Source organism: Opisthocomus hoazin, chromosome 1 (genome assembly GCF_030867145.1).
Source record: "Opisthocomus hoazin isolate bOpiHoa1 chromosome 1, bOpiHoa1.hap1, whole genome shotgun sequence".
In the NCBI taxonomy this organism is placed as follows: domain Eukaryota; kingdom Metazoa; phylum Chordata; class Aves; order Opisthocomiformes; family Opisthocomidae; genus Opisthocomus; species Opisthocomus hoazin.
The window spans coordinates 30,859,220-31,003,398 of NC_134414.1; the positions used below are offsets into that span (position 1 = coordinate 30,859,220).

At 41.2% G+C, this 144,179-nt stretch overlaps 3 protein-coding genes across 15 annotated transcripts; 1 reads left to right on the forward strand and 2 right to left on the reverse strand.

The window, feature by feature from the left end:
* Positions 1-16,753: 16,753 nt before the first annotated feature.
* Positions 16,754-48,229, reverse strand: ALG5 (ALG5 dolichyl-phosphate beta-glucosyltransferase). Of its 5 annotated transcripts, none has more exons than XR_012763983.1 (11): positions 48,103-48,229; positions 46,725-46,896; positions 45,386-45,432; positions 44,630-44,698; positions 43,492-43,584; positions 41,815-41,928; positions 40,456-40,515; positions 37,590-37,741; positions 28,190-28,275; positions 23,644-26,280; positions 16,755-22,891 (listed from the first exon to the last, which is right to left on the reverse strand). XR_012763983.1 is itself a non-coding variant. In XM_075420698.1 (10 exons), the coding sequence occupies exons 1-10, from the start codon at positions 48,166-48,168 to the stop codon at positions 26,168-26,170; spliced, it is 972 nt and encodes a 323-aa protein (XP_075276813.1). In that variant the 5' UTR covers positions 48,169-48,229; the 3' UTR covers positions 16,755-26,167. The 5 variants fall into 5 exon arrangements, 3 of the variants coding, with proteins under 3 accessions (XP_075276837.1, XP_075276813.1, XP_075276828.1); XR_012763984.1 differs by having other exon boundaries at positions 16,755-20,362; positions 20,531-26,280; XM_075420698.1 differs by having other exon boundaries at positions 16,755-26,280.
* A 98-nt stretch (positions 48,230-48,327) lies between these two features.
* Positions 48,328-60,283, forward strand: EXOSC8 (exosome component 8). Its single transcript, XM_075420734.1, has 11 exons — positions 48,328-48,435; positions 50,094-50,130; positions 51,188-51,251; positions 53,016-53,089; positions 53,650-53,695; positions 54,882-54,987; positions 55,075-55,120; positions 55,370-55,466; positions 56,729-56,849; positions 59,488-59,594; positions 60,069-60,283. Exons 1-11 carry the CDS (start codon positions 48,419-48,421, stop codon positions 60,182-60,184), a joined length of 831 nt encoding a protein of 276 aa, XP_075276849.1. The 5' UTR covers positions 48,328-48,418; the 3' UTR covers positions 60,185-60,283.
* On the reverse strand, positions 60,210-96,505 carry SUPT20H (SPT20 homolog, SAGA complex component). Of its 9 annotated transcripts, none has more exons than XM_075420624.1 (24): positions 96,433-96,505; positions 94,839-94,936; positions 94,204-94,239; positions 93,004-93,062; positions 92,854-92,920; positions 85,245-85,374; positions 84,496-84,599; positions 83,867-83,983; positions 83,685-83,738; positions 82,643-82,782; positions 81,251-81,407; positions 81,109-81,165; positions 80,018-80,089; positions 78,920-79,077; positions 76,641-76,673; positions 74,384-74,501; positions 72,230-72,338; positions 71,843-72,001; positions 69,718-70,030; positions 68,492-68,646; positions 66,068-66,123; positions 62,289-62,394; positions 61,623-61,750; positions 60,210-60,764 (listed from the first exon to the last, which is right to left on the reverse strand). In XM_075420624.1, the coding sequence occupies exons 2-24, from the start codon at positions 94,839-94,841 to the stop codon at positions 60,627-60,629; spliced, it is 2,469 nt and encodes an 822-aa protein (XP_075276739.1). In that variant the 5' UTR covers positions 94,842-94,936; positions 96,433-96,505; the 3' UTR covers positions 60,210-60,626. The 9 variants fall into 9 exon arrangements, with proteins under 9 accessions (XP_075276739.1, XP_075276766.1, XP_075276749.1 ...); XM_075420651.1 differs by lacking the exon at positions 96,433-96,505 and adding an exon at positions 96,187-96,361 and having other exon boundaries at positions 72,230-72,335; positions 85,245-85,371; XM_075420634.1 differs by lacking the exon at positions 96,433-96,505 and adding an exon at positions 96,187-96,361 and having other exon boundaries at positions 85,245-85,371.
* Positions 96,506-144,179: the final 47,674 nt, after the last annotated feature.

The window sequence follows — 144,179 nt, forward strand, 5'->3', positions numbered from 1 at the left end:
GCTGCTGTGGGTGCCCCCCCACGGGACGGAGCCCCAGCCCGGTGCCTCCGCAGCCGCCTCTCCTCCGCCGTGGCCCCTCACGCAGGCCTCCGAGCGCCCCAGGATGGCCACGGCGGCCAAGCGGGGCGCGGGGCGGCTTCACCCCCGTCCTGCAGCAGCTCGGGTGATGGCAACCCGGCGTGCGGGCACGGGGGGGGGGACCGGGAAGCTGCCTCTCCGGGGCGGCTGGACAGGAGCAGAGGGGCTTGGGGGCCCAGCTGCCCTTTCCTGGGCAGAGGCCACCACCTCTCCCCAGGCGTGCCCTTGGCTGCCCCACGCGGGGTGTCCGACAGAAATCCCCTTGGGCCGGCGTCCGCAGCAGTGTCCGGGGCCATGGCGGCCAGCTGCTGGGTCAGCGCCTGGAGTTCGCTGTCCTGAAAATCTTCCTGGCGGTTCTGCAAGCCGGGCTTGTAGGACCTCCTCTTCGCTTTTCACTGCGATGCAAGAAACCCCGCCATCTGTAAACAGGATTAGCAATACCCGGGTGGGATTTTTGAACGGTCCCATCGGTTCGTGGGACTGGTCAGAGAACAGCAAACCGCAGCGGTTACTGGTGAGCAGATGTATTTTCTGCTCCAGCTATTGCCTATTAAACCCTCATACTACCTACAAGTAACCATTTCTGGCTACGCAGCGCATTGTATCAGCTGTAGGAAGGAGAGGCGGAAAGAGAAATACCGGGAAAGTCAAGTGGCCTCAAGGACACTGGAAAAAGAAGTTACTCTTGAAAGCGGGGTCCAGGCAGCGCTAGGAATCGGTACAGGCTGAACCTGACCCTGGTCACACTGAGGGGTTCCAGTTAAATTGCACCGAGCCTTCTGAGGTCAATCAATAAATATGATGAAAGATACCAGCCTGCTGACATTTTCGCCAAAATTTTTTACATTGTAAAAGATGACAGAAAAGCTAATGTTGTTTGAGTAGACATCAGAAAGCCACAATGGAATTACGGCTCCACAGCACAAATCTATCGAGGCATGTGTGTGTGAGGGTTGTGGGGGTACAGGGAGACGTAATGTAACACCTCGAATACCTCCGCATCCCGCTTTGGCCCAAAACATCTTAAAATACCAGCAGCTTTCCCACTGCTGTCTTGCTTCTCCTACAGGAGACTTCTTGACAGAGGAGTGGCAGAAGAGATGCTGTTATTTATAAATTACTGTGAACATTTATAAAGTGCTGGTCGCACATCCCAGCTCAGCATGGCTTTAGATTTTATATCCATAATGCTGTTTATTTTTAACTTACGCACTTAATACATCACACTGCGAATGCTGTATGCGCGGACGGTTAGGGTGGCTCGGCTGAGGCGTGGCCTCGATCACGAATCTGAGGGCTCTCGTGCCCAAGTCCTTCTGGGTCTCAGTGCGTCTCATCCAGGTGTTGAAACCTCCGGTTCCTCGTGCCTCTGCTCGCAGTTGCTGCTGACAGCAAAGAGGTGGCAGGACAAGCTGGGTCTGTCCTTTCGCCTCTCCAGTGCACCACTGGCTGTGCTAGCTCCAGCCCGTCCTCGTTGGCCGTGTGAGCTAAAATGCCCGTTCTGCTGCTGGAGCGATCCCAACCAGTGGGGGATAGCAGCAGAGCCACGGCCTAGATTCATCGTCCGGCTCCTAGATCTTACTTGGATAGATAGCTTCATGTTAAATAGGCATGAACTATTTGTGTGGTGCCAATTTTAACTGCACCATTTTGAACAAACCTAGCTAAAAGAGGTCACACAGGTGTATATGTATTACCAGAGTTTGATACACTACAGATTATACAGCAGGGAACACTGCTTTTGCATACAGTTGTATTTCAGACCTTGTGGCGCGTGCGCGTAGCTGTTTCGTTACAACGGCCGTACACACCCTGGCGTTAGCTGTGATCTTCTCAACCTATTGAACTGCGTATCTTCTCAGGAGCAGCGTGCATTGATCCCACCTCTCCTTTCCCCTCCCTCCACACACGCTTCCAGACCCATCGCTGCATCCAAATCCCCGTCCACGTGGCTTTCGAAGCCTGTGTCCTCGCTGCGAGGCTCCGCGCTCCCCTCCTGCTGCTGACATGACTCATCACCTGTCGCTCCTCCGCACTGCCTGGGCTCTGCTAATTCCGTTTCTCATTTGACATTATCCCTCTCGAGCGCCTCATTTCCCATCCTGCCCCTTGCAAACGCCCTCCCTTAGCCTGCTCACAGTGTAGCTTTCCTTCTCAAATCCCATCCCGTAAAACACGGGCCAACCTTTACTCATAAACTAAAACCTGATCTGAGAGTATTCTCCTTTTTTTGGTCTGTATTTTGTCTTTTTACGCCGGATAGGTCTGTAAAGAAAATCATCAGTAAAAGGATATATAGAAAATAGTAAAGAGTGGATGTAGCTGTAGAAGGGAAGGAAGGGTTCTAATTTCTTGTAGCGCTGAAACTGTGTAAAACAGATACAATAACATGTATTTTCCACTTGGAGGGAACTGCAAGTTCCTAAGAGCTGTAAATACATCGACTGTACGTACTGCTCCAGGGCTCCAGCGAAGTACTGGCACTGTCCACCGCCGAACGAGAAATGGCTGTTCACGGCAGCCGTGTCGTGTGCTGCGTGATGGAGGTACTGCAAATGGCTGCCAGTGTGCTGGCGTGGGCACGAGAAGACTCATAGCCACAGTATCATGGATTTACTGGGTGAATTATATTTTCCTCATGGGCTTTCTCTAGGCAGAGACACAGCAGGCACTTGCCTCTGGCAGCAGATTGTTGGGAACAGCAACATAGCTGTGGTTCTGCCGCCCGCTTTGCCGGTGCAAGAGCCCTGGAAAGCGAGGGCTTTTCCCGCATCGCAGCGTGGAGCCAGGCATGCAGGGCAGCATTGCCGAGAAGGAGAAGCTGAGACTGTTCAAGCAGCAGCAATCACCATCTCATTCCCTCAGCGGGTGTGTGAACAACAAGCCCAAACCCTCCTGGGACGCCCAGCTCCACACCATTTGCTCCCCTTCTCAGAGTAGAACTGGGCCAGCCCCAAGCCCTCACCCTCAGGTTTGGCTAAGTTTGGTGTTGCTTGTGCTGTGTAGAAGCTTGGTGCTTGCTCACTTTACCCTGCAACTTATTCACAGGCACTTTGGGTATCTCAGCATCCTAAGGTCTGAAGAGTTCGGACACATCTGTATCAGGTGCAACAATAAAGGCCAGCGGCATCCTGGCTTGTATCAGGAATGGTGTGGCCAGCAGGAGCAGGGAGGTGATCATGCCCCTGTACTCGGCACTGGTGAGGCCGCACCTGGAGTGCTGTGTTCAGTTTTGAGCCCCTCACTACAAAAAGGACATTGAGGTGCTGGAGCATGTCCAGAGAAGAGCAACGAGGCTGGTGAGGGGTCTAGAGAACAAGTCTTATGAGGAGCAACTGAGGGACCTGGGGCTGTTAAGTCTGGAAAAGAGGAGGCTCAGGGGGGACCTTATTGCTCTCTACAGCTACCTGAAAGGAGGTTGTAGTGAGGCAGGTGTTGGTCTCTTCTCCCAGGTAACTAGCGATAGCATGAGAGGAAATGGCCTCAAGTTGTGTGAGGGGAGGTTCAGATTAGATATTAGGAGAAATTTCTTTACTGAAAGAGTGGTCAGGCATTGCAACAGGCTGCCCAGAGAGGTGGTTGCATCCTCATCCCTAGAGGTGTTTAAAAAACGTGTAGATGTGGCACTTCAGGAGATGGTTTAGCAGGCATGGTGGTGTTGGGTTGATGGTTGGACTTGATGATCTTAGAGGTCTTTTCCAACCTTAATGATTCTATCATATGATTCTATGATACGATTCTATGAATAAACACGTGAACCATCAGGGACTCTTCTGTCATACATCTTTTCCAGCACAAGCAGGATAAAACATTTGCTCTGTACAAACATGTTTCATGCTACTCACATCAGTTTTCTGCATGTTTGTGTCTTTAAGATGCTAGTTCTCAGAAGAAAAACATGTGGAAAAAGCAGCGGCAATCTGGTGCAACATGTTGGTGAATGCGGCATCGCAGAGACCGTTCTGGGCTGCTGGGTTCTCTGTTCCCTCACAGCAAAGGCACTGGAATTGCTCATCTCACCGCTCTTTGCTTCAGACTCTGAAAGTGAAGCTATAAACTCAGAGAGGCAGAAGAAGGAGGTAGGAGGCAGGTTTAGAGCTGCATGCCAGAAGGGAGAGAAGGAAAAAAGGGCATCAGCAGCAGAGTGGACATGTAACAAGGGGCACCTGAGAAGACTGTAAAGCAGTAGTTCAGAAATACTGGGAGACACGGAGGAGCAGGCTGAGTCACTTCAGGTACTGCCACCAGAATGTGAATTCTGTCCCTTTTGGGTCAGATGACCAGTAAGATCTAAAATTTATCATTTCGCTTCATGGCACTTTTCATCCAGAGTTGAAAGAGGTGTCAAGAAGTGAATGAGCACATTGTGATATGGACAAATGAACTTAAAACATTCTTGGCAACTTTCAATTACCAACCAAAAATGACTCAGGAACACTTTTGAACTGCCCACATTGCTACAGTTTTTAGAATTGGAGAGGATGATTTTCTACCCAGCACTGTAACTGAGCTAGACATTTTTGTTACTCTGAGTGTGTAAGTACCTGCTGAAGCAGCTGCACAAGAATGAAGTTGTACTATTTGTGATTAAAGATTTTGGGGGCAAATTCTGCTCTGAGCTATGAGAACACAAATTTTAAGTAATTCCAGCAAGATTTTTCATTGTCTTGCTATACCAAAATAGTCCATAGACTCCCTTGGTTTTCTCCTTTTGTTTGATCCACATACAAAACTTGACTTTAATCCACCAAAGTTTTTAATGCATTGAGATCCAGCCACCTGTCTTATTATTCATGTTGAATTTGTTCTCTGCTGCAGAGAAGAAGACTCTGAGATGCTCAGAACTGCATGACCGTTGGGATGTCTTTTTATTCGAAGAGATGTGGATTGTCCCCAGACTAGCTGACATTAGTTTGAAGTACAAGATCTTCCCATTGTCAAAGTCTATTGCTTTCTCCTCAGAACTATGAGACCATGTGGAGGAAGAAGACAGAGAGAGACAACTCACTTTTGCACTTGCTGTTCTTTTTGCATAACAATGTTGATGATTTAGTAAACCTGAGAAGGTAAGCTCTAGAAGTATTCTGTTTCATAGAATCATAGAATCATAGAATGGTAAGGGTTGGAAGGGACATTAAAGATCATCTGGTTCCAACCCCCCCTGCCATGAGCAGGGACACCTTCCACTAGACCAGGTTGCTCAGAGCTCATCCAACCTGGCCTGGAACACTGCCAGGGAGGGGGCATCCACAGCTTCTGTGGGCAACCTGTGCCAGTGTTTTACCACCCTCATGGTGAAGAATTTCTTCCCAATATCTAATCTAAATCTGCCCTCTTTTAGTTTAGAGCCATTCCCCCTTGTCCTATCACTACACACCCTTGTGAAAAGTCCCTCATCGGCTTTCTTGTAGGCCCCTTCAGGTACTGGAAGGCTGCTGTAAGGTCACCCCGGAGCCTTCTCTTCTCCAGGCTGAACAGCCCCAACTTTCTCAGCCTGTCCTCATAGAAGAGGTGCTCCAGCCCTTGGATCATCTTTGTGGCCCTCCTCTGGACCCACTCCAACACATCCATGTCCTTCTTATGCTGGGGGCTCCAGAGCTGGACGCAGTATTCCAGGTGGGGTCTCACGAGAGTGGAGTAAAGGGGCAGAATCACTGCCCTCGACCTGCTGGCCACGCTTCTCTTGATGCTTCTCTTGATTTCCATTATTTTCAGCCAGCACTGGCTGAAATGTGTAATAAGAAATCCCTTGCTTGCTGCTTGCATGACCTGGCTAAAATATTTACATGCCTCAGTCTCAGCTGGCATCAGTTCAAGAACTGCTATAATCCCCTGCCTTCACGTCACCTCCTGAACTTCACACCTAATGTTGGGAAGAATCATATGAATTTTCAGCTGTTTCATCCGAGTCGACTCTTTATCCTACTAGCCTGAACAGTTTTCTTGTTGTTGAAGATTTGCTTGGATGAAAAGAAACAGTATGGAAAAAAGGCAGTATGTAAAGATTCAAAAACAGTAAGAATGAACCACTGTCCTCTGACTTCACACATACTAAGAGGTCCCAGGTTTTCCCTGAACTTTGGCATCAAAGCCAATAGCTATGGCTGAGCTAGAGCAAATCTTCTGGAAAAACATAGATTTTGAAATCTTTCGTGATGGAAAGTCCATTACAAGCCTTGCTAAGTTGTTCCGTGGTTAGGCTAATCCTTGCTGTAAAGAAAAATAGCTTTCTTTGCTCTCAATTTTTCTAGCTTCAGCTTTTCGCAATTTAATCTTGTATCTTTACATATGAGGCTAAAACCTCGTTACTACTGCATGTCTGTTCACTTACAGCCTGTACTTATGCTACCTTTTCCTTCATACACTTGAGAATGGCCCTTAAGTATCAGGTGATTGATTAAATCATGTTAAGCGTTGCTGGGCTCTACTTTGCACCCTTTCCAAATTCTCAACATCTTTTTGAATTGTGGACATCAAGACCCCAGGTCTACCAGACATCAAGGGACATACACAGAGCTCAGCCAACTTTGTTAGCCTTGTTTATTATGTCTGTATTTCAACCTATAGAGATCACGTTAGCATTGTAATAGTTTTGGCTCTTGCTGAGATGATGCCCAAGATCTATTTAGATTCCAGATTAGTCTCCCCATCTTCTCATACCTCTGCCTGCAAATGTTCTTCACTCTGGCACGTCACCTTATCTTTGAACGTGCAGAAACGTGCACGGTTTTCTTGCACCAGGCTTACAAGCAAGTACTGGGATAACTTCCCTATGGGTGGGGGGGAATTTCTCCCCTGAAGAGCAGATTAGGCAAAAATCTGTCAGAACAGCTGGTCCTTCCTTGGAAATGGGGAGGGATGGAGTGACCTTGAGGTCCTCACATGCCCTATTGGCAATTTAACTACATCATCCTCTTGATTTCTTTCTCTCCCCCTTTTTACCACTGCCATCATTTGTGTCACTGCCAAAATTCTCAGTAACAACTTCATAGTTTCTTCTGCGTCACTGTTAAAAACATAGTTAAATACTGCGAGGTCAAGAAACGATCTCTCTTGGGCCCTCATTAAAAACCCATCAGGTTGATAAAATTTTCCCCATTTATGGTGACATTTTCAGACCTAGGAACCAGTCAGTTTTTAATCAATTTAGAATAATACAAATTCAATACAACTTACATTAATTTCCTAATTAAAATGTCAGGTAGCATGAAGCTGAATACCTCTGGAAAGTCTGTAATATCAGACTCATTTCCTTTGCCAGCTATACTCTTAATTCAGTTTTAATTTCACCAGATATTTTTGTTGACTGGATGTACTTACATTGTCCTGCCTTAATTCTTTAGCGACTATGACCTGTGTAAATTGTTCTACTGGTTTACCTGAAATTGTCTTTAGCTCTGAAAGATCTGTAATTACACTGCGTATTCTATATATCTCTTTACAAATGCTGGCATAATATTAACTGTCTTCCACTTTAAAGTTCCCAACCTTCCAAAATCTGTTGAAACAATGTGCGAGGGTCAGAGCGCTCTCTTGATGCTCACATTTAAAATTCTTGAGAGCAAGGTGTCAGGATGTGATGAATAAAAAAATATCCTAAGTTAGGATTTGCTTTTAAACATCATCTTCAGTTACTGTTTAATTAGAAAATTTGTTATTATCTTTCAGAATAAGTAATGTATCTTTTCACTTTTTTATTCATATACTTTCTGAAGTATCTGCCTTTGCTTTATTATTCACAGTTCTCTCATTTCCTTTTGGTACGGATACAAATCATTTTTTGAATTACTTGAATTTCTGGGATGGTTAACTCCTTTCTTACTGTTAATTCTGCTAGCTGTGGATTTCTCCTCCTTTTGTTTCCTTTTTTTTTTTTCTAATATATCTATTTCTTTTTTGTCTCCTGTGTGTTATAGAATATATTTGTATCCATACCCCTTCTGAGTCTGCCTGTTCTCTGTTAACCAGAATAGCCTCCATTCTCAGTTGGATTGTGGCTTTTAAAGCATCTCCTAGAATGTTTTAAGCAGTTCCTAATTATTATTCCCTTTTCCAGTTATTTTCTTGCTTTTCAGCTGATTTAGCTTTTAACTGTTTTCACCTTTGTGAGACTGGGTTGCTTTCGGTTTCTTTTAAATTACCAAGAACATGTATGGCTGTCTGAACTATCTTTTGGTCACAGCTCACAAAACGCAATCAGCTCACGATACCTTGCACTTAGGCAATCTCTTTTATTTAGCGATAGATTTCTCTACCAGTCAAGACTGAGTCTAGCGTATATTCCTTTCATGTTAGATGCTGAATTGTGGGGGCTAGGGAAGCCATCCTTAGTGAGCAGAAAATTTCAGAGGAATTATTGACCTGACAGGACATCCTTCCTGACCCTTCCTGAAAGCACATTTAAAAGCATGTCTGTAGAGAGGTTTTTCACTTGGCCATGTTTTCAAAGTAGAAGAGGTATGAAGAAGATCAGCATGTTTTGGAAATATTAAAAGTGGGGTCATCCTAACATAGAATCATAGAATGAATCATAGAATGCTTTGACTTGGAAGAGACCTTTAGAGGTCATCTAGCCCACCGCCTGCAATCTTCTAGTCTTCAACCAGACCAGGTTGCTCAGAGCCCTGTCCAACCAGGCCTTGAATGTTTCCAGGGCTGGGGCCTTCACTACCTCTCTGGGCAACCTGTGCCAGTGTTTCACCACACTCATTGTAAAAAATTTCTGCCTTGTATCTAGTCTAACATGCTAATTTCATTTCTTGTGGGCCTTTCTCCATTTGAAGATCAGCTTAAACAGTTCATTCTACAGAAGCTTGGTGCAAAATAGAAACAAAACACTTGTCTTTATAATATTAAGGGGTGAGAATATGTAATCATAACCTTAGTCACCTGTGAACTTCTTAACTGTTCTCGCCACGTTTTATCTTCATAAACCAGCCGTAGTGCAGCAGTGATCGCTAAAAAGCCCTTGCGTGCTGTGTTTATTTAGAAGGTACAGTTATTTGGATCCTCAGACGCTTAATGTGGTTTCTTCACGTTCTTGCTGTATAAAGGGGAAAGTAATGCTCACAACAACAGGCCAAGCTAACATTTGGGGGTTTTTTTCTCCTTTTTTCATGGACTTACTACCTCATTAACAAATGTCTCAAAACAGAGGCTGTAAAGATGTGTTTGACTTTCTGAGAAAGCCCATCTTGGAATGTCATTTGAAACTCTTCATTAAACGATGTCTTCGGCCTTCCCTCTCCAGATGAAAACATGAAAACATGTTCACAATTAATGTTGATGGCAAACATCTTCTTAATAATGTTTTATTTTAAAACACTCCCATAGTTTAAACAAAGACAGTATCTATGCCTTCCGGGGGTGTGGGGGGGAAGACATCCTTATTAACTAGACTATTTAAAACTCAAGATATAATGAGAGGGAAAAAAACCTCAGTGATATTTGACAGACAAGAACATTGTACTGATAAGCACAGCTTATTTGTTCAGTGTTGGCATTAAAGCAGGATGCAGTCAGTAGAAGGGAAAATGCCATTTGTATTAGAAAACTCACTGTATTTTAATTAAAAACTTGATTTATATGGATCTGATTTATCTGTATTTTCACTATCTGGCAGAAGTAAAAAGAGCCCCATAAACATACAGTTGCTGCAAGCAATAGGGGTCAAGCAATGTATCATTTTGCCATGTGTTTGCTTTAAAACAAGTCAGGGACGAACTGAATATTTTGCCTAGGGGTTCCAAGAAGAAAACTGTTGTGCTCCAATCCACTCCTTGCAAGTACGTTAAGTTGTCTTGGAGATCGTGAAGTTATTACTACTCCGTAGGACCAGTAGCAATGGTCTGTTTGTAAGTCTGTGCCTTTCCAAGGGAGATGCATTTGGTAATTTACGCCCTGATTTAAAGTTGATTGCAGTTCATGGGAACTACCACCATTTTCAATAAGTTATAGATCAAGCAGTTATTGAGTAAGGATTGCAAGACTAAGCATGTGATAAATTCACTCCCCTGGGAATCACCTGGCACCAAATACCAGGCTTCGCATTTAATCAAGTTATCAGAGAAGCTGAGTCACATGAAAATCTGTCTTACTGGGTATCATTTCAGTGACTATTTGTTAGACAACCAAAATGTACAAATCTTAAATAATATTTTTATACCTACAAACATTTTTTAACCCACTCGGTGCCTAAGATGAAATACTTTGAGATAGCACATTAGTCTTACAGCTTCTAGTCTTACCATTAAAAAAAAAAGAAATAAGGGGAGAAGAAGCTGTTTTCCTATGGAAGAACATAGATCAACATTTAAAGATAGTCCACTAAAATATGTCTCTAGGTATATCACTTCGGACAAAAAAGTATTTACCCCTTAAGTCATAAAGCAGCTACTTATTTTCTAGAATCTTGTCACATTTGCATTACAGGGATGTACAGGGGTGCATATACCGTTGCCTTTTTATGATGTCTCTTCATCTTTTTCCACTTTCCAGTCCGTATTCCAGAAAATCTTCCTCATTCCTTCCACAGGGACATCTGCCCAACTGAGTGTAAAATGAACCTTTTTTTGGTTGTTTTGTGGCTTCTGAAGTTTTACTTCCCTCCATCAAAAGACTTAAAGGCACCATACTGTACAAACTAACACATTTAGATTCAGTGAAACCCTATGTTACTGCACACTAATGTAATAATGAAAAATGTAATTAAAGTCACTACTATAATAACATCTTATCGGAATGCACAATGAAGATAAACTTGCTTATTCCAGAGACAGAGGGCTTATTGCATAGGAAGCAGTTTCTTCTGATAGATTCTTTGATCTACAACCGGTATCTTTGTTAACTGGAGGGATGGGGAAGGGCTTGCTGTATATTGTCACATTTTCCTCCAGCTGCCAAGGGAAGAATAATTAAAAATAAGGGGGGCTTCAGGATCAAAGAAATGGAAAAAGTTACACTGCCTAGCGACCAGGCTGAGCGAAAAAGCTTTTAAAAAGATCTTCATTAGTAAATATTTAGAAGGCACAGATGCTGAATAAACACCTCATTTAGCTACAGACTTCAGCAGAACAATTACTGCATGAAAAAAATCAAAAGACTCAAAAGAAAAATACAACTAGGTTGGTGGCAAGTATGTAAACTGTGTATAGAAATACCACAACTATGCACAAGGTATCAGGTTTTCTTCATAAAGGGCAAGAAATTACTCTGACTCATCTCTCCATATTTTGTACACAAATGAGACTGGATGGCAACTGAAAGCCTCAGAGACGTTTCAGAAGTCAGTCCCTGGGAACCGGGTGAGATAGATAGTTTCAGCGTGCTGGTCCTTGGCACTGTGTATTGCAAACTGGGACGCTGAGCTAGCTCCGGTCTCTTCCAAAGGAGGCACTAACAGGCTCAGGGAAATAAAGAAGAAAAGGAGCGATTTCTTTTTGCCGCTTAAGGCCTGCCAAAGCTAGAGCACAGCATTAATAGTTTATTCCAAATACTTAAACACTCAGTGCATGGGTCCACGTTTGCAGAGTCCAAGTGGAAATGACTCAGCATGCAAAAAAAGAAAAAGAGCAGGCTGCCCTCTTGTAATTCCCATAATTAAAATATTCTGCCTAAATGCATTACATCTCCCCACACACATCAAATGCTTGTGTTTCCTCAAACTCTCCATTTACATTCAGGGAAGCCAGAGTTCTTAAGCTCTTACGAGACAGAAAATACGATGTGGCCTGGGCATCTCTGGCTAACAAATCTCGACACTGTGTAAAATACCAGGTCCCAGGCAAAGATGCTTCATATTTAATATATACTGCAGCAGTGCCACAACTCAGTTACCCTCTGCTGTACTGGGGGCTGCATGTCTAACCCAGTTTGTATGTTAGGCTGTATTGACATGCGCCTGCAACAGCGCATCTAAGTCCTTTAATGATCTACACCACCGGCAGCCCAGCTGTGTAGGAAAACTAGGGTGCAGGTGTCAAGGAATTGGCACCAGAATTTATGTTCTAGCTGGCAGATTTTAAAGGCTTCCTGGGGGTGAATGATTTTTGGATTACTTGGTTTTTGAAGGGTGCTTGGGGAAGTCCTGGGAAGTGGAGGGCTGCCTAGAAGGGTGGCACTTCTGATGTGAACGGGGCAAGGGCCTGCTGTGCCACTGTTGGTATTTGGATAGGGCTACCCTCTTCTCCTGGGGTGTTAAATAAAACTGGTGAAGACTTTCTTCGCCAGCACGTTTGAGGTATTTGCTGTCTTGCCTAGCAGCTTCCACGTGGTGGAGAATGCAGGTTGAGAGGTTACAGTTTAGGGAAATAAGGACTCCAGAGATCCTGATGTGGGTTTTGGTCCAGTAATGAGAGTGACAGTCATTGCAGAGGTCCACTGAAAGCAATGAGAAGCCAGCAGTAATTCCTGTCTGGGCTGCTTGCGCTACAGCTAACAGGTTGTGGGTGGGTGCAGCCTTGTGGGGCTTTGCTGGGAAGAGAGATGGATAGGAAAGATGAGGGGCAGGCCCATAGTGCTTGTTGTACCCTCTTGCATCAGGTCCAGGAGGCCAACTGATGTGGGCAAGGAGAATGATCAAAAGCCTTAGAAGAAAAGTTGGATGCTACTTTCCCCTTTACAGCCCAGTTAGCTGGGCCTAGACTAGGATGGCACCAGGTCAAGGATGCTAAGAACATGAAAAGAGGGAGGGTAGCGGCCAGGGTGTGGTAGTGATACTCCCCATCTCTAGATGGCAGGTCAGGTCTTTGCCTTGGCTTAGAGGGCTGTGTTCTGGCTGACTACGTGATAGACAGTGTCAGGAGTCTTCCGGTGGGGGAAGCCACTCCATGAGCTGGAGCCTGTCACCTGGCTTATATTCTTGGCTGAAGCAACTTCTCCCTTCAGGTTTCTTTAATGTTACTTGATACTTCCAGTGGGTTGGTGCTATTTACTGGGGTATTGTACTTCGTATCTTTGGAAGACGAGACTTACAACTGATTCCTACAAACAACTACCACACAGTGGCTCTTCAGGGCATGAAGAAATGAGACCATGGACCGAGCATATTTTGGAACAATTTCCTTGCTCAGCTTGTTTTCTTTTCCCACGATACTCCCAAACTAGTTTTCTCTAGCATAAGTAGCTGATCATTCTGTTGCTTTTAGTCATATGCTACAAAACAATGGTTTCCCAATTAATTATGCCTTAATGAAGGGTTTGGGAATGGATCTCATTTCCATAACATGGCTGTATGATCTCCTCCTGGTAAAGTTTTGATGGCAGTTGTAACAGTTGTCTCTGCCTGCCTTAGTCCCTCAGTTGAAAGTTGTTGAGCGTAAGAGTAGGTTCTTGGACGCAGTAGGGTGATTCTCACAGTGTAAGGTGGGTGGCTGGGCTCTTTGTAATAGCCAGGACTGGGTGCTCCCACAGTGGGGTCAGTGCAGTGTGTGTGCAGCTCCATGGTGGTCTTCAGGTGATGAAGGCAGGGCTGCTATCAGTAGGGACCATCCCACCTTCCCTGGCTGTGTCTTCGTGTCTCTTCCCTTGCACAGGCATTTGTAGTTGGGTCTCCATGTGAGGAGTTTGATGGGTAAAAGGTCCAGCTGAAAATGAAGCATGCTTCAGACACGTTATCATTGAGCTGGACAACATGCTCATGTAGGTGTGGTTGTGCAGCAGCGACAAGAAGGAAGAAATGAGGACAACAGACAAGAAAATGAAGACCACACCTTACAGCAGCAGGGGAACCCGATGTAGGCTTAGTGACGTGTCTAGCTCTCGGTGGTATGGGGGCTCCATGTGCCTCTGCATGACAATTTTTGGTTTTGTTTTTATGTGTGTCGAAGTAAAGCCACTTGGAGTCAGCTGCTAGAAAACACGATACATTTGAGATGCGTGCTTCAAGAGGCACTTGACTCAGGGCTCCGCAAAGGACTTACACCTCTTTGTAGGAGAGTGAGCACAAGGCCATCTTCTGAGGAAGGTAGGAAGTAGGGACTATGTTACCACAGCAAGATAATGGTTGCAGCAAAATGGAGCAGAGTGGTTCTGGGTCCTCCTTAGCTTAAAGGAATTTAATTTGTGGTACCTGCTTTATGAAGTAGCTGCTGAGCTATGGAAAGGTCTAGCACAGGGTCACTGAACTCTTGAAATTGGGCTGCTGTTCAGCAAAGAGTGCAGGACTCCTGAGGACACAGACTTAAGTGGAGAAGTGCACAGCCTCCTTTTCTACAGAGGAACGTGCCTGAGAATGGGAAGTCTTGGTTCTTGTCCACGTGCTGGGAACTGCTTCACAACACTTGCCTGACAAACCATTGAATAAAATGCCTCCGCAGCACTGGAAACAAGACTGAGAACTCTTTTCCCAAGGGGATATTTAAACTTTTCATTGGACATATTTTGTCAGCAATGATTTTATTACTCAGTGGCCATTAATCATGTGCCTTACTGTAGCATTCATATTTCAAGTCATTAGCCTTTTATTTTCTGGCAAAAACATAGCAGAACTGTAACAGTGACTGTTCCCTGCTGTTGAGCAAGCCATGGCATCATAAAACTTGAGAAGCCTTGCACTAACGTAATCAATCTACTAAATGACATCTATATTTGAAATACTGTGTGCATACAGAATGCCTCACAACAGAAAACAAAATACTGGTAGCACTACCACGTTGTGGCTCTGTTCCGGCATTTGGTGAGTTTCTTGTGTGAAACTTCTGTGCTGCAAACCCTTCCTCTGCGTGAAGGTCTGTTCCCTCTGACCTAGCGGCGTTTATCAAACACGAATGGTGTGTTGCCACATAACATTTTGATGTCAGGTTTGCATCTTCATTTTTTTTTTAATTACATTATCTGTTTGATATGAAAGATAATGTTTGCCACTGGCTTTACATCCAGTGAATGTTTCCTATAAGCATTTTTGCTGCGTAAAGCAAAGCCTTGGGAAATGTGAGCCAATTTATTTTGAAGTTCTTTAGTGTCTTACTGTCTACAAAGGCAACAGCCATCTTAGGTGCATTGCTCACTTTGATCTGTCCTCTTCTTCAAGAATAAAGAATTAATCTGTACAGGACACAGTCCTATCTAGAAGGACTGCATGGGATTCAACTGTGACTATAAATGCAGATTAAATTAGGGGCAAAATGTTGACAAGTCTGCAGCAGAAACATGCAAAAAATGACCCTTTTGCAGAGCCAGGAATGTAAGTTTCCTGAGAAACTTTTAGGGTGCTTGTAAATTATTATCTAGGCACAGCTGAGAATAGCAGACTACATGCTTGCTGACTTTCCCTAACTCTTAGGTACCTGACTGAGCACAGTAGTAGCTTTATGAATGACCACTCTGCAAGTGTTTTCCCCAAACATCTTGCTTGATGGAAAAAGAAAAGCTCTTGCACATTGCTCAAACTTGTGCAACTATAATATGTATTAGCTTTGCACGTAGTAGCAAAGCTGGTATTCTCCCCAAAGTAACCACTGTGGATAACAAAACTTCTTTAAAGCAGGGAAAGTAACTGCTTGGTGTTGGCTGCACACCTACAGAGCTGCATGCGTAATGCTTACATTAACAGAGAACATCTTCGGCGGAAAGGAGTTAAAACCCCAGGATTTTTAGTGCAGCCTGCAGGCAGGGTAATTGGGGTCTTAGAAAATCAACAAAATCACTTCATACCTCCCCGTCAATGTTTTGTTATTCACAGCGAGGAGCTTTTATTCTAACATATTAAAATCTTTTGCCCTACCAATGGAAAATTCAGTAGGGGTTTTTTGGGGGTAAATAAATTATCATGCCCATCTTCCAGATTAGGGCTAGACTGATGTACTGTATAATCTTGAGTAAATAAGAAGTAGCCAAAAATAGCAAGAATGCTTCATTATTTTACAACCCAGAGAAATCAGTACATGTAAAATTAGATTCCCTGAAACATGCAGGTCTGTTCAAGCCACTTCTGAAAATCCTTCGTGATGGGGGAGGGTGCACACAGCAAGATCAACATTCCCTTGCTACTTTTTCCAAAACTGTTTCAGTATGGGAGGCAGAGCATCCATAGTTTCAGGGAACGGAGTGGGCCTTGCACTAGGTTTTCCTTTCTTCAGTCTTCTCAGTGTAAGATGCAACCACATTCTCCCTCCTTTGAATGACTTTTTGGGTGTAATTGATTTCTAGGGTACCTGAGCAGTGACCCTGTATTTGGAATTCTACCATGATCCTCTTCTGTTGTCTGGATAAGGTAACATCCAGGACGTGAAGTCAGCTCTTCCGTGGTTAGCATGAGGCTTAGGAAGGCACTAGCAAGTGTGTGAAAGACAAACATCACACACATAGACAAAATGGTGAGTAACATCTCCACTCTGCAGTATTTTGGTAGGATCTGACAAATTACAGCATTCCTTATTCCTTGTTTACCACTTAAAGATGAATGGCTCTAGTAAGTTGTCTAGCTGTATTTATTCATTTAGGTAAACAGTCTTTCCCAATGATAAGTGAAAAGGTTCAGATTTTTTGTGCCATGGGATGACTTGCACTATATGGCACTATATGCAGATATGGATGATGGTGTAAGAATTTCAGAGGTATCATGGAAGTTGAGGCAAGGTATGAAAACATGAATAGTGCGCACAGAAGTTGCTTAAATCTAATATATTCTTGTGCAGTCAATCATTTTTTTTTCCTAGCTTTCTAGCAAATACTTAAATGGAATTGCTTACTGTCTCCTTTATGAGAATAATTGGTCCTTTTTGCAGTACTCCTACAGAAAACTGGTTATTTTTCTTCTGTTCCTGTTCTTCTGAAGCATTTTATGGGGAAAATAAACTGTCAAGAATAGTAAAATTAGACATAACATCAGAAAACTTTTTTTGTGATGCCAGAATTTTATTAAAGTATTAAAAACCAGTAAAGGTTGTTCTAACCTCATCTGTGCTTAAGCTCTTATTATCGCGAAACCTTCTACCAGGCAGAACCTAGCCAGACTTGTAAAACTACCAGAGGAAGAGCTGACACAGTTGATTACTATTTCCAAAAGTTATGACTTGGCTGAGAGACTGGAAGATGGCCATGGATACGGTTCTGGTTTTTTTTTTTGCTTTTGGCAACAAGATACAAAAGTTATCAGCAGTTCTGTTGTTGAGACCTTAAATGGCATCAGACCTAGTCAGCCAAAAAGAGTTAGAAATTCCTTGTGGTTTTGACCTAGTTCCTAGGTTGACAGCAGATGATTGAGAGTATGCAGCGGGGTAGTTTATGACAGCCTGTGCAACTGGCATTGTAACGTGGCTACAGGATGAAGCCTGTCCTTGATATAATTAACTAAACCTTTCTTTACTCTGCAAAGATAGGAAGATAAAGATTTGTCCCACATGCGGAAGGCTGCTTTCCAGAGACCACGCAAAGTGAATTTGCCAAAACTGTTTGCAGAACTCAAGGGTTCTTCATCATCCTGTGGTTCAAACAGCTCTTCTGATCTCCAGTCCAAAAGCTGACACTCAGTATTTCCCTTTGCTTTGTAACGGGATCTTTATACAGCTTCAGAATTACCCCAGATGAAACATTAGAACATGGCAAAAACCAGATGGGAATTCCAGTGTTAATGTCACCTCATTCTTTAAGAACATTTTATAGAACATGCCAGTGACAAAGGCTTGGATTCAGTCTAGATATTCAAGTTCACTCTGCTAAAACAACAAATTGCTGAAAGGTCAAAGGAGGAATATCATCTTGACAGCAGAACACAAAGACCCAAGGAAGGTAGAGCCTGACTGATGAAAAGCCGTGGGCGTGAAAGGGAGTTATGGTCATGTAGGTAAGAAGGATCACCTGTGGCTAAGCCATTTTGGGAGGATGTTTGTCTGGTCTGCAGCTGCTCCTGGAATACTAACTGTACATGGTGAGTATAAGTTGTTTATTAATTTGCTGCTTGCATGGGAGTGCCGGGAAGCATGGTAGAGTAAATGTAGACAAAGCGTAACCACCCGCAGCCTGTTAGAGAGCTTGTGACTGAACACTGCTCACCGACGGCAGACTGTGTCCTTAGAAAAGGTATGGGAATCAGGAGGCCTTAATGCAACACCTGGGAGCTGCAAGAAGTCCGAAGAGGGGTATTCCCTGTTAGGGTGGCTTTCCTCAAAAGAGGCCGGAAGCTCTCTTGAGTTCCCTGGGCCTGGTGAACTGCTCTATCTAAACATCTAAACTGATGTTTACTTTGCTGTTGCTGACCTACACCCTGTGCTGCTGCAGCTTGGTTGCTGCCCTTTGCCTAAAGTAAGTCAGATTATTTCTAGTAACTGCAGTCATGCATTTGCAGAGCATTGAAGAACTAGTGCTGACCAGGCTGCTGGTCTGAAATGGGCCAGATTAACTTCTTTCTTTTAAAACGGGTGTCCTACATTTGTCAGGTATGGAGTGCTATTATCAGTGGATTCCACATCCAGCAAGAGTTCATCTCCTTCTGCAGAAAGGAAGACACAGAGAACATTGCTTTAGCAAAAAAAGGAAAGGTCTACCCTTTGCGCTAATGTGCACATATTAAGGCTCTGTGTGTGCATGTGTGTAGTGTAAGAATCTGGCCGACAGATGGACAGCTTACAGACTGCTTCACTGTTACCTGCAAAACTGTACCTGCACTTGGAAGACTGCGCTCAGCAAGCAGGCCTGGAAAAGTTTATTGTTTGTTGTTTTCTTTTTTTACACCACGGAAACATCTAATTATGCAGTTAAAGCAGTTGAATGGATTGATGAACAGTATAAAGAAAAATGGATTAAAAAATATCCAGGAAAATGGAGCCTAGTTAGATCTTTCTTTTCTGATGGATCTATTAAATGAAATCATATTCTAGCACACCCCTCCCAGCCATGATCTCACAACTATTACTTAAGCTTGGTCATATAAAAATACCATCTCTTTTTCCAGTAAGAAACAAAGGTTTGTCTGTAGCGTGTCCCTTGAGCCTAGATGACCCCTTGGGCTAATGTGCTCGACTCTCCCTTGTATGCTGTTGGCTAATGCAATAGGCAGGACATAGTAGCACCCAGTTCTTAACCTCTGAATCCCTGTCCCAAAGAGGTAGATAACTTACGGCTCAGCTGGCAGGGTGCAGCCTTCAGCAATGCTGGAACACTACTTTAATTCATGCCCCTTGAGCTGTAACAGACATGCCACTGCATCCCTAACAAACACACACGAATCATAAATAAGGTTAGATGTTATTGTAAGTAATAAACACTGAGATACAGAAACTTCATTGCAGCCTTCTGTCTTTGCCTGTCTCTTCATTTCGACTATTTTTAGTTTGCAGTCAGCATTATGACTGTGAACGCAAGGAACACTTGGACAACAGGTACATAAATAATTATGGATAGGTCTCCAGAGCCTTAAACATTAGCAGAGGATTCAAGTTAAATACTGGCTGGGACTATTCAATGGCTTGAAGATGTTGCTCTGCTTATACATATTAATACAATTTCATTTCCCATGGTGAAAAACTAACCTGGACTCCTCTGCATTGGTAGTGGAAGGGTCTGCACAGAAGCTTTGAGAGTTGTAAATTGATGTAATGCTAAACACAATTCTGCAGAACGAACTGGAGCTGTCTTCTATGTTTGTCTGCTTATACTTCACAGTAGTGATCTCTGAGTACTTTATATAAATTAAAGCTGATTAAAGGTGTGTTATTACTCATTTAAGAGTCACCCTGCTTTGTGATAATGCTGCAGTGTCACTGAAACCAGGTACGGACACTGAGTTAATGGCTAGAATTGTCACAGAAAATGTACTACCTAAAAAGAGGTAATTTTTACTGTTTTTTTCCAATCCATATTTAAAACATCATTTTAAAAAATGGCTTGTAAGGATAAAAGCTAAGTATGTATCAGGGGATTTTGCACTGCTGTTGCTTTGGGTTGTGATAAAGAATGGTAACAGTGAAGAAAACTTGTGTAAACTACTGAACCTTTTTCAGTAACTTGTTTTTTTGCATCTGTTTTTCGTAGAGAACTCTTCGATATTAAGTAGCCTACTGAAAAAGTCTCTTAGGAAGTGTTAGTAAAGTGGTGCAGAAAAGTAAGTTTTTTAGGCAGAGATATAAAAATATTTATTTTTAAATTGAAATCTGTGTCTATGAAAGCACTAACTATGCAGGCATTGATGTTAGTAAAAATGTTGCAGAAATACCATGTAGATTTTCTCTATTTGTTTTTATTCCCTTTTCCAAGTCTGTGAGATTACTTTGTTTTGATGTGTCTTTGGAGTGCTGGGTCTTGCAAGACAGTGAGTAATCTAGAAGACTTGCATCTCCATGGGTCACCCCTGCAAACACAAGAGTAGGAGGAAATTGTAAAGGTTAAGATTCCACTGAAATACAAACGAGGAGACCTTTTGTATCTCTGCAAGTCTATGAAGAGAAGAGTGAGGACAAGTTAGGCAGAGCACTGGTTTGAATGAGAGGCTTTGTGATCAAGGAAGTTGTCTACATACGCTTACAGGAACTTGGTTTTCTACATGGTTTCTGCAATTAAGGAGGACCGCATGAATCAATCAGCTTTTCTCCTAGTAGGAATGACTGGGAAATGTTCCACCTGAGCCTCCCATTTCATGTCGTGGCACTCCATAAAAGCAAGTAGGGGCTTCGGAATACACCAGGAGACAGAGCCAGGACTTTCTTGCTGGAGCTCTGTAATTAAATGTCTCATTTTGAGAAGGCAACAAAACCTCAGGTCTTGTCTAGACCTAAAAAAAGAAAGAATTAAAATTCACATTTCCTCCATTAGAAAAGTGTCCTAGCCTCCAGGTGACAAGGCATTCTTTAAGCTTGTCCTGAGTTCACAGCCATCAAAAGGGGAAGTCTGCCTTTTGCTGCTGCACCCTGTGCCTGCTGGACCACTCAGTGGGTCATCTGAAATCACTGAAATGGTGGAAAACTCTCAGAAGAAAAGAAAGGCAAAAACCCCAAACAAGTGGAAGATGGCATCCTGCCATTCTAGTGAGCTGAGCTGGCCTGAGGGAGACTCTAAGCAGCCTTGAAACAGGTGTAGAGGGAGCAGGAATGCTCCTCTTTATGGCTTTGTGCAATTAAACCAGCACAGCTGCTCCTGAAATAGTACCTAGGAGAACCTTCCACTAATTCTGGGATTGCTGTGCAACAGTTGAGATACGTTGGGCCTGAAGGAACACAGAGGAGAGCAGTGCTCTCAAGAAATCTATCACCTAATATCCTCAGTAAGTATAGTAAATATATAGTAAACAGACAGTAAATATCCCAAAAAGAAGGGCTGGAACCCAGGTCTTCCTCACCCTGAGGTAGGTGTCATGATAAATGAGGTGGAGTTATGTTTCACTGTTGGGCTTTACGCACCTCAGTGCACAGCAGAACAGCTTAAATAGGAAAGCAGTTTGAGAACACCCCACGGCACGCGTGGGTTTGATCCCCCCCCAGTGTGGGAACCTACTCGTGGTCTCCCATTTCTTAGATACAGATTTAAACTGGTAGACTAGAAAGCAGGCTCCTGCTCTGCTGAGGTCTGTTTTTGGAAAGGCTTCCACTCCTTTCTACCCTAAGAAAAGGGTTCTGGGCCATGCAGTGAGCAGAGAGAGATCTCCCCGCATACTGAACAGGCTGATGTGAGACAACTCTGACTAAAGGCAGCAGGTTGGCCTGCGATGTGTAGTATTTCATGCAGGTAAACGGAGCCTCACTCAAGATTCTGGATTCCAATAACCTTAAACGTAGGCACCCGGGAACCTGATGCTTAACTTCTGAAGTCACATATTGGGTCTGGTCCAAAATCTCTGTCACCTCATGTGATCTTCATGGAAAAATCAAGATACATGATTCCAAACTTCCCATTGGTTCAGACAGCTACACAGAAAAATAATGGTAATAAATCAAAAAAACTTGGAAATAAACTAAACTGAGTAACTAGCAAGTATCTACAAATTTATGGATTTGACAAGAACAGCTAACTCTTCCTTTCAAGGTAAAAGCTTGGGGAAGATCAGGATGTGAATGACTGTTAGAATACATATAGCACACAGAGACAGGACATCTAATCTCTGACAGCTACAGATTTCTATTAGATGTGTCCTTAACTTTTAAAGGATCTCATTTCTGGCAATTCTAAATGAGTTATGTTTCCCATCACTCTGCCTCTGGCATTTCTATAAAACTCTTACGTTAGTGTAAAATGTTTTGGTATCAGAGACTGCTGCTTCTCTAATTAATAGTGTAATTTGGGGTCTCTGCCATGTGGTCATGTCTTATTTAAATAATTCATAGCCACTATGTAGCTGCTTTTCAAAATATCTGTTTATGCTTCACATTTGCTTAACAGCTTTCAGTGCTTACTTGTCATTGTGCTCTGCATTCAGTAAACATTTGGATTAAGTTTATGTTGACCTGCATATTGATATAGGGTTCAAGACACAAGTGGACTTCAGACCTCTGACCCAAAACTGAAATTTGTCAGTGTTCAAAATCCTCACTCTACTGTGGCTGACCTGTAGACATGTAAAAGCCACAGACTTTAAAATCTTTTGAAGTTTCTCAGGTGTACTAAAACTTCACTAGGGACCAGCTCTTACGCACTTTAGTTTTGACAGTGAAAAGCTACTTTTTGCTAATCTTTTATTTACTCCTTGTTAGGATCCACAAAGCAGGTGCACCTTTGCTTCAAGAGTGTGATGTTTACATGTACCTGCCCAACACACATTTAGAGGAATGCTGATAACCAACTGCCAGCAGAAACCTAAACCCAAGTGTGAGTCTAACCTTCTGTTAGCGCATGTGCCTGGTGGAGTCCTGGTCTCCTGTGGCAGCCCACGTGTCTTGTATTTCATAATCTGCAAATCAAGGAGTTGGCATGCTACCCAGAAGATTTCTGATCACTACATCAGTGATAGAAGACAAAAGCCAACCATCCTTCTCAGCTAAAGCAAGCCTCCTTTGCTGCCTCTGCTTCAGAGAAAGCTTGAAGCAGCTGGCTCAACAAGTGCAGGTAACCATTCAAGACCTGAGATCATTCCACACCAAGAAAAACAGTTCTCAGAAAAGCAATCTACTTCAACTCCAGAACACTATGGCAGACTTGGAACTCAATTTTTTTAACTCTGATCTGCTGAAAGACAAGAGATAGTGCCATATCTGCAACACTGAACTGTCCAGATATCCCTCTGAAGTGATTTGCAGAAGGGTTTTGGAATTCTTTCACCACTTCTTAAGATGTGGGCTTGGATGTGGGCTTAAACAACAGAGGAACCGAATGTGTACCTCTAACATCCTCTTTGAATGTGCTGACCATCTGGGCAAGAGGGAAGAGAACCTGTCTTATTTTAGCTTTATCTGATAAAGGAGAATATACTGCCTCTCTTTAATCCCTTGTCTCATTTATGCTCTATCCAAACTTCCATTTTCTAAACAGAAGGCCAATCATTCAAGTTGCCTTTGCCATACAACTCACTGTTTCCTGACTCTCTAAAAATAAGTCTTGTAGGAAAAGCAGTCCTTACATAAACAAGTATGTCCTCTCATAGCACATACACACAGTGTGGGAATGAGTCAGAAAGGCTACTTTTGTTTCCTATGTTCTTCGTACCTGGCTTTCTAACTCTGAAAAGTGAGCTTTCACTGGAACCTGGTTTGTATCACCTCCCACATCTTTGTGAAAGATTCCATTGCTCCTTCATGCGGTTCAGGATGGGAGCCTGTAGATCTACTGCAGATTTCAGTGACCAGGGCTGGAAGAATAACTGATACTAGTAGCCAGTTACTCTCTTTATGGACTGGCACAGAAAGAAGATTAGATATGATTTGCCAAAGGATTTTGTAGGGGTTGAATAACTACTAAGAAACACTGCAAAAAGGGTCCTGGATTCCAGCCCAGACTGTGAGTATCACTACATCCTCAGTCCCAACTTGTTTTAGACAGTTTCTGTCCTAATCCTATTCTTGTGGAGGACTTGGCTTAGGGAGCCCCTACTTCTTCCCCTTCCCCCATTAGCAACATTTCCTTTTACAATGCAATGTGTCAGGCTACACCTATACACGTAAACTACACTGTGCCAGGTGTCCCACAGCTGCCTATCCCTGCTCTCAAAGTATTTTTGGGCACAGTGTGGAAGTGACTGCAGGTCAAGGACTATCTCCAACAGATGGTTCAGATGTAGCAAGCCTGCTTCAAAAGGCATCTGAGAAGGCAGATGTAGGCATGTGGATGTGACCAGTGCCATGCCTATCAGCCTCAGAGCCAGAGAGCAGACCCTGGACTATCAAGACATGTAGTGACCTTTATCCATGGCTCACATCCACCAGAAGCATAACAGAATTCCATGCCAACAAGTTCTCGCATCCAACCCCACAAAGCTCAAAGATGGTAAATCTAGCCTTACCTCTGCATCTCTGAGGTGGAAGATATCAAATATTTTGTTGGAATGACATATGCACAGTTGCTAAAGGAGACAGCTGAATAAGGAGAGTTACTGGAGAGCTTATCTGCAAAGTTTTGAAAAACTTTTGTAGAAAACACACAAATTAATTAAAAAAATCATAAATTTGGCATCCCCCTTTGAAACTTTGGCATCCAAATCAAAAGCAGAATTTTTTTAAAGAAGATATCACCAGATGTTTACTTACCATACAGAAAATAATGCATGACCTAAGCCTCATCACTTGAAAACGGTGAACTATTTTCATTAAAATTTCAAATAAGCTCAATTGTAAGGTAAGACATGAAGAAAATTCTAGGAATCTGCTTTTGAAAACTGGTTGGCAATTTTAATTAATTATAGGCAGAGATATCATTGTCCAGGTTTGATCAGGGCAATTCACTTTACGTGTGAAGGTGGTATTTTATTCTAGCAATGGCTACGAGGAGTCATGTGATTGATTCTGCAGAAGTACTAGAGATGTATGTGGATGAGGCAAGAGAATAAAGCCTGTGAAACCAAACTGAGGATACTTTTTGAGAATTTATTCCAACACTTCAATTTATAGAAAACTGAGGTAACCCTAACAGGAGCAAAACTCAACTCAATTTTGCAGAAGGAATAAAAAAAATTATCAGTGAAATCATATGTAAAAGTACAACCATATACCGTTCATTCTTTAAATCTGTTCAAATTTGTACAAATTTCCAAAAGAAAGATTGGCTTATTTTGTTGGCAATCCACAACCATTCTGAAAGCACTATTGAAATCTGTGTACTTCAACAGAGCATGACATTATTAAGCAAGACCCAAGACCACTCCCTCCCTCTCTGATCTCGTTTGAAGCGTGACGTCAATTTGGCATTGCTAATAATGCACAGGCCCCCAATGTACATTTGGTCTCATTTTTGTATGCTCTGAATTAGCTTTCCATACCTTTTTCACTACAGATTTGTAGACGCCAAGGACGCTAGCCATGAGCATGCAGTATTAATTAGTACATACAAACGAAACACATTCATGAAAGACAACATTTTAAAATGAAATGTGCTTTCTCTTGGACCTTCTACAGTCTGGAGATGATTGGCAGTTTGATCTCAGACAAACTATTTTAGCTTCAGACAAAAACATTTGGAATGTCAAGACACTACTGAAAGTTCTTAGAACAGCCTTACGAACATTACTGTTATACCTCAGTAAAACCCGTTAAGGTTTCCCATAACATTGAATCTAAACATGCATCAGTGTGGACCATGGTTGATCATTCCGAGCTGCAATATGGCCATATATTTCCAGATACTACAGAAACAAATGGTTGTGGTCATTCACAACACATTATTGCACAATGTGGAACGGAGTGCCTCTTTTTAATATGCATAAGGAAATTCCAAATGTATGATGAGACAAAAGCAGATATAATTATTTGAGTGAATTTATAACACATGTTAAACCCACTATTTAATAGTATAAACACCTGATTACCAGGTAAGAAAATCTTTTTGGAAATGCTTTCTCTTTTCTAAACATCGTACCAATTCCCTGCTGAGAATCGTATAAAACACATACATGCTGAAAAAATGAAACATACAACAAGAACAATGAAGAATTACCTCAGCTTTCATCACCACTTCACTTGATTGAAACTGTTCTCATGTTCCATTAAGTATAATAATATATTTGGAAAATGTAAATAACCTAATTACATTTTCTTGTTTCAAGCTGCCAGGCACCAGTCATATATCGCAGTCGTATAAAAAGAAGATCCCTGCCCATCTGCAGCCAGCTCCAAAAGGGAACTAACTTAGAACCTGTGATTAATGAAGAAGCAAATCAGAAGGACGTTGTTAGAAAAAATGAGCATTGGCAAGAAGCACATTTAAGTAGTCATGAACCTCTGCATTCTCAGCACATTCAGTCCCACAACCTAGACCTTAACATTAATAAAAATTTATATTGCGAAAGTTATTGCTTTATAGTAATTACATTATACCATAGGTGGGAGATGTTCGTTTGCAAGCAGCACAGTAATTGCATGTATGTCACAAGATGTATAGTCTTCTCTGCGACAGGCTTTGTTCAGGTAAATAGGAACCTGAACACCAGTAATTAAGCAAATGATTTCTTAGCGACTTTGGAGGACTAGAACATTGTCTTAAAACAATACGAACACGCCAATCTTCAGGCAAGGTAAGGAACCCACACTATGCAACCAAGCCCTCTTCCATCTCTGCTAAAGTTTGTTAGGTGCAATATACATGTGGAACTGAATTGAAAGAAAACATTGAGAGCAGCCCTGCCAAGAAGGACTTGGGGGTGCTGGTGGATGAAAACCTGGACATGACCCAGCAGTGTGCGCTCGCAGCCCAGGCGGCCAACCATATCCCGGGCTGCATCAAAAGCAGCGTGGCCAGCAGGTCAAGAGAGGTGATTCTGCCCCTCTGCTCTGCTCTGGTGAGACCCCACCTGGAGTCCTGCATCCAGCTCTGGAGCCCTCAGCACAAGAAGGACATGGAGCTGTTGGAGCGGGTCCAGAGGGGGCCCACAAAAGTGATCAGAGGGCTGGAGTACCTCTCCTGTGAGGAAGGGCTGAGAGAGTCGGGGCTGTTCAGCCTGCAAAAGAGAGGCTTCAGGGAGACCTTAATGCAGCCTTTCAGTACCCGAAGGGGGCCTACAAGGAAGCTGGAGAGGGGCTATTCACAAAGGCATTCAGGGATAGGACAAGGGGTATTGGTTTTAAACTAAAAGAGAGTAGATTTAGATTAGATATAAGGAATAAATGTTTTACAGTGAGGATGGTGAACCACTGGAACAGGTTTCCCACACAGGTGGTAGATGCCCCAACGCATGGAAACCTTTTAAGGTCAGGCTGGACAGGGGTCTGAGGAACATGCTCTAGTTGAAGATGTCCCTGCTCACTGCCGAGGGGTTGGACTAGATGAATTTTAAAGGTGCCTTCCAACCAAACTATTCTATGATTCTTTGATTTCTTTTCTAGTAAAGTTGGCTTAGGGTGTTCCGTACTCGCACCCTTCATCACCATTGCAGTTCATTATATTTTCTGTTGTTCAGGGGTTCTGTTGAGGAGAAGAGATTCAGACTAAAAAAAAGAAAAAAAAAAACATGAAAGGGAAAAAAAAGAAGGAACTGCATTTGATTGGAGGGAGGAAGTGAGCAGAGCAAGAAATACCTCTTAAGGTGGCTTTGCTATGAAGAAATACGTACGGAGCTGTACTTTCCAGTAGCCCAGTAACACTGACCTCCCTACAGGTCTGAAAGAACATCACATCTTAAGAAGAGAGGGTGCTCTAGAGGAGGTCTTAATAGGTGGGCTGAGAATTCTGGAAGGCACAACATGGTGAAATGGAGTTGAATCAATAAACAATGATGGACAGACTTCCTGCACAGTGTTTTACAACTGCAATATTTTTATTAACACTTGACAGCAATGGGATGTGCCAAAGTAGTGGTCTGTCTTGGCAGTATAACTGCCTACTTGTATCTCCAGTGGGAGTGCGGAGTTTCTCTCCCTTGCTACCCCTTCACCTCCTCTTCCTGTACCATGCCATGGCAGAAAGCTGCCAAGGACATGAAATTCAAAATTGTACGGAAAGAAGGCTGTGTGTTATCAAAATTGGGTAAAACACGGGAAGACTCCTGGATATTTTGTTCTGGATTGACACATAAGAAATCTTGCAGGAATATAAACAATTTCCCTACCTTCAATTTCAGTCCAGTTGACAGCAACTTCTGCTATTGGTATTCTCAAGCACTGAGCTATATAAAGAAGTTCCACATCAAACGCCCTGAAGAAGAACAGGAAACAGCAAATACAGTCACACTTATTTGCAGAAGAACGATGGTGGCACTGTTCATTAAATCCATAGCCTGATTTAAGGAGGTTGGTGTTCAGTCATGAAGTTGATACCAATGCTCTACAGGTCAGATACACATGAAAGGGAAACTAATTTCCCTGAATGAACAGCTCACAACATAGCAAATATACAGACAACAATACTTCCCTGTGTCCTGGTTTTGAAGGTACAGGTCATGCTGTGTTCAGACCACTGCTCACTTTTCATTCTGCCACAATCACGATTTAAACATTTTTAAAGACCAAGCAGTCAAAGGTGTAGTGTCAATCTATATCTCTAGTAGTTTCACCAAAGGGGACAACTACCTGCTGTGGCTTTATGCTCATCTGATGTTTTCTCCTTGTACTTTCTAAGTCAAGAAAAAAGGCAGCAGCACAGAAGTGAGCAATGATTTATGTTACTGTGCATAACAGAACCTGAACAACAGTTATACTTTACCTGGTGACCACTTAACGTACAACACAAAAACCCTCTTGAGAGACCTTCCTTTTTTTGCTGGCGCAATTGTTTGCAGGTTGTGCAGTAAAATGAATCGGGGAAGTCATCCTATTCTAGATCAGCTACCCCTCCCTGCCCAGTTTGTCCAAAATACACTTCAATTCTTTCAGTTCTCTGCACAAAGAATTGTTTGTGTGTTTCATTCTTGCAACTGCATGGTCAAGTGGGCCTTCTGGATCTGAGACACCAAGGCTTTGGATATTAGAAAAGTGTTTTGGCAATTACAGCTTGTAATGCTCATGTAGAAATCAGCATATGAATCTACCAGTAGCTGCTATTGACAAGGGTGAATGCAAATCACAATTACAAAGATTCTGGTAATTTTGGTTAAATTTCTTAGATTTATTAATTGCTGGGTCTTCACCCCCCCCCACCTTTGTAGTCTTCAAATGCCAGTACGGGTGTTCTTGTGCCTTAAATGAGTTCTAATAATTGGAATTTAAGCTAAACAGCTCCCTGCACACCCCCCCCCCCCCCAATAAAAAGCTTTTTAAAAATACTAGTCTGTATTGGAAAAGTCTGTCAACAACCATCCACATCTGATTTCTACTAGTTTCAATACATACTCAAACACGGAGTTTTTTCCCAGGGGACTAAACCTTGAAGGTAAAGGAATTGGAAACGTTTTAGCCAAGCTGTTGGTAAGGTTTCCAGTTTGAAGTCAATGGAACAGATGTTCCAAACCAGCTTACAGAGGTCTTGAAAATGCAGCTGAGAGACAGTTAAATACAATTCAAACTAGTCCACATTTTCTCTCAAGAACTTTGTAAATTTAGAAACTCCTTAAATTCTCACTGCTAAGTCCAAGACAATTTTCTTATGAAATGACAAAAACACTCTTGCCTCTGGAGCAAATTTATGCAGTAAAAAAATAACATTACTTGTTCATGCTTCAAGGGTTGCTTGAATTCAAGTCAGTGGTAATTCCATTTACCACTACAGAAAGGGTAGAAAGGGACAGACAGGTGATCAAGAGCAGGCAAAAAGACACTTCAGCAGGTTGCTAGCCAAGTTCAGATGTTATTTCCTTCTACTTCAAGTCACCCTCTCCTTTTAAGCAGTGCAGTGTGTTTCTGCAAAACTATGAACAAACGCAACAACAGAAGTCCACTGTGAAATGTGCCAGCTAGGTATGACACATACATGTAGGTTCCCACTGAAGTACAGACCACAGCACGCTGGCTTGCTGGTGAAGTCATTACCAAACACACACCCACCTGAACTCGCACTGTACGTGTGTTACAGGAGAGCTGTTGCTGTCACTCTGGACAGCACCAAAACACGCAAAGGCAGCATAAACAGAGGTTATCTACAGAGACTACAGCTATTTTGTATACAGAATTTAGAACCACTTTGTAAATCTGATTTTGATTAGGACACAGGTCTCTTAATTGTCACATAAAAGGTACAGGAATAAATGTTTTGATTCTTTTTTTTTTACTTCACTGAACTGAATCTGCTCCACGCAGCCTTGCCATTTTGCTGTTTTCTTTAAATGAGGGTTGAATATTGTTTTATTAATTATGCCATGGTCTCTTCTACTGAAGTTGTATTGTTTATTTTTTTGCTGACATTTTACATTTGTAAGCCAAAACCCCCATGTATTCACCTTTGAATGTTTATGAGTCATGTGTATTAAGACTAAATCTAATTTTCTAATACTTACTACTTAACTGACTGAAAATCTTAAGAGAAACAGAATAATTGTCTGATGAATTATACTATATGAGCTGCTCTAAAAATATTACTACACAAAGTATTAGACTAGTGAACTAATAGCTATTTGCAACAATTCCTATGGACAGCCGATTACTGGAATGCCAGCGTATACATCACAGTACAACAACATTAAATAGTTTGGTAAACTACAGCGCTCAAAGTAAAAGATTAAAAGCATGGGAATTAATCAGGTTCAACACTAATATTGTTACATGTGGTTGCCATTTGCGTAATAGTGAGTATATCCTGAAATTAAAAAAAAAAAAAAAAGAATTCAAAGCTGAAAGGAGGATGACTTCCATACTACACTGCTGGGACACCTTTTTTCTTCTCCTGTTCACCACCACTTTTCCGTACACCTCAGACGCATACTAGAATAGTTAATCAGGGAATACAGATCGTAGCATATTCAATACGCTGATAGTATTACACTCATACTGCAGATCACCAGATCCAGTTTGTCCAGAAGAACCATACAGAAGTCTCCATACCGAGGATTTAAACGTGGGGATGTTAGCTGGAGCCTACCCCAGAGGAGATCAAAGCAACCCCAGCAGATGAGTTGGTGAGTGCAATACATGTGTTTTGACATGAAGCCATTCGTGACTAGTTAACATCTGACAGAACCGCTGTTAGGAATAGCAGGGAATTATTCACACCATGTACTTCACCGGATCCTCCTGCTGAGAGTGAAAGTCAAGGCCTCTGCGGAGCTGGGACGCAGCTCAGGATACCTGAGTTTGGCTCTAGCCTGAATGAATTCAGGCTCCAATCTGCGTACCCAAAGTCAGACATCCAAAAATGCACGGTGCGAACAACTTCCCCATCTATTTCTAATAGTGGCTCCATTATATGTTAATTAACACAAATACGAAATACAGAAAGAGAAAAACAACTCCATGTGGTTGTGTTTACGCTAAGGAGTACTTTTGGTTAAGTTACAATTTACGATGATGCTGGCTAAAATTCAGCTGAACACCAGGTTGGTAGGTGTTTAATTGAATTCGGCCTTTTTAAACTGAACCTGTAAAATGCTTCAGCTTAGGAAATATCTACCCTGCAAAATTATTCTGTATTTTAAAATTGCACTAGGACTCTTTCTTTTTTTTGCTGGTCCAATATTAAGTGTTTCATACACCAAAATTAGGCCTTCAGTTATACTGTTTTAACTGGAATTCAGGACTTTTCCAAACCCAAGATATGTCGTTCCAGCAAACTCTTAATGGACAGAGAAAACTTTCAATGCTCAAAGAGGTCTAAGAATGAAATAGGATGTCCAGAGGGTTAGACTGCCTGCACTGCTCTAGCTGTACCGGGGCTTTTGAAAGTCCACATATGTCTGTCAGGAGCAGGATTTTTTTACAAGACAAACCAGACATAGTTATAACAGCAAAATATTTTTGCGTTGATTAGACCTTCATAAACAATTCTACTTGTCATGCACAAAACCAGGAAAAAACGATTCATTCCACTGCTCGTGTTGGTCTACAATGCCAAAAAAGTGGAAAAAAATCTCTGTAGCAATACAAATGCTTATTTCTCTGTAATTTTTATGTAGAGACTCACATTTACAGATTAGTGACGAACTGGAGAAACAAACATTAACTTTTTATATTGAGCTTTTGAGTTTTAAATGTGAAACAGCATGGCTTGTTCAGTGCACAAGGCTATTTTTATAGACAAAAGTAATAGCAACAATTTGATATAATGAGTGATCTGCTGAGTTGTGTAATATCATTACAAACTGCCACTTTACAAAAGTATGTCAATCAAACCAGGACTAGACCTATGTTTTGAATTTCCCCTCCATTTATTAATATTCCAGGTAGGGCAGTAACTACTGCTATGTCTAGTTCTCCTAGGTAAAGAAAGACATTTTCTGGCTGGAAGAAAAATATATGACTTTATTTTTGTAGTCAGAAGAAATCAATGACCAAATTCAGGATAAGAAAGTTCTGCCAATGAGACCGTTTAATTTTCCACTTTTCCTCCTGTGTATTGAAATTTCTCAGGTCAAGACTGTAGATGCAGAACTACAGCTTCTTCTGGAGCCTGAAAGTGAGTAATTCCAACTGTCTCTATTATGTTTTTAAAGTATTCCTTTTAATTTTCTTTTAAGTTTTAATTTAAAAAATGTGCTCCAGCCATTTTGAAACATAGATTAGTGGTGTAATCAGATTCAGAACCTAAAACGCAAAGCATATGCTCCCTGTTCAAAAGGTTACTCTCATTTCAAACTAACGTCAAAACTTTGCTATTTACAAAGTAAATTTCAAGAATGTTTGGTTTGTATTCGTATACACACAGTCAGTTCTCCAAAGGACAGTTAAACAAAAATCTCAATGAGAACACTCACAAAAAAGAGCTAGTTTAGGATGCTAGTGTTATTTCTTGATATCAAATATATAAACAGCTTCCAGTATCTATTAATTTTCAAATGTTTACTTCAAGGTTAGTTTAAGAAAACGTTTTAGGAAATATCTTGGTCTCTCTTTAAAAAGTGTTACATGATCTTTATCATCATAATGATAACGTAGTATTTTTCCCTTTGCTTTTAAGATTTCCTAAATATAAGCATCTATAAATCAAATTCAGCACAGCAAGAAGAAAACTGCCCTGTTTGCTAGTATTTTTAACATTAAAGAGGTGATATTCAATTCAATGTCCACTGGAATAGAAAGAGCATGAAGAAAGCAGAAAAAAGTGAAGGTCTAAAGCAATTAGGTTTTCATTCTTAATGCAGTTGATACTGGTTTATTTTCCTATAATTAATATTGAAACTGTCAAAGATGCACGTGCAATCAGATGGAGAAAGATCTTGATGCTCTCCCCTTCTTTTTCATATGAAAGGTGAATTTGGAAACACAAGGCTCCATTTTACTGGTGGTGCTGGTGAAACACTGAAAACACCATATGCACTTATTTTTGGTGTCTCTGATGGCTATTTAAGTACGGAAACATAGAAGTCTTTCAGCCTGCCCAACCTAGCAGCAGGACACCTATGTTGTTTACACTGACACATCTATTACCAGAGTGCAAGATGTTCAGCTTCCGAGAAAGAGACTGTGCTCCTAATGCTTGCTCTTTGGCTGAGGTACGAAACCAGCCTGCTAAGAGACGCAGAAATAAAACTTGTATTATTTCTTGAGAATGCATTACTCTGCCTTTTGGAGCAGTAGTGACAATATCCAGCACTTCAGGGCAGTCTCCTACTGTCCAGTGCTAACTCAGCACTGGTGCTCTCCTGTATGCAAAGGGACTACTGGACTCCTTCATCCAAACGGAAGAGTTCTCTGGGCTTTCTGTTGACAGAAATAACTTGCGCTGCCTATACAGCCCAGAAACTGAGCTGCCTTTGATACAAAATTGCATCAGTAGTTTTTTTTCTAACTCACTACTTTCAGATTTTACTGAATAGTTTATCCTTTTGATGCAGTTGAGGCACCAGCAACCTAACACATTTTATCCTGCATATTACTATGCTGTAAGTTGAATCTACCCTGCTGAAATTCAGTCATTTATAGTAGAGATAGCTCCCTCTGTACAAATTGTCCCGAGTCCCTTCATAGTCGAGGGCAGAAAAACAGCATTTGATGGCTGCACTTAGTCTGGCATATTTTAGTGGCCTATGTTAGGATGAAATGAATTATATTTTAAAATTGTCCCTTCTATTGGTTTAAGAAGGGAGGCTAGATGACAAGTAGAAGCAATCTAGATAAGATGAAGCAAATCCTGTCCATTGTGTGTGTGTATTCATACTCTAACCAAGCAGTAAGCTTAACAGTTCAGGGCAGGAATTATTAGATAGCCTATTTTATAGTCATTTTATATTAATATCATGAGTAAATGTGCTATGTATTAATGTTTAGCCTAAATACTTATTATGTCCTCACCACTTAACACTGTAGTACCTCAAAAAATCTGAGCCTGACAAAACTTGAGCAGAGAGGACAGGAGAGGCTTCTGCAGAAACCGAATTGTGTTCATTCTCTTCGACAGCTCACCACACACTCTGGTTCAGCAGCCGGGGAGCCCTCGACAGACACCATGACTAGGGTGCTGGCTCTCAGACAGCTTTTATCCTATTAAGTGCTGCTTGCTTGTTGAATATTCCCCGGCACTCTCCTCCATTATTACCAGAATATCTGAGCACTGACCACACTGAACTGAATTCTTCTTTCAATACCTAACAGAGCTGCACTTCACTAATGGGATTTTAAGATTCAAAAAGAACGAAATCATTTCTTCAGATGTCAAATAGCCCCAATGTAGTGATACAGCGGTGGTAATAAACACAGATTTCGGAGCCTTTTGTCCAATCTCAAGATAATGGTTTCTCTGCATAGCCCTGCTGATGGTCTCAGTATGAGTAAGTTGTTCTGTGACCCAGTTAAGGACTCACTGTTGTTCCAAGTCAACAGAGATAAAATACTATTTCTTCCTCTTACATCTTATTCTCATGACATGTACAAAACCTCCATGGCACAATGACTAAACAGCTTTTATTTTCCTTTTTACACACATGCTATGCAATGGAAAGATATCAGGGGCCAGTTTTGTTTAAAACATGAAGCTTCTGTTATTGGCCTATTTCAGATTCTTACATTACCACACACAAAGGAATCCAGTGTATGGCTCCACGGCATGAACGTCTGATGTCCCTGTATCTTTTCCTACTGCAATTATCCCAACTGTCCATACACCACAGACATTTCACTTATGACTGTTTCCTTTAATATACCCACTTTCCCCACATGTTCATACCTCCCCATCTCCCAGTTTTCCTCACAGATCTTATGAATATGGGAAAGGGACAGTACTGTTTTGTGTACTGAAACGTTAGCTTCCAGTTACACTTGCTGAATGGCTGTCTATGAAGCTGATGATAAGCAACTTTTGACTCCATCCTGTAGTTTTTTCTTCAACAATGACAATAATCTGAGTTTCTCTAATAGGGTTTCAACTGCCACAAAACTTGCCAAAGCTTTCCATCTTAAGAACTCTACTCTCTGTCACATTTTCTTGAAATTAGTCAGTAAGTATCAAAATAAAGGCAGGAAAGTACAGGGGCCGCCTAAAGGACAGATGAGGATAAAAGCAGACAATAAACTGCCTGTTTCGGCAGAAAATTAAACGAAATAAAAAACTTCATTGTTGTTTTAGGCAGATTTGTGACTTGGAAGTATCTGAAGAGCTGTTTATTGCAAGAATTTGCGTTATTCTTTTCTTGACTAACAAAACAAACATTCTTCATCACTAACCAGTAAATCTCACACATACAAAAAAACACTGAAAGGATTAGTTTATGGATTACTGTAAATAAAAAAGCAAGAATAGCACGCTAATTTTATAGCAGCACATACAAGCACAATGAATTAACACACCAAGACCTGAAGAGCTGGTGTGTTCCACACCAGCAATATAATTCCTGTAAAATAAGTTAGCAATATCTCTTTTTCATTGCCTCTGTTCCTGGATGATGGGGTACAGATGACAATGTACAGCACAACGAAGTTTATAGAACTTTATAGATCAAGTTTGGTTTTGGAGGTAGCACCAGAAATCACGTTTCTGGTTCAGCTATAGTTTCCTTCAGGTCAATAAGCAAATCACTCAGCTAGGAAAACCATTTTGTGAATGCTGACTGCTCACAATTCCAGATTCAGTTGAACAGAAGCTCCCCATTCTGCATCAGATTTGTGCACCCACACGCTACCTTCGCAACCCCATTCTGGAGGAGCAATATAGCTCAGCCATCACTGCCAAAGCTCAACCTAAAACTAGACGTATTGGAATTGAGTAGGGCTGCAGGATTACACACGTTTTCGTATGAGAACATTGTTCAGTAATTCTGTTCCCTGTCAGCAAGAAGTAGCCTGTGATGGATTTTCTTGGATGAAGACAATAGTTGGAAATATTTGATTACACAGAATTAAGCCTGGGGACAGTCACCATCCAATTCAGCATTAATTGTGGTGTAGTAAATTTACAGGAAGTATGGTATTTGTGTGCAAAAACATGTTTCAGTCCCATACCAGTAGTCATGAGTATCACTCTCATAAGGGAACTGTTCTAGTTAAATTATAATGAAAGAGAGCTCTAAAGTAACTCAAAGGCTATGCATCATTTTCTACTGGCTTACATAAATGAGATCTGTCAGTAGTACTCTCCTGAAATATTCTCGCAAGAAAATAAGCTAAGAGCAGGCATTTCCTTTCACTTTGAGCCGTCAGCGATGACAAACATCAGATAGCGATTTTAGGTATAACGTTTCGGTTAATCAGCACTGGATTGTACGGTTGCAATGCATAAAAATAGACTGATAAAATTTTTAATAGGATTAATAACTCTTAACTTTCTGTATCATAATAAGAGCTTATCTCCATTTCTTATTTTGCTTGTGTGGCTTGTATCTGTAAAAGGAGGGAGGACTCTCAGAAATATGGAGTGGATTACAACACAATCAAAAAATTGTTTGTTTGGGATTTCTTTTAGAGGTGAAGAGACAAGAGAAGAATTCTTGGGATTTTTCTTCTTGTTTGCTCCCCTGATCAATTACCAGTTGCTCTGACAAGGCAAAACCAAAATGTCCTACTTCTCAGTATTACACAACTCTTTCTACACCACACACCAAAGTAAAATGGACTTGCATGGAGTCAAGTAGTCAATTCTTGCCACCCGAAATCTCAGCAATGGAGTCTTAAAATTCTTCTTACAGATTATATTGGATGCTCTTTGAAATTTAAAATTTAGCAAGCCCATCTGTTTCCCTTCTCTCTATCATCACAAGTAGAAAGAATAAAATTAAATTCTCAACTATTTTCTAAAGTATATCTTAGTAATAAAATAGAATTCCTAACAAATACCACATTTTAGCATAACCAGAAATCTAAATTGCCAAGCAAAAACCGAGCAGCTACGATTTATACACAGACGTCACGTTTTATAGTAGCTGCAATACTGAAATCACTTTTTCAAAACCATGTTAAATCAGAAGAAAACAAACAACAAGAAAAGAAAGAATTTACCAGCGTTCTATATGAAGAGTTGAGAAGGTCCGCGAGGCAGCTTCTCTGGTTAAAAGTTTGAATCCGCACTGCGTGTCCCTGATCTCTTTGACACAGAGAAACCACACAAGGAAGTGGAACCCATACATAAGAAGAGTTCGAAAGTAAGAGCGCTGTGGACAAAAGGCAAGAAGATAGATGGTTTCATTTAAGCAATCAGAGAACTGTTTGAACAGAGCAGGATTACAGGACAATAATCCTGTTTCGTGATAGCTTTCAAAGTTTGTAAATTGTTTTTGTTTTGCACTGGAATAAAACCAGAACTTTTCAATTGTTACAGTGAAACAAAATTACAGCTGAAAAGGAAAGACTCGCTTGTCAAGCACATGGTTAGGATGCTGGCCTAGCATATGAGAAGTCCAAGTTCTTTTTTCTGCTTTCCCTAATTCAGAGCAGCTTTTCATTCTGGATAATACCTCATTAAGTGAAGCAGGAACCTGCACCTAGATTTCAAGTAATGAGTGGGACAGTCATAGTACCTTCTGCATGGTTCTCTGGCAATTGCCCCAGGAGAAGCAGAGGGAAGGAGAAGCGGGATGGCATGCTACCTGCTCTGTTCCACTGGACGTTTACAAGCTATTTTCTAGCTCCGTCTAGTCGTTTTCCTAAAAATTGTTTGAACAGGACCAACAAATTCAAAAGTTACCAGGACAAACAATGGAGAATAAGCCAGCAGGACTGCATAAAGACTGCTACTCTTAAGAAGGCACACTAAAAAACTAAACAGGTTCCAGCTGCTACTCTGACACAACAATTAAAAATTTTTATATTATAAAGAAAAAACAAATGGGAGCATCTCTTGTTGTTTCTTTCATTCAAGACTGCATAATCTCCAGAGCTTGCACACACCACGTAAATGTGCTTTACACATTTCAGCACATGTAAATGTGCTTTTTACCATTTCCTTCTAAGATGGGAAGATGCTCAGCTTCTTATGTAATAGCCTTTGGCTTAAGGAAATTCAAATTCACAGCTTGAGCCTCTCAGAAAAGTGCTTTAGCTCTAGGTTAATGGTGCGGATTCTTCAGCTCTTTTGGTCAAAGTGAACCACTGTGTGACCAAGAACACCAGGCTACTGCTCCCAAAATGGAAGGTGTAAGAGGCTGCATGACTGTCAGCCCGTGAAACTGTGCATTGACTTCACAAAGAGGAGTTCCTGGGTTATGTTCGTCACTCCCAGGACTATTTATGCATGCCATACTAGGGATTCATTAAAGTACATTAACAATTCTGGAGGCAGAACGGAATTCTTGATGTCCTAAGATTGAATTTAAGGGTGAAATTCTAGTCTTAATAAATCCCATACGGCTGCTTCTTACAGCTTCATTCCACTGTTTTAGTTGCCACTACGCCCAGAGAGAAATCCCAACTTCTGAACGCTCGTTCTGTAATTTTCTTTTTTATACTTATTGCACTACACAACAGCTTCTTCCTGATGTGGTAAAGGCAGTCTTTCCTTTCCAGTCTAGGGACAGCTGGGTGATGAAATGGGCTCCATATTTCAAACAGAGTAATACTATCTAATCAGCTGGTGATTCCTTTATCAAAAAAGTCAGAAATATGGGGAGAAATGGGAAGGATGGAAACATCCTAAAAACTGTATGTTTGCACTAAAAGATAAAGTCCTGTTCCATTCCTCTCCTTCACGTAGCAAGACTTCCAAAGATGAAAAGGAATAAGAATGCACTGAAGACAGTTTATCAATATTTAGTACCCGACCACACAATGAACCATTTTTTCTGGGCTCAAATTTATCAGCTACATGGTCTCCATGTAGTAGCAACATTTCCAGGATACACTGGCTGCACAGCTAATAACTGCAAATGGTATATTCTGTACCACAAGCATGCAAGTATCATGTCAAAGATTTATCCTAATTTCTGATAACGATGAAGGTTTGGGGTTTGTTTTTTTTTTTCTGTGAGGATGCTAACATACATGCAGCAGAAGTCTTTCCAGTGAACCACTCCAACGCTACCTGATAAACCAGAAGAAAAAACTAAAGATCTAGCAGCGGCTGAACATTACCAGTGTAACTTCTTTTGAACTTTTGTAACTATTTTAGTAGTTGTGTATATATTTTAGAATCATTTCAAGTATTAAACATCAGTATAAACAAAGCTTACTCTTGAGAACGTTCAAAATGATGAGCACATCCAATGATGCTGAAAAAATTAGTCCAGCAATGCTTCTGTTGCAACACAAGTTCCATGCCTGTGCTTTGTCAACTACTGTCTGCCAAGACATCAGAAAACCAGATGCAAGATAAGACTGTGCGCCTATGCATCACTGTTTATTCCACAAGAGCCACACAAAACAGTACTGTCTGTGTCTTCAAAACTCAAAAATCTTACTATGACTAATACCAAAAAAGTACTTTCCCACGAATTCAGATACTCTTCAAACAGTTTGCTGCTAATTATCTCTAACTCATGTTAAACAGGTTTGAAGATCTGCAGATCAAGCTCTTACGCTGGAAGGGAATCAATAAAAATGAACTCATCAGCTGCCTTCCACTCCAGCCCCAGTACTGATTACTGGCTACCAATTCTGTCAGGCATTAGAAGCACTGCTTGTAAGATGTTCTCAACTAGGAAAATTAAATCCATAAATTGGAACACTAACTGACACCAGTTCAAAGCGCCTGAAATGTAGAACACATCCTTTGCATACAATGGAGCACATGCTACACTCATGGCAAGCTTTTCCTATTTTTTAGCTTCCATTCTTTTACAAATATTGATTATTTAATTGTAAAAATCTGCGGAGCAGAATCAAACAATGGAAGTATTTCAGTGTTAGTACACAGCAGGAAACGGAAACAAACCTTTGCTATTGAGTCCTTCTCCAGATGAGCTCTAGAACCACAGGAAATAGCCATCTGGTTCTGCACAGGAATACAAATTAAAGAGCTATTACTTAATCTAACATTTTCTGAATGCGTGGAATCTTGTGCTGAGAACTGTATAACAAAAAACTTCAAAGTAGTATACTTTTCTGCTTCCTGTAGCTGCACTTTTTCTCCTGCTAGATTCTGAGGCTAAAATCACTCTTTTCTACAATTAACAGATCATCTAAAGTTTATTGTTTTGCACATGGTACATACAAATTGCTGCAATTTATTCAGGTCTGGTTTAGCTTACATTGTTCCTCTGAGGTATGCATATAGCAAATGTGTTAAACAGCACAGACAAGCATTCAGCATTCCTAGGCACTTCATGCTATAGTGTACGTTTTACCTAAATATTGCACTGTGGAAGGTATAACAGAATAAAATACTTGTTGCACTGATGTACCTTCAAACAAATAAAATGCCATGGTATCACGTCAAAAATACTATCTCAAATTAAATCAAAAGATGTGCTCAAAAACAGGTTTAAAATTATTCTCATGCTACTCCTTCTCACATGAAATCCCTCACACCTGCTGTACTCGGGAGTGTGGGATTGATGCTGGAACCCCAGGAGCTGCTGCCGCCTCAGTAGCGGAGAGCGTCAGGGAAAGGCCGATGCTCGGCGGCTCCCGCACCTGTGGTCCTGCACTCGCAGACCGGCGCATCCCTCGCAGCGCCTGCTGGAAGGCTGCGCATCGCTTCTGGCGTCCCGGGAAGCGAGCTACAAGTACCTCACTGTTCTGCATTTAAGCAGAAAATAAACCGCAGTTCTTTCAAGTCAAGCACCCAAAAGAGAATGACTACTCAGGGAGGAGCTCTTGTTCCACAGGTTTTTCAATTTGTAGTTACAATAAAAGTTCTTCGAAATACTGTCATTAAACTAACAACTCTGAGAAAAGAGAACCTCTGCAAAATAGGGTGAAATTAAGATGCATCCTTAAAGGTATACGGGATGACATCAGATAAAATGAAAATACAAAGCAGTTAACAAAGAAAAAATTGGTTAACTGAGTAGGCAACACATGGCATTTATAGAGAGCAGAACAACTTCAAAGGAAGAATGGTAAATAGAACATCATGTACTGCATTGAAATAGGCACAGTGAATGCAAAGGAGGTAAGAACTCTGTGGAAGCTACATCCTGACAATCCATTCTTGCAGCTTCTGAGCTTACATCTAGGTCTTCAGACTTACACCTAGATCTGCAATCGGATCTCAAAGAACTCAGGCTGAAAAGAATTACGAAAATCAATCTGTATGCATGTGTATTAAACCACAAGAATTAATACTCACAGGCCATGGCTGAAGATTTTTTAGACCTTCTTCTACTTTTTCAATATCTGCAAATTTTGTGGCTCCATCTGCATCAGCCATTAGAATTTTTTTCCCCCGAGAACTAAAGACACCCTAAAATCAAAACAGTCAATAAAAATCAGCACCTCCAAAATCAGTATTTGTCATAAGCTAGCTGCAAGACACTGCAGAAACCTAATGTAGAGTAACTACAACAGTGGTATCTCAAAGATTCAACACAACAGGCAAGTCTTAATGTTCTGCTACTAAGAACAATTTATCAGTTCATACTGGAATAACACCTAGGGACTTCACATACTGAGTAGTGTCCCACAGTGACAGACAATGCATGAACCCGAAAGGTTAACAATCCCTCTCCAGAGAAGCTTGCAAAGTAAAAGCTTTACCCACCAAAACTGTGAGAGACAACAGGTTGCTACAGACAGCTATGCAGGGGAGCACAAGGAAGCAGTAACAAGCAGCTGCCATAGCACTGGATAGCTTTTCTTTGTCATTTAGGTATGGAAAGGAGGATGCAGTGCTATTTTTTCCTAACACTGTTTCACAAGAATACAAGAGGTAACCTTACATTAATTTTGACAAGTAAGTCTTAAATCAGAGTATCGCTGCAAAACATTCGTGATGCATCAGGTGTCGCAGCTTGTTTTGCCATACTCCTGTACAGAGATATGTGACAATTTTTGAAGGGGTCCAGACAGGAAAACAATTAGCAGTGGGTTTGCCAAACGCACTGTCATAATCAAGCCTACGTGACTTGGAAAAACCTGTCAAGGAAGTAGTAGTATACACACCCACTACACTCTGCAGTGCAAAACTGTATCACACAGAGAATCATTCTCCTTCTCTCAGAATAACTTAAAAATTATACCCCTCCACACTTTCTAAATTCATGTTTTCTCCATTTACTATAGCCATTTGTGTATCATACAAAAATGAAATTGACATATTAAAGATAGAGCTTAAAATACAGATACAGACAGTCACTGATAACCCCTAAATGATACCACTGTTTTACATAAAAGGTGTCATTCATCTTAAGAAAAAAAATGTTCCTTCTAAGTGCGCAACAGCTATTTTATTTTTAGAACACAATGATTTTATGGTACTATCTATGTGCAAATTCCCATGTGAAAGCATAAATTGTGCTGGTTCTACTATTGAGTGCGGGTGACAGCAGTGGGCTTCAGTAAACACAAACTTTGCTGGATGAGAGTGTTTGGTCATGAGACATTTTTAAAACCACAACTATGACCTGGAAAGCAACGTTTATAAATCTATCTGTATTTTCTCTACAAAACCTTCACTTTAATCTGTAAAGGGTTTTTTCTGTTTGGCTGGGTTTTTTTAAATGCAAGCCTATTTCTAAGTGGAACTAACAGGAACATGAAATTCAAGTCTAACTTTTTTTTTTCTTTTGAATTTTCATATAAAAAAATTCTTTGTTACTGATCTTCCTGGCAAGAAAATACTGTTTCCAAGATCTAGAATAAGCTTATTTTGAACAGTTTTTGCCTTAATTTACAGAACCTGTACTCAGTTTTCTGACAATCATTTTATTACTGTATTGAATTCAAAATGTTAATCAGCACAGCTCTATCTTCTGCATATTCATGCACAGGTAGTTCAGACAGAGAATGAGATGAAAGTATCAATTACCATCCTGACTGCTCCTCCTTTCCCTCGATTTTTTACCAAAGAAAGCACTCGCACTTTGTCGCTTCCATATTTCTTGCAGTACTTCATTGCAACCTGATAGACACACAAAGAACCAGCATAAAACAAAAACAGGAATCGAGGTAGATTCTTGCTCACCCTTTTTAAAAAAAATATTAATAGCACAAAGCTATTACCACTTCAGTCGGCACAAATACATTGCCAGTGTTTGCTGGAGTCTGTTTGGGAAAATAAAAAGCAGTTCACAGTCAACACAGGAAGACTGAAGAAGCTAGTCACGTTCAGTAAGAACAGGACATTTCCCTCAAACAATTCTAAATCCCATTCACCCAGTTCTTCCAAGGGGAAGAAAATACATGAATTTTCTCTTCTAATTTTTTCTAAATGTTGTCTCAAGTCCTTTTAAGTCCAGAGGCCCACAGTGTGCTCAGTTAGTAATGATGCTAGAAAGAATGCAAAGTAGTCAAAAAATATATACAAGCAATCCTTAACGGACAAGCTTAAGGGAAGTAAACAAAAAAGCAGCATTCATTTCAGTAGCTAATTCAAACATCTTCCAAGCAGTAGTAACAAAACCCTCAAGTTGGCCAGCCTTCCCTTCCACAGACATACATCAACGTTGAAGCAGAAGAATGCAGGACTATTTTGAAAAGACTACTACTGGCACTGGGATTTTTAAATGAACAATGCCATGAAGGGTACGGGAAAGAGCTATACAACCTATCAGTCGTTCTGTCAATCACAGTATGAATCACCTATTTTAAAAAGCTTTTTAGCTTCCTCAACTGCATACTCACATCGCTATACACATGTAGAATATTTCATAAGCAATTTGTTGCAGTTAAGACTAGAATTCTTGGAACTGCAGCTGCAGGAAAACTGCTGTCACAGCCGCCAATCAAGAATACTAGTATTTGCAAAAGAATCACATGTGTATGCATGTGTTTATGTGACATCCACAATGCATATAGGACAATGACAGAAAGTATTCAGAAACACAAATTTTAGTTGTCAACTACTTCAAGTACCAAAATGCAAAGGCAAAACATTGTTATATTTCACAAATGCAGTACAAAAATCCATACCTCTGATTATTTGATAAGTCACTCCTTTTTCTTACCTTTGTGGTTTGATCTTTACTACCATCATCAACCACTATTACTTCATAAGTGAAGGAAGGATCTCGTTTCTTGAAAATAAAAACAGAAATAATACATTTCATCCAATTTCTTAAGCAGGTAGTAGGTCCTTCAAACATCAGCATTCTTTCCTCCCTAGCAGTTTTTAATGCATTCATGTTTGTCGACAGGCACCAATGTGATGTAGTAAATTTGTTAAGATGGCAATTATAATTAAAGACTTTTGCCATATTTCATGCTTGTTCCATTACACTGGCCTGTCATGGCTCTCCTCAGCTACCATCTAGAACTGAAAAATCAATTTAGGTATAAAAGATGAAAGCTCAGAACAATATCACTGTTAAGAAAACCCAAACAAAATAAAACTCACAAACCTTCACAATGGACTTCTCACTCAAGAGAAAATATCCTAATGAAGAACAGATGCTTAAAAAACTTGTTGGAACAAACCAGGATTTAGTTTCAAAAGTTAAATGCATGGTTAATCCTTAATCTCTGTCTTGCAGAGATATCACACATACAAAGATTTTTCATCATATAGTAGTAACCTGAATTTCTACTGAATTTAAAAATACCTTCCAGTATTCAATCTAAAAATAACTGACAAAAGACAGAAGCTTTACTTCTAAGTGGCTAAGTAATACTGTTTTAATACATATCAAAATAACAAAGTGACTAGATCACTAACATTATACATAGTACAAAGATAATGAATTTTGAATGTGAAATTGAAATACCTGTCTTTTTTCTAGATAATCCAAAGCTTCATCCATCATAAGAGGTACTAGAGAAAAGGTGAAGGTCAGGTTAGTAGATTATAACAGGCAAGGCACGAAAAACACCAAAAAGCACCTGCACAAGCCAGCTGAAAACAATCACAAAGCAAAGCTGAGCAAATTGCCTCATTCATACAACACTAGCTTCAATAAACAAGCTTAGCACCTGCAACTCTAAATCCTGTCCTTTCTGAACATAAAAAGGATAATGAAAAAAATCACACATGTAAGACAGGATAAAACATTTCTTTTAAAGAACAAACTTTCCATTTTGAAATATGTACCCAATATTAAAGGAAAAAAAAATAATCCTTCTCCATGACTGACTGTGGAAAGCCACGCTGACTTTACCTATTCAAGCAAGCTGACAGAGAAGGCGACAAGCGAAATTCCTAACGCTGGTCAGTAACATGCCTTCTCTTACTAAGGCTGCTGCCCAGGATGCTTCAGCCTACAAACAGACACAACTTTTGCAGCTGGTTTATCTGCAGGTTACAAAGGCTTTCAATCTTATGGTTGTCTTTTCAGTGTATGCTCCTTCCTGAGCACATCTCAGGTGATTATTCTATCTCCAAAACAGAGAGACAACAAAATGAAAATCACATTAACTATATTAAGACCTTGCTTACTGAAATTAAATAGGTGTATGAGAACCAGGACTGAGGAATGCATTGGGCTCGAGACAGGGCCAGGCCTGCCTTGTGTCCAGATACACTTTACTTGTCAGCTTCTCTCTTACCAGAATCCCAAGCAGCTCAGTATTTTCACTCACCAAGCACAGGAACGACGATGTGTGCTATCACGCCAATCCCAAGTACAGCTTTAGAGCTTGATTATTTCTATCGCATCTGAAAGCCTTCACTTTTTAGTATCAGGTACAGATACACATGATCAAGACAAAAGTCAAAGAGAAACCAGCAAGATCATACTTCTACTGCTTGTCTGAAGCCGCTGCTGTCGGTTACAGAGTGGGAACCTCCTGAATAAATTTTAAAGGCCTTTTTCTACTTCTTGTCTTACAGCGTTTACAGGAGCAATGAGCAGCCATTCTGCTGCACTTCACTGAAACAAAGAGGATTCTTACAAGTGCCCATGCTATTTTTAGCAGCAGAAATCAAGCTACATAGTGTCTTAATTTTGAAATTTAATGTACTTGGACTGTTTTCTGGAAACTGTGTCCAAAAATCAGACACGTAGTCCTGCCTGCCAGAATCCACTGCTAATATAAACTGACCTCTGCATTATTAGAGTAACAACAGATAAGATTTTCTTCTTTTTCTCAAAGTACGAAAAATCTTACACCGGTCTTCCTCATTGTATGAAGGCACAACAACAGAGAGTTCCTTTGTAGGGGGATCATGTATGCTTGGTACAGATTCTTTCCTGCCTTCAGCATTTACAAAGAATTTCTCTTCTTCATGTCGGTGAAGGGTTGGCATTTTTATAGCGGTTACATGAGCAATCACACAAACCTGTGACGAAAAAGAAATGAGAAAAATTGTTGGGCATTCTAGTCAAGCTTTACCTAGCTGCTGAATGTCCTACAAGCGGCAACCAAGTATTTTTCAGCAACGAGGTGCCGCAGCGCTGCAGCACTCCATGCACCAACCAAATCACGCAGGACCAACACCTTCTCATGCCATCTGACCACCCCACTCCACCCACCCTGACCCACTGTCAGCGGCGTTGGCTTCACAGAATCACAGAATGGTAGGGGTTGGAAGGGACCTCTGTGGGTCATCTAGTCCAACCCTCTGCCGAAGCAGGGTCACCTACAGCAGGCTGCACAGGACCTTGTCCAGGCGGGTCTTGAATATCTCCAGAGAAGGAGACTCCACAACCTCCCTAGGCAGCCTGTTCCAGTGCTCCATCACCCTCAGAGTGAAGAAGTTCTTCCTAACATTCAGCTGGAGCTTCCTATGCTTCAGTTTGTGCCTGCTGCCCCTTGTCCTGTCTTGGCTTGTTGCTGTTTTCAACTGTGAAGCACACAGATGCCTCCAAACTCGTGGTCCGAGCCCCACCGCCCCACGTAACCCCTACCCACAAGCTGGGGCACAGGCACCCCCCACCCCAGAAGCCGGTGCTGGCCCTGATCCAGCGCAGAGCCGCTCCGGCCAAGGCCCAGCCAGCCACACAGCCACCGGTGCCGGCGGAACTCGGGCTCCGGTCGTTTTCACGGACGGCCGAGACAAGTCCGCAGAACTGGGGTTTGGGGAGCGCTTTCCGGCGGGCACGGAACGCCACGGTCCCGGCGCCGAACTCCCCGAGCCTGCGCGGTGCTTCGGCCGCCTCAGGGACGGAGCGGGCTCCCCGCCTTACCGGGGCATTTTCCACAAGTCGCACTAACGGGGTGAAGCCCTCTGCTTTCACCCCGATCGCAAGGCGCTCACGCCTGGAGAAAACACGCTACCCCGCACGCAGCCGCCTACGAGCACGGCCCCGCCGGCCGCCGCAGCACCGGAGCCGGCCGCGACCCGCGGCTGCCCGCCGGCCCGGGCCCGCCCCGCCGCCTCCCAGGGCCCGCTGCAGGCCGCCGAGCCCCCTCGGCCGGCCCGGGGCCGCCCGGCGCCGCTGCCCCCGGCTCCAGGGCGGGGAGCGGGCGGCCCCGCGCCCCGCCGGTCCCCCGGAGGACCCCCGGAGGGGCTCCGGAGGCGCGAGGGCGGCGGCGCGGCTCTCACCAGGACGAGCAGGAGGGTGGCCAGGGCCGCCAGCGCCGCCGCGGCTTCGGGCAGGGGCAGCGCCATAGCCCGGGGGTGGCGCCCTATCGCGGGGCGACAGCGACGCGGAAGCGCAGCGCCTCTCCGCCTAGAGCGGCCGCTCCGCCCGGCGAGGGGCGCTGGGAGGCGCTGGCGCCCCCCGGCGGCGGGGTACCGCCAGCGCCGCCTCCCCTATTGCCGCCGCGGCAAGGCGGCGCCGCCAGGCCTCCGGGAGAGGCTTCCGGCCGGCCGGGTCAGAGGGCGGCAGCGCTTCCGGGACGGCGGCAGCGGCGCCACCATGGCGACGGCTTTCAAGTAAGTGACGGGCCTGGCGGCCGTTGGGCTTCGCTTGCGCGGCGCTGGGGTGTCCCGGCTGCTCCCTGTCCGCTGCGGTGAGCGGGTGGCCGGCCGACCTTCTGCCCGCTCCTGAGGGCCGAGGCTGCGCCTTTTCCACCCCGCTGCCGCCGCGGCCTTGCGCCGTCCCCGGCGGCGTGTGCCTGGAACGCCTGGCATCGGGGGGCTGCCGGCGTGCGGGAGCCCCGGAATGGGCTTGTTCGGGCTTGGCGCGGGGTGAGCGAGGCCCTCCGCTGCCCGGTGGAGTGTGGGGAAGGCGGCGGAAGAAGGCCGCGGGTTGGGTTCGGGCTGGGTGCTGCGGTGAGGGGAGGTGGCGGCGGAGGGCGGGCAGCCGGGGAGGCCGCGGCACCCCCGTCCTCGTAGGCGAGGCCCCGAGCGATGCGTCTGCTCGGCGTGGGCCCGGCGTGGGTGAGGGGTCGGACCCAGCACCCTCCGGAGGCCCCTCTAGCCTGCACTGACCCATGGAGGAGGGCGGCCTGCTCTGTCGAAGGGAAGAGGTACGGGCAGAACTAGCTTAGTGGAGCAATGGTAGGGAATCCCTGCTCCTTTTAGAGTCAGAGAGTGGTCTGGGTTGGAATGCATCTTCAAAGATCGCCTCGTCCAACCCCCTGCCATGGGCAGGGACATCTTCTGCTCCATCAGCCACCTCAAAGCCCCATCTGGCCTGACCTTGAACACTTACAGTGATGGGGCATCCACAGCTTCTCTGGGCACCCTGTTCCACTGTCCCTGCTTCTTCAGATTTACAGCTCAAACGTGTGAAACAAGCACTCTTACATGAATTGGAAGAGAACAGGCCGTGTGTAGGGGTTAAAAAACAACAATATGGGACCAACATATGGGGAACCAGCAGGGGTGAATTCGTGCTTGCCATCACGAGTTGTGATATGTCTGTATGTTAGTTTGCATTTGGAAAACTTGTCTTTTCCAGTTATCATTTTTTTCCCAGAAGTGCTTATTTTAACAAAACTCACTGAGAAGGCTTTGTTCAACTACTGATGACACTTTTATGAGTATTTTTTTGCCTAAATGTTCTGTGCTTAAAATATGAGTACACAAACGCTGTTAGTATGTAATTAACAATCAGCATTAATTATTTCTCAACTGAAGCACTGCATGAAGCATATTTCTTAATTTTACATTTCCTTAAACATTCTAAGAAAAACTGTAACATTTCAAGACTGTAAAACCATTTTAAGCCATTTTATACACCTGGATGTGGTCCTTGAACTAACAAATATGTCAGACATGGTAATAAAATTACCCTTTGTGCATTTCTTCAAAAACATTCTACGCCATTGTCTCAACAAACACTGTTTTTGAATTAAAACTAATAGTGCAGGTTGTTGAGGTGAAAGCTAGTAGTTTGTGTTAGGTGTACGTGCAGGCACGTTCCTTGTAAGGAAGAAGCATTTTGGAAATGAATGTAGGAAAGGATCTTTTTCTTAGATCAGTTTAGAGATTGCTCATCTATCTATAACCATGTTGCTAAGCAGCTTTGCCAGTCATCTTGAGTCTCAGATTATTTCTTTTTGTAGGTTTGTGCTTTCTTGTGTTTTTTTGCTATCTCTTACCTACTTGGGAGCTTGCATGTGAACTTCTCTTTCTATTTGTTTTAGGACGGTGGAACCACTGGAATATTACAGAAGATTTTTGGTGAGTAAAACACGATATGCACATAAAATTGCTTGTAATCCATTTTTTCTTGCTTGCTTCTAGTTTTCTAATTTGTCTGTATGGAAACCTGAAACTAAAGGAAAACCAAAAAACTCTGAGCAGGGGACAAATGGGCATACTCTTCAGAGCGTGTTTTTCCGTCTGTGGCGTTGATGCTGCAGCAGGTTGTGTCTCTCTTCAGCTTGATGGGTAAATGCTTCTGAAGGCCTTGAAAGGATTGCGAGTTAAATACGATGAATATGGTGATGCAGGTTTGTGTCTGGTACGAAATTATGTCAGACCAGGCTTTTAGATCCGATTAATAATAAATAATAGACAATATGGCTGCTAACCATGCTTACCACAACTGTGGAGGAAAACACTGACTTTTTGGTATATTAAATTGGTCTATCCATTACTTAAGGTATATCAACTTAGAAATGGGTCCAGTATTATTGCAGTCTGTTTTGGTTCTCGTAATTGAACCAAAAGTCTTTGCTTTTGAGAAACTTGAAATGGTGATGAATAATAATTCAGATCTAAACACGGTGGTGAACTGGTGCAATTTCTAACCTAAGAAAGATATTGCACAACTTCTGGCTGACAGTATTTGAATGTTGGTTTTTTTTGGGGGGGGGTTGTGGGTGGGGGTTTTTTTTTATCTTTAGTTCACTTTAAGAGCTCCACTAGGTGGGGATAGGGGAGAGGAATTGGCTGCAAAATCTGAACAATGCAGACAGGTAGAAACTCATTTTAAGGTATCAGGGTGTATTCATTTTTGGATAGTATTCTGAATCTAGCCTGTAGTACTTACTCTTGAGACAATCAATCTATTCTTATATTTATTTTCTAAATAAATTATAATAAATTAAAAGAATAGGGGTTTTGCAGAAGAAAAGCTGGCTAGAATATGATTGAGTTTTCCCTAGCATTGTTTAACCACATATTTCTGCTGAAAGGAGAGAATACTGTTTTGTGTGAACTCGTGTAGCATAAATATTGGTGTGTTATGTAATAAAATACGTTTTCTAATTTGAACTTTGTAATTTTTGTTTAGAAAGAGAACTGTCGACCTGATGGGAGGGAGTTAGGTGAATTCCGGGCAACCACCGTCAACATAGGCAAGTGCTTATTTGGAATAATAATAATGGGGGAGGTAGTATTAATCTCATATTATAATAGTTAGTGACCCTAATGACTTGTTATCGGTGTTCTTGGTGCTTTCATTTCGAAACAAGAAAGAGGAAGGATTTTTATTTATAGTTTCAACAAGCATTAATGAGAATGCATGGTACAGGAACACATTTGAGCATTGTTATTCAGTTCTGCCCCTGGGCTGATATGCACAGCGCAGTTTAGGTAGTCGTGGAAGCTTGTCTCTTTCTAAGATTAGCAGTGTATCTTGTAGATGCTGAAGGCACTGTCTAGGCATATACTGACCAGTGCAGAATTGATGCCTTGGCATCTTGAAGGAGGCAGTGACTCCTGGCTTCTGCTTTGTTTGAAGCTTGATGAGCAACTATCTGAAGCAGAGGCAAGCTAATTCTTGGGCAGTGAGCAGCAGCGCCTTACCTGCCTTTATTACACCTCGCATTTAAGTAAAATACAGGTTAGTGTACCAACATGGAATAGTTGTTGATTATTGCTCAAACTTGACACTGCAAGTCTCTGCCATTGTACAGCACTGCCTTCTATTAGGTCTTGCTATAACTCAGCCGGAAGGTGGGCTTATGGTAACCATCTGTGATTTCTGGCTTGAAAAAGTACACCAAGGATCAATATTGGGTCCAGTCCTGTTCAGCGTCTTCGTTAACGATCCGGATGATGGGGCAACGTGTACCCTCACCAAGTTTGGAGATGACACCAAACTGGGAAAAATAGCTTGATAGACAGAGGGTTGTGCTGCCATCCAGAGGGACCTCAATAGGCTGGAGAAATGGGCTGACAGGAACCCCATGAAATTCGAGAAGCACAAAGTCCTGCCCCTGGGGAGGAACAGCCCCAGGCACCAGTATATGCTGGGGGCCACCCAGCTGGAAAGCAGCTTTGCAGAAAAGGGCCAGGGAGTCCTGGTGGACACAAGGTTCAATATGAGCCAGCAATGGGCCCTTGCTGCACAGAAGGCGAATGTTACCCTGGGCTGCATTAGGCGAAGTACTGCCAGCAGGTCGAGGGAGGTAATTCTTCCCTCTACTTGACATTGGCGAGGCCACACCTGGAGTGCTGTGTGTCCAGTTCTGGGCTCCCCTGTACAAGAGAGATGTGGACATACTGGAGAGAGTCCAACAAAGGGCCGTGAAGATGATGAAGGCACTGGAGCATCTCTCCTATGAGGAAAGGCTGAGAGAGCTGGGACTGTTCAGGCTTCTGAAAAGAAGGCTGAGGGGGGATCTTATCAATTTGTATAGATACCTGAATGAAGACAGAGTCAGGCTCTTGTCAGTGGTGCGCAGTGTCAGGACATGAGGCACTGGGGACAAACTGAAACACAGGAGGTTGCCTGTGAGCGTGAGGAAATGTTTTTTTACCGTGAGGGTAACCAGGCACTGGAGCAGGTTTCCCAGAGACATTGTGGAGTCTCCGTCCTTGGAGATATTAAAAAGCCATATGGGTATGGTCCTGGGCAGCCAGCTCTAGGTGGCCCTGCTTGAGCAGGGGGTTTGCACCAGATGACTGACCTCCAGTGGTCCTGTCAAGCCTCAACCATTCTGGGTGATTGACTGTTTAATAGAGAGATTCTGTTCCCACTCTGGATTCATGGAGACTTTACTTAGCCTGTGTTTAGCGTAAAATGATGGAAAGTAAACACTTTGTGAAGGTGGATGTTAATTAAGGCCATTTGAATGGAAAAATAGATTTTATTGAACAGCACTTTCTCTCTTCAGGTTCAATTACAACTGCAGATGGTTCTGCCCTGGTGAAGTTAGGAAATACTACAGTGATTTGTGGAGTTAAAGCGGTATGGTTGGTTTTTATTTTAACTTAGCTGTTAGCTGAACTTGTGGATCTGGTTTCAGAAAAAATCTCCTGCAGTTACAATAATATGCCAGACACAATTACAGTCTTTCACCCGAGTTACTTTCAGACATGAAAGTTAATACATAATTTAATTGTCTAACCCCACCTGTATAGTCTGAGAACATGTATTTTTGTGGTGTGTATTGTGTATGGGGAAAGATACATACAAAAATAAAAGTCTTTGTTATTTCTAGGTAAGAGCTATATAATTGAAGAGTTACTGATTATTGATCAATAAGTGCATTAGTAATTAGTTGTCTGGACTATTAAGTGCCTTGTAGCCTCAACTTTACTGCTGGCCTGCCATGAACTATGAGACAAATCACTTCGCATCCCTGTATTGAGTTTTTCCATAGGAAAAATATAGACAGGGACTAATTAAAATGGCTCTTGTAAATCTCATTGTAATGATAACTGGCAAGAAAATGACCATTTGTATATAGAATAGCTGGAAAATATTTTTGTACAAAAGTCAGCTCTTCATTTTTGTCTTTTCTTCAGGAACTTGCTGCACCTGCAGTAGATTCTGCTAATAAGGGATATATTGGTAAGCTTTTCAGTGTGGGTCTTACTCGCGTCTTGTAATTGCTTCGGCCAAAAGGCTATAATGATGGGACAGATTGAGTGTGTTGTGAAGACTTCTTAAAAGAATGAATTTGGTTGAAATTGTATTACTTAAAATCATTTTCCAAATTGATGGAGCCCTGGAACAGGCTACCCAGGGAGGTTGTGGAGTCTCCTTCTCTGGAGATATTCAAGACCCGTCTGGACAAGGTCCTGTGCAGCCTGCTGTAGGTGACCCTGCTTTGGCAGGGAGGTTGGATTAGATGACCCACAGAGGTCCCTTCCAACCCCTACCGTTCTGTCATTCTGTGGTATAGGAAGAGGTACTTCAGAAATTTCAGAATTCCCCCTGCTGTGCTTGTGAGTTTTCCGTGTAAAGCTACCTGATTCCAAGCCAGGCTGAAAACAAACCTGCAGCAGGGGGAAGTATGTATGTTGAGGGTAAGGGTAGTTCGTCTGTAAAAGATTGTGACATGCAGTTAAATTCTGTCTTGAAGTCCCATTAGGCAACAAATTTAACTCTCAAAGTCTGAGAAATACACAGGGTTTATTTCACTGTTAACTGTAGAAGCCCCAGGAATGCATCCTCACTCCTGTTTGGAGTTTCTTTTGAAATAAAATAATTCCCTGGAACTGACAGCTTAGACGAAATCCCCTTTTTATAAGGCATCTCCAAAATATGTTGTTTCCAGTGACCTTGGTTATGCTTAGGTTTCTTTCACAAATGTTTATGCATGTTTTTGCTTCAAGTATAAAGCATCAGGTTTTAATGGTTGATGAAAAGCAGACAGCATACCAGTAAAGTCAGGCAGTGAGATGAAAATGCTGTTGTTTCTTGATCTACTTAAGAATGCTTAACACTTAAAGAAGAGTTCATGTGGGGTCATGATATTCATAGCAGTATTATGAACAGAAAATGGTAGTTGGGAGTATGTGCTTCTCCATGGAATAGTTTCTGAGTGCAGAGTACTACAAGTTCTTGAATATAAACTCATGCATGACTTTATTTTTGAGGGGAGACGTAGGAAGGCTTCATTAAAAAATTCTTCGTCTTGCCTTTCATTGGAAGTACATAAAATGGTATTAAGAGTGTGTATTGTCTTATTTCTGTTTTTGATATCCCATTGCTTGCTTTCTTTAGTTCATGACTAATGATTTGTGCTACCTAGTTCCAAATGTAGAACTGCCATCGCTCTGTTCAACGAGGTTTCGCTCTGGACCACCTGGGGAAGAGGCTCAAGCAGCAAGCCAGTTCATTGCAGATGTGATTGAGAAGTAAGAATCATCTTAGTGCATTGAAAACACAAACAAGTCTGCAAGACAAGTATCTATTTCCTAGTTTACTCTCTCATTTCATTTTAGTTCACAGATCATAGCCAAAGAAGATCTCTGTATTGCAGACGGCAAGGTAAGTTGTATCTCAGAATGAAGATGGACATACTAACAAGATCACAGTGTTGAGACGTTAAAGAAGGTATTTGGGGTTACAAGTTGTTTTGTTGTTTTTGCTTTTTGGTCTTTGTAGCTTGGTGTGCGAAAGCGTAAAAATCGTACAACAGAAATTAGTATCTTTGTTCATGTGCTCAGCATTTTCTTAGATATCGCACCGTTTGCTTAGCTGCTGTAATATCTCACATGTGCAAACCTTTTTTGATAGCTTGCTTGGGTGTTATACTGCGATATCATATGTCTGGACTATGATGGGAACATTTTGGATGCCAGCACCTTTGCTTTGTTAGCAGCATTAAAAAATGGTAAGTCTCCTCTAGAGCAAGAGACACACTGCGGTTCGTGTTGCTTGGAGGGATACGTTAGTTTTGAATCATGATGAACAGGTAACGAACTGGTTCACAGCTCCTTAAGACTGCTCGTTTCCTGTCATTTGAAAGCTAAATTACTAAAATGCAAATACAAAGTGGAAATGATGGTATGGATGCCATAGATGCAACACCTGGGGAGCAGGGTCTTTCTATATGCGTATTACACACTGGAACAGGTTGCCCAAAGAAGTGGCAGATGCTCCATCCCTGGAAACATTCAAGGCCAGGTTGGATGGGGCTCTGAGCAACCTGGTCTGGTTGAAGATGTCCCTGCTCATTGCAGGGCAGTTGGGCTAGATGACCTCTAAAGGCCCCTTCCGACCCAAAGCATTCTGTGATTCTATGATGCTATTGCTGCTCTCTTATGAGACTAATAGCTATTCCGCCACATGTTCTGCATCGGAGATCTGAATCTTTCAGCAGTGGCCATAAACACCTTCAACGTCTCGATCAGGTCTTGCCTTGTTCATGTTATTTTGTGTAGGCAGCATAAGTTGTTTTGGGGGCTTTGCTTACACAAATACTCTGTTGCAACAGAATATTCCTAGCTTAATGCATTATAGTTTGAAAAAGCTGTTTTTCATGCGTGCAACATATGGATTGATTATTCACAGGTATGTGGCTTATAAATGCACGTAGGAGGCAGTATAAAGGGCAGCTTACAGCAAGGCCTCCTTTTCCAACTGTGAATTGCTTGCCTTTGAATTCCGGTAGCTGCTTTGCTCTTGGTTTCCCTGTCTCCAACTCTCTGTGGGTTGTCAGAGCAAAAGTTAATATGAAGATCAGATCGTGCTGTTTCTACAGATACATAAAATTGATGAAATGAGACTATATTCTTGGTTTTTATATTTCCAGTAGGCTTTTTTGGGGAAAAAATACTTTTTGTTAAATGTGACTCTAAAGTATTGTAATTGTATGGCATTTTGGAAGCAGAAAATGCTTCTGTGTAAGGACGAATGTTACCCTGAGGAGAAAAATTGAATACTTCCTTGAATTGGTAGTTTGAATCTAAATACTTCCCTTGAATTCAAGAATATTTTTGTACAGAACACCAGTAATGTAGCCAAAACTCTATTCTAATTGATTTTCAGTGGCTTGAAAGAACAGTTTAAATATTTCGGTAGTCTTGGACATCTCGAGGCCTGCTAAAACCAGCAATGTTTAATATACCGTTGTAATTTTTTTCATCCCTTCAGTACAATTGCCATCAGTTACTATCAATGAAGAAACTGGTTTATCAGAAGTTAATTTAAAACAGAAGAATCCTTTGATTATCAGAAAGCATCCGGTTGCCACATCATTTGCTATATTTGATGAGTAAGTTGGCAGCTCTTTTGTACTTCTGTGTATGTAAAAGAAGTGAAAGATGGAGGATGCTACCAGTGATGTTTCTGCACTTACTACATGCTTCTGCTAGTGACGAACGTGCAGTCTGGCGCACTGCCGTTTCACTTGATCTGAAATCCACGGCGTCTCTCGTTGAACTGACCTGCAGTTCTGTGATACGAATGAGTGTGCAGAACAAAACGAAGTCTGTCCGACTTCTTCCCGCCACTTAAAGCAGAACTGGTTCCCAACCTAAAAGATATGCTTAAAAGTACAGGAATAGGTATTGTTTTATTGTTTTTGCAGTATCTTTGAGACAAAAGAATGTTACCAATGCAATTAATGTCTTAGAAGCCTATATAAACAACTGATACAAAAGATGGTAGTTTTTGAACGGCTTGTACCAAGGATTTAGTCAACAGGGAAAGAAAGAAGTAATAGTCCAGTTAGAACAACAGAATCTCTGGATAACTGAAAACATAATTACCCAGGATGAAGTATGACCAGCACTCTTAAGTCATTGTTCACAGAGGTAAAGAATCTGATTATGAGAATTCAAAGTAATGGCATCTGATAACTTGACTCCTCACCCACAATTGCTTATTGGCTCTTCATTAGTCCAAGTATGTTAAGTGTGTGTTCTGCTGCTGTTTGTAAGAAATGCAGTTATTTGTGGTGGTATCCATTGGAAAAGTACAAAATGACAAGTAAGATGATGCTCACTGTGCTATGAATCCGATTTAAGATTTAGGTGTATTTAGAGATGTCAGGAGGTTATGGCACGTTAATATGTGTTTGCAGAAATGATTAACAGGCCCTTTCATTCAAACATGAGATGGGTGGGGAGCACAAACCCAAATGTCGATCAAGTGATTACCAAAATGAATCAAAGCAGAAAGTTGTCAGTATGTTAGAGTGCTTCTGTTAATTGCTTTAATACCAGTTGCTGTGGGTCTGAAGTTTGATGTAGACTGAGAGTTTGGATAGCACGATAGGCAGACAGCTGCCATAGGATATGATTTGCACTCAAATCACACATACTCACCGATAGACAAAAACGTTGGCTTTGGAAGAAAGCTCTCAGTGACAGTCTGTTGGGCTTTGTTCACGGAAACTGGCTGTCGCATCAAGTTACTTAAGTCTCCTTTTGTCTCCTAAAACTAAATGGTGTGTGGTGGGTGTGCCTGTGTTGTGTGGTTTGGGCTTTTTTTTCTTAATTCTGGTTTATTAGTTTTTCCACAGCTGTTGACACAGCCCTCTGAATAATACACTTTACATACTCTGGCTTCCAGAGACATTTTTGTTCTGGGTAAAAGCCCTCCTTGAATAAATAAAGCTGCTGGGTAGTGTGGCCAGGGGCGAGGAACGCTGGTGCAGAGCACTGTGCAGCTCCACTGCTGACTCCCGGGGAGTCACCCTGCACGCAGCAGCAAGCCTGATGCAGCCAACTCTGCACATGTGCCAGAGGGCCGATGCTGCATGGTGCTGGCGGGTGAAATTAGTAAAGCAGGATTTTTGAGTAGCGTAGCTACAGACCGATGTTTTCGCTACACTACTGCTATTGAATGGCAATCTGAAACTATTGGTGAAGTTTCAAATTACCCAGAAAACCTTTAATTATGCATTGCGTACGAATTCAGATTGAGAAATTGTTACCCTTCCATCTGCTTTGTGTAATTAGTTCCCATAACCTTGCTACTGACTTCCCTCCCAACCTGTCACAAACATCACTTGGTGTAGGCGTACTCCAGCTGCTAAATTTGAGCTTGATTACATCAGTACTAAATTTTAGTTTAACAGTGTAAACTGAGGCTTCAGGAAGACTTCAGCTGAAGTCTCTCCTGTCATACCTGCCCTTCAACTAGATGTTTGTAATGGTAGTATTTTTTTTAAATTTTTTTTTTTGAAGAAACTTAAGGCTGAACGGTGGCTGTTCAGCTTTTTTCAAGTTCAAGTTTCTCTTGTGCAAAGCTGGCTTATAGTTTAGATCCTTTTTTTTCCATTAGTTTGCTCTATTTTTAACTTATTAAATAGTTCAAAAATAATATATTTAATCTCTTTTAATGATCTGCATCATGTGATGTATGACAACTTATTTTGGCGGCCTTAAGGAACCCAGTAAATCCATTTTTGAACTATTTCCAATCTGAGTGGCATTACAAGTTCTCTGACGAGAAACTGAGAACTACTCTGGTGAATTTACTATTGGGATGAGTTTTGCCCTAAGGTCTCGTAAAGATAAGTGCAGTTTACACCTAAAGACAATGCCATTTTCCTTGCAGTCACTTATTTCATAGTTACACATATTGCAAATGGCAGTTTAATTTCATTCTCCTGCAATACATGGGTGTCACAAATCTACGAAACTTAGGCATAAAGGTGTGTTTTCAACAACTAGTATTTTAACAGACATATGCACTTGAATATGTGGAATCTCCCACTTCATTTTTTTTTTTCTTTTTTTAAATTGGTACATTTTGGTAAGAAAACAGATAAGCCTGAACACTAAATCCACCTACAAGTATTTTGTAAGAAAGACCACAGTAAAAATTAATGTTACATGTACTTTGCAATAATGTTAACGGAGCAGCATATACTAATGTGTCTGCGTATGTTTTTCTTTCACAAGCACATTACTCATTGTTGATCCAACTGCTGAAGAAGAGGACTTAGCAACTGGAACAGTAACTGTTGTCACTGATGAGGAAGGCAAACTATGTTCTGTCCATAAACCAGGTACTTCCATGTTTATTACACAGGAACCTACAGAGAAAATCTTTTCTTGACCTCGATGTTATGTACCCACTTTTCTTTGTAAAATGTGGGTCCTTTATGGTAACAGGCTGTCTGCTTGAGTACTGATTAAATGACTTGCTCTCAATGAAATTCATTTTGAAAAAGGTGGCATGACTGAAGTTGTAGGCCCCCATGATCGCTGTAGCTCCCTTCCAGCTGCAGTCCGAGTTCAAAAAGAAGTCACAGCTTGACCTACCCAGCATAATACAGCAAAGGACAGATAGTGAGCGAGTCTCCTGTCACCTCCCGTTTTCCTTGCCTGAGGCTCGAGTTAGGGAAACTGTGTGCTCCCCAGGTGAAAGCTGCTGGTCTTGAGAATCACTGTATTACTTCATATTCTCATTTGGAAAACACATTGAGAGATACTTAACTGAAGTATAAGTAGAAAATCAAATTGTTCCCTTTAATTTTTAGGTGGAAGTCCTCTTACAGGAGCCAAGCTTCAGGACTGTATCACCAGAGCAATTACAAGACACAAAGAAGTAAAGAAGCTGATAGACAAAGTAATAAAAAGTATAAAGCCCAACTGAACAAAATGAGAGATCGTTTCGAAAATGGATTTGTAAAAATTGTATTTGTTACAGTGTTCACAAACCTTTTATACTAAATAAACAAATACCAATACTACATTTACAAAGTTCATTCTTTCTAAAATGTTTTTCACCCTTATACTATTTACAATGCTGCCGAGTGGTAAAAAATACAAGATAAAATGTTCTGTTAAAAAATTAAGTGACTTAAGGAAACGAGACCCTAGCTGCTTTAGAGATGAAATCTCTAAGTTCTTTAGGGTTGCCTTCCAAAAACAGTTCATTTATTTCAGTGTAACATCAAAAGATCATTTTCCACTACTGATATAAAACACTGATTTGTTTTTAAGCTTTCTCCTTTATAATCTTAAAAAAAAAATCCCCTCTGAATCAATTTTTTATTTAGAGGGGGGGAAAAAAACCCCAAAACAAACCACAAGTCTCAGGATTTTGGAGGGGCCGGTGTGCCTCTTTTCCTTTTACTTTTTGAGTGGTTGCCTGAATGCTGTTGATGACGCAGGTGAGCTGCTTGTGCTGCTGCTGCTGCCATAGCCATTTGATGCTGCAAGAATCGCAACTGCTGCCATGAAGGAGAAGGGGGAGAAAAAAGCTTGTTAACGTTGACTACAAAGCTATGTTTTTGTGTCAGCAAGAATGAGAGGAAGGTGGGGGGGAAAAAAAAGAAAAAAAAAATGAGGAAGCACGAGGCTGACAAAAGGAACACACGGTGTACTGGGGCAGTGAGTACAGTCAAGCAGCACCAGTGGCACAGAAGCCTGCTGAGGGCGCATCTAACATTTCACACAGGTACTTGGGACAGCTTTGTTTCTTTGCCCTTCCCAGTGCAGAAACTGCAGTAACTCAGCAACTTCAGTGAGTGTTTCGGTTACATAGTACACTTCTAATGTAATAACTTCTCAGTGTATGCATTGTATGTATTTTCTATACATATCACAGAGGAGACTGTGTGCTAAAAAAAATAACATGTTTTCATAAAGCATCTGAATGACGGAATGCTAAAGGAATGCTTTGCCAGAGCTGTTGCTTCCATGTACTGACTGTAGCAGTGCTACATTTGAACTTACAGCTGCTTACATTCGTACCATTTTGAAATCCATTGGCACCTGGCAGACCTTATTTAGGTGTGTGCCACAAGCACTCCTTGAATGTTAGCAAATCAGGAAGGTGGATGGCTTAAATGGATAACAATAAATTCAGTGCTCCAAGCTGAGAGAACGACAGATTTCAAGTGTTTCATAATACAGTTTCCCAAAATTCATGTTTTTTTTGTTTGTGAGACCAGAAAGACGTAAGGTTAAAGAAAAAGAAAAGTCAAAGGGGCAAGATTTTTGGTTTTGGAGCTGAGAATTGTATTCTTGATTTTTTTTTTTTTAAATTTTATTTTTTAAACACAGTCAGAGTGAAGTTGCTGGATTACTTGTATCTGTTGCTGCTGCTGCTGCAAGGCTTGTTGTTGTTGCTGTTGTAAGGCAGAAGATAGCTGGAGTCTCTGCTGAGGAAGGCTTTGCCCAGGTCTGTTCACGGCAGAGCCAAGCTGAGACAACACTGAGAAAGGAGAAGGGGAGAGCAGGCAGGTCAAAGAGGTCAGGTCCAGTTTGTCAGGGTCAGGGAAGAAGACATAGGAATAGAGTGTAACAGAAAAGGGGGATCAATAGAATTAGTTTCAGAGTCAAATTGGAAACAGTGCAGAAATAAAGTATACATGATATACACACTCTGTTAGTTAGAACATAGTTAGATTATGAAGTGCTTGTGAGACACACAGAGGTTTCTTGAACTGGATGTTAAGCACACAGTTAAAGAAACATTCCTCAACGAAGTTTGGCATGGAAGTTCCTTGTATTTTCTTTTTGTATCGTGTGACATTTTCATGTGATATTACCAATTTACTGTATGTACTCAATTGCCCAAAAAGCAGAAAAGTGCATGCTTTGACAGTGATGTACAATTGTACAATGTATAATTCATGTGCTGATATAGTAAATTGTTCTAATATAAAACTTCTTTAAGACCAAACTTCATTTCAGTGTGAATTTATCAAGATACACACTGAACTACAAAAGGAGGCTCAGCAAGTACATACCTGTGGCTTGAGGTTGCATAAAATTCCCTACTCCGGCCAGGTTAATTACAGCAGCTTGTTGGGCAGATAATGCCTGATCTTGACTGGATGGACCCTGGTCAGACCCCTAGCAAAAATGAAAAGCTTGATCCTTATTACCAAACTTTGGTATCAATGAGTAAGTAAATAAAGCCAGTGTGAAGGCAAACTTCTGAAGTGCCATTTAAAAACATTTAATTCTACATCTTCCAGTGTGTGTAGACACAGGCTGTAATGTAGCTGCTATTAAAGTAGAACGAACTGATGCTGAATGCCCCAAAGCAGCTCTGTTTTGGCAGAAATGCTACTATGCCTGTTACCCAGCAGAAGTCCCATGTAGTTGTCAGCTTCCCAGCAGAGACTACAGTTTATGGTTGTAATCTTATGACAATTTCCTGTCCCACCCCCAGGCCCGAAGTCTTCAGGTGATAGCTGAAACCATCCATGTGCAAAGGTCCTAAGCAATCAAAATGCAAAAAGTCTGAAACTTACAGTTGCATGTTCATATTGTGACACAGACTCCTTAATTTCATTAAAAAATACACACCTTGCTTTTAAAATTTTGTTTTTAGAACAGAGTAGTTCTCACAGTAATCACTCAAATAGAATTAGTGGAGTCTGATCCAGTGGCTACTGAAGTCAAAGGGTACTGAATTATGACCTTTTCTAGAAATTTATTTCCCTACTTTATGAATATATTTAAGTATTATATATGCAATTTGAGCAAACTGCATGGCTTATTAGTGAGGGGGAAAAAAAACCAAAACACAACTTTTGAGCTCGTGCATTTCCAGGAGTTGCAATGCTTGTTTAGAATAACCATATGAAATAATGCCACTAAGATCTAAGTAAGTTTGACCAAAAGATTGCACATTAAGAAGACATCATCATCTCAATGAAGATGACTAAGACAGACTTATAAAATCATAGAACCAACATTTGCAGAAAAACCCTAAGCATGAGACGAGAACGTACATATTCCGTTGGCAGCACAGAAAATCACTGGTCGTTTTGGGCTTCGTTTTTTTCCACTAAGCGCTCGGATTACAGCACTGTGAACACTTACATTCTTGTCCTTAGTGAAAGCTAAGGCATCTAGTATTCATAACAACTCATTTTAGCTAATGACCCTAGTCTTATTCTATAATGCATAGTAAGAGAGAAGTTCCTTAGGGCAAGTTAGGCAATGCAGAGATCTCTCCCTCCAGAAGAACTTTCTGCCACAAGGAGCACTAGGCTTACATCAGACTTTTTGAAATGCCCTTGAAGGTTAAGGTCCAGAAAATAAAACCCAACAGTATGAGCTTGCATGATTTTCTTTTTAGTAATTCAACTAGTAACTGACATTTGGATTCTGAGAATAAATCTGAAAGTCTCCATTAAACTGTCCCACATTCCAGAACAAGGCCTATGACTCAGGAGACTGTACACCATAAAAACATTTTAAAGAGGCATCTCATTTATGAACAGTCTACAGTAGCACAAGAAAAAATACTGTGGCAAACTGAGTATCCAATAGAGACTATTTGCTATACAGAAGTCTGGCATGTCTGGAAGACAAAAGATAAAGAACACAAAAGCAGAGCAGCTGGTTTTCCCAAATTGCTCCGTTAGTGCTGGTAAGATTTTTAAGCACAGGTAGAACCAACCACTCGAAATCTGTCATTCTGAGAACAGACTGGTCTCTGTGAAGACTTAAGACTTCTTCAGTGATTAAAGCCTTTAACACTAACTACAGGCAGCAGTAGAGCAAGTGTCTTAAGATTACAGCTTTAAAGCCAACTGATGCTTTCTCTGGTGCAAAGAGAAGAATTGTGTCAAGCTACAGCAGTGCGGGATCATCAGCCAGCTCACAGCAGCCGAAGTAAGAAGTTTTAGTTACTCTAGTGATCCTGACTGTGTTTCTTCTCTGTTCATCTGATGTATCTGCTAGATATGATAAACAGGACAACACAAAGCTAATTTTACACCACTCGTACACTGGGCTGGCTCTCTTCATGCTAGAGTAAGACAATGCTTAGCCAGTTGTTTCGTTACAGCTCTTCCACACAGGATATAAATAGAGGAGTACAACCAAGCTCCAGCCACGGCAGCAGAGCCACTGCAGTCTTTGCAGTTTGAGAAGGTTTTAGAGGAAGACTTTCCTCCCCCCTCCACTTCAGATCTGTTGTGTAAAGGCTCATTTACTTGTGGAGGCAGGGGAACAGGAGAAACTGTTTCATCCATGCACCCCAGACTGTGTGAGGGCTGTCCGCACACACCCGCTCTCCCTGTCGCTGAGGTCTACAGGTTGTAGGCTGCTGAGATTGTTGCTGTGGAGAACACTGTGACAGCTGCTGCTGTTGTTGCTGGAGTGGGTTAAAAATAAGTGAACCACCTGGAAGCTGTTGAAGATTAAAAATAAAAGGCATAATTCAATCAAACTCCTGAGTTTCCCACTGTCCTAGGATGAACATGACATAGATAATGATGTACTCCTTGGAGGTTGTTTTTTACTGTTTTTTTGTTTGGTTTTGCGGGTTTTGTTTGTAGATCTTTAAAATGAGTCAGTTTACAATTGCCGTTGTTTACAAAAAAGCCTCACACTCAGAGAACAAACCTGCATTAAATTACAGTGAGATGTTTCCACGGGAAAATACATTTTTATTATTCTAATTAAAATAGTAGAGATAGTACTGATACTGGAAACACGAAGGCTAGTCTTCAAAAGCATTGTATATTGTTTTCATTTTCAGAATATTCCACTGAATTTAATAGATGCTTCTAATCAACAAGCTGCAAGGTCTGATGCAAAAAAATGGTAAAGTGGAACAGTCTTGATTGCTCTCCCTAACCACAGTGTAATTGCACTGATTTCAGCCAAATTACTTTTGGCTTATATGACTGGCAGAGGTAGCCTGAAAGCATGTACTTCGACATGGAACCACAGAAATACAAGTATTTATCTTTTTAGAAGAGCTCTACTCTGGCATAACTACATCCTGTGCCTGCCCTTTTCCATGTTTCTGGAGTGGGCACAGGAGTAGGAGGAGGAAGCAGCCAAGCTACAGCTCATCTTTTACTGGTATTTTTTGAAGCACGGTACAATATATGTGGAATACCAAAGCTGCAATTCTGCACGTGTAACTTGCAGCTGACTTCAGGACCCAGGAACTGCACCCGGTGCCACAAACACTCCCTATTATGCTTTTAAATGAAGCTCTGACACAATAAGCAACTTTTGCTCGTGTTTGTACTTGTAATTATGCTTAGTGGAAGGAAAACATTCACAGACCTTCTAAACTCCCTGTCTTATGCGAGCTTCTATTTCCATTACCAGAAACTCTTTACAGCTATTATTTGTACCTGCCTGCGCGTGTTCAGCTCAGCTTTTAGGCCTTGTATGTGCAACCCAAGTGATTCTGCTGTCTTGTACTTAAAATAATCATAACTTCAGTTTAAAGAATGATTTGCAATACAAGCTTAGGCAAATCCTAAAACCAGAAGATTGTATTTTAAGATTAATCTCTTGAATTCAAATGTCAGCTTTTAGATTGTTACTGAGAACTAGCTGCTTTGTTGTGAGCTAAGAATATGATTTCCACCTGGTATCTTTATGGAAGAAGCTTTTCCTCATGTTCTAAGCAATTAAAATCTGCAGTAACTGGTTTGTCTGACTAACTGGCTTCAAAGATGTGGTGGGGGGAAATGCAGTAAGCAGCACTAAACATATTTCTAAAGAACATTAAGCAATTATTATTGTGTCCAAGTATATCAATTACCTGCAGAAGATTTAAGGGCCGAAGATTTGATGCATTTTTCAAACCAAAGGGGCTGCCTGTTAAAGAAAACATCTTTTTATTAGTAGGAAGTTTTTACTTAATTACATATGTGTATTGCAATTAATACACCTTTCCACTGGGATAATTTCTAAACATTTAGAAGTTGGAAAACTGGAAAGTTTAAATCTCATACTTAATACAATGCTGCATTTTCCATAATATTGATAAGTTCATAGTTATCCAGATTCAAAGAGAGCTGACTAAACAGAAGGAAAACTGTCTCGCTACTGAACACTGTACTGCATAACCTGTAACCTACTAATGCATTCACACAAAGGTGAATGCAGAGAATATCATAACAGCTGTTCTTCAGTGACACTTCTTCTGGCTTTGAAAAGTTTTACTGTTTGTACAGTAAACCCAGAAATGTCCAAGGGCTTAATGAAGTCACAGGCTCTCAGTTTCTCAATCTTTAACATAAAACAATCCCACCCAAAATCTTAGCAACTGCCCACCGCCCCAAGGCCTTCTGGCAAGATGTATCTGACTTGCAGAGCTTTTGGCATTATTCCACATGGCACTCGTCAAAGCTATGCTTAAAAAAAAGATGTGTATGTAGTACGCTATGAGTTGGGTATAGAATAGATACAAACGCTCTAGTAAAACGACGGCTGTCAAACAGAATCCCCCAGAGGTCTGCCATGGACCTAGCTCAGCTCGCTACGCCCATCTCTTATGTGGGGGACAGCACAGCACGGAAAAATCTGTGACACCAAACTGGTAAAGGTTGAGTGTGCTTGAAAGGACAGAATCAGAATTAAAAGTGATCCTAGTGAACTGAAGAAAGGGTCCAAAAATCAGTAACACTGAATCAAAAAATGACAAATGAACAAGTACAAAATTGTGAGTAACCAGCTTTGTGTCTATACAGTAAGAAAGGATGCGAGAAGTTACAGCAAGTCACAAACACATCCAAATCATCCATACCACAAACTACAGAACGCACAAAAGAAAAGACCTCTTCACACAGTTTACATTTATGAAACTCACTGTCACAGGATGCCGTAGATGCCAAAAACATAAATGCGTTCAAAAACCAATTAGATAAATCCACAGACTAGAAATCTAGCACAGGATATTAAGCAGAGAGATCCACGTGGGTAGTCTTCAGCTGAGAAAGTCTCAAAGCTGTAGATTGCCAGAAGAGGTACAGGTGTATACAAAGGCTGTTTCACTTCACACTTCTGCCTCGTCTCTCCTAAGTATCCTCTAATGGCAACTGTCAGAGACAGAATATAAACTGGACAGATTTTTGGCCTAAACCAGTAAAGCCATTCTTATGTTAATGTAATGCTGTTGCGAAAAATACAAATAAAAAAACAGGCAGACCTCATCTGGGGAAATGTTAACAGGAATGTTGTGAAAGAGATGAGATGCATTTATTCTGCTGTGCTCCACAGTGGTAAATCAGCCAAACTCAGGCTTGTGTCCAGTTTTGGTTATCACATTTTAAGAAGGATGTAAGCAAATTGGACAGTCTAGAAGAGAGTGACAGGATTATGAAAAGTTTGAAAAATACAACCTATCAGAAAGAGAAGACAAATGTGGGATGTGACAGCATGTTTGATACTTAGAAGGTAAAGAGAAAGGGTGAACAACTATTTTTCATGTCTGCAAGGAAAAGGAGAAAAAAACCTTTAGTCCGCAATTAAGGAGATAACACTATAATTAGAAGGAAACACTTTGTACGGATAGTGAACTACTCCAAACAGCTACCCAGGGAAGGTATTTAAAACCAGTTTAGATCAGCATTGGTTCAGTATGGTTTAGACAGATTTGACTCTGCCTCAGCGTAAGGGATGGTTATCTTGAAGTCTCTTCTAATACTTCTGATTCCATAATTGTACATTGGGGGGGGTGCAGAGGGGGTTTGTGTCTTTATTATTTTCTTTCAGAAAAAATAAACTAAGAATTTAAATGCCACTTTAATGAATATCAAGGCATACAGATTTATATAGTCATATTTGAAGGCAATAAGGAATTAATTAATTCTCCTGCTAGGATAAAGCAGTACCAGTGACAGAATAAAATGCCCTACACATTTAAAAAGTGATGCCTCTTTCCAAGTTCAGTCATGCCTTTTTTCTGGCAGTCACTATTATCAAGGCTGCATTTGATTGGAGTTTCTGTCAAACTTCCTACTAAACAGACCAAACAATCCAGGTTTAGAGCATGCTTTGCCAGTCTAGAACCCCAAAATCAAACAGTCACAAACATAGCCTATACTCTGAATGCAAAAATACGTATGTTGTTCCCAAGCTCCAGCCATCAAATACACACTCTATTCACACAATGGCCACTCTGGTCCATTGTTTTCACACTGTCCCTATCTGAAGGGTGGCTTTTCAACTCATTCACACTAACCTGCTTGAGAGGCAGACTGCATTGCAGCGGGCAGCGCATTTGGTACCAGACCTCCTGATGGTAAAATGCCACTCAGATTTATACCTGCAGGGGCTATGGCACCAGTGTTGCACCCCAACATAGGGTTTGAACCACTCATCAGTGTCTGTGCTCCACTGTAGAAGAGGAAAGACAACACAAGAAACCCAACTGGTACAAGCAAATCTAAGTAACTAAATTTTTGCCCTCTGTCTGATGACAAGTAAATGAAGTGTTTGCTGTAAATGGGATTATGGATAAAGCATCAAGGCAGCTTAAAAAAATTGTTATGCCTAGGGTATAACAAATAGATAAATCCATATTCTTGGTATATATGATTTTTTCCTTTGGTATAATCTACGGAAAATAAAGCACAAGTGGTTCTTTTATTCTAGAAATACTGAAAGACCAACAGCCTTCAAAATGGTTGTACTCTAATAACAAAAATTTAAGGAACAGGTTTATTTTTTCTTTTTGCACTATAAAAAAACCCCTATCTCTCCAATCAACAGTAATCAAATGCTGAACACTTTGGATGGGTAATTTAAGTGTCTGATACTTGCACTGAAGCACACTGTGTTTTACACTGACCACCTTATACTGATCACAGAATTTCATTTAGTCTAAAAGCCAGTTCACATTATACCACACAATCTATTTTTGACAGCAACATTTATTACTTTTTTTAAACAATAAGTTTTAAGGATCAAAGAATGTTTAACCTTAACCTTTGATTAAATTGTTAGAAACAGATTTCTTGTTTTCCCGTATTTTACACACAACCTTTCATTCATAGGCACTTAATTCAAATATTTCTATTTTTCATTTAGAGTGGTCTGCATATGATATTCTACTTCCTTCTGATTAATAAAAAAAGTCTTCAAACTTTAAGAGCAAAACCTCAGGAATCACTTAAATTGAAGTTAAGCCTTAGGAAATTCACCTGTATGAATCCAAAAAGCTGAAAGCACGATTTTCTTAATAGATCCTTTCAATGTTCTGGTAGTAGGTGCCTTATATTAGAGAAATACAAGTAGTTTCTAGTGGCTCTTCTCTTTGTAATTATAAAGTGAATGATCTTTTTGTACTGAAGATCCTTAAAAATATCTGTCCTAACAGATGCTGGACAGTCCTGTATCACTCCCACCCTCCCCACCCCAACAACCAACCCAGGGCAAATCAAGAAACCATTGTAACAGAGAACTTACCACACAGAGCTCACTACATTGATGAAGTTAAGTCCTGCAGGGTTTGCCATGACCTGGGTGGAGGTTGTTCCTGTAGTAATGGATGTTACCATGGTGGAAAGAGGAATGGTCATTACAGGCAGTGCCTGGCTCAGAGACATTTGCTGCTGAGCAAATGGGGTTAACAAAGTGGGCTGAGGGGTGAAGCCTGAATCTTGGGGAGTAGGGGTGGCAGAAGGGGTAATAGGAGTTGAGCTCTGAGCATCAGGAGGGTGTGGGGTCGATGAAGGGGTGTTGGTTGGAGTAGGAGTAGATGGTTTAGGAGTTCCAGACCCTGCTCATTGAGAAAAATAAAAAGTGCTAGTTTGTTATAAGAGGCCATTCCTTTTTGTATAATAAGGTTAATGGAATCTTATTTAGCACTGACAATTTGTTCCATTTTTCAGACTGTATGTGTTAATTTCTACATGACACGAGTGTTGCAGGACGCACTCATTGTTAATGATGCAGTCTAATCACACGGAAAGCCCATTCTCCATGCGTAATTCCTTATGCCATGCACCGATTTGTATCCTCCCTTAAGTCCTTCCACAACTGATCGTACGTTAAGTCATAACTCCATTCAGAAATACTTCAATCAAACAATTTCTTAGTGACCATTTTAACCTAACTGATGTTTTTGTCCTAAATGTTAAACATACAGTCTCTATGCACTGCCAGCAAAATAGCATCATGTTAAAAACATACCATGGAAAACAACAGATTCAACAAAGAACATATACTATTTCAATAGTCATGGGGTTGATCTAAATTTCACTGTCAAATTTTGATCCAAAAAGTATTTTTTAATATTTAAGAACCTGAGGATAATACTGCATCTTCAAAAGTTACCGTGTAATTCCTTCTGCTTAAATGTAGCATGTGTAGCTATATTTGTTGTAGATGTAGTAAGCACAGTTTATCAATAGAAAAACAAAACAACCCCCCCCCCAAAAACTGGTGGTGGTTTTTAGGTGGGTTTTTTTGTTGTTGGTTTTTTTTTTGGTTGGTGGGGGTTTTGTTTGTTTGTTTGTTGTTTTTTGTTTTTTAGCTTTTATGTCCTGCAGAAAGGAAGGAAATAAATGTGAATGTTCAGCTGTTATGACCAGAGCCTTAAAGCAACAACTGTGTGCAGCAGATTCACACAATTCATAGCGCTAATGTAAAAACAGAGTAAATATGTTAGAAGAAAACTTTTATAAGTTTTCTTTTTTAATTTGTGCAAAACAAGAAGGCAGAAAAGTTACACCTTTTGAGCTATCCATATTTAAAGTTATTTAATGCAAAGTGCATATTAAATACTGTGCAGGATATCGGAATGTGCAGTATACAATTATTCATAAAAAAACCTGAAAAATTGCAACTATGATTTCTCTTTGTACAAATCTGTTCACAAAATGTCTCAAGACCCATACATATTTTTAAAAAATGTGTATGATCTATACCTATGATTACAATGATCCTGTCAGTGCTAATGAAAATACTTAAACTAGGATGTCACTTATTATTGAAATCTATATTTTAACACCTGAGAATATGGTGCCATCATAATCAGCATCACCACCACACTTGCAATCAGCAATGATTTGTAAAACAGTGTAGGAGTGTTTTAAAAAATCATCTTATCGTTTATTGTATCACCACCTTGGGACTGATCAGATTATATACATACATAAAGATACAACTGCACCAGCTCCTATAACATTTAAAAAACCAGATGCTTAAATTATGTAAAGGCAAACTGATCTAGCAGGTTTTTTTTTTTTTTTTTTTTTTTACACTGGAGGAAAAATAAAATCTACACTTTGGAATTTTATCTCATCACATCATCTACCAGCCTTTCATAAATAAGATCATACTAGTTGCATAAAATGTTTTAAAACGTATACACAGAAGGTGCATACATATATACAGAAAAAACGAACACAGTTACAATAAACATAAAATACATACAGTGAACAAGAGACCTTCCTAAAGCTGCACAACTTACACAATTTAGGGTACACTGTACACTTAAGTTTCAGCATTCCACAGGTTAAGAAGTTTATGTCAGGAAGCATTTATGCAAAAGCCTAAGATTTAATGGAGAATTTAGGTCGTGACTCACTTTGTGAAGAGCTCGCAGGAGACATGGCAGCTGGAGAGAGCATGCTAACTTGATTAAGATCCATAGATTGTTTCCGAGAAAGACCAGGAGGCTTAGAAGGAGGAGGAGGAGTTGGGGATTTTAGATGACCACTTGACTGTTGTGGACTAAAAATATTACCTGAAAAAGCATAATTAAAATACTTCATTGTTCTCTGAGTACATGTTAATTCGACTATTTATTAGGATACAATTTTGTGAACAATATAATCAGAAATCAACACAATGATATTTTTCACATAAAAGATACTGATTGTTTTTTAATTAAATGTTTACTAAAGGGATATCATGTCACTTTAAAATATGCAGAACACATAGAAAGGAGATGCCCAAGTCAATAAATAATTACCTGAAGAGCTACTTCCTGAACTTGAAGGTAATTTGATGGGAGGAGGTCGGTGTTTTACACCTTTCCCCAATACTGAAGACTGAACAGAGCCTGATATACTTTCTGGCTGCTAGGAGGAAAGAGAAATTAACACTACCACAGCAATAATCTGAGCTTCCATATATTTGACAGAAAAGACAATTCAGTTAATTTTTATTAGACTTCTCAAAACCATGACAGAATTCCCTTCAAACATTTCAGATTTTTTTTTGATTTTAAAAACATAGCCTGTGACTGATTCTCTTTAGATAAAATGATTACCATCAAGAAGCAGCTTGAAAGTGCTGGCAAAATATAAACAGATAAAAAAAAAGAAAAAAATTAAGGAGTTTCACCTTTCTCCGCAATTCTGAAATCCTTCTCAGTAACTCTGCACAAATGCAAGAGTGACAGATGCATTTTAAATAAAAGGACAATTTGGTCTCACCTGAAAAGTTACACCATTTCATTCATTCACCATCTGTATACATCTGCCATTTCCAATCAATAAGGATTTAGAGAACAGGATCAGATTTCCTGATTCTGGGAGTAGGAATTTAAATACATTTAGGAAAGTCCCACTGACTTCAGTGGGATCAGAACTTCACTAATCTCTTCAGAGGATAGGTGCTGCCTTCCTGTTTGTTCTTACAGCCTACTTACCAGGCTGTTTGAACGTAAATTAACTCCAGCTGATCAAGTCTGTAGTTCTCAGTCACTCACAACAGACCCTAAATCCATAATTCCAATAGCTGACACCATCAAAAGACTCCATAGTGAAACACATTTACAGATATAGTCTATATATTTCTACCTATCAAGCATGTATCCCATAAATGAAAGTAGTGTCTAAACAAAACAAACAGTTCAAAAACTGCTGAAACTAGAAAATGAGGCTCTCCAGTATACTGAATGGAGTATTTCAGTGCTGGAGCTTAAGTTAGATGTGCATGGGCTAACAAATCAGAGCACTCACCACTATGCAGAACGAACCTTTCTGGATAGCTTAGTTTCTACTGATTCTCAGTATTAAGAGGCACTCCCTCTATACATTTCTAATTGCTTGCTTATAAAAAAAGAATCTTTTGAGGAAAATTCTGAGGATTACCTTTCTCTTCTGCTATTAAAAATTACTTTCTTCATTCTGAAAATGACTAATGTCCCATTCAAAAGAGGACTAGATCATTAAGTAGAGAAACCTGTGTAACTTTGGTCCAGCTTTCAGTGGGGGCTTGGACAGCTGGACAAGCTGACTTCCAGAAGTATCCTCCCGCCGTAAGTTATTTTATGATTTTTATATATTATACAAAAAACCCCCCATATTTACACGCACGTTCATGCATATGTATACACATATACAGAAACACTCATCCTGCTTTCTGCAGCCGCTTGCCTCTGCATGCCGTTCTTCTGGCTGCCACCAAGAACTACCTCTTTCAGAGCAATGATGTTGCAGTTTTACAGTAGGTACTTGGCAAAAGATGTAGTAAAGGAAATAGTGCAACGGATACACACTTCATTTACTAGTTGGAGCTTAAATAGAGTTCACTATTACAGTACTGAACCTGACTGAAAAAGCCAGAAGCAGCAAGTAAAACACAAGGCAATGCCAACAGGTATGAGAATTTGGGAATGCTACTGGATGTGTGCATATAAACACAAGCACTTTAAAGGTTTTGGAGTTGTTTGTTTAAAAAAAAGTTTTCAGCTTCAAACTAAACAGAAAAAAATAATTCTGGTAATTTCTAAAGGTAAAAGAAAAGAACTTCAGCTACTACATCTGCTTCTGTGTTTACTGACCTGTAAAATAAAATGCATAGCTGTATTTTACTATACTGCTCTGTGAAAGGTTCATCTGAACAGAGGAAAATGCTACAACAAAACCTTGGAGCTAACTATACTATGGACGGCTTAAAAAAAAACAAAAGACACAGTTAAGAGACACATTTGAACAGCAAAAACAAGTGCTTTCCTCTAACTTTTCCAATATTCTCACTTTGAATGATTATGACAATAAAGCATTTAAATTTATTCAGAAATTTTTAGGTTGTCTTGCTTTTAAACATGGATAGCAAAAATTATTCTGATAATTCAACAATCAAGTGCAAATAGAAGAAATGTATGGCTCAAACTCACTTCCATTTCTTTCCCTGGAGAAAGATGACTAAGATTGACTGATCCACTTGAATTATGAAACATTTTCACAGGACATTTAGCTTCATTTTGCACTAACTCCTGATACTGGTTCACCACTCTGAAACAAACAACGAGGGCACAAAAAGTTAACAGCTTTGAGCTTCTAAAGTAGATATGTGTATGTAAACACATAATTGTATCTGTTATAGACATATGATTTATTTTAAACATATTTTATACAGAAGTATATATTATGTAAGTATATATCTATTAAACAGATCTGCACATATGTAAAACACATCTATATATCTATCTACTTGATGTTCCTGGGCTTTTTTCTTAAGTTTATTCCATTTTGACTTTTCTTTTACTCACTGTCTTTTTTTCTAATGCAAAATACAGTTTGTTTAAGAAACAAGTGTAAGAAACACTCTTTTGGAGGAATACGCAAAACAGTAAACAGAACAGTTCCCAAAAGCAACTGCAGTTCTTTGGGATGTCAGTCCATGGGGATCCCATTCCCTTCACAGGGATCCAGAAATGTTTACAAAGCTCTGTCCTTTGCTTATGCTCCCTGTGGAACAGTCAATTCTCCTTTAACTTGGGGTCTATGTCAGATGAAGATTCTGAAAACGAGGGATGAACCAAGAGGTCCATACTGAACGTACATCCAAGAACCAGTTATCACATCAAAAGTGATCACTCTTCTTTGAGGACCAGGATAGCCAGGTCTTATTCTATGAGACTAACCAGCAGTGATACATACAGGAATTTAAAGTATCAATAGCATCAGGTACACAAGTTTAAAATACTGTTCTACCAAATCAAATATTACATCTCTACTAATTTGAGAGAACTAAGTTCAGGGAATACTGTTTCACAAACATGAGCAGAATATACAAAGCGACCTTGAAGACTTGAAAATCAAGCTGAAGACCTGTTGTCACTTATACTCTGGCAGACTGCACCTCAGTGAAAAACCGCTGGAATATTTCCATTAGCTTACACCTAAATGTGATGAACTACACTATTTTGGTATAGCCCTGCTTAAAGATGCTGCTATGTGACTGACGCAGACGTAAGCAAGGGCCCCAGGATACACAGCAGAGGAAACGGTACAGTGTACTTTTTTCAGCAATTAGACCGCCTTAAAATTAAGATGAAATCAGAGTAATAAAATGTTGTGTACACAAAAAGGTAGTCCTGCCCTCCTTCCTCCCCTACTGCTTCTTCTTGTCCTAGTCCCTGAAACCCAACTGCTTATTCTTGCTTGAAGGATTTGTACAACCCAGTGGCAAACATGTTCAGGAAAACAATCCCAGTTAAAACTAGACCCCTATATTATTGTTTTAGTTTTCAGCCAACCAATCCCCCAACTCAGATTACAGCACAAACAGCAAAAGTCTATCAGCACAAAGGAGGCAGGAGAGAATATAAGCAAAGAGTTTCTTGATCAAAATTATCTATTAAAACAAAGAACATTATTATTATTATTACTGATTTTTTAGCAAATCAAGGACTCATCTCCCTGCTCAGCACATAAGAGCACGGGGTGTAAGAGCTATGGCGTGTACATCACCTGGAGGTCTGCTATGAAGGCAAAAAAACACAGCCAGCTTTGACAGAGATTGCTCTTTAAAGGTTCTGTGCCCATATTCACAAAGAAACACAGGTATCTAATGTGACACACACCAACAAATACGTCAAGAAATACTTTTTTGCTGCCTCAGTTACCCCAGAATTGCTACTCATAATCATTCTACAACTAATATATACTGAAAAACTATTTTATTTGCTTCTTTAAGAAAGCTGAATCAAATCATGCACAACACACAAAAATAAGATGTATATATACAAGTCCTAGACTACACTTAAAGTTCAAATGAATAATTTCCATGATTGCTAATTCACCACATAAAATGTCAAGATGAAATTCCTGCAAAGTGCTCTCAGAATTTTATTATTGCCTGTGCAATCAAGAATAACTGTGCAAATAACTGTAACAACATGCTTGAAATTTAGGTAGTGGGACAAGCTGTATTCACTTATTTGCTTTCTTCCATTCTTCCTTGCTTGTTAAATACAGAAGCCGCACACTACATCCTACTTCTTGTCATGATGATTAATTCCCCTTATTTTCCTCATCTGTTCTGCATCCCTTTCCATAAATACAACATTAGCAGACATAATGGCTAAAATGAACAAAATTAATTATTTGGCATCGAGCCAAATGGTTGTAGGTATTATATTAATTTACCTTTCAGCATCAGTCTTCGAACCAATAAGGAACCTGAAATGTAAAACGCATAATACTTTTTCAGTCATAGATTGGACTAAAAGAACATGCTTTTACAATCACAGAACTCTGAACGAATGTCAGTGCTGCAATTTTTTTCAGACTTGCTGAAAGTACAAGAGATACTGCATCCATTTATGGGCTGGGTACTATTTAGTAGTTGAAATACAAACTTGGCTTCATACGTATATATACAATATATGTACATGGTCTCAGATGGTCTCCTTTAAGATTAAATTGCCTACAAAGCAAAACATAGAATATAGAAGGTTTGTATTTTATACTCTCAAAAAATGGAAGTGAACAACTGCTACAGAGTTGCTACTGTAAAAAGTTCAAGGGAAAAGTTACGTATAAATCAACATACCGGTATGCTCGCACTGAAATATAAACGTAAGTGTCCTGTTGGTATGTCAAAAACAACCCTGCCTGTAATATTTTAACAAACGTTTAATTTCCACTGTTTGATTTCACTTACACAAATTCTGATTCCTCATAATTTTCCAGTACTCCTAAATAAGCATTTACCTGTTGCATAGTACTTACAGCTTGCAAACTTATTACTTCATTTTTTTTTAAACACTACAGACCTTTCCTCTGTTTCTGTAGCTCAAAGAAAAAAAACAAAACGCATTCTTTTATTTTTCAGCAGAACAACAAAAATGTCTTCTGCACCTTTTACTTTGCATAATGTAGTTTTCTAATGAGCAAGTATCCAAATTTTTATGAAGCCCAACTGGTAATGTCCTAAAGATAATGGACTAGAGAAGTGATTTCCAAAAAACTGTAGGCTTCTAACACCTATCCTTTTAATTCCCAGCCTTATTACATAACTATGAAGTAGCACTGCTGTTCCAGGAAGGTCAGTACTATGTATGTGTGCTGGTTTTGACTGGGATAGAGTTAAATTTCTTCATAGTAGATTCTATGCTTTGCATTTGTGTTGAAAACAGCATTGATGATACAGGGGTGTTTTCGTTACTGCTGAGCAGCGCTTACACAGAGTCAAGGCTTTTTCTGCTCCTCACCTGCCCTGTCAGTGAGCGGGCTGGGGGTGCCCAAGGAGCTTGGAGGGGACACAGCCGGAATGGCTGATCCCACCTGACCAAAGGGATATTCCATGACACACAATGTCATGCTCAGCAATAAAAAGCTGGGGATAGAAGGAGGAAGCAGGGGAACACGTTCTGAGTGAAGGCGTTTGTCTTCCCAAGTAACTGCGACGCATAATGGAGCCCTGCTTTCCTGGGGATGGCTGAACACCTGCCTGCTGACGGGAAGTGGTGAAGGAATTCCTTGTTTTGCTTTGCTTGCACACACAGCTTTTGCTTTACCTATTAAACCATCTTTATCTCAACCCACAAGTTTTCTCACTTTCACCCTTTGGGTTCCCTCCCCCATCCCACCAGGGGTGAGGGGAATAAGTGAGCAGCTGTGTGGTGCTTAGTTGCTGGCTGGGGTTAAATCCCAACAGCATGGAAATAAACAGTCAATAGCTCAGTCTAGGGACATAACATCCTGAGTATGAAGAAGATATTAAGGGTTTAATAAAAAACAAGATAGGAATTACATAGTAGACAATAAAAATAAACTTCATTAACAGAACTGAAGTTTGCTCAGACTCACTGCTCCTTGCCTTACTGCTATTCTGCTGCACAGGTTCCTCCATACAAAGGATCTGGTACACACAACAAAAAGAGCCAAGAATAGAGAACCTTTGCAGAACCACAGCCAACAGCAGCAGATTCACAACAATTCAAAGTGACAAACCTTCTTAGCAGCTCATGTTTTTCTTCATCATTTATTTAGCCCAAATTTGTTTGCATAAGGATAAATATAACATAATGAAGTCCTACGTTTTCACAGCATCAGGCAAGTTTTGAGAACAATCAAAATTATGAGTAAAACTGAAAGAGCGCTAACAATGTCTCATGATGTCTCCACAATTTGAGTTGTGGGGTTTTCTGTTTGTGTTTTTTTTTCTTTACAATATATCTTCAACATAAAAGAACACACTGTTTTAACGTAAAGTACATTTAAGATATGATGGCTGCCTGAACAGATTTTGTTTTCGTTTTTTTCTTGTTAAAAAATTTTAGGTTCACTAGCTGAATTTTTCAAACCAAACTCTTAAATCAGATTTCTAGCTGTACAGTATTTTTATGACTGAAAAAGACAAGCAATGTTTGTCTTCCTTCATCTGTCAAATCACAGCACAGTTAAAAGAACACGCAACTTACTGTGATGGAGTTAACAGGCTGTCATTTTCCTCATCACCTTTGAGTGTCTGAATTCTACCATAGTACAAGGGATTGCCAAGAGACTGAAAAATGGTCAGTTTTGTTTTTTGAAGCTGATTACCAACTTCACATTCAAACACATAATCATCTTTTATTTCCTAAAAAGACAGAAGAAAATAACCAAATAAGTCTTAAACAACTGAAAATAGAAACAGCTACTAAACACTGTAAGCAGCACTCCATAAGAAGGGGTGCATTATCTAAAATGAAAGTGATTTGAGAAGAAGTTATCTAAAAGGATGAGAAGAAAAAGTTTATCATCTCTTAAAAACACAAAAAACATTGCAAACCCCAATCAATCATGTTTGATATGGAAAGGCACACTGGGTAAACAGATATAGAAGCTTTTCTATACATTATGACAATGCAAAAAAAGTGTTCCAAATAAAACACTAGAGATGAAGATTAAGTTCTATGTGAAAGTATTACTTTTTGCTAATATGAAACTACAAAGACATCATAATAGATGCTGTTAATAAAGATTAATTCTTTGTAATTTTAGACACAAAATAATTATGAATTGCTTCATGGCTAATTATATTAAATGACTACTTCTTAACAAATCATGTAATTTGTGCCAAAAATCTTCAGCTTCAACGTAAGCATTGCAGAAAGAGCTTTTTGTAAGAGGTATTTAATATTACTTAATCTCTTTCCAAATTCAACATTTTGATTTTAACATAAGCTCTTTTCCATCAATCTTTGAGTGTCTGAGATAAAGAAAGCAGTTTGTTCGGCAGAGTACTGCTCTCTAATTTATCATGCTTTCTTTACAGCAACAGCACGTTACTTGGGAGATTAAAGGTGCTTTTCCTTGTGTTTCTGGAAAACCTGAGGAAATTACAAGACTGATCACATGCATGCTGCACTGTATGAAATTACAAGTACATGTGGTAATCTTTCTGTGTCTATATAACACATGGAAGATTAATTAAATTGGGAGAGGGAAGACTATTCCCATATTACTTGGATTTTGTTGAAATAAGAGGCATTTTAACTACAGACAGAGAAGTTTGGCCAAAGGTCTAAACTACTTACATGTGCTGGCCAGACAGTTGGCTGTGAATCATCAGGCTTGATAGACTTCTCCACTTTGGCGTATTTTTCCACCTTAAAGAAAATGGAGATATCAGAAAAGAAAGAACAGTAGTCATACTGGGCCAGAGTTAAGTCTATCTAGCACAGTTTCTTGTTTTTAATTGTGGCTAACATGACAGACAAGAATACTTTGTACAGCGTCCCCTCTTTGCCACATGCATTCAGAGAAAGTGAACTGGAGAACCTTCAGAACTTTACATTTATTCTGTTACACTATTTGGCATGTTGAACTTCACAAAACTGTGAAGCATGGCTTAAGACTACAGATTGAAAACACTGCCTGCAAGGTGGAATGTTTAAGAAATTTCACAATACCAGTAACTCCTGAAGACCCTGATTAGGTCAGGTACAACACTGCTGAAGTGCAAGTATGTACAAACTTGTTTGTACATACTTGTTTGTACAAACTTACAGCATCATCTCATTGTAATGCGCACTCTTGCCAGTCCTCTTAAGTTCAAAGCTACAATCTTGTCTAGTCTACTGATTCCCTTCTGTATGCTAGTAGTATATGTTTTGGCAGTGCCAGGAACCAAGAATGTGAATGTCCCAAAGAGAAGAACGTATACAGAGCGATCAGAAAAATTTCCAACTAGAATTCTCATACAAAAAACTGAACTGTTGAAAATTTTATGTCCCATAGTATCATGTAAACAAAGAGGAATTTCTACAAAGCTGAGCAGTGACTCATTTTTAAATAATTTCCTTACCTCATTTCTTTTTCTATTTTTTTAATATTATCAGACAACTTCAAATAGACATGTGCTCACTGAACCCACACACGAACAATACTAAAGGTCCGTTTGTACTGTTTATCTCATCCCAACTATCATGTTACAACTGCAATGTATTCCAACGTGCTTTAGCTTGCATTTATACCTTACAGTACAGAAAAATAATTGTAAACATTAAAGTTGCTCCCACTTTTTAAAGGTCATTCTTTGATACTGGATGCTCTTTAGTCACTTCTTCATACAATACAATGTTCAATACAATTGCTAATAATTGTTACTGGTAACAACCAGACTTACATCGACTTCAGAAGGTGCAGTCAAGTAGCACGGGTTCCGTTTCCACATATCTACGCACTGGAAGATGAAATGCAATATTAATGTATTAAATGTTTTAAACAAATAGTTAGAAGTATACCCATCTATGTCTCAGAAGACTTACATTCCCAGCTTTTGAAATTTTGAGGTCATACTGCTGGGCTCCTTTCCTCTCCTTTCTTTTCTGTAAGTAGTCAAGTAGTCTGAGCTGAGGTGGAGTTGAATAGTGAGCTACTTCCTGCTGTCTGTTCAGAGACGACCTTGAGTACCTTTTGAAGCACCTATGGTAAAGTGACAGATAAGCTTGTAAAACCATCAAAACAAAATTCCCCACTGCCTGTGTACAAACAAAAAATACGCAGGCAAATGCTACTTTGAGACTAAAAGACTGATTTTGAAATATTAACTCAAAATTGCTGTTCTAGATTACACTGTACAACTCAAACTCTTGATTCCGTATTTTTTAAAAACACTAGCATTCTGTTCATGTGTTTCAGCACTAACAATAGGGTTATTTTTGAAATGCATAATTGAAGCACATTATCAAAATGAGTAACCAACTGAAAAGTTTCCAAGCTTAAAAATATTTGTATATTATCACAGATTTCAGTTCTGTCAAAAGATCTGTGTACTGCTTAGGTACCTATAGTTATAAACACAATAACTACCCTTGATTCCTTGTTTTTCTGGATATTCATTTAATATGTTTGCCTGTTTTCCTAGTGGAAAGTTTGCTGACCACCAAGTTCTCATTTTAAGAACAGCTTGATCAATTTCACTACTTCTTTTTCAGACACTACCACTGGTTGTACATTGGCATAGTATTTCAATGTAAATCTAGTTTTAAATATTTCATTAATTCCGACAGGCCATTTGTACACTTTCATTCTACAGAGTGAATGCAATTCTTAGCAGAACAAATGAGAACCATTTCAAACTTTTGTGGAAAAAGTGAACAACCACGAACAAAATGAAACAATTTCAACTTTTTGTATGTGGTGCATTCCATGTTACTTTTAAGTTTTCTAAGATTCTAACAGGCCTACACTTCTGTTTAGCCTAAATGTCAAGCACATAAATAACTCCCTTCATTTCCTCATTCAGGGTTAAACTTGTACATAGCTGTTAACAAATCAGAGACCAACATGCCAGATATCTATTTATGTATTTCAAACTACTGAGCTACCATCTGACTCAACTTACATCTGAATTATGCAAAAAAAGGACAAAATCAAAACTGCAATAATGTATTATGTTAAGAAAACAATATATATACACAGTCTTCTGACATAGAAAACTAAGCATATTACAGTATCTACTACTAACTGAAATAAGTACAAAATTGAGCACTTAAAAGATAATTTCTTGACTGTTCCTCATATTCCTATTTTTTAAGTAGATATTGAGTACTGCATATTAGAAGCAAAATTTTCATGTAAAGCATTGCTTATGTTTTTCTTTGAAACACTTCATAATATTTCAAAGAAGTGTCAACGTGTTTCACACTGAAAACTACCGTTTCATGGGACGAGTATTCATCTTCTGCTTGTTGTACAGGAGTCTGTTTGTAGTACAGGTCACTGCTATTGAAGGATCAAGACACAAAGGCTCTGCTGTAGCCAAAATGAGTTGGCTCTCAAGTAGGAGTTTGTCCTCCTGTAATATACACAGCTATTAATAAATGTAAAAATATGAACACTTTTATGCTAATTAAGTTGATACATATCTAGGTGTACGTGCACTTTATCTTAAAACTGAAAAAAAAAGTGTGGATAGTCAACAAAAGAAAATATTCAACAGTTAAGTATCATTAACAATTACTCTGAGTTAGAGCTTTGGGTAGGGTTTCCAACAGCAAAATAAATCCTTCTGGAAAAGTAGCAGGCATGTTCTGGTTGTTTGTTTGTGTTTTCTTTGTTTTAAACACAGTACTCCTGGCAATGAAATCCATTTTCTGTCAGTGATTTATATTGATGGACTAGCAACCAGTGCCACAAAGCTGATCTAACTGGGACTTTACATTACAGTTTGAAATGGATTTGAGCATGATTGTGGCTCTGAAATGCAAACGAGTGCACTGAATACACCATGCTATTTAGCATTTAGCTAACTATAACTATACATCTGTAGTTACTTAGGATTCTCTTTACTGTAACACTAGCAATAGCAAGATGATACTAGAAGAGCAATGGTGTCATTAGACTTCAACTGCTGTTCTGGGGCTGTATGCTGAAGATGAATGAAGTAAGGTAAACTAGTTAGAATAACTCCCATACTGTCATTCCGCATTACCGAAATTATGGTCTGATTCTACAAAACTTATAGCAAATCCTACTGTTTTCAATGGCATCTTGTGGCAAGATGCTATTAACACATTAATTTGGTAGGTCTCTGGAGCATATGCCATGCAGCACTGTGCACCTTACTGACAGTCTGAATTAATAAAAAACATAATCAGTTTTGTTTATCAGATTCTATTAAACAAATAAATAACTTCAATAAATTTTATTTTATTGTGTATTTACCCCTGTAGAGTTTTAAAATGACTGCTAACCCACCTGTGTCCATTTGTGGTTGTCACTTGTTATAGAATGCACATCACAAATTAAAGTCTGAGGAGGAAAACATAATGGTAATTAGTTTTCAACTAAATAAGACTTCTTAACATACCTTCAGTAATAGTTCATATCAAGTCTAGGAACTACCGTAACAGTGAGGAATGATGTAAAATACCGCTCACCTGCATTGTAGGACGCAAAAGAATGTGCTTGCTTTGGTACGTTGGAGATTTCATGTTACCAGACTGCCTATAGTCACGTATTTCTGCTATGACACATCCACAATGAAAAATATTAACCTAGTTGAAACACAAAACCCAACTTGTAAATAAACAAACATTTAACAATCTGCCTCAGCCTCTGTCTCCAAAAAGAAGTCTGTTATATATCATATAATATTCAGTGATACTATGAATAAAACTAATCACTAATTTTGTCAGACCACTGGTCTTTACTACACAACCAGGCATACCTAAAATGCAAGGTTCAAAAGTAGTGTTTTCATATGCCAGCAATGTAGTTTTAAGAAATGTCAAGTATTTCATAATGACAAAGGATATTTTGCGAGAGCACAGAGCTGAAGTTGTTTGGCAGTCTTAACCATAGCAATCTCTCTTCTATCCCTTTCTACCCAATATTTTTTTTCCTGTATATCAATAAAATATTTATTTGGGGCATTAAATATTACAGTTCCAAATGCACAGGTGTTTTACATCTTGTGGTTCGAATCACTTATGTGAAGCATTCAAAAAAAATCAAGGTCGGTCTGAGTACAAAAGGTAAGTTCTTTTTGAAAACAAAACTTTCAAACCTGAGATTTTTCTAAAAGATCAACCAAAATAGGTGGTAGCTCCTCTGCATCCAAATATTCAAGCAGCTCTCCTTCCTCATAAGGCAGCCGAATGGTCTCAGAATCTGAATTTAAACAAAACATATTGCTTTTGCTTTGTCTTTCAAGTTCAAACTTGTAACAGTGTGAAATCTAAAACAATCTTGTCACAGAAAAAAGCAGGGCTGGTGGAAACCTATCCAAACAGGCAATTTTTTTGCATAGTATGAATTTTTTACATCCATTTCTGTTTTCAGAGCTTGATTTTGCTCTTACTGTGCCAATAGGCAACACGCCTTTATAGCTCAATGGGAAGAAATTTTTGCTCCCAGCTGTTATACTGTACACTATGACTGCACATCACAGTTGCATGAAGACACAACTGAACTGGAACACAGATGGCTTTAGTCAGACCTAGATTTAGGAAGCAGTGAAAGAAACAATTTGACAGAAGGAGTGTGAAGTGAGAGAAACACAGATAAGCGACTCAGGAAGCTAGGGGAAAATAAAAGAATGGAAGGTTATTATACTGATATATACTGCACCGTTACAGACTGTTTCTGAGCACCTCACAGTTTTACGCAGATTTTCAGTTCAAATACAGTTGAGGTTCCCCCTCCCCCCCCAAGGGATTATGTTAGAAATGAAACAGTTAAACATAGGCAACAACACATTCTAACTATTTATAGAGCATTCTACGTATTTTTAAAAATAAACAGAAAAAATATTACCTGAACCATTTTTTCCCCTGAGCATAAGTGAATAACCCTCATTTCCCGGATAGAGGTTCACTACCAGACACGACAATGTCTCCTGCATAACCAGCTTCTCAAGTAAGTTCACATTTCGCCTCAGCTTCTGCTTTAAAAGTAAACATTGCTTATGAACATAATACTATCGAGTAATTGGAAGCAGTAAAAACAATTGCTAGAATGAGTACGATTTAGACTAAAGTTGAAGTATACACTAAAGAAGCCCAGTTAAATTTAATTGGACTGTGTTTGGAATATACTCATTATGTATTATTATATGTACTTATACACACGTTTTTAAAAAACATAATTCATTTAACTTATAAAAACCCTTGAATTATAAGTCCACAAACAACACAGTTAACAAGAATGACCCTGCGCTACAATGTTGTAAATCTACAGTGCACTATTATTTTTATCATTTCTATATGCATTATTTATATACACTATGTATTGTTTGATAAGAACAACAAAATATTTAGTACTTTCAAATATTCCTGACACAAGCAGATATTTCTTTCCAGGATTAAAATATCGAATTACAGCATTTGGAAGCTTTCTTAATACATTGCCTTGTATTTGCTGAAATCTGTTCCGGGAGCTGCAGAGACTATTCCCTTTTTTAATAGTAAGAAAGATCTTTTCCACATATAACAGATATTTAAAATTAATTAGTATGTTTCAAAGACCCCACATACTTCCCACAAATTTAAATGCTTTAAAAGCCCCTTGAGAACTTAAAACAATGAATTCTAAACCTCAGATAATTTTACACCTTCTGGTTGGAGGGCAGATTTCACAGGTAAATACCAGGTCTGGGTGGAGCCATTCATTGGAAGTTAACCCTAGCACTCAGACTGCCCAACTACTCCTTTCACATACACCCAACTAAGTAGTAGTGGGCTATCTCTTTTTGAACAAATTTATCTTTCCAGAGATACTGGGAAGACAGAAAGCAGAATCATTACTTGTAGGGAAACTGTTCTGAAAAGTACCAAAACCCCAAATCCCACAGCAATACAATCCAAAAATATAATTTCAAGAGGTATGCAGTGAAAAAGGAGGAAAATCTTTCTCATGCTATGTAGTTTTGGAACCAATACCCAAAGTTAACTCTTCCCCATGCATCATGAATGATGGTGACTACATCCTACTGCTTTTTACGGTTCAGAAATTGTGGAAACCAACACAAAGAAAAGGACAAAGTAGCACATAAATCCTGAAGAATAAATTGGGATAGAACTGGAAGAGTAGGGGAGAATGGGGGAAAATATATGAGGGCAACAGTAGAGACTGCTCAGGAAAGCCAGCTCCTCAATAGGACTCTGACAGTGTAGCTCATTATGCAAAACCTTCCTCAGTTAAAACTTCTGTTAACCTCTCCCCACATCTAGCCCAGAACAAGAGACTGCACACGTGCTGTTTCAGTTTTCAGACACACTGCTGTGCAGGGGCTATAGCTATTGAGCTTTCACTTACACACAGTATGAAGTAGCCTGGGGTACAGTCATTGCCATTGGAGAGCAAAGTCTACACTCAACTGCTCTGACATCTCTTAAAAATCGAGTCATCCTTTGATAGAAAAGCTCTTTTTTAGTGTTGGATAGATGAATACTTTCATATTTAGTTATGCAATGACATTGGGAGGACAGAACGAATATGTGAATTCTGTAAGACTTGATTTAAAAAAGGATCATCAGGTTATGTACGAGAGCTTAAGAAGAAATTATTTATACTAAAGTTATATTTAAAAACAAAAAAAGAATGCAATCAAGAAAATAAAACAAATTCCACTCTATCATGGGGACAGAATTAATACTGCTTCTAGAAGTTGTTAATAATAATACTGTTTTAACATTTTTAATTCAACTTTACTATTTTCATGAGCTGAAGAAAAAGGAACATTCAATTAAGGGCATTATTCCATCCAAAATACAGGCACCAAATAATTTATACTAACTAGTAACCACTCACAGAATTTTTAAATAAACAATTCATCTTTTTTCCCCAGAAATCTGTCTATGCATGCAAGAAATAGCCATGAGATTTATTGTTATGGAAGGTCTCTGCTCCTTAAACACCTCATAAGTAAAATATATAACGGTAATTCAATAGTAAATGTAATTAGAGTTAATCACATCACTGTCTAATTTAAATTTATTCAGGGAATGACATGTTAGTTTTATTTTTTAATTTTTAGGTTTGGCCTAATAGTTGGCCAGCTACAGCCTGGGTTTCTTTGCTTGTTTCATTTTTTGGGGAGTTAGGATGTGGAAGGGGCAAGACCAGTAAAGGAAAGATGAGAGGACGATAACACAGGCCCAAGACCATTTTTGACACTGCATTCATATGACCTGAACTTCTTAAGACACGTTCTAAGCACATTTGAAAATACAAAGCCTCTCTAAGACACTGAAGTAAATTATCATTTTAAGTACAAACATTTCAATATGCAGGCAGAGTTACATTTCACTAAGCATGAGAATTTTTTTATAACTACAGAAATCATCTCTCTCCTTTGAGCTGGCTATTAGAGATACTAGCTCAGTGCTGATATTAAGCATTAGCTCAGGTCTTGTCTGCAAAGATCTTAAAGATCAAGCAGTGGCCTGAGGTGCATTACATTCCTTAAGCATTCATCTCAGTAGGGTGCAAGAGTTCAGGTACCAAGCAACCAGGCCAGTTATACCGTTCTGTTACACCTGCTAAAATTCCTCTCTGAATTCATCCACAGAAAAGCGGCACTCCTTCCTCCCGAACACGCACCGCAGTGACTGCATGACAGCTGGGAAGCAGCACAGAGAAGGCACAGGGGCTTTCCTTCGCTCCCAGGGACTTCTGATGACTACCACTGAAAAACAGAACACCGAGTACTCCTGCCTAACAAAACTGAACTATTGATTTTACACTATGTTTGTTACTCCTCTGTCCTTGGCTATGAGCAAAACATTAATTTTAATATCTGCTCCTCCAACAGTGCACTGGTGTTACACAAAATTATGATGGTATCTTTACCATGACTGCTTCTCTTGTCCCTCACTGTAGCATCTTAAATTGATTTTCCCACTTACCTTTATGACTAAAAAGTTGGTCAAAAAACTTAAAAGAAACAGATCACCTCCATAAAAGAAGCTCTTGGATCTATTTACTGTAGCTCTGTGAAACAGGAATCTAAAACAACCACCCCAGGTTCTTCCCTTCACTTTGGACATGTTTCATGAATCCCAGCACCACTCTACAAATGCACAGAAGATGCACCTTGGAAGGCACAATTTTGTCTCAACTTCAACAGAACTATTAATTATTTGAAGATTAATTTCATGAACAATGCTAAACATTGTTCTTTGAGGAAGCAGAAAAAGCAGAGTTTTGCACAAATTGACTGAAAACCAAAACTCACCTCAATAAAACAACTTGAGGAAGCATCATTTTTTGGTTACCAAATACAAGGACAAACTGAAGCCTAAAGATGTTTGTGACCTAGCTGAACTGAAATTAGACCCTGAGAGAAGACTGCAACTCATAACTAAGTATACTTCCACTAGGATGTAACTGGCTGCATCAGTCTTTAGGCTGCCGTTCCAACGGAGTCTAATATTAATGCAGCTCAGAGACAATGGCCATGCAGCCTCTGCACTGGAGGCAAGAAAACATTTCAGTTTCGTAAGTAACATCCAAGGTAAGTTTTTGCAGATCAAACCTCAGGAATACTGTGGTGTGAACAAAGTCTGCTTGTTTCACCCCAATGAGGTTAGCTCATTCTTACAGTCAATTGTTTCCTCACCTTACACATGGAAGCTGGTTACATCTTCTTCAAGGGCAGAAGGATGCACGCAATACAACGCCTTACACAATTTCCCAAATACACTGAACCCTGCATATTATTCAATACCATTACAGATTAACCGAGGACCAAAAATCCCCATCAAAACAAACAAAAAAGCCCCCACTGTTATCTGGCACCATTTGGTTTATTCATGATTACTCCTTCCCCACAGCTACCAGTGTAACTCTTATCTGCTACTTTTGCTGTAAAAGCGCTTCTATAAGCTTTATTATTTTTGCAGTAGTCCAACATCAAACTCAAGTGAATTTCTTTAAAAATGTTCCGAAACTGTCACTACTGTAAGATGTTTTCATGCTTGCACACCAATGCTACCGTGTGCAGTTATCAGCAGGCACTGACGGGGCACAGGCGATTGATCAGTGAGTATTTTTTTTTTTTTGCTAGGCAGGTAAATCTAAGGAGCTCCACTACACAGATCCTTCCGGCTCACAGACCAGGTCTGTTTCCACATTTGTGTTTAACTCTGCTTCCAAAATTACTGTTCTGATTTTTATTTCTTTTAACTTTTAGGTACAGAAATGTTACACACTAGAGTCCAAATGAAACAAATTAGATAATCACCTCAACATAGTTCTCTCTCTAGTGTGCATATGCACAAATAGAAGAGACCATGAGAAATAATAAAGCTGGCCAGACTGGACTAATAGAGGATGAATAACTAATTAGTCCTTCATGAATTACTGTGGAAAATCTGGTCTTCCCTATGAACACCAAGAACAAGCATATGAGTGACCAAGTAAACTGCAGGTAGAAAACAGGAACAGGGAGTGATGCAGTATTACAAGAGCTAAGATAAAGGGAGAAAGTTAAGACTGAAAAATAATATTCAGTGTCAATTTAAAAATTGCTTCTGAGTGGACAACATAATTACAACTTGTACCATCAAATGGTGCAATACTGGAACAGAAACTTAGACAGTTCTGTACACTAAAACCTTTAAGCTACATTCAAGTCATTGGCTAAACTCTAGTCAGAATACTATTTCCTTCACCAGTTTTATTGTGTAAATTAAGAGACAAATAGGCAGTCCTACGCTCATGGATGAAGTTTCACAACAGCATTATCTTCTAACCTTCGCACCTCTATCTTTGAGCTTCTCATTTTCATTAATTACAATCCATAACATAGGAGCAAGGTATCTATTAACTACCCATATAAGCTTCCACCTCTTCAATAAAAAACTTAAATTTTTACTCAAATCCAGATCAGCAATAACCCACTTCATCTATTGTGAAGTTATATCTCTCTTCACTACTTTATTAAATTTGGGTAAGTTTGCTGAGTGCCTTCTAGTTTAGCAACAACCATTGCATTGAAATAGTACTTTTTTTTCCAGATTCCAGTCTATCAAGCCTGATCTCCCTGCTGCTTAAATATCTTGTTACTCATTCACTACTGATGTTTTGATCTTCTCAGGTCTGTAATTTGCTTAACACCTTACTCACGTTTGTGATTTGAATCAGCATCATATGCTAAATAAAATGAACTACATCAGAACCACCAAAAAGAATTACAAGTGCTCAGTAGCGAATGTCTCATTCCTGTTTGTCTTCTCATAGGTTTTTACTTTAGGAAGCAGCAATACAGCAGATTACACACCTGTTGTTCTTATTCCATTTGATATTCACAGTTCAGCAAAGTAGCTTGTGCCTTTTACACCTTAAATTTATTGTTGCTAAGCCTGTTTGAGCTTCTTTGTTAACATTATGAAAAAATTTCTCAAAACACCTTAGCAGTTCACATAAGGAATAAATCTGAGTTTACAACAAAGCACAGATTCTAAAAAATTCTCTGCATTTTTTCCCATGGCAGTCATGCTAAGCAATTGATTCTGAAATAGTCATACTGACAACAATGCACGTTGTATTGACACTGGCCGTGAACTTGACCACAACTGACTGCAGTGACACAGGATTAAGCCAGAATGAACAGGTCACCCAAGCAAGTCTAGGCCTTGCTACTCGTATTATATCATTCAGATACTTTAATAGTACTGTTGTCTAATAAACTTGTTAGATACAACTCTGCATTCTAGACCATTCTTTTGAAATTCTGTATTTTCATATATAGAAAAGCACCTCAAAATCACAACCTTTAGAATCATCTGCCAGCATTCTACCTTACTACCTTCAAAAATAGATTTAGAGTTACCAGGTAGCCATCGGCCATTCCATTACCCTGTTTTTATTTCAAACGGAACTAAGATGATGTTAACTAAATTACACAGTTTAGTCTACAAAAGTCACAGAATCACAGAATGGTAGGGGTTGGAAGGGACCTCTGTGGGTCATCTAGTCCAACCCCCCTGCTGAAGCAGGGTCACCTACAGCAGGCTGCACAGGATCTTGTCCAGGCGGGTCTTGAATATCTCCAGAGAAGGAGACTCCACAACCTCCCTGGGCAGCCTGTTCCAGTGCTCCGTCACCCTCAGAGGGAAGAAGTTCTTCCTCATGTTCAGACGGAACTTCCTGTGCCTCAGTCTGTGCCCATTGCCCCTTGTCCTGTCGCTGGGCACCACTGAAAAGAGCTGGGCCCCATCTTCCTGACACCCACCCTTCAGATATTTTTAAGCATATATTAGGTCCCCTCTCAGCCTTCCCTTCTTCAGGCTGAACAAGCCCAGCTCCCTCAGTCTCTCCTCGCAGGAGAGATGCTCCAGTCCCCTCACCATCCTTGTAGCCCTCCGCTGGACTCTCTCCAGTAGCTCCTCATCTTTCTTGAACTGGGGAGCCCAGAACTGGACACAGTACTCCAGATGAGGCCTCACTAGGGCAGTGTAGAGGGGAAGGAGAACCTCCCTCAACCTGCTGGCCACACTCTTCTTGATGCACCCCAGGATCCCATTGGCTTTCTTGGCAGCCAGGGCACACTGCTGGCTCATGGTTAACCTGTCGTCCACCAGGACGCCCAGGTCCCTCTCCACAGAGCTGCTCTCCAGCAGGTCCACCCCAAGCCTGTACTGATGCATGGGTTTGTTCCTCCCCAGGTGCAGGATCCTGCATTTGCCTTTGTTGAACCTCATCAGGTTCCTCTCTGCCCAACTTTCCAGCCTATCCAGGTCACGCTGAATGGCAGCACAGCCTTCTGGTGTATCTACCACTCCTCCCAGTTTGGTGTCATCAGCAAACTTGCTGAGGGTACACTCTAACTCTTCATCCAGGTCGTTGATGAAGTTAAACAAGGCTGGGCCCAGTACTGACCCCTGAGGGACACCATTAGTTACCAGCCTCCAACTAGACTCAGCGCCGCTGATGACAACCCTCTGAGCTCTGCCATTCAGACAGTTCTCTATCCACTTCACCGACCACTCATCTAGCCCACACTTCCTGAGCTTCTCTAGGAGGATATTATGGGAGACTGTGTCGAAAGCTTTGCTGAAGTCGAGGTAGACAACATCCACGGCTCTCCCTTCGTCTACCCAGCCAGTCATGCCAGCGTAGCAAGCTATCAGATTGGTCAGGCATGATTTCCCCTTGGTGAATCCATGCTGACTACTCCTGATAACTTTCTTTTCCTCCACTTGCTTGATGATGGCCTCCAGGATAAGCTGCTCCATCACCTTTCCCGGGATGGAGGTGAAGTCATAATAATAATTTCTCCCATGGTGTTAGCCTTGGGTAACTACTACAGTAACCAGAATTTATTCTTTTTTTAGCTAAGGAAAAGTGAAATAAAAAAAAGTCTTTTTTGAACTTGCCTGTTCAGACAGCAAAGAAAAACTTCTCAGCAATTTCCACTTACCTTTATCTCAGGCTCTTTTTCACATTCTTCTATATATAAATCATAGAGTTTTTGAAATACAGATTTTCTGAAATTAAAAAAGCTTAAAATGTAACCAAAATTACATCAAAGAAATGCTATTTAAAAGCTAAATACCAAAACTCTTACTACCTTCCACTGGATAAATATTTTCTTTTAGGAGGTCTCTGACGGGCGCTTTCAATGATATACTAGAAAAGTAAACCAAAAAATAACATCTATATTACAAAGAAAATTAATTTTAGTTACCAGGAAACTTTAGATCATTACCAGACAGTGTTCTATGGACACAGAGAGTAATGAACAATTATGGCACCTGACTGTTCCAAAAGTGTACTAAACATACCCCATGTATGTTACAGTCATCAACAAGGACGTATCTCCATTTAGCTGTGAAACGCAGTATTTCATGGCCACAGCACGAGTTGCACGCAAGGTCTTGATTTTACACTCCTATTTTGTAACTACAGTAGTACATAACACTGCTGTAGTAGTTAACACTACTGTACTTAACATGGTAGCACACTGAAGTTAACATGCTAAGATACATTCAAATTCACACATACTGGATTGACAATATTTACAAATGAAGTAGTCCTCAACATTACCAGTTTCAGGAAGCTTAATTTGCCCTTTGTTGCTTGCATTTAAACTAGTTTTCTCTTTAGAGCTGAGTATTACAAATACAATTCATGTCCATTAGATATTTGAATTAAAAAAGACTAAAGATACCATCCTGCATTAAATGTAGCTTATATTCTAACAAGGTTTTCCAAATCTCTGTTGTCTGTCTGAAGTATTTTTATCAACAGCTTAGTTCAGAATTTCAATGAAGAGAGGTTCTCCCAGAGAAACCTGTATTTCCCATAACAGAGTTGAAGGCAACCATTATATCAGGGGTCAGCATGAAAGAACATCAATGCGAAGGTACTTGCCTCTTCGTTCCAACTGGGCTACCCTTAAAAACACAAACAGGATTTTGCCATATATTTCTGCCAGCTATCTCTGGATCACCACTGTACAGATCTGTTTACTTCACAGGACACAGATTTGCTGGTTTAAAAGGGGAAAACTGAAGTCCTGCATGGTCTATCATCACAGCACCTGATGTTCTCAGTACAATAGGTAAGAGACAAATACAAACCACAGAAATTTCAGTGAGAATTTTGCAAAACCAGTGTTACATGTATGGGTGATTATTTAGATACACACATATATATTTACATAACCTGCTCCTCCATTGCTTTTCAGAAGAAACAGAAAAACATGATAGTTATTTTTTAACCGAGACACCAATATTATGTGCAAACAAATAATGCAGCTACTCCTTACCTCTGCACGATCCAATGCCAGTTCTAAAGCTTGTTGCTGCAAGAATTATGAAGGTTTTTTTTAGAAAGTACTTTAACTGTTTAAACATCCTCATACACAAAAACCACTACAAAAACTCTATTACCACTGATATGAATTTACAGTTAGAAGACGGGCTCAAACATTCTTTGGCACATACTCAACTTAGCAGCTGAAATTTCATGTAACTGCATCAACAGTAATTAATCTCGCTACTAAGTATCTACATTTACAAAGTTTTGACTAAATTATGAAGTCCTAGAGCAATGAAAGGCAATTAGAATTAAAAGGAGTAGAAATTATATCTAATAAAAGTAATAACAAATATTAACCAAAACAATCAGAGATAATAAGTAGAAAATCTAGGCTACACTGTTCAAAAAAATAAAGAGGTTTTCGAGAACCTTCCGCTCTTCAGTAAAGAACTCATACCACTAGCTTTATATGATAATTCCTACGATTCACTTGAGAGTGACTAAGTGTTCAAAAGTATTTACAAGCTATGAAGAAAGACATCCTTGAAAAAAGAAATATCGGAACTCAGGACTGATAAGCAAAATCAGCTAGCAGATTAGAGTGAAAAGATCTGAAAATACATTATCTGAATCATAACTTACCATTGTAGTTGAAGCCAGGTGACCAAATGGCAAAAGAAGTATTTAAGAAGTTTGGTGCAGCTGGCAAAGAATCATATTTTACGGTCACACTTGGGGTACTAAAAGAAAAAACCCAAGTAGAAAAAGTATGAGTAAGAAACTAAATAAGCAATTTATTTAAATACAACATTTCTGGTGGTTAACTGTACTTAAATTTCATTTGCATAGTATCTTTTCCTCCAAAAGTAAAAACAAAAAAGCTGCATTCAGTGTAAGCACAGAGATTCCTATTCTAATGACTACTACTACTCTGCACAATCATTTTATGTTAGTTAAATGGTAAAGCATATAACTGGTTACATAGCCAAGTGCTGTTCTCTATTGCAGCAGTCTGCCTAGACACCCCAAACATCACATCCACAGATGCACAGAAGGCCACAATATTTAATGACAAGCAGCCAGAACATTTAGCATACCCTATTAGGTTTTTTGTTTTGCTTTTATGAAGGTATTACTCCATAGACAACAATTCCACTAGCAGTGCCTTCTAGCACTATTTTGAGATGTTAGTTTAATACTGACTCACAGCACGCTGTCAATTACTAACTGAATAAAATTTGCACAGCACTAGCATGTCCTTAGATGTCCTTGCCCTCAGATACTAAGCCCCTATGCCATTTTATTTTTAAATTCAGTTAGACAGTTGTAGGAAAAAAAAACTAGCTCAGAAAACCCATTCTTTAAATCCTGTCCTTAGTATCACTCCCACTGAAGAGATCTGAAAATTCCAGTCAATTTTGTTGTCACATTTGAACACTACAGTGCCTCACTATACTTGAAACGTTCAATTAAGGAATTCCACCACACATAATTTTAATTTGTGGAAATAATTCCGTTGCAGCTACATTCCACATGAGCCGTGGCTTTGGCAAACACCCTCCTAGATCTCCGCTGACATATGCCTGCTACCTCACACCTCCCTAAGCCTTACTCAGCTTTCAGCGTGGAAACAACTTCAATAGAAAAAAACCACCACAGACAATGACTCTCAGCTCCCTGCAAGGCTGAAACCTGAAGAGGTGGTGGGCGAAAAGGAGACGGCACAGGAGGGCCCGGGGGCGCGTCCGTCCGCGCCACCCGACGGGCCAGCTGCTTCCGAGCAGCCTCCCCGCACGCTGAAGCCAGGTCCTAGCAGGGGGAGACCGGAGAGCTCCCAGCCCGTCGGCGAGCAAGGCGCAGGTGCAAGCCCCGTGAGGGCTGGGGAGCCGGATCGGCCCAGACCCCGCCGCGCACCGCCCGGCGGGCAGCCGGGCCGACCGTAGCTCCGCGCCCGCCGGGGCTGCCACCGCCTCCGCGGACACGGGCCTACCTGCGAGGGCGGAGAGCGACCGGACGGAGACACCGACACCGACCGCAGCAGCCAGCCGGAAAGGGCCGGGCCGGGCCAAGCCGCCAGGCCGGGCCAAGCCGCCAGGCCGCGCCGCGGCCGGGCCGAAGGGCGCAGGCCAGGCCCCTCCAGGACCCGCGGCCCAGCCCTCCGGGGCGCAGGGGGCCGCCGCCAGCCGACCAATCGCCGGCACGGGCGGGGCAGACCCGCGACGCCGAGCGCCGTTACCTGCCGACCTCCCGCGGGGCCCTGACCCCGCGCAGCGGCCCCCACCGCCCGCTCATTCGCCCCCGCCTCAGCCCACCACGGCGCCTCCAGCCGCTTCCGCCCCGCCGCTTCCGAGTCGCTCCCGGAAGGGGCGGGGCAGTCGCCATGGCGACGAGGCGGATTGGGTCGAGGGCGGGAAGGGACTCGCGGCGTCGCCATAGAGACGGGAGGGCGGGCTCCTGAGCCCCGCCCCTTCGCCGGCGGCCCGCGGGCCGCGCTCGCGCCGGGAGCAGCCGTTGGGTGCTGAGGGGCGGGGCGGCTGAGGCGGCTGAGGCGGCGGGGGCAGGGGCAGGGGCAGGGGCAGGAGGGACGGGATCCCAGGTGGGGAAGTCCGTGCAGTTTAGCGGTAGTAAAGTGCCCGGATACCGCTGCAGGCCAGAGGCTTAGTGCCGTTGGGAAGATCGGAATGGGTTTCCTTCTGTCTCAGGGGTGCCGGGAGAGTATCTGAAGACTTTTTGGTGTGTGACGCCCCGGCAGCAGCGCGTTGTGGAAACTCGTTTCTCTGAGGGCGGAGAGGAGAGGTTGGCTGGTGTGACAGCAGTTCAAGGATAGAAAAGGATTGCTTGCAAAAAGTGTGGTGGGCACATGGCTGAGGAAGCTTTACCTAGTATAAGCTTGGTGCCTGAATGTGAATTTTACTTAATCATACTGCTCTGTATTTTCGTAATTCCCTTTTGAGGTACACAGGAATTATTCTAAAGAATGATACCAGGAACATTTAAGTCTCTTTTCTCTGTAATAGATGATTTTGAGTGTTTTAACAGCTGCTTCTCAGTAACTTGTTAGAGCTGCTAGGTGATTCATCAGATCATTATGCAAACAACTATTAGTTTGAAGTGATAAAAGCTAATTTTAAAATTGCGTTAAAAGTCTGCTGTTTGTAAAGTGAGAAAATGGCTGCCTGTTTTTTCGGTGTTTTGTTTTTCTGGAATGTTCAAATTTCTATAAAATCAGACAAAATAGATAAAACAGCTGCACAGTGGATTATGTACAATGTGTAGATATGTTCGTGTAGATATTGGAAATTTCTTTGAATTATGTAGTAAACAACAATGGGATTGGAGGCAGATTGAGAAGAAATTTACTGTGACCTCTCCCGCCAGTGGTTCAGTAACGCCTGTGTCGTTTTTGCAGATGCTTGTCTAACAATGATCAGATCTGTCTCCAAGCAAAGTTAAATAATATTGTGTTACAGATTAACAAATATCAGGATGACTTGATAAATTATCTTTGTGATAAAGGGTTGAAACATCATCATATTAGGAAAACAGTTTAAAGTAGGATATGCCTTCCTGAAAGAATAGGAATTGGGGGAAAAATACTTTAAATTCATCATCCCTCAGCATGAACAGGAGACTCAAAGGAAGTGGCGAAAATATACTACTGCCAGGTTCACATGAGATGCCTACAGGGCTGTGTTGGGTCACTTCTATCGGCATGCTAGCAGGAGGGTTCCTAGCTTGGATGCACTCCCGGTACCCATACTGTGAGTCTGCCGGTACCCATACTCTGAGTCTGCAAGTATTTCCCAGTGGTCCCAGGCACATCTGTACTATACGTTGCACGTACTGTCCCTGGGCACAGCACTTACACAACTCATTGCTTGTTATTCCGGGGCCTTTCTAGCACTTGTGGCTGAGTCACAATTTGTTTATAGCAATGAGCAACTGTGCTACCCCATGATTCAGCAGCTAGTCCTACATGCAAGACCACATCTAGCACTACCCTTCAATGTCTTTGTTAACCGCGCAGTGCTGACATGTCCTAACAAGCGGTGACTTGAACACTCAAGGAAATTTGAGCACAGGTAGCTCCAGGGAGCTCTGGGCAAAGGGTGGGGTGCCTCCTTTAGGATCACCCAGGTACGCTATCTTGTTGGTGCTGACATGGTTTTGGTTTCAGCAGCGGGTTCCTCTTAGCCCTTCTGTGTCTCAGACTCAGAGGCGTAGCCAAAATGCTGGAAGTCATAATTGCTGGTGATGCCTAGAGTCTCTCAGAGGTTCTCAGTACATACGATAAAATCCACTGGTGGCATCAGTGTTCTTTAGATATGGGGATCAACAAGATGGGCGCCTAATTTCACTGTGTGAAAAGCTACTTTAATGGTTTGTCAGGAGCCCACATTGTCCCTGAACACCAGAGAAAAGATGACCACGATCCCATCCTGGTCCAGAAGCAGGTGGCTGTTCTTGCTGGAGTCATCTAAGCACCTAATAGATGCATGGTACAGCAGCTGCATTTGATCCAAATTTGAAGCTAGCCCACCTTTGAGCAAGCAGTTGGACTACCTTTCAACCTAAATTGTTCCATAGTGCTGTGCTGTATGCCATCTGCTTCACATTACCCAGTAACTATAAAAGTTATCAGAACATACTTGTCATTATGAAACCCACTTTTTGGTCACTTTTCTGTGAACTGAAGAACGCTGGGAATGTGAGAGTGCTAAATTGTTAGCTAGGCTTTGTTTTGATTTCCGCTTAAATCTGTAACTTTCTGTATTTTAATATGATTAGTCGAAGTTGAACAGGGCAAAATATAGGATTAAATTAAATCTCATTTCATCTCATCTTAATCGGATGCCTAGAGCAATGTTGTGGAGCATTGACTCCCCACCAGAGTGGCAATCTGCGGAAAGTTCTTGTGTTTCTGAACTCTGCTACATTTCGCTTGGGATAGGCACACAACCTCTTTCTGCTCAGCAACATCATCATGCCCTTTGAGGGACTCACAGACTGACAACATGTTCTTCTTGCCACGGTCTAGCTTGGTGGTCATGATGCCAGCCTTTAGCTGACTGTGTATTCAGTCACTGCTCAGTGCCCATCTCAGCTGGCCTTTGGTTGCCTCACGTGGTGCTGCCTTTGAGAGCAGCTCTGCGCCAATGTGCCAAATGCCATAAAATCCCATAGGGATTCACAGTGGAGAAATGGTGACCCAAGCAGCTTCAGGAGAGCTACATAATTCATAAGACCTCCTATCCAAAGGCTTGGTTAATATAACTAATGACACATTTTCCTGTCCATTCTCGTAAAAAGTTTACCATTATGCGAAGAAGATTCTTGTTTTTCTCTCAACTATTTGCTGTCTGGCTATAGGAAATGACAGGTTGACACTTGAGCTGTATTCTTAGCCTGTACCATGAAAACTCATGTTTTGAGTGCCTTTTTTCCCCATTCCAGTTCAGACTGGAATGAGGAGATCTAATCTTTCAAGAGTGGCGTAATGCATTAGTTATGATGTCATAGAATCATAAAATCATAGAATGGTAAGGGTTGGAAGGGACCTTAAATATCATATGGTTCCAACTCCCCTGCCATGAGCAGGGACATCTTCCACTAGACCACGTTGCTCAGAGCTCCATCCAACCTGGCCTGGAACACTGCCAGGGAGGGGGCACCCACAGCTTCTCTGGGCAACCTGTTCCAGTGTTTTACCACCCTCATGGTGAAGAATTTCTTCCTAATATCTAATCTAAATCTGCCCTCTTTTAGTTTAGAGCTGTTCCCCCTTGTCCTATCACTACACACCTTTGTGAAAAGTCCCTCTCCATCCTTCCTGTAGGCCCCCTTCAGGTACTGGAAGGCTGCTATAAGGTCACTCCGGAGCCTTCTCTTCTCCAGGCTGAACAGCCCCGACTCCCTCAGCCTGTCCTCATAGGAGAGGTACTCCAGCCCTCAGATCATCTTCATGGCCCTAATCTGCCTGAAGACTCCCCAAAACACCTTGTATCCAAGGCAGAAATGTCTTTTCAGTCCTAGGCAGTAACCTGCTCTATGCTTGGCCTTCTGGAGGGCCTACAGCCTTCCCTCAGAGCTGCCTCCAAGTTAGGTTATATCTGGGCTGGACAATCTGGCCACAATCTCCCTGTTTGTGTGTGGGTTTCACCTTGCCTAACATAACACTGCAGGGGGTGAGAAGCAGCATATTGCTGTTACTTCAGTGTGAACCTTTGTTTACAAAGGCATCTTAGTGTTGGGCTTGGAACTGTCCTTTCTTCAAAGACAAACTAGATGTCTTAAGATGACAGATGATTTTGCATATTCTTTAAACATATTGTCTTTTTATGCCCTTTTTGTCCTCTTCCCACAAACAAATTAATATGTATTTCTTATTGTAGACAGATGGAATAAATGATGAACATATGGCCAGCTTTTACACAGTGATTATAATGGTAAAGAGTATTGTAATTATGGTGTTTTGAACACTTGTCATTGTCTGTTCTAAGTCTATTATGGTCATTCAACCTTCTTCTGCCTGACTTGACATATATTAGTCATATGTATTTTACTGAAAATTAGTCTTTTCAGTGCAGATAGTTTGTCACTGAAGCTATCTAGCTAAAAATCACATGCATGACAATAATACATTGGAGTTCATTAAAGCTAGAGTTATGAACCATCTGTGTAGATAAAAACCATTTATTTCTTCATAATTCTGTCAAAAATATGTAACAAGAATCCCTTGGGAGAGTCTACTCATGTTCTTATCCTTTTGGAAAGATGGTAGGATTTGTGATGGTGGTTTTGGTATAGGGAAGATTGGTGATGGAGATACAAATCCTGCAATATGTTTCTGGCTTTTGTTATACTTGCTTAGAATAGGAGGCTTTAAATTTAAGAGGGTTTTATTGTTGGTGATGTTTTGTTTTCCTGAGTTCAGTGATTAACTCTGGTGCACTGGGCATGCTTTCCTTGTCATTTTGCCATTCGTGAACATCCTCACCACTCTTCCATTCTGAGGTGTTCTGAGCATCATTTGCAGTATGAACTCCTGTATAGTCTTTTCCCACTTGAATGACCCCAGTGAGTTTCCTGATGAAGCCTGCCCTCCCCAATTACTCATATTTTTGGAAATCTTACACTCAGATTTCCTATAGCAGGTCATATGTACTTGATTTCAGTTAGCTTAATCCAATTGTCTTTGTGTTCTCTCTGTGCTCTCTACAATCCATGCGGAAAAGCCTGAAGATTTTGAACCCAGGTTTTCAGACAAAACTGGAGGTACAGAACTGATCTGGGAACCTACTGACTTTTCCAGTGAGAAAGCTGGAAAATCAGTCCTCAGAGTTGGTAGTCCATGTATACTGCCTTACAGTTTGTTCCATCTGTCTTTCAATTTGTTCATCTTCTCATTTTCTTCTTTGTGCAGCATGTCATTTAAAAAGCTGTCTTTTAGAACTCCTTGGTTACCATTCCTCCTGCACATGCAGAGCATTTGAAGATAGATGCTGTCCAAGATATTATGCTCTGAGTCATTTTGCAGTTTACTTACTAAATTTCATTGAAAGTTCTTGCTACCAATGAGTGTGCTTTCTTCTTAAGAACAGGGAATGCTGACAATAAATAATTAAAGCCCTTTCTCCCAGTCCCTTCTGTACTCTAATTGAGCTTTCAGTTTTTTCATGCGTGTGTTTTTGTATTCCTTTTCTCAGGAATCCGTTAGCTGAGAACAGCCCCAGTACAGTATTTTGGGCTGGGTCATTTCAAATGCATGTATATTGTGGGCCCAGGTTTGCATCTAGCTTTGATTTGCTGTGTTGTTGTTATGAAAGGAAGGCCTTGGGGAAAAGAGGCATTCTACATTAGGGGGAAAAGAATTCTTGGCCACGAGCTGGCGGGGCTCATTGAGAGGGCTTTAAACTAGGTTCGAAGGGGGAAGGGGATATTGCCCAGCTCACTAGGGATGAGCCTAGGCTTGGAGTGCCAAGGCCAGGGGTGAGATTGACAACCCAGCTCAAGTGTGTTTACACCAATGCACGTAGTATGGCCAATAAACAGGAGGAGCTGGAAGCCATTATACAGCAGGACGGCTACGACTTTGTCGCCATCACAGAAACGTGGTGGGACAACTCGCATGACTGGCATGCTGTCATAGATGGCTACAGACTCTTTAGGAAAGACAGGCCAACAAGGAGAGGTGGGGGAGTTGCTCTATATGTGAGGGAGCAACTGGAATGCATTGAGCTTGGCCTGGGGGCAAGTGAAGAAGGAGTTGAAAGCTTGTGGGTTAGAATTAAGGGACAGGCTCACACGGGTGACATTACGGTGGGTGTATACTACAGGCCACCTGACCAGGAGGAGGAGGTTGATGAAGCCTTCTACAGGCAGCTGCAAGCAGCCTCACAGTCACAGGCTCTGGTTCTCATGGGGGACTTCAACCACCCTGACATCAGCTGGGAAGACCATACAGCTAGGCAGGCGCAATCCAGGAGGTTCCTACAGAGCATCGATGATAACTTTCTGATGCAAGTGGTGGAGGAACCAACAAGGAAAGGCGCGCTGCTGGACCTCGTGTTAACAAACAAGGAGGGACTGGTGGAGGACGTGAAGGTTGGAGGTAGACTCGGCTGCAGTGACCATGAAATGGTCGAGTTCAGGATCCTGCGTGGAGGAAGCAGGGCGATAAGCAGGATCAAAACCCTGGACCTCAGGAGGGCTGACTTTGCCCTCTTCAAGGAGCTACTGGGAGGAATCCCGTGGGCCAGGGCTCTCGAAGGCAGGGGGGTCCATGAGTGCTGGTCGCTTTTTAAACAACACTTCTTCCATGCACAGGAGCAATGCATCCCCCTGAGAAAGAAATTTAGCAAAGGAGGCAGGAGACCTGCATGGTTAAACAAGGAGCTTCTAGCGGAGATCAGGCAGAAGAGAAAGGTGCATGGAATGTGGAAAGAGGGACAGGCCACTTGGGAAGAGTACAGAAACGTAGTGAGAGCATGCAGGGATGCGACGAGGAAGGCCAAGGCTCACCTGGAATTGAAGCTGGCAAGGGATGTCAAAAACAACAAGAAGGGCTTCTTCAACTACATCAGCAGCAAAAGGAAGGCTAGGGACAACGTGGGGCAGCTGCTGAATGAGGCGGGTGTCCTGGTGACGGAGGATGCGGAGAAGGCAGAGCTAATGAATGCCTTCTTTGCTTCAGTCTTCTGTGCTAAGACTGGCCCTCAGGAATCCCAGGCCCCGGAGGTAAGAGAAGAAGCCTACAAAGAGCACGACTTTCCCTTGGTCGAGGAGGACTGTGTGAGGGATCGCTTAAGCGATCTGGATGTCCACAAATCCATGGGCCCCGATGGAATGCACCCACGAGTGCTGTGGGAGCTGGCGGATGTCATTGCTGAGCCACTCTCCATCATCTTTGAGAGGTCCTGGAGGACAGGAGAGGTGCCCGAGGACTGGAGAAAGGCCAATGTCACTCCAATCTTCAAAAAGGGCAAGAAGGAGGACCCAGGGAACTACAGGCCGGTCAGCCTCACCTCCATCCCGGGAAAGGTGATGGAGCAGCTTATCCTGGAGGCCATCATCAAGCAAGTGGAAGAAAAGAAGGTTATCAGGAGTAGTCAGCATGGATTCACCAAGGGGAAATCATGCCTGACCAATCTGATAGCTTTCTATGATGACATGACTGGCTGGGTAGACGAAGGGAGAGCCGTGGATGTTATCTACCTTGACTTCAGCAAGGCTTTCGACACAGTCTCCCATGATATCCTCCTGGGGAAGCTGAGGAAGTGTGGGCTGGATGAGTGGTCGGTGAAGTGGATAGAGAACTGGCTGAATGGCAGAACTCAGAGGGTTGTCATCAGCGGCACTGAGTCTAGTTGGAGGCTGGTGACAAGTGGTGTCCCTCAGGGGTCAGTACTGGGCCCAGTCTTGTTTAACTTCTTCATCAACGACCTGGATGAAGAGTTAGAATGTACCCTCAGCAAGTTTGCTGACGACACCAAACTGGGAGGTGTGGTAGATACACCGGAAGGCTGTGCTGCCATTCAGCGTGACCTGGATAGGCTGGAGAGCTGGGCAGAGAGGAACCTGATGAGGTTCAACAAGGGCAAGTGCAGGGTCCTGCACCTGGGGAGGAACAACCTCATGCACCAGTACAGGCTTGGGATGGACCTGCTGGAGAGCAGCTCTGCGGAGAGGGACCTGGGTGTCCTGGTGGACGACAGGTTAACTATGAGCCAGCAGTGTGCCCTGGCTGCCAAGAAAGCCAATGGGATCCTGGGGTGCATCAAGAAGAGTGTGGCCAGCAGGACAAGGGAGGTTCTCCTTCCCCTCTACACTGCCCTGGTGAGGCCTCATCTGGAGTACTGTGTCCAGTTCTGGGCTCCCCAGTTCAAGAAGGATGAAGAGCTACTGGAGAGAGTCCAGCGGAGGGCTACAAGGATGGTGAGGGGACTGGAGCATCTCCCCTACGAGGAGAGGTTGAGGGAACTGGGCTTGTTCAGCCTGAAGAAGAGAAGGCTGCGAGGGGACCTTATAAATGCCTACAAATATCTGAAGGGTGGGTGTCAGGAGGATGGGGCCAAGCTCTTTTCAGTGGTGCCCAGTGACAGGACAAGGGGCAATGGGCACAAACTGAAGCACAGGAAGTTCCGTCTGAACATGAGGAGGAACTTCTTCTCTCTGAGGGTGACGGAGCACTGGAACAGGCTGCCCAGGGAGGTTGTGGATTCTCCTTCTCTGGAGATATTCAAGACCCGCCTGGACAAGGTCCTGTGCAGCCTGCTGTAGGTGACCCTGCTTCGGCGGGGGGGTTGGACTAGATGACCCACAGAGGTTCCTTCCAACCCCTACTATTCTGTGATTCTGTGATTCTGTGATTTCCTTTTCCACAAGCCCTTTCCGCATTGACTTTTCTGTACTATCACATCTGCAAGATCCCACCATTTTCTATACTACTCTTATCACTAACAAGGCGTAAGTTCAGTTTTGTGGGATAAATTCAGGGCAGTGGATGAATTTAAAGAGCAAGCTTTCCAGAGTTTACGTGTTTGGCACCTTCAACTTCTGAGAAGCCAGGGTAGGATTCTCCTTCAGATTCAGACTTGGTGAGTTTGGGTTTAAACTGACCTTTATTTATGTTGAATTCCACCTGCCATTTTACTGCTTAGTCACATTCAGATGTGAGTTGATCTTTATTACTCTGAACAATCTGGCATTATAGAATTTTGCTACCTTGCTGTTCACCCACTTACCCAAGTGGTTTCTGAATGTGTTGAACAGCACAGGTCTGTCACCGATTCATGTGAAACCTTACTGGTTCCCTGTGGAAACAGGCTTTTTATTCCTTCCTTTTGATTCTTATTAATCTTAAAAGTCTGTGTTAAGGCAGTCTCTAAATCCAGCCTTGAGGTCGCTGAAGTCATCTGTAGATGGGCCCCAGCAAATGCAGCTTCTACAACCTTGTCAGTTGCTCCCAGGCTCTAGTCATTCAACTTAAGAATTGTCTGTCCATAACTTAGTCTTCCAAGGTCCTTTTCCTGATAACAACATCCCCCTTTTAGACCTCGGTAAGAAACATGATTTTCTTCTGTTTGCATCAAGAACCTGGTGTGGTGTAACAGATGAGATGAACAGATTAGGCTCTGTATACACCATGCTTCTACAGGCCTGTTTGTTTTATTTGCGTTGCTACATTAAGGGCTCTGCAGTGGAGATCCATCACTTGCATGGATCTCTGCTTGAGTTTAACTGAATCTGGAAAGATAATCCAGATTTGTTGATCACTACATTTGAGTTGTCGTATTTAAACTGACTTCACCTTAATGTTCATCCCTTCCTCATCCCTTTCAGTTGCAGTGTAGTATGGCTTTTCTGCCTTAGGTCAGCAAAATTGGTTTTGTTCTGTAATACTGACGGAACAATCCTTGACAATACTTCTTAATTCTGTCAGCATTGTTTCTTCTCTAAATTAAGCTTTGAAATCAGCTGATTCTATACTCATAGCCCCACAGAAGGAACAGGGAATAGCTACGCTGCTGCAAAGCTCTACTGGAGGATGAACTATGATAGAAGTATTTGCAGTGCCTTTTTTGTTCCCATCTGAGGCTGAGGAAAAATTAATCCATTCACTCGTAAAGGTACTGTCCTCCATATACAACCTCAGGTAGCTTCTTGGGACAAAAGCCAAAGCTCTCTCAGTTTTCTTACTTACTTACCCGTTATCCTGACTGGACAAAACCCTGAGCAGCGTGGTCTGCCCCTGTAGCTGATCTTGCTTTGAACAGGAGGTTGGACTCTTCAGGTCCTGAAGTATCCAATGAGCAAATGGCTTTTGCGTAAAGGATTAACAACAGCTGCTATGAAGCCTGCTATGCCTTTTGGTGTTCTGGCTTACAAATCACATAGGTTACAAGGAACAGTGAGATCAGTTGTCTATGATAAGATGAGATAATGACTAACTCTGGATCTGTGATCCCTATTAATAGATTTAAAAAAATTTTCAAAATTTCTTAGACAGGAATCAAATTTTAATATATATGTTTCTTTTTGCTGACTGTGTAGAACAATAAAAATATGAACCAGAAACAGCAGATCAAAGTGTTGTGATGGGACTGTGTGTTTTTTTCAAGACTTAAACATTTCAGTGTAGGGGAGAAGTCAGTCTCACTGTTAAACTATCTAAATAGGATTATTCTTTAACAATAACAAACCTTAATTCATAATATCTGTCTGTCTATAAGTAGATTTGCATGATTAATGTGTTCAATGCATTCATGGTAACGGAGTACAGAGTTCTGTAGCCATAGTGATACACTTGTCCCTGTACAAAATGGCAAAGCTGTTTTTCATTTTCCTGTGCTGTTTCAAACATAAATGGCATGCAGGCATATGAATATGAGTCATATTTATATGTCCAGGCTGAGACAGTGATTCAAGTATGGTCCCTCTCATTTGAAGTACAGATGAAAAAAGAAATGACGGCATCCTTTGAGTAGAAAGCTCTTTGTTCAAGTCAGACAAACTGTGGGCATGTGAATGAAACTTAGGGCAAAGAGCCATGAACTCCTGAATTCTAACTCAGTTAAGTCATTGACTTTTTGTGTGGGCAGTTATAAATCCCCAATGGCTAATATTTCCTACCCTGGGTACGTACATCTGTATTTAGGACTTAAATAGTTTCCAGACATGCTGAAGACCCATAGCTTCTATTTATTTTTAAGGTCACATACGCCTTGTCAAGTACAACCATCCATTCTTTTGTAGGCAGATATTTCTAATTTGACCTTTTAAATTGAGTTTTACAGTTGGCGAATAGAGGTGAACAACATTCTTACTGAATTTATATTCAGTTTGTTGCCTGAACATTTGTTTTTCGTTCATGAAAGCACACACAGAAAGTTACAGAGAAATCCCTTCATTTATTTTCAGGCAGTAGAGATCAAGAAAACATGAAATACCATGGAGTAAATGTTTTGAAGTGACTTGGGGTAGGATTCAGTACATAATTAAGATACATAAAGTAACTGTAAGTGAACTAGGAGCATAGGTGTTTGTTATACTCAGTAAAGCCTAGAAATCAAATCAGCTCACTGTAAAGTAGGTATCTTGGGTAAGCTTCAGTTGCTTGAAGATAAGTATCTAGTTCCTTTTGTGATGCCCCTGGGGTGTCTTAGACACTTTTTCAGGACTGACAAATACGACACAGAACTTGAGAGACATCTGTATTCTTCAGCTGGAGAGGTTACTTAACAGAGTCTAAAATGGTACCACATTCCTGTCGTTAGTCAGCCTGTGGCTGGTCAGCCAAGTCACTCTCTTGGACTTGGCTGCATTGATGAGCTCCTCTGACTGTGGGAGCATTACCACATGTAGACAACTAAAATTAGGTATCTCCATCTCGAACTGAGTCTTTCTGCAAGAGCTCTCGTGCCTCAGTTTTTGGATGCTCAGCCAGAAACACCTTAAAAACGGCCTTGATTTTCAGAATGTCTGACTTACACTCAGTGGTTTAGACATCTTTGTTGGGTTTCTGGTTTGATGGCTAAAAAAGCTATCATTGCAAATGATTTATGATTTTTATCTAACAGTTGAAGCTACTCAGTTTCAACCACATATGTTAGTTTGAATTTTCTCTTCTGGTGGCAGTTGCAGTGAGGATCCCTAAACCTGGACTACCTTGTCTACACTGCAGGACATTATGAAGCCTTTAGGAGGATGAGCAGGACATTCACACCACAGATGTGTGGGGAACCTACAGACCACCTCTATTCCACAGACCATTTCAACTTCTTCAACATCTGCATCTTGCTCCACCCTGAACTTATTTGGATCTCTAACACTTTAGTTCCCAGTCCTTCATAAAAGACTGTCTTGCTTCCACCAGCACCTCACAGGCACAAAGGAGGAGCAGGATGGGCAACCTGGCCCAGAATGTTTATTTACCATCCCTTTTTCATTGCTTCCCTCTTTCTTGAACTTGACAGCTCCTACCAGGCACAGCACAAACTGGTCAATAGGAGTAGTGGGTAAAGACTTGCTGGGATTTCTGTACACAAAAATATGGAAATTGGAGGCTGAATTTAGGACTGAACATCCTCCTCAGGACAGCAAATAAAGCAAGAAGATTTAATAGCAGACTGATGGTAAATTTAAAATGTCATAGGCCAAGAGAGTAAGCCAGAAGCTGAGATTACTGGCAGTGATTTTTGGATGCAGTTTTTCTGTTTCCTTGACAGAGAGAGAAGGAAGTGAGAACTGGGGAGATAGGAGGAGTAAATCAGCTCCCTGATGATCTGGAGGCAGGCAGCCAGGGTTAGCTAAGGCCAGAGGAGGGTGTGCAGTCCAGGTTATACTTTATATAGAAACACCACTCTGGCAGGTCTTTTTCCTGCCCTGTTCTTACACAGAAACTGTTATGAGAATTCCAAAGCATGCTTTTAATAATTAATGTCTCAGGATTCTGGCATGATTCTATGTCAATCTGTTGCTTGTGTTCCAAAAGCCAGGGAACCTGTGGCTGGAGGAGTTTGGCACTGAGGGCACTTCGAGGAGAACTTAGGACAATATAGATACAGGCGAAAATTTAAGTTTGAATCTATGGTGCCAACCTTATGTAATGGACTACAGCATGGTAGCATATAAAGTGAGGCTCGATGTCCAAATGGATGCTGGTGACAAGTAGTGTCTCTCAGTGACCTGTCCTGGGACCAGTGCTGTTTAACATTTTCATCAATGACTTAGCGAGATTGAGCGCACCCTCAGCAAGTCTGCAGATGACACCAAGCTGAGTGGTACAGTTCACACGCCTGAGGGATGGGATGCAATCCAGAGGGACCTGGACAAGCTCAAGAAATGGTCCTGTGTGAACCTCATGAGGTTCAAGAAGGCCAAGTACAATGTCCTGCATGTGGGTTGGGGCAACCCCCACTACCAGTACAGGCTGGGGAATGAGGGAATTGAGAGCAGTCTGGCTGAGAAGGACTTGGGGATACTGGTGGATGAAAAGCTTGACATGAGTCACCAATGTGCACTTGCAGGCCAGAAGGCCAACTGTATCCTGTGCTGCATCAAGAGCAGCATGGCCAGCAGGTCGAGGGAGGTGATTCTGCCCCTCTACTCCGCTTTGGTGTCCTGTGTCCAGCTCTGGAGCCCTCAGCACAAGAAAGACATGGACCTGTTGGAGCGTGTCCAGAGGAGAGCCACAAAAGTGATCAGAGGGATGGAACACCCTTTGTATCAGGAAAGGCTGAGAGACTTGGGGTTGTTCAGCCTGGAGAAGAGAAGGCTGCAGGGAGACCTTATGGCAGCCTTTCAGTACCTGAAGGGGGCCTATAGCAAAGATGGGGAAAACATTTTCAACAGGGCTTGTTGCGATAGGACAAGGAGCAATGGCTTTAAACTAAGGGAGGGTAGATTTAGACTAGATATAAGGAAGAAATTTTTTACATTGCGGGTGGTGAAACACTGGAACGGGTTGCCCAGAGAGGCAGTGAAGGCTCCATCCCTGGAAACATTCAAGGCCAGGTTGGACGGGGCTCTGAGCAACCTGCTCTACTTGAAGATATCCCTGCTCACTGCATGGGGGTTGGTCTAGATGACCTCTAAAGGTCCCTTCCAACCCAAAGCATTCTAGGATTCTAGGATTACCTTTAAACCAGCTCTAACATTTTGAGTACTTCAGGGGAGAGAATTTGTCCAGTACCAGTTGGTACATCATGACAGATCGTAGTCAGCTTGGCTTTACTAAACAATGAGGTTGACATGGAAAACCATACTCTAACAGTAAAATGGCACCTTCAATTTAAAGAAATGATGTCTGAATGCAAGAATCTCAACATAAAAAAATTTAGGACAGCCTCAGGAATCGCTAGACATTTTTCTCAAATTATTCTTCATTTGGCAAAATATACATAAGTACTTCTATTGTGAACAAAGTTAATGTGGATATTGAGTTAATTAATCTATAATAATAATAGAAAAAGTTTATTTTCTTCTTTGAAGACTGAAAAATGCGTCTTTTATTGACCTTCTTCTACAATAAATAAGCAAAGAAGCGGACCAATTCTACATAATTATTTTTTGGATGAGCTGCTGTGCCTGAGTTTTACAGACTTAATAAGCAACACATTTGTTGGTCTTTTCTTGCAGTACTCAGAGTGCTGAAAACATATCTACGTGTTTGCATTTTGAACATATACAGATGATGAGAAAGTGCGGCACATTTGTGAGTCTTTGGAAGAGGTATCTTTGTTTTATTTTTTTATTATTTTTTTTTCCTATAATGATGCCCTTGTTACATTCTGTCTGTCTAGTTTACTCTGATTCCATTTTGCTTAGTTCATGGTAAATCAGAACAGAGTTATTTACATTAATGTAGGTACATAATGTGACTAAGAGAATCAACTGTATGAGTGCTTTCATTAGCACTTCCGTGTTGGAGACTGTAGGATATGTAGGGAGGAGCATAACAGAGTAACTATGGCTATTCTGTTAATTCTGTTAAAACTGTCCATTCATTATTTACCCTGTGTCAGGAATTTGAAAGAGATAGCCCTCATTCCCATCACTTTTTGTCTTTCTTTGGCCTTCTGGATGAAGACAGCTAAATTTAATGTGGTGTCTTGCATATTTTCTGCAGTCTGCTTATGGAAACCTCACATATTTCATTGGAAAATCATTGCAGCAATGTTTTCAGAGTTCTAGCTTTAATTTTTGCTGTGAGACAAAAATAACAGGAAACCTAAGATCCTTAATCTTTGAAGTCTGGAGTATGTCATGGAAGTTTTAAGTTTTTGCTGAATGTAGTAGGGGTTTGTAAGTCTTTGCAGCAATGAGGTATTTTTAGGCTATAAAAAATTGCAATGTACGCTTCCCTAACCTGACTTGTTTGTTTTTCTGAATCCAATGATAGATATCTCTTGGGCAAAAGGTAAGTTAGCCAAAAAAAAGAGAAGTCAACCAAACTATGCAGATAGCTAGGAGACTAATAATGAGGTTTACTTAATACAGAACTCCCAACGGGAATTAGCATTCATCTGCTGAGTGTCATAAACACCTCATCAGTCAGATTGATGTTGGCATAAGACAAACACAGTACTGCTGTTGGCCTGTAATTAATTTTCATTCGTTTAATAAAATAGCTAGTCCTTGGTTGATTGTATGGCTTTGCTGGAACTTCTGCATTTTCCAGCTTTAAATGAAAATATTTGTGAAACCAAATCAGCATATTATCCTGCCTGCAGTGACTGTTTCACTCAACCCACTAGAGGTCAGGGCTGTACTGCTAAAGTAGATGGTTAAAAATCCACTAGGAAGAAATTGCTTAAGATGTTACCAGAAGTGAAAATTTTGTCAGAGGCTTCTAAATGTTAAAGATTTGAAAGATGTTACATGTGTTACTCAGTGAATATTAAATAATCCATTGTATTTAACACTGGTGAAGTAGGCCCATTTGGCAGATCCATGGTTATTATAAAATTATATAGCTTGATTTAGGAATGACAAAGTTAACTAACATGGTTTTTAATCCATATATCTCTAAATTGCGATTTTATTGCTGTTGAAGCTTTCTTTACAGCTTTGTGATTGCATCCTATACACTGGTTATTTACGTGTCTACTTAAAGATCGGAGGCAGGTATAAGAGACATTTCTTAGTTCTGTAGAACAAGGGTTAATTCCAATCATGTGACCTTCTCAGCTGCATTTTGAAGGAATGGGTCACGACAGTAATGGTTTATAATCCAAAAGATGGACAAGGTCTTTGACATAACATTTTATAGCTTGACACCTAGTCCATGGAATTTTGCTCTTTCCCTGCTGTTTAAGTATTTATTTCATCTTGTTGTGAATGAATAAAACATAGCACGTGATCAATACTTTGTTAACATTATTTTATTCGGCTCTTTAATAGAGTCCTTTTGGTAAAATTCATACATGCTAATATAAAAGGGAGCCACAAGGCACATGGCATACCAGTACAAAGGGTTAATTGCACTAACCACATCAGTACATGTCAAAGCCAAGGGAAGGCAGACTGGGAGCTTGCTATTGCTTTCTGTGTGAGAAAGGAGACATTCTTTTTCCTGCTGTATTGACTGTAAGCCTGAGAGACCTAGCTCCACCTTGTGACGAGAAAAGGAGACGTGAACAGGTGGGAAGTTAGTATTCATCGTGAGACTAGTAGTGGCGCTCACTCCTTTGGCATTGCTTGCTATGACATCAGTGTCTGAAATATCTAAAGCATCTCTCTCAAGTGACTGGACTTCAGACACACAGGATTCATTTGTCAGATTGATGTCTCCTTGCATGACGGTTGTGTGCCTGCAAGTGTGGTCGAGCGACAGCAGCACCAGCTCCTTGCTGTGCATGTAGCATCACAGGAGGGATGGGCACCTGCATTTGGAGTAGGTGTGCTCTATGGTATGTGTACTGGGAGTGCTGCAGGTAACGGCTGATAATGCGGAGTGGCTGCTCTAAAGGGCCGTGTGGTGGGATCGTGGTCCTGGTTTTGCTGGGCCACGCAGTGGGATCGTGCTCCTGGCTTTGCTGCCATCCTACCAGCCCAGCAGCCATTTTGCCTGACCAGTAGTCAACAGATTGCAGATCAGGGTGTCATGTGACACCTGATGTGGGGTCTGGAGTAGTGAAGCTCCAAAAACACAAACTGAAGGAACCATGGCAGAGCCAGTAGGTTGAGTATTAAACTGAGTGTGAGAGGTTTGACAGGTCTGCTAGTATTTGTTTTTAGCATTCTCTTATAGGCCCTCCTTCCCTAAGTTTTTGAAAAAATCAATAATTTAAAATTTCACATATGCAGTTGTGTATTTATCCAGAACAACTAAGATTTTTTCCATGATATTTGGCTTAATTATTCTTTACAAAATCTCACACTTACAGAACTTGATTGAATTTGAACAATGGAAGTTGTTATGTTTCCAAGGAGCTCTGATACCGATATTCACAGGGGACTGCAGTGTGATGGGTTTGCACATTTGTCAATACTCTGTAGCAAAGGAAGTCCTTTTGACTATGTGCTGGGATTTGTTAGCCTTCCATTTTCAACTTGTCTTAGTGAAGTAAAGTTGGGAAAAACAATGTGGACTCTTCTAAATTCTCGACCAGCAGGTCGAGAGAGGTGATTCTGCCCCTCTACTCTGCTCTGGTGAGACCTCACCTGGAGTACTGCGCTCAGCTCTGGAGCCCTGCGTTCAGCTCTGGAGCCCTCAGCACAAGAAGGACATGGAACTGTTGGAGCGGGTCCAAAGGAGGGCTACAAAAATGATCCGAGGGCTGGAGCACCTCTCCTATGAGGACAGACTGAGAGAGTTGGACTTGTTCAGCCTGGAGAAGAGAAGGCTGCGGGGAGACCTTACAGCAGCCTTTCAGTACTTAAAGGGAGCCTATAGGAAAGATGGGGACAATCTTTTTAGTAGAGACAGCAGTGACAGGACAAGGGGTAATGGTTTTAAACTAAAACAGGGTAGGTTTAGGCTAGATATAAGGAAGAAATTCTTTACAATGAGGGTTGTGAAACACTGGAACGGGTTGCCCAGAGAGGTAGTGGAGGCCCCATCCCTGGAAACATTCAAGACCAGGTTGGACGGGGCTCAGAGCAACCTGATCTAGTTAGCGGTGTCCCTGCTCGCTGCGGGGGGGTTGGACTAGATGACCTCTAGGGGTCCCTTCCAACCCAAAACTGTCTATGATTCTGTGATTCTATAAATTCTTCATAATACTGTAAGATGGTGCAGAACAAAGTTATCTCTGTCAGCATGAAGGGTAGTATATGTTGTGACAAGAAAAGGCAGAGACGCTTTTCTGTAACATGTTTGTGAGGAACACTCTAAAATGACCTGTAAATTTCTCATAGCTTAAATTCTACCAGATTAAATGTATAGTTTGATATCCTGTACATGGAGCATGTTCACTACAAGTTACCACAAAGGAGAAACAACTGCATGATACAGCATTGTCTCTGCAGGACAGTTCGCTGTTCCAGTAGACAGGGAGGACAAATAAATCAGTGAGGTGATTTATAAGAGAGTCATTGACCAATTGATTGTTTGCTATCATAGACTTCATTCAACTTTTGCTATAGCATGTTGACAGTCCAGGATCATTTCTTTTGTTTGTTGCCAGGCCTGGCTGGCCTGCTCTATGTTTCAGTATAACCAAATTGCCATTCTGAAATCTCGGTTGCTTTAAGCCTTTTGACTCTCACATTTCACTTCTCCCATGACACTGTCTTTCAGGACACCCAGTTTAACAAGAGTTACTTGTTCAGCGCATCTTTGTTCTAATAGTTATGCCAAAATAAGTGCCAAAGTAAATACCAAGGATTGCTGATATTAGTCATGTGTAGGTGGTGTAGCTGATAGCCTTAGCAATCTCATATACCTTCCTGCATGTCAGAAGCTTTCCGAAACTAATTTGATTACCCAGTGTTTTGCAAGAGTTGGGGTAGTGAGTCTCTAAAGAGGGAAGAATTACTACGTTTTTTTTCACTGGGATGGGCTGCTGGACTGTGATGGTCTCAGGCTGGATATCCAGGGCCCGTTCTCCACACAGAGTTTCAAAGGTGGTCCTCTGTATGGGGGAGTTCTTCATCCATTGCTGGTCTTCCCACTTGCAGCACAATGTAGTCTTGCCAATGGGTGTTAGTCTTTCAGGCCTTAGATCTCCCCTCTCTTAAGAGGTAATGTATAGCAGACCTGGACCCTCATTGTTGCTGTTGGCCTTGACAAGGACGTCTGGGCCTTAATAGCAGTTTTCTTTGGTGCATTGCTGAGTCACAGAACCAGGCATGGGATGCATACGTTGTGGAGCCTCTGCTGGCTAAGTTTTGTTGGCCCCAACCAAGAAGGCAAGCCTGAAAAAGCATGGAAGGATGTCTGATATGGATATAAGCAACAAAAACTCAAAGCAGTAGGAGCTTTGGGAATATGATCGTCCAGAGGCAGCATGTTAAGACACAGTGTGCTCAGTAACTGCCCATTGTGAGAGCATCTGTGGGTGTGAAGTTATCCACTGTGTGGGGCAGATGAGGGTGTGTGTGGCCTATACAACATGCTAGAGGTGTGTGGGTAACTGCAGAGCTCTGAGAGGTACATCCTGTGCTGGGGTCTCTGCTGCCTAACTGGCATCCGGCACAAGGTCACTCTGTTTTGGAATTCGGTGAGTTTGCTAGCCTGGGTGCACACCATGCTACGACAACTTGCCGGAGGGCTAGAGCAAGTGTTTTGACACATTCATTTTACTAGTGGAAACATACTGTAATGTCCAAATTGGTCAGAGCTAAGTACCAACGGAAGTTTCATGCATGTCAGCATGCTGATTGGGAAATCATGTATGGTACATTGTTGAAACTGTTGAAAACAGCAATATTGTTAATGGTAACTTTTCCCACTTTTCTCTGCAGCAGAATCACTGCCCAGAAATTCCTTTGAAGGTAGAGCCCTTGTATCAAACCTGAGGAGACATCAGTCCTTTGTCTCAAAAGACGATCAGAGATTAGATCCACATTTTATCAGTCCTTTCTCTGGAGTTTTTCCACACTTTCTTCCATGTTTGTTTCTCCTATCTGGTTTGAAGAACATTTTCTTACCCATGAAAAATGGCCCAATTTGAGTGTAGGTGTCAAAAATAGCTCCAATTTTCTCCACTCTTCTCTCCCACTGTCTTATGCTACAAACACACATTTTTCTGAATGTCGTAAAGCTGTGTGGAGGGGATTCCCTGGGAAAGCAGGAACAGTGTCTTTAATCACCCAGGCAAGGAGTGGACTTAAATGCCTATCATCCGCGCCTTTGGTAATTGCATTAACCATTGTGCAACCACTGATCATGGAAAAGAGGGACACTTCGTTCTCCTTTACAGAGAGATTGATCCACTATGTATGCTCTGAACATGCCTCATGAATTGCGCTCTTAAAGTAACAAGCCTGGGACTGGAGGAACACCTAATCTGGTTTGTGCATGAAATAGGTGCTGAGCTTCTCAGAGCTGTCAGCAGTACATTTCTTTTGAGAATTCCCAAATGGTGATTTTGCTGGGCTACACTTAACACACCTGAAATGTCAGCTGCGACTTATCTACAGGGGTACTAAAGCACTTAAGGGAAATCTGGATTAAGTTATTTAATACTAATTTTAACTATGATAAAATTAGTAACTGATCAATGAAATAGCTGAAAGCAAGGCCTTTCATTATTTCTCAAACCCAGAAATAATGGCATTACATTATACTTGTCTTTGCATGCCTCAAAATTTTACAGTTTTCAGTATGCCTCTGTTTTAAGTCAATTTAAAATGCTATTCAATATAAAATTATTTTTATGAAGTAGTAGTCCTGAAAAGAAGTCAGATTAAATACTGCTAAACTGACATAACATGGAAAAAATCACCTGGTGAGAAGGCCAAATATCCTTATGATGTAACTTTGTCTTACATATCAGATCATAATTTTGTTTGAGAATATCTGTTTCTTTCCAGCTATTGGCAGCCTCTGCTTTTCAGCTTTATGAGCCTCAAGTGTGTCTGTTAAGAAGAACATTGACTCAAAGCCATTTTCTTTTTTTATTGGTTTCCAGAAAGAATAGAGTCACTGTATCTTCTTTTTCTGTAGAGAATCCAGAAAGCTTTCCTGTGGGAATTTGCTTCTTTTTCATTATGGCTTTTAATTTTCTTTCTCTCATGTATTATGATTGTTATACAGCATGCTGTAAGTGATAAATAAATCCAAAACTTTGAACTGATACTGGAATCAAGAGTATTTGGCCCTTTCTTGCATGAACAAAGCCAATTTGTTCCATATGGTAATGAAAAGCTGGTTTGTAATTTCTGTTTACATGTTAAAATAAATTTCTTATCAATACTAACACCTACTGCTCATGATTCTAAGGACTTTTTCTTGTAGAGTCCATTTCAAACCTGAAAGAGTGTGTAGCCAGGTAGGCTAACTGCAGAGACTGGCCAGCCCAAGGCCTGTGGCCCTAAAGAAGCACTGTGCCCCTTTCATTAACCTGGGTCCCTCCAGAATCTGAGGTCTCCTTTGTTTTGTCTTTGTTTTGTTTTGTTTTGCTAGAAATGTTAATTACTATGTCTAGGACAAACGGCTGCCTGGGGAATAACATACTTTTTGACTTTGCAGATCATACACGTTTGTATATTCTCAACTTGACGGTGTTTTTAATTATTGTCTAAGATTTTGATATGCCAAAGGCTATTTTTTGGTGCTTCTTGCCTTTTGTATGAATATTTGGTATGGGAAATAGGAAGTGTATCATGGCTTCTGGTGTGCGTAAGGGCAAGGAATGGACATTTCTTAGAACTTGCCATTTCACAGCTGTGGAAAAGTGGACTTGATATCTGAGGACATCCCATGTGTTCCTATATTTCTGTACCTTTGTAATGTCTGTGGAACTCCAGACAGGATATGTTGTTTCTATTTTAAATTCTTATACATACTTGCATGTATCATTCAAGTATTTCTATCTTCAAGAACCCAAGTTGGGAATCATGTCCAGGCTATTGACACCTAAGCTTCTATGTCTCAATAGAAGTTTCCACATTCACGTAAGGTGCCTTAGATGCTGATACAGTAAAGAGAAATCAATACATGGAACAGGATGGAGTTCAGTTGCCTGAATTCAGCCCAGCAGTTTTAGATTACTCAAATAATCACCTGTAGGTGTTTCTTTTAAGTTAAACTGGATCACTCTATAAGCTCAGTTGATTATGTAGGTTGGAGGAAGATTTAGTTTCCTAAGATTATGAGTTTAATGTTCTTTATGGTGATAGGGGTACATTCCTGGACTTAAGCTGCTGCTCCACGGTTCTCCTTTGGGTCCTGTGACATAGCTGCTAGCTTGGTGTAGATGTTTAGGATTGTCCATGACACTGGAAATCTTTCTTAAGGCCACTGAATCCCACCTTAGATCTGGTAAGGGAACATCAAAATCTCAGCTTCAAAATCTGAAACAGATTCCAGCCTTTGTCCTTCATTGTCCCATTAATCACCTCTCTGTTATTGTACCTCAGATTTTTGTGTCATGCCCAAACTGTTGGGCACTGGTTCTGCATAGATGTTTTAAACTTTACTGTATGTCATGTAAATAACTGTACTACTCGAACAGTTAAACATACTAATAAAGTTTTTAATTATAAATTTAAATCAGAGATTGTGTAACTATGCTCTTTAAAAAATGCTTTATGGATAGTATAACAATTTTTCAAGTATAACTGTGCTGAATTTCAGTTGTTTGTGAAGTGATTCTTAACTGCAGTTTTGTGATCCTTCTGAATTAGTGTCATTTGTGTAACTGTTATTTGCTTTAAATAAGGGTTTTACCACCAATGCAATTTATCTAATGATGTGGGTTATGAATACTGTATGTCATTTCTCTTGACTCCATAACGTCATCTTTTAAGCAGCTCCAGCGTTATTCTGATGTAGACGGCAACTATACAGTTCTGCCGATGCTATGAACAGGCTTAATTATAAAATCTGACTCTTCTCCTCAGCAAAGAATATTCTGAATTGCTAGACAAAAAATCAGTTTTTGAAGTTGTTCCAGCTGTAAGCTGGAGAAGTCTCTGGCATTGCCTTTTGCTATTTCTGTCTAAAACTAATGCCTTCTACAATAACTAAGTTTCGTATCATTTCAGACAGCTACCTTTTTCAAATGCAGCATTTACTACATAAACTATGGAAAATATTCAATATTTCATGGCAACAAATGAATGAGAATGCATTGTGAGGAACAAATAGAAATGCCCCGAGTTTATCCAGGTATTAGGGATGCCTTCCTGGACTTCACAGACTTACAAAGAGTAGTGGGATTATGTGGGGCCTAGGTTTGTGTTTCCTTATAAAGAAGATACACCTTTAGATTCAGGTTTTATTTGAATGTTTTGCTGAAGATATAGTTCAGTACTGATTGATCCATGTCAAATAACACTTAAATAATGTCTCAATACTCTATCATTCACAGTCCAAGATACTGTAGGAAGACTCCTGACAGGGCAAACAGGAAGAGACACTGCCTTTGTGGCTAAGTCACAAGAAATAAAGACTATTCACTAGCTGTGGGACTTTACATGCTGTATACCCCAAATCTTCCAATGCTTTCCTGTCCTACTGTGGCAGGTTGACCTTGGCTGGCTGGGAGGTGCCCACCAAGCCGCTCTTTCACTCCCTCTCCATCAGGATGGGGGGAGAAAGTAGGTTGGAAAGCTTGTGGGCTGAGCTAAGGACAGGAAGATCACTTACCAGTTACCGTCATGGGCAAAACAAACCTGACTTTGGGAAATTAATTTAATGTATTACCAATTGAACAGAGTAGGATGATGAGAAATAAGAACAAATCTAAAAAGATCTTCCCCCACCTGTCCCTTCCCCTTGGGCTCAACTTCATTCCTGACTTCTCTACCACCTCCCCCCAAGCGGCACAGGGGGATGGAGAATTGGGGTTGTGGTCAGTTCATTACGCTTTGCTTCTGCCGCTCCTTCCTCCCCATGATCTTCCCCTGCTCCAGCATGGAGCCCCACCCATGGGATACAGTTCTTTATGACCTGCTCCCATGTGGGTCCTTCCCATGGGCTGCATTTCTTCAAGAACTGCTCCAGCACAGGTCCTTTCTACAGGGTGCAGTCCTTCAGGAATGGACTGCTCCAGTGTGGGTCCCCTATGGGGTCACAGGTCCTGCCAGCGAACCTGCTCCAGTGTGGGGCTCCTCTCCGCAGGCCACAGCTCCTGCCAGGAGTCTGCACCAGTATGGGCTCTTCATGGGCTGCAGCTTCCTTCAGGGCTCATCAGCCTGCTCTGGCGTGGGGTCCTCCACAGACTGCAGGTGGATATCTGCTCCACCATGGACCTCTGTGGGCTGCAAGGGAACAACCTGCATCACCACGGTCTTCGCCACAGGCTACAGGGGAATCTCTGCTCCAGAAGGTGCCTGAAGCACCTTCTCCCCCTTGGTGTCTGCAGAGTTGTTTCTCTCACATTTTCTCACTCCTCTCTCCCAGATGCTGCTGTGCAGCTTTTTTTACCCTTTCTTAAATATCTTATCACAGAGGTGCTACCAACATCATTGATTGGCTCAACTTTGGCCAGTGTTGCATCCACCTCGGAGCTGGCTGGAACTGGCACTGTCTGACATGGTGGCAGCTTCTGGCATCTTCTCACAGAAGCCACTCCTGCAGCCCCCCAGTACCAAAACCTTGCCGTCTAAATCGAGTACACCTATGCTGGACATGAATTAGGTTTATCTGCGGGAACCTGCTGGAGCCGCAACTTGTTACTGAAATAGGAAGGTTTCTCTTACTAAATATTTGCAAGAAAGTTAGTTTGCTTAGTTATATGTATGATTGCAGCTGTTTCTGTCATGGCTGTGCTCTGTCACTGGAAAAGTCATTTTCTGGTGGCCAGTAAATGGTCAGTAAATGGCTGCCCAGTCTGAGATCTTATGGTTATATTTGTAGAAGTACTAAGGACTCATACCTGGATGGATGTCAATGGGAGCTGTCCTTTGAAGTGTTGTGTAATGCTTAATACACTCATGAAACAGATACAATTTCAGTTACCATAAATAACAGAATCACAGAATCACAGAATGTTCGGAGTTGGAAGGGACCGCTGTGGGTCATCTAGTCCAAACCTCCTGCCGAAGGAGGGTCACCTACAGCAGGCTACAGAGCAACTCTTCCAGGCGGGTCTTGAATACCTCCAGAGAAGGACAATCCACAACCTTCCTGGGCAACCTGTCCCAGTGCTCCATCACCCTCAGAGTGAAGAAGTTCTTCCTCATCTTCAGCCGGAATGTGCTCTGCTTCAGTTTGTGCCCGTTGCCCCTTGTTCTGGTGCTGGGCACCACTGAAAAGAATCTGGCCCCGTCCTCTTCACACCCACCCTCAAGATATTTGTAGGCATTTAGAAGGTCCCCTCTCAGCCTTCTCTTCTTCAGGCTGAACAAGCCTAGCTCCCTCAGCCTCTCCTCGTAGGAGAGATGCTCCAGTGCCCTCATCATCTTTGTAGCCCTCCACTGGACTTTCCAGTAGCTCCTCATAATCAACAAGAGCACACTGCTGGCTCAAGCTTAACCTGTCATCCACCAGGACAGCCAGGTCCCTCTCTCCGCAGAGCTGCTCTCCAGCAGGTCCGCCCTCAGCCTGTACTGGTGCACTGGGTTGTTCCTCCCCCGGTGCAGGACCCTGCACTTGCCCTTGTTGAACTTCATCAGGTTCCTCTGTGCCCAGCTCTCCAGCCTGTCCAGGTCTCGCTGAATGGCAGCACAACCTTCTGGTGTATCCACCACTCCCCCTAGTTTTGTGTCACCAGCAAACCTGCTGAGGGTACAATCTAACTCTTCATCCGGATCATTGATGAAGAAGTTGAACAAGACTGGGCCAAGTATTGACCCCTGGAGACACCACTAGTTGCCGGCCTCCAACTAGACTCAGCACTGCAGATGACAGCCCTCTGAGTTCTGCCATTCAGCCAGTTCTTAATCCACCTCACTGACCACTCATCCGGCCCACACTTCCTGAGCTTGCTTAGGAGGATGTTATGGGAGACAGTGTCCAAAGCCTTGCTGAAGTCGAGGTAGACAACATCCACTGCTTTCCCCTCATCTACCCAGCCAGTCATGCCAGCATAGAAAGCTATCAGATTGGTCAAGCATGATTTCCACTTGGTGAATCCATGTTGACTACTCCTGGTAATCTGCATTTCCTCCACTTGCTTGATGATGACCTCTAGAATGAGCTGCTCCATCATCTTTCCCAGGATGGAGATAAGGCTGACCGGCCTGTAGTTCCCTGGATCCTCCTTCTTTCCCTTTTTGAAGACTGGAGTGACACTAGCTTTTCTCCAGTCCTTGGACACCTCTCCTGTCTTCCAGGACCTCTCAAAGATGATGGAGAGTGGCTCAGCAATGACATTTGCCAGCTCCGTCTGCCAGCTCCTTCAGCACTCGTGGGTGCATTCCATCGGGCCCTATGGATTTGTGGGCATCCAGATTGCTTAAACGATCCCTCACGCAGTCCTCATCGACTAAGGGAAGGTCATCCTCTCTGTAGGCTTCCTCTCTTACCTCCAGGGCCTGGGATTCCTGAGGGCCAGCCTTGATACTGAAGACTGAAGCAAAGAAGGCATACAGTAACTCTGCCTTCTCTGCATCCTCCGTCACCAGGGCACCCACTTCGTTCAGCAGCGGCCCCACATTTTCCTTAGTCTTCCGTTTGCTGCTGATAAAGTCGAAGAAGCCCTTCTTTGTTGTCTTTGACATCCCTTGACAGATTCAATTCCAGGTAGACCTTGGCCTTCTACATTGCATTCCTGCATGCTCTGACAACATTCCTGTACTCTTCCCAAGTGGCCTGCCCCTCTTTCCACATTCCATGGACCTTTCTCTTCCATCTGAGCTCCGCTAGAAGCTCCTTGTTTAACCATGCAGGTCTCCTGCCTCCTTTGCTTGATTTCTTTCTCAGGGGGATGCACTAATCCTGAGCGTGGAGCAAGTGATGTTTAAACAGCGACCATCACTCTAGGACCCCCCTGCCTTCGAGAGCCCTAACCCACAGGATTCCTCCAAGTAGCTCCTTGAAGAGGCCAAAGTTAGCTCTCCTGAAGTCCAATGTTTTGATCCTACTTATCCCCCTGCTTCCTCCACACAGGATCCTGAACTCCACCACTTCACGGTCACTGCAGCCGAGTCTACCTCCAGCCTTCACATCCTCCACCAGTCCCTCTTTGTCTGTTAGTACAAGGTCCAGCAGAGCGCCTCTCCTTGTTGGTTCCTTCACCACTTGCATCAGAAAGTTATCATCGATGCTCTGCAGGAACCTCCTGGATTGCGTGTGGCTGGCTGTGTGGTCTTCCCAGCTGCCATCAGGGTGGTTGAAGTCTCCCATGAGAACCAGGGCCATTAAAAATTACCCAGAAACATACAGATTTGCCTTCAGAGCAGTGCTGAATAGCCTCCAATGAATAACGCATGGCACTGAACACAGAATAAACAAACCGTTAAACCTTTTGGTCATTGGCACATTGGTGGTCTGTATGTAGAGTGAGTGACAAAGTGTCTGATAGAAAATGAACGGTTAGATGATCTGGTAGTCAGAAATTGCTGAGGTCAGCTTCACTGCTATGCCGGCTGTGGGTTTTATCTCAAAGTGTTGCTCCTGCAATGTGGCAGTTCTGGCTGAGGAATGTCTGCTCTCCCGATGTCAGCAAACCAGCATCACGCAGGTGCCAGGTTTCTCCTGTGTAACCAATGCGCTTTTTTGCACAGATGTTTTTCCACAGAAGTTTTTTGTAAAGTGTTATTTATTGTAATGTTTGGTGAATATTACATGTTTGATTTCCAGAATTCCTCACACTTTCACCAAGTTAGTGGTCTATTAATTTTGTCAGTATTAATTATTGTAATCAGGAAAAATTGCCTGTGTGACTGTATGAGAAAAAGTTGTTTAGCTAACAATATTTTTTTCCCATTTTGTGGGTCCTCATGATAGTTTTTCCTTCGGCTCCTTTGGATCAGTGTCACATGTTGTTTCTCACTGAAGTTGTCAGTCTAGTCCTGACATAGCTAGTCCTGTGTAACAAAAACATTGCATACAGAAGAGGTTTTTTTATTAGCTTAAGGTATTTTATTTTTACAGCAGAGCGGTACTGAAATGACTGCACTGAAATATGAGGTAAAAGTAATATAATTACTGCAATGGATTGATAGCACATAAAATATATCATTAAATTGAATTGACCAGTGAGTTTTGCCTCTTTATTTCATTGTTTCACAGCTGTTCTAATTATACAAAGAAAAAGCAGTTTAAAACGTACCCACTAAAGAATAATTGTTTCATATTTCCAGTTTTTGTTTTTGAAAAAACCCTACAGTTCCCCATCAGTCCCACCTTAAGGAAAAGAGCAGCCTCTATAAATGTGGGGACGGTTAGCCAAGCTCTTAATTGAAAAGCTCAAAATTGCATGAAAGAGTGGGAGAAGTGTCAGTAAAAAACAGATTATGTCATTCCCTTGTTATATGTCTGATTTACTGCTGATAAATTCCCCTTTCCTGCCCCCCCCCCAAAAAAAAAATAACACAATGCGAATAGCATCTGCCTTACATAGCAGATATAGTAGATATACTTTGGATAGATAAATGATAAAACCACATAGCTTGGAATGTAGTCTAGCTAAGGTTTCCAACTGGAAGTATCTTTCAAACCCAGCAAGAGGTGGACTAAGTAGTTTAGGGTTCTTTTTCACCGCTACTTTTCCCTTTGCTCCTTTTTGTCATAGAGTGAAAGAGCATAACATTTAAGATTAGTGCTCTTTACTTTGGCTGTTCTTTTTTTCTTTTTATTTTCACCCCCCCTTCTACTCCTCTGGAAGTTTTGGAACCTCTTCATTGGAAAAATGGCAAAAAAGAAAAGAAAATATTATTAAAAGAAAATCCCTCTATACCTACTTTTTCTTGCTCTTTTCCATAAATCAGGTGTTAGTTGCCACTGGTGGAATCAAATTAACCTGGTTTGGTAGCTGCAAGGGCAGTGCTTATGTACTTATGTTCCCACACTGTCCTCACTTTTAGAGTATTTTATGTGTTAATACCTGCTTTAATTAAGATTATGCTTTTCAAATCCATGCAGATTGCCTTATGAGTGAAACATCATTCTTTGTTTTAGGTTTCTAGTTTGAGAGTAGGATGTTTCAGAGTCCATCGTTTGGCATATCTCCTGGAGATATGTGTAGCATTCAGTACTGTCAGTAAACCCTCTCTGTCTCCGGGTCACATTCATCTGTGTCTTACATGTTTCCTACTGAACCACTGTATGGCTTTCTCACTGACTTCTCATGTTTTAGTGTTTTCATGCTTGAGTGGGAAATTATTTTGGCTGCTGGCCATACTTTTCCTTATTTCTGTGTATTATGTATGATGAAGAAACTTGATGTCTAAAACAGGGAAAAACAGCCATGAGATAATCACAAATCTTTTGAATGAAACAAACTATACATTTAAAAAATGAAGGTAAAATTGTAAACTAGTCTTCTTGCCATTGACAAGGCACATGTTGTTGCAGCAGCTGGAAGCAAGTGGCCATGGAACTCAATCTGCAGGTTGTTGTCTGGACAGGGATTTACAGGGAACAAATTGAGCTGTTAGGTCTGTACTTGTAATTCTCCAACTCTTGTGTCTCCAAGATTACCTGGAACAAATCTGTGAACTGAAAACCTGGTGGTGAACAAAGTGTTGCTGATATGAAGAACTTTATATAACAATTATGGATTGTGCTCAGAAAAGAAGTTTCTTTTGGCTGTTTTCTTCTGCTTCCACCTTCTTCACAGCTGCATGTCTAAAATGGCATAACAGCTAAATTAAATGGAGAAATTGTATCAATCCATATAAACTTATAAAGACAGATATTTTTATGTTCATGAGGATGACTCAGCATACGTTTGCGCTGCTAGGATAATAGTGCAAAAGCTAATAATTAATTAAAATTAAGTAGGTTTAAAACTGGGTCCTAATTTTCTGTTGGTGGATGTGTGCTTGGTCTCTTGTTGTGAGGGAAATGTTATAGACTAACAGAACAATACATCGTTCCCTCTTCCTTTCACTTCCAGGCTTTCTACTTCAGTACCTGAGTTCTACTCTCTCTCATTTTTTCGTTCTGGGGAAAGTTTTAGCAAATGAAAGGGCTTTGTATTCTTAACAAAAGATTTGAAATTCGGGGCTTGTATTAATATGTGGTAGCCTATTACTGAAAGTCCACTGTCCTGCACTCTATCTGCAGGCATTTTTCTGCTTGTAGTGTTTTTGCAGATTATCTAGGTAGCTGCAAAACTGTCTTAATCTATCAGATCCTAGCACTCTAAGGGCCTTAAATTGATGTTACTACTTTGGCTTTGAGGCAGGAGCAAACTGGAAGGTAGGGAAGCTGTCTGCATGGCGGTGGTGTATCAATGCTTAGTTTTCTCATTAAGCTGACTAGCAACTTGAATGGACTGTTCACACAGTAGACACACATGACTGTAGGTTCAGTGACTCAAAGCAGCATAAGATAAAGGCAGAGGTTGCAGAATGAGTCATTGTCACAGATTTCTTGTATGTAACTGAATTCTTTGGTGAGCCACAGAAGCAAAAGACATTCCTTGTCACTCTATAGATTGTGTAGTAGTGAAGAATCTGCACGAGTCCTGGATTTTCTGCTGCCTTGCTTATAGGAAATTACAGTTGATGACTGAGGTTGAGACTGTTGTGGCCACAAAGTACTGAGAGTAATTATTTTTATGTATCACTGTCAGACATCTTTCTCCTAGTTTATATTCAAGGCAGCTTATTTCCAGCCATCTGTTATTTTCTCCAGGAACTGAGACACACTGATAAAGGATGAACCTGTATCAGTTAAGCAAGGGAAATATATTTTAATATTATTTCAATTTTTTTGACCCTTTGGCATCTCAGAGACTCTCTGATCAGCCTCAGATTCTTGTGTGAAGAGAAGAACAAGCACTGGGCAACCTGGGCTGGCCTGTGGAAACTGAGATGGGTTGGCACTTCTACTCAATATGCATTTCTAGGACTGAGAGGTTTTAGAGGAGGAATCTGATAGCACCTGTGGAACTGATACTCAGGACAGCGGAGGTAACGCATTCTGAGCACTACCATGGATTGCTCAGAAGTGTTGTGTATGGATTACGGTCCAATATAGTAAAAAAAAAGCCTCAAAGAAGAAACCACTCTTCTCATCTTAGTAAAATTTTGTTCTTCTTATCTTTCATTGCTTGTATAAATTAGTTGGGTATTCCTAAAATCCTAGAATCATGGAATAGTTTGGGTTGGAAGGACCTTTAAAAGTCATCTAGTCCAACCCCTCTGCAATAAGCAGGGACATCTTCAAGTGGAGCAGGTTTCTCAGAGCCCCACCCAACCTGACCTTGAATGTTTCCAGGGTTGGATCTTCTATCTCCTCTCTGGGCAACCAGTTCCAGTGTTTCACCACCCTCATTGTAAAGAATTTCTTCCTAATATCTAGTCTAAATCTACACGCTTTTAGTTTAAAACCAATACCATCCGTGTCCTGTTGCTACAGATCCTATTAAAAAGTCTGTCTCCATCTTTTCTGTAGGCCCCCTTTAAGTACTGAAAGGCAGCAATAGGGCCTCCCTGCAGCCTTCTCTTCTTCCAGGCTGAACAGCCCCAACTGTCTCAGCCTGTCCTCACAGGAGAGATGTTCAATCCCTCTGATCATTTTTGTGGCCCTTCTCTGGATATGCTCCAACAGGTCCATGTCTTTCCTGTGCTGAGGGATCCAGAGCTGGACGCAGGACACCAGGTGGGGTCTCACCAGAGTGGATTACAGGGGCAGAATCCCCTCCCTCGACCTGCTGGCCATACTTCTTTTGATGCAGCCCAGGATACGGTTGGCTTTCTGGGCTGTGAGCGCACATTGCCAGCTCATGTCAAGGTTTTCATCCACTCAAGTCCTTCTCAGCAGGGCAGCTCTCAAACCCTCATCCCCCAGCCTGTATTGACAGTGGGAGTTGCCCCGACCCAGATGCAGGACCTTGCACTTCACCATGTTGAACCTCATGATGTTCACACAGGCCCCTCTCTTGAGCTTGTCCAGGTCCCTGTGGATGGCATCCTGTCCTTCTGGTGGGTCAACTGCACCACTCGGATTAGTGTCATCTGCAAACCTGCTGAGGGTGCACTCGATCCTACTGTCTATGTCATTGATGAAGATATTAAACAGTACTGGTCCCAATACGGACCCCTTAGGGACACCACTTGTCACCAGTCTCCATCTGGACATTGAGCCGTTGACCCCTACCCTCTGGATGTGACTATCCAACTAATTCCTTATCCATCAAAGAGTCCACCCATGAAATCCATATCCCTCCAATTTAGAGAGAAGGTTTTTGTGGGGTATTGTGTCAAAGGCCTTACAGAAGTCCAGATAGGTCACATCCATAGCTCTTCCCTTGTTCACTGATGCAACCACTCTATCGTAGAAAGCCACTAGGTTGGTCAGGCAGGACTTGCCCTTGGTGAGGCCATGCTGGCTGTCTTGAATCACCTCCCTGTCCTCCATGTGCCTTAGCATAGCTTCTAGGAGGATCTGTTCCATGATCTTCCCAGGCACAGAGGTGAGGCTGACAGGTTGGTAGTTCCCAGGGTTCTCCTTCCTACCCTTTTTAAAAATGGGCACAATGTTTACCTTCCTCCAGTCACCAGGGACTTCGCCTGACTGCCGTGACCTTTCAAATATTATGGAGAGTGGCTTGGAAACTCCATCAGTCAATTTCCTCAGGACTGTGGGATGCATCTCATCAGGTCCCATAGACTTAGGTATGTTCAGGTTCCTCAGATGGTCATGAACCTGGTCTTCTCTTACAGTGGTAAGCGCTTTGTTCCCCCAGTCCCTGCCTGACAATCCATCCACCTGAGAGGTGTGGGAAAAGATGCTGTCAGTGAAGAGTGAGGCAAAAAAGTTGTCGAGTACCTCAGCCTTCTCCTCGTCTGTTGTTACCAGTTTGCCAGTCTTCCTTATCACATTTATGTCCTCTTTATGTCTGGAGGAAAACCTTTAAGAGACAGACTTGCCCACCTTTGATATGAGTAGTGGGATAATTTGCTTTTTGATTTGACTTCATATATGTTGTGGTTTAACCTAGTAGCTGGCAACTAGGACCATGCAGCCTCTCACTTGCTCCTGCCCCGCACTGGAATGGGGAGGAGAATGGACAAGAAGTACAGCCTGTGGAATGAGATAAAAACAGTTCAAAGAGACAACAGAGGAAATAATAATAATAATAGTAACAACAACATTAATAATAATAATGGTAAAATATGCATAACATGTTCTACACAATACAATTTTTATCACCACCTGAGAACCAACTGAGTAGCCAGTGCCCAAGGAGCGATCGTGGGACCTGTGTATTTCTCAAAGCTTGCAGGTTTCATGGATTTCACCAAACTCACAATTTTTGCGGAACTTGCAGAATGCATGGAAAAACACCAAACTCCTGGAAAAGTTTGAACTCACAGAAAATATTGAACTCCCAGAAAAGGATTGAACTCAGAGTCCCTGCCCCCTGGCTAACCCTCATTTTTAAATTGAGCATGCCATCCACGGTATGGAATATTTCCATTGCCCTGCTTGGGTTATCTGCCTGGCTGTGCTCCCTCCCAGCTCCTGCACACCTGCTCATCAGCTGAACATTGGAAACTGAAAGAATTCCTTGATTTCTTAGTAACAACTAAAAATATCAGTGTATTAGCAACATTCTTCTCACATGAAATCCAAAAAACAGCAGCTATCAGGGAGAAAATTAGCTATCCCAGCTGAAACCAGGACATATATAATCACAGAAAGATGTTCCCACACTAGGCTGAAAGACAATGAGATAAATCTCTGCTCAATGGTATGAAACAATCAATCCTAAAAGGGTTCAAGTGATTCATCTCATCTTGGAGTGCTTGTCAAAGATAGAGCAGATAAACCATGCCATATAAGCACCTATTTCTTAACCATAATCAATGTTTCTATATAGAGGTCTAAAGTTAAGTGGAATGGATCCCATGTCTAGCCTCTGTTTTTGATGGTCATATCTGTTACAAAATCAACATTCAATAAGGAAAGCTAGAGTAAGGTGGTGACGCCAAAGTCCATAGTGGCTTACATAGGTTGTGAACATGGTCAAATACTGTAACGCGTCAGTGATTTCAAAAGGTATTGCATAACTTCTGCAGCTTTCTTCACTCACACGAATACAGATGTTTACATTTCTGGCAGATAAGTGTTAACATTTCTGGTAGGATTGTTTTAAGCTCACTTTTTGCCTGCTCTTTGAACAGAAACGAACTTTTGATAGAAAGTTTTGGAAACCTGGAGATGCTTAGTAGTTTCCTGTGTCCCCTGCATTGGACTGATGGTGTGTGTATAACAGATTTGCACATACGCATCTGGCACTTCTCTAGGATTTCTGGACATACAACAGTGAGTAGGTCATTGCTTGGAGCAGTGGGATGGCAGGGTACTGCTGTGTAACACAGAAAGCAAAGGTTGAGAAGTAGCCTGAATATTCACAAACAGTCTGTTTCTCCTTTGAGTCATAGCCCCAGAGGTTCCAACATTAGCTATGTTTCTTTAATCTGGTCTGGAGAAATATGCAGCTGCTTCTCATGACTGATTCCTAGTAATTCTTTTATAGTATTTGAGGTTTTGTGCCACGGTGATTCAGTTATGGAAGAAGCTTAGCAATATTCGTTGGCACCCTCATCCCATTTCTGTGTTTACTAGAATGAAGTCATCGACATATGGGAACATTTGTATGACTGTGTCAGACAAGCTAAACTGAAAGAAACAGACAGATGTCCAATCAGTTAAATATGCAAATCTTTAATGTAAATGTAATTACAAATGATGAAGCAATTAGATTAATGAACAGATGAAAAATGACCATATTAAAAATGATTGGAATCTGATCTCATTCCTTCTGGGAGAGTTTTTGTGAATCACATTATTATCACAAAGGGAGCAGGTTTCCGTTTTGGTACAATTCCTGATAATTAGCACGTTCTTTGTTATTATCATGCTGTGCATGAATGTATTTTTCTGTGCCTAAGTGGAACTTTTTAGGCAGGTACTTTCTGAAGATTTATCATTCACATTCACTTTTATTTGGATATAAAACTAGGTAGATCGCAGTAACAGGAATTTTGATTCATACACTCAGTAAATTTAAAATACCAACAATTGACCTAAAGATGTCTGATCAAAGTAACAAAAGTAAAATTCTACCTTTCTTTTGTTAATATATTTTCATCACTGGGAACTGTGTGCAGATACACAAGGCTTGATTTTGAACCACTGAAGATTGTAGGGTTTTTCCACTGGCTTGGGGACAGCTGAGTTGATCAGATTTAATATGAAATGCACTTAATTACAGCAGAAGAGATTCATTTTTGTCTAGCAGCCAGCCTTGTCTGAGCTGTTTTTTTAAACTTCCTCTGCAGACAGTGAAGAGAAGTAGACTGAGGTCATGGTCAGAAGCCCATATTAAGCTAACACGCATCTGGGCTCCTGCTGAAGGAGGTGTCCCCTCATGCCCCATTTGTCCCATTGCTCCTTCTGTGTCTCTTTCAGCAGCTGCTGGAATGAGCAGCGTCCAACATACTACCTGTCTCCATGGAGGGATGCAGGAGCATGGAGAATGTGGAAACATCACTTCTGGTGGCAATTCAGGTTTCTGTTGCATAAGTGCCCATTTAACCACAGCTAATAATGAGTGGAATGAACTGAACTGCCTGCAGCAGAAGCCCAGACAACTAATTTACTTAGTTACCCAATGAAGTAGAGTTAAGTAAGATGAATCCTGGTCTTAGTGTGCTAAAGACTTACAGTCAAAAGAAAGAGACAATTTTCAAGTACCTACATGACAGGCTGTGTGATAGTGTGGTGTGATAAATCTTATCTACAGTTCATTCTTTACAACTATTTTACAAAATAGGAAATAAGAAAAGATTAAATAAGTTACAGGTGGACATGCACTTTTAAATATTGATGTCATTGCATATTTTAACAGAAGCACAGAATGGTTAAGTTTGGAAGAGATGTCTGGATGGCATCTGGTCCAAACCCCCTGCAGGGTGACCTAAAGCCAGTTGCTGAGGACTGTGTCAAGTTGGGTTTTGAATATCTCTCAGGGTGAGGGCTTCACAACCACCCTGGGCAAGTTGTGCCAGTGCTTGGTCACTCTCACAGTAAAAAAAGTGTTTCCTGATGTTCAGACAACACCTCCTGTGTTTCAGTTTGTGCCCATTGTCTCTGGTCCTGTCACTGGGTACCACTGAAAAGAGCCTGGCTCCATCCTGTTTAAACTCTCCCTTCAGGTGTTTATACACATGGGGAAGGTGCCCCTGAGCCTTCTTTTCTGAAGCCGGAACAGTCCCAATTCTCTCAGCCTCTCTTCATAGGAGACATGCTCCAGTCCCTTCATCATATTCATGGCCCTTTGTTCCATTCTCTCCAGTATGTCCATGTCTTTTGTACTGAGGAGCCCAGAACTGTACACAGCACTCCAGGTGTGGCGTTACCAGTGTTGAATAGAGGGAAAGTATCACCTCTCTTGATCTGTTGGAAATACTTTGACTAATGCAGCCCAGGATAACATTGACATTCTTTGCAACAAGGGCACGTTGCTGGCTCACGTTAAACTTGGTGTCCACCAGGACACCCAGGTCATACTCTTCCAAGCTACTTTTCACGTGGCTGGCCCCCAGCATATGCTGGTGCCTGGAGTTGTTCCTTCCCAGGCGTAGGACTTTGCACTTCACCTTGTTAATCAAAAAATTATTAACATTTTTTCAACATTTAGAAAAAAAATCTTTTAAACTGTTGTAACCCCAGTGATATTCCTTTCTGAGACACAGGACTTTCCTTACCCCATCAGGTTTTCTGCTATTGCTCTTGTTTAGTTTGTTTGGGATTTTTTGTATAGTTTTCCGAGGAAAAGGCAATAGAACATTGAGCTGAAGAGTGTGGTTACAGTGTCTTTTGGTTTATGCTGGTAGGCAGCTAAGCCCCATCCAGCTGGTTGCTCACTTCCCCCTGTTGGAAGGAGGAGAGAATTGGAAAAGTAAAAGTGAGAAAACTAGTAGGGTGAGATAAAGACAGTTTAACAGGTAAAGCAAAAGCTGTGTGCACAAGCAAAATCAAGCATTCACTGACTCCTTCCCATTGGCAGGCTGGGGTTCAGCCATTCCCAAGAAAGCATGGCTCCATCATGTACACCAGTTACTTAGACAAACACCATCACTCCAAATGTTCCCCCCCCCCCTTCCCCCTTCTTCCCTCGACTTTTCTTGCTGAGCATGACATCATATGGTGTGGGATATCCCTTTGATCAGGTAGGATCAGCTGTCCCGGCTGTGTCCCCTCCCAGCTTCCTGTGCACCCCTAGACTGCTCATTGGCGGGTGAGAAGCTGGAAAGGCCTTGACTCTGTGTAAGAGCTGCTCAGCAATAATGAAAACGTCAGTGTGTTATCAACACTGTTTTCAGCATAAACCCAAAATATAGCCCCATACAAGCTACTGTAAAGAAAATGAACTCTAGCCAGCCAAGCCAATACAAGCATATTCTGTAGTTTGAAACAATGCACATCACTTCCTCATATTATTTATAATTCTGACCAGAGCAGAACTTAGATTTCCATCAACTGATTCATGAGGATGCCATTTCATAGAATCATAGAGTCATAGAATCATAAAATGGTAAGGGTTGGAAGGGACATTAAAGATCATCTGGTTCCAATCCCCCTGCCATGAGCAGGGACATCTTCCACTAGACCACGTTGCTCAGAGCTCATCCAACCTGACCTTGAATACTTCCAGGGAGGGGGCATCCACAGCTTCTCTGGACAACCTGTGCCAGTGTTTCACCACCCTCATGGTGAAGTATTTCTTCCTAATATCTGATCTAAATCTGCCCTCTTTTAGTTTAGAGCCTTTCCCCCTTGTCCTATCACTACACACCCTTGTGAAAAGTCCCTCTCCATCCTTCCTGTAGGCCCCCTTCAGGTACTGGAAGGCTACTATAAGGTCACCCCAGAGCCTTCTCCAGGCTGAACAGCCCCAACTCCCTCAGCCTGTCCTCATAGGAGAGGTGCTCCAGCCTTTGGATCATCTTCGTGGCCCTCCTCTGGACCCACTCCAACACATCCATGTCCTTCTTATGTTGGGGGCTCCAGAGGACTTCTTATGTAGGACTCCAGATGGGGTCTCACGAGAGTGGAGTAAAGGGGCAGAATCACTGCCCTCGACCTGCTGGCCACGCTTCTTTTGATGCAGCCCAGGATACGGTTGGCTTTCTGGGCTGTAGGTGCACATATGCTCTAGGAGGATTCTTTGCTAGAAAGCTGAGAAGTCAGTCTAAAATCTGTGTTCAAAATGTTGTCTCTAACCACTGTGAGTCTGCAGGTAAACCACCTTCCCTTCCATTGCTCATCAGTCTATTCTGCTTTGAGCCTCAGTTCATGAGGAAAGGAGCAGAAGGTGGGATAGCTAATGAGGTTGCCTTCCCTCTTCTTTCACCCCGTCTCATGTAAGGATAGCTGAACTTGCTATTTATTAACTGATGAAGTGGCAAAATTGCCGTGTCATGATTTAAAGTAAAGTGTCCCTAGTTTTCATCTGCCTTAAATACCACAGTCTTTACTAGACCAGTTCAGGGGGTGATTTGAAACTGATTTAGCGCTTTTTTTTTTTTCCTTTCCACCGGAAACAAGGTGGACTTCTAGGGTGGAAGTTTCATCAACAACCCTGTTGTATGATGTTTCCATTCAGGAATCAGAACATTTCAATCATAATTTAGCTCTTCAGGGCAGGTGTTTTGACTCATAACGCATTTTAGTGTTTCATCTACCATGAGAGGCCCTTCATGTTGCCTGGTACTTCCAATCACTATGATAATACAAATCATGACAAGGTAATGAACATCTGCAGGCGATTATGAAAAGACAACATGTAACTGGGTAGTGGTTAAGAGGTTTCATTAGCCTATTTTCAGAACAAGAAGAAGTGCAGGGTTTGGGAGGGTCCGTGCTCTGTGAAGCTGAGTCAAATGTGAGTACTTTCACTGTCAAAATTTGAGCTGGGTTTATGCTGTAACCGTGGGATGTCTTCCAAATGCTCAGCTTCCAGTTGTGGACAGAGTGGAACGATGTGCCTTTGGATATGGCCCGTTGTAGACAATGTCACCCTGTTTTGGTCATTCCCAGAAGACCCATTGGGAGGTGCTAATTCACTTTTGTGGGAAAAGTGGTGTTAAAGAGGTGGAGAAGACAGCAGCATATATGTGTATTGTGCAGTAGGAGCTATATGACAGGTATAGGGATTGATGTGAACAGGAGTTTTAATTTATACACTTTCTTCTCCAGTTTACTTTCGTTATGTGAGCAAAGGCTGTATATATGCTGTGATCTGCTTTTTCTGACAATCTACTAGTATGTGCTTCTGTTTGAAGGATTGATGTTTATTCTCTCAACAGAGAAGAAAATATTAGTTTCATATAAATTTAAGGGACATTTGCAGCAAGTAATTGTTCTCAAATTCTGACTAGTTCCAGGTTAAATAAGTTGTAACTAAGAAATTATTGTAGCTCATAGATATAATATTTTAACTTTACTATGACAGACAAGTGTGAAGTACACTACAAAATATTTATCAGTGGGAAATACTGAGGTTTGATGACTTCTTAGGCCTTTCCAAATTAACGAGTCATCCTTATTATGTGTTTTTTTTCTTGCATAATTTCTTTTGCATTCTGTGACTTTGAAAATAATCCCAGCATATGTCTGCTTTCTTAAATATTTATTTGCCTAGGTAAACTGTAGGGAAAAGAAAAAAAGAAACATAAGCAGCCTCTGTCATTTCAATTTGTTCTTTTTTACAGCTATAAACCTTGCTTACTTGTCGTGGTAAGACATCGGTCTGACCGCATGACTAATTCAGGCAATAGAGAAGGTCATGATGTGGGCAAGGAAGGTGGGAGTGAGCTACTTACATGAGAATTGATCATTGTTAGTTAGATGTCAGAATCAATCCAGATTCCAGTTCTCACAAACTGAAAATCACATTTTCCAGTAAAACATGAAGCTCTGACTAAGAAGTTTGATTCCTGATTATGAAGTTATTGTCTGTCTCCTTTGGTATTACATAAACTGCTTTGGGGCCTAGCCAGACAACAGCAGTGAATCCAAAAGAAGTTAACCTTTTACTAAGGCATCTGGACTACTGCTTTGCTTAAGACAGTTAAAACACCATTAACATAGTCTACTATAAACCCTTAGAACATATGCAGAGAGAATCTATAATAGTAAAACTTTATGTTCTTCATTTAAAACCATGATTTTTTTACTAACTCATGTATATATGTTTTTAGCAACATTTTATTGTGTGAATAAATGAATTAAGGGGAAACATAGAACCTGTCTGGGTGGTGAAATTTGAGCAAGTCTTTAAAAGGATAACCACATTTTAACTTCCTTTAAAATGAAGGCATGTATGTAAGTCCCTGCATATGGGTTTAAGTATCTTGTCTTGAGGTCAAAGAAAGTCAGAAGCAGAACTCTAATGTCCTGTCCCACACTTCAGGTGTAGGCATCAATATGAACAGGAGCTTTAATTTATGCACTTCCTTTTCCATTTTACTTTCGTTATGTGAGCAAAGGTTGTATATATGCTGTGATCTGCTTTTTCTGAGAGTCTACCAGTATGTGCTTTTCTTTGAAGGATTTATGTTTATCCTCTCAACAGAGAAGAAAACATTAGTTCCATGTAAATTTAAGGGACATTTTCAGCAAGTATTTTGTCTCCTTCATCCCTCCTATATTCTGTGTACTTCTGTGTAAAGTTTTAGCTTTATTGTGAAGGACCTACTTCCCTATATTGTCACACAACCATATGAATTGTGTGCGTTCATGTGATGGAAAGAGCCTGAATTGCCATATTAACTCCATATCACTATGACAGCAATTTCCAACTCAGTGTACTCTATCTTATTTACACAGTAGTTTTTTCTTAGTTTACCTCTTATGGACCCAGGGAATTTACAACACAAAAATTCTATCAATGGCCAGTTTTCCAACAGAAAATCTCCAAAACCAAATTTAGGTGAGCTTCATGTTATTTCAGATATCCAGGAGCTGTACATTCTCCACTAAGTCTAACCTGAAAAGGCAAGAATTCATGTAGAAAGTTCTCAGTTTCCACATGCATAAAGAATTCCTGAAGGGAAAAGCGAAGTAAAAAGCAGACAAGCAATAAAAGTAAAATAAAAATGCTAAAGATATTTGCAAACCTGACATCTATCTACAGCTATTGGCTTGGAACAGTAGCAAGTGGTGCCAAGGACAAATATAAAACACATTCGTTGCTTGCATATGAATCTTTAAAGGCCATGTGTTAAGTTAATATGCTGCCGATAACTTATCACATTTTCTGTCTAGACATCCAAGTTCATTGAATGGGAATATTTTCGTGTGATTTTTCCCTCTGGGTATTTTCCCCTACAACAATGCCCTTTTTCTGCTTCTGTGCTGCTAAGAACAATAATGGAAACTTGCTGTCAAAAAAGACAGACCCATCCCCCCTCCTTACCTTTTCATGATGTACTGTGGAGTATGGAGCTTTGGGCACTGAGATCATGTATTTCAATTTGAAAGCAGTCTTTTTCTCCTTGCTTAAAATATGTGATAAACTGTATAGATTTAGGCTGATTGCTGAGGCGTCTTAGAATATTTAGGTCTTGTTTTGCATCTGCTATATTCCAACTGTATTATAGATGGGTTACCAGGAAAGACAGACAATTGCTCTGGTCTTACACTGGATTTTTATACCATTATGGAATTATTCACTTAGATGAGGTTGCATATCAGGAGGAAGGGTCTTGAATTTATGATGATTTAGCTACTCCAGAAATAGATTTTCCTTTAACTTAGTATAAAAACTCTTTCAAAAGCTCTGCTATTAGTAAGGTTCCCCTGCTGAAAGATTAAAAAATGGCAAGACTGGGAATCGTCTAAAAAATGCTATGGAAACCTATCTTAGCTATATAAGTTCTAGCCATCTGACAACTCTTATAATATCCTTTGTTCTTCAGTAGATTTATAGAGTAGCTGGCTAAATGCCGTTTACCTGTCTGTGTAATATTTGCTTATATTTTACCTCATTGTCAGTTTGGCTTATGGAATTGATGCATTTTTTTGTCATTAAAATTAGGATAAATTTTCCTAAAAATAAGTAGTGGACAGGTCTCTTAGAAACTTGTAACAGTATTGACAATGAGATATCTTGCCTGAAGGAGAAGTAATATCCAGGTAGCGTAGTAAAAATTCCTTGAGGGATGTATCTTCTGAGTAGCGAAAGAGGCCTATTGCTCCAACATTTGATCTTGCACTTGTAGTGTTATCTTTTCTCTTTCAATATTTTTATCCCTGTCAGGGAGCAGTGGTTGTGGGGCTGCTCTGCAAGGAAAAGTGAGCCTGGAGAGAAGGGCAGAGACCTTCAGACAAGAGCCCTGTCCCATGGTACCCAAACAACAGGAGCAGAGCAGGTCTGGGAGATAACCAGGGCAGCAAATGGCTCTGATTGCTAGACAAGTTTGTGGTGATGGGCTTGGTGTGAAGTTGATCTGGGAAAGCAAGTCAGCAGGTGAGCATAGCACAAGGCCAAGCACAGGCATCCCTACAATGCGGCTCAGACAAGGTCCATGGGCCAGGATTGAGCCCAAAAGTAGCTCCTGAGCTGGGGGGAGGCCCCCAACAAGGCTTCTGCTGGACCTGTTTCACACAGCTATTTTGCAGCAGCTGCACCCAAGGTTACAGCCAAAGCACCGACAGCCAAAGGTGGAGGAGCGAAGAGGCTGCACAACCTGTTGGTGCACTCAGCAAGTTGAAGCTGAGGAAAAACAAGTCAGGGATGAATGGGAGGCCAAGACCACTGGAAGAATCACAGTGACTGTTTTGATGTGTCTGAAGACATATAACCTCAGTTGGTCAATTTAGTCTGTAGTTTAGAAATAGCCATGGCTTCTTCTGTGATGTGAAGGTAAGTCATCTTATCAGCTATAACAGGTAAAAGTACAGAGAAGAATGAAGATGAAAGATATGAAATTGCATTCATACAAAGACAGAAGACTAGAATTCTTAATGTTGAAAAAGATATAACTAAGGGAATTTGTTAGCAGTTAGTAGTTGGACTGTTAAAGAGAAGGTGAGTAAAGAATGATTGTTAACAACTTGTCACAATTAATTTCATTAACAAGTTTGGGTTTTTATGAAAGAGATAGTGACTGATAAACTGAAGATAAGATAAACAGAAACAAGTACCTTTTACATAACGAACAGTGAAGTCATGAAACTTTGGTGGCAGAAGAAGCCCAAGTCAGAAGTAGTAAAAAATAGTTCAACTACTTTGTGGAGGATAAATCTGCAGATGACGAGTAAACTTCATAATCTAGATGTGACTTTTGGTTCAGGGAGACCCTAAACCATTGGTTGACAGCAGCTGGAAAAGTGTGCCAGGGAAAAAAAAAAGTCTACATCAGACATATTTATTAAGTAGTGTAATAATGTGAAAGTAGTTGAATGTTATGGTAGTTAATCATGCTTTTGTAATATTTTATATTTGCTACAATAATGTAACTTAGCTGGGCATGAGCCTTTTAGCTCTTGAGAAGTTTGAAATACTGCAGTTTACTACTGCATGTCTGCTCAGTTACACAGGTGCCAATATCAAACTTGTCCTTCAGACAAACTCTGGCTTCCTATGGCGCTTTTCATCAGTTTCAAGAGCTCATCAAAATACTCAGTGACTCAGGCCAGGGATATCTAAAAGCTGTCCTAAATCTCTAGGTTGATGATTTTCTTCCCTGCACAATGCAATGCTCATTAAATTTTCCTGGCAAAGTCTGAGGATTTGGAAATAAGTCATTGGGGAACTAAGGATCGTTACAAATCTCAGCATCTTTTGTTCTTTCAAACTGCTCTTTTCTAGGATAAATGCATGTCACTACATATTTTAAAGAATAACCTAATAAAAAGTGAAAATAAACACCCCGCTCAGAAAACTCAAACATCAAACTACATAAAACCTGAATTGCAACAGGACAAAGCTGTCCTGTTCCTGGCTCTTTGCTCTTTTCTGCTCCTGGACAACTGATGAGAAAAATACACAATGGTGTATAGTCTTATGCTCCCTTTCTGTCCAAATAAAAGTAGCTCAGATTGTACTGAAATAATGACATAAGAGAATAAATATAAAACAGGACAGATGTCGCAGTTTATGCCAAAATAAGTCATATTACACCATGTTCAATCAGTGAAACAGAATGATAGCTTTTTTTCATTCCTTCCCTTCTAAGCAGGAATAAGCAGAGAGATTTGGGTGTCTACTGTAGACCCAAAATGCAAATGCAGTAGTTCTTTATGCCATTTAACTTTTATTTATGGTAACTCATAAGCTGTCTTTGCATTCTTACAATGTTGTTCATGAGTATATATCTCAACATTTTGTATTGTGAAATAAATACAGAACCCATTTTACTCTTCCAATCCGGTTTGTAGAAAGAAAGGTCTTAGTATTATCTGGCCAGATAGTCAGGTAAAATGACTTGACATGATGTCAAATGACTCTGCTCTTAGGATATAAGTATATAGTCCACTGCTGGAACATGAAAAGAAAAGCATTGATCTGCATCATATCAGCTTCCTCTGAGGATACATTTTCTTTAGATTTGACTCCTTCTAGTACTAAATGTCTGATGTCTCTTGGAGAGAGAACTGGAGCCTGAGGAAGCTCATGAACTGGACACAGAATTCTTAAGTTCCTTCTACCATCATAATTTCTAGCCATGCTACATGGATCTGAATTAATGCAGCTTGGCTAACAGTTGCACAGTTATTTGCACTTGTGATAGGAAAAAAATACTTCCTTACATTCAGTATGCGGTCAATGTGCTTGGCCCAATAAGCATGAACCAGGTGATGCTTTGAAAGAAGAATAGATGTCTGGCTCAAACAAGAGATGCCTAATGTTAGATGTCTGTAACCTCACTTCACACTGTGCCAGACCCATCCATGCTCCGATTAGTAATATTTGACTGATCTGCTCTACTGCAGGTAATTCACAGCTAAGACAATTTTTGGTCTCTTTACTTCAGTGGAGTAGCAGCAAGTGCCTGAGGGTGATCTGTAAATTTAGCCCTATTTGTGCACACAAGTCTGAAAAATGATAAGGCTGTATTGGTGCATGTTGGAGGAACAGATTTTGAGTTTTACTCAGATGCTGTGCTTTACACGTCTCTTACCACAGTTAAGCTGGGCATTGATGCTTAGTCATTTGACTGGAAGTGAGTACATGTGATGTTAACTGCTTTGCTCTTTTTGTGTGTAGAGCTGGATATAAAGAACTGGTGCACCTTAACTTTGCTGCTCTACAGAGCCACTGAGAGATCAGTAGATATTTATGGACTTACTGAATGGAAAAAAAGAAGTGTATGTATTAAACATTATGTGCACATTAGTTATAGTTAATTATGGGAGGAAAAATTTACTGATGAGTTTGAGGTATGTTTGTTGCAGGAAACGAGTAAGCTACGGAAGTCAACTCAAGCTAAAGGAGATAAACTCCTTCAGATATGCCTTCTGCACTCACTATGCATTTTGCAAACATTTTACCTAGTCTTCAAAAAAAAAAAAAGTGGCATTTCTCTTTCCTTCATTTATGATATGACTCTGAGGGACTTTAGTTGGTGCTTCTTGGAACATATCAGAGGCCTGAATGTATGCTGCCTGGGCTACAGCTGCTTTTCCTTGGGCGCGTGGGTCATCCATAGCTTTTTGTCATACCTGCCAGCCCTGTGTCTTCAGTACTGTGAGTAACTGAAAATGACACTAGATACCAGTATTCAGACAACTGAATCAGCTTGGCTTGCTTTTTCCCGGCATCTCATGAATGTGATTTAGTAACTTTGACCTTGACTGCATCAGCTCTCCCCAGAGCCCTGGCCTCTCAGTCACGCATCTTCAGCAGCTGGTGGAGGCTGCATGGCGCCTGTCCAGAGCAGGCGTGTGGGTTTCCTCTGCAAGAAAAACAGGGTACGTGGGAGGATGAGGGATGTAGGCGGGGGCACACCCCCTGGGATGAGAAGCTGGGATATGGACATCTGAATCTGAGAACTGAGATGTGTACCTGTCTGTGGCGACTGGGCATGGTCTAGACTACGTCTAGACATGATCTAACAAAAAGTTCTAGGTTTTTGGCTAGGGGAGGCTTGAAATCTGCCCAGGTGGAGCAGGAGGGATGCTGAATCTATAGCCCTCATCCAGCTGCCTCAGGATAAATTAATAATGGAAAATTGTCAAGTGTGGTAGTTTTCACAGCTCGGTCGGTGATCTGGCAGTCTTACCACTGCTGGGGGTAGGTAGCTTTGAACTGGATTTGTGCACATGAAATGAACTCTTACTATTCATCATATAATGTATAATTGCTGAATTTGGTAAGAAAACTATAGTTCTGCCAATTTCATAGAAAAAAATGGTGGTTTATACACCTAGCAGAAGAATACTCTGTTTAGTGTGGAGAAGAGGAGGCTGAGGGGGGAGCTTATTGCTCTCTACAACTGCCTGAAAGGAGGTTGTAGTGAGGCAGGTGTTGGTCTCCCAAGTAACTAGCAGTAGGACGAGAGGCAATGGCCTCAAGTTGCATCAGGGGAGGTTTAGATTAGATATTAGGAAAAATTTCTTTACTGAAAGAGTGGTCAGGTATTGGAACAGGCTGTCCAGGGAGGTGGTTGAGTCCTCATCCCTGGAGGTGTTTAAAAAACGTGTAGATGTGGCACTTCGGGGTATGGTTTAGTAGGCACGGTGGTGTTGGGTTGATGGTTGGACTTGGTGTTCTTAGAGGTCTTTTCCAACCTATGATTGTATATGTTCATGCATATGTAAGAACCTTTCTATTCACAAACACCTTTTTCAAAACAAAAATAAACTATTCCTCCCATACCCCCCAACCCCAAATTCCAGGTTGTATTCAAGCTTTGGACCATGCAACTCAACTTCTTTACAAACAAATGCTATGTCTGAAAATGAGACAACTGTTTCAATTCAGCTTATGACACAGAAGCAAACCATTGCAATAAACCTCATCATTCAAGAGTGAGCTGAAGCCTTTTGATGGAACAATACACCCTTGATACTAGATAGACTTCAGTTTTCCTTTTGGGAAACTTTAGAGGAATTTGAGCTAAAGAGAAAGAACAGAGGAAGTGATTTAATAATGACTCTTCGTGGATAATAATTTTTTATAACTATTTTTCCTTAATTGCCCTTTCCTAATTGTCCTATGTTAGGATGTATTTCCCATTGCATTAACCATCATGCAAACATACAAGAAAGGAAATTGCTGGCACGAAGAGCCTGTGTTTTAATTAAACAGTTATCTTTTCCAGATCAGATGTACTTGGTCTGGCACTGATTTCTAAGGGCATCAAGTGTTCAAGAAACACAGGAGAAACACATCTTTTTCAGATCCTGGGACTCCTGGTTACAGGGAATCAGGCTGTCCATTCAGTTATACTGATATAAATAACAGGGCTGTTGCAGAATACATAGATGGATGTGACTTTGCTAAGATGTAAGTCTTCTGCAAACCAGGGGAGAAGTTCCACTGTGCCTGGGTTTACTGCGGTACCAGAGAAGGTTGTCTTGTGTGTCTTGAAATTTTACGAAATCTTAGCTGTTTTATTAAAATGTTACACTCAGTGAAGTCTGTGGTGGCTATTAAGTGTGCATCAGGTCTGAGTGTGCTATGGGTAAAGTACTGGAAGGCAAATCTGCTGGGAATCACTCCTTGAAAAGTACATGCCTCTTTAATTAAGCATCCATGTCTGGAGCAGCTCACCTTTCCTGGGTGACCTGTA

Coding starts and splice junctions, on each gene's coding strand:
- SUPT20H (XM_075420624.1), bottom strand. Junction 82,783..83,684: donor ACAACCACAAATGGACACAG/GTGGGTTAGCAG, acceptor TGTATATTACAG/GAGGACAAACTCCTACTTGA. Junction 66,124..68,491: donor GCAGTCTGCCTCTCAAGCAG/GTTAGTGTGAAT, acceptor TTTCTTTAACAG/GCAGCCCCTTTGGTTTGAAA.
- ALG5 (XM_075420698.1), bottom strand. CDS start 48,168: ATGGCGCTGCCCCTGCCCGAAGCCGCGGCGGCGCTGGCGGCCCTGGCC. Junction 40,516..41,814: donor AAAATCTTCAGCCATGGCCT/GTGAGTATTAAT, acceptor ATTCCTGTGCAG/AACCAGATGGCTATTTCCTG. Junction 26,281..28,189: donor CAACTGGACTGAAATTGAAG/GTAGGGAAATTG, acceptor CATTAATCACAG/GTTCTAAGTTAGTTCCCTTT.
- EXOSC8 (XM_075420734.1), top strand. Junction 51,252..53,015: donor GGCAACCACCGTCAACATAG/GCAAGTGCTTAT, acceptor TTCTCTCTTCAG/GTTCAATTACAACTGCAGAT. Junction 53,696..54,881: donor TGCTAATAAGGGATATATTG/GTAAGCTTTTCA, acceptor TGTGCTACCTAG/TTCCAAATGTAGAACTGCCA.